Below are 144,179 nucleotides of genomic sequence, written 5' to 3' on the forward strand. Positions count from 1 at the left end.
TCAATCAGGGTTGCCCACAAAAGAACATAGAAAATATGATGTTTTACAACTACACTATTACAAAGAATAGGACAGGCCCTGGCCGGTGGCTCCGTGGATAGAGCATTCGCCTGACATATGGACATCCTGGGTTTGATTCCCGGTCAGGGCACACAGAAAAAATGACCATCTGCTTCTTTCTCCCTTCGTCCCTCTCCTTCTCTCCTCTTCCCCTCCCGTAGTCAGTGACAACCTCAGGCGCTAAAAAACGTCGGTATTCGGTATTCGAGCACTGGCCCCATAAGGGGTTGCCAGGTGGATCCCGGTTGGGGCACCTACAGGAATTTGTCAATCTCCTCTTCTCTCACCTAAAACAAAAAAAAAAAGAAAGGATAGTACAGTCCTAGCTGTATTTGTTGTTGTCATATTCATTTATTCTTTCTGATTTTAAAAGAAATTAGAGTTCAAACATCTTCCTGGGCCCTGGGTTCTATGCCAGGCCCCAGCTGTCTCCACCTTCCTCCCCCAGGGCAGAATCAACTCCTTGTCCACAGGAATCTAAAATTCCAAATCTACGAACTCTCCTGATAGTAAAAGAAGTTGAGAATTTTGAGTCCTTTTCACCTTTTTGGGAGGCCTGGGTGAAATATCTCTCATTTGTTTGTGATAAGGCTGTGCCTCCAAATCAGAGATAGTTAATTTTCACACTTTTATCCTTGTCCCTTTATACTGTGTACCATCTACTGCGGGTCAGAGGTGGGAGTGAGGGTGGTGGGTTCCTGCCAGTCAGAGCCTTTCTTAGAGAGCTCATCCTCCTTCAGCAACTGGAAAAGCCTCACGGCAACTGTGGGGGAGTTCAGCCCTGTCACCCTATGAGGGGAGAGACTTCAGACTGGGAAGGAAAGGTGCTGGCAGCTGTGTCCTTGCCAGGGTCTCTAAATGTCCTCATAAGGAAGCTGGAGCTTTGGACTGGTTATCTCCTGTAGCAAACGCCCTGGGTCAGGAGTCAAATGGGAAGTGGGACAGTTTGCAAGAATGAACAGTTTCTGGGTTGTTCCTTTGAGGATTATAGTTCAACATTTTCCCATATTTATAATTGTTTCCATTGCATAGTAACTTCTTTTTTTTTTTCAGCAAGCGTGTGCGCCCGTGAGAGAGGGAGAGAGAGACAGGCAAACATACAGGAACAGACAGAGAGATGAGAAGCATCAACTCATAGTTGGCAGCACTTAAGTTATTTATTGCTTTATCATATGCGCCTTGACCAGGGGGCTCCAGCAGAGTCAGTGACCCCTTGCTCAATCCAGCTACCTTGGGCTCAAGTCAGTGACCATGGGGTCATGTCTCTGATTTCATGCCCAAGCCGGCCACCCCGCGCTCAAGCTGGTGAGCCTGCACTCAAGCCAGCAACCTTGGGGTTTCAAACCTGTGTCCTCTACATCCCAGGTCAATGCTCTATCCACAGTACCACTGCCTGGTCAGGCCATAACTTCTAATTTTAAAGATAGATCCACTCAAATCTCTAATTTTAAAGTTGTCTTCTGTTTAATCTTTAATTTTCTTAGCCCCCCCCCCCCGATTTTGAACTTGGGGATTCATTACACCACTGATGTCCTTACATCCTGTACTCTTGGTGGGCACTGGTTCCGTGCACCAGGCTTCCTGGGCAGAGCTGAGCAAGTCCGTGCATGCTATTTCCACAGAATGACAGGTGAGAGGTCCTTTTGATTTTTTAGTATTCTTATAGCAAAAAAAGTGTGCTCACATTAAAATACACATTTCAGATGAAAAAAACCGCCAATGCTTTAAAAACTGACGTGGAAATAAAGATTATTTTAGTTAAATTTATACATTCCATAGTCTTTTATGATGAATAACACGTCCACACTTTAGAATTTTTCAGTGATACTTGTTAGTGACTAGGGGAAGGTTGGGCCTAAACAGTGATGATTATTGAGCTTTGGCAAGTTGGAGAGAAGAAGCCTGTGGCATTTTGCAGACTTTGTCCTTGGCCCAGCATCATTCAACATTTTAATTAGTAACCTGAATGAAATTGCAAAAGGCAACTTTCTCAAATTTGTAGATGACAAGCTGGGAGATTTCAGATTTAGGAATCATATTATATTGAATGACTGCAACTAGGGATGAAGTTAGGAAAATTCATTTAAGAGGGATAAAGGCAAAGTGTTGTATATTGTCCTAAAAACCCAACTGAATTCTGAGTATAAAAAAGGAGAAACAGGCAAAATAGCATAAGAGGATAGCAAAATAGCATAATAGTAAGAGGATTTTTAGCTGACAGTTAACTATCAATTTAACAATGACATGTGATGACTGATAAATAGGCCTCTAGTATATTAGTTATATGAGAGGAGATGGCCCACTGTGCTGGTGAGACTAACTAGACTGCAGCTTCATGTCAGTGACAGCTCCCATTCCTTAGAGGAATATGGGGCCAGCCTCTTAAACAGCCATTGAAGGAAGAAGGGATTATTTTGAAGCAGAAAAAACGTCATCAGGAACAGGAGAGTTCCCTGGAAATGCATGAAGGGCTATCACATGGGGAGGCGTGAGATTGCCTGTTTACTCTGACTGAGGTTTGGGTCCAGGACCAATGGACACAAACTCTAGGAAGTGGATTTTCAACCAGCCTAGAAAAGATGACCTGACCGGACTGTCTGGAGATGAGGATGCTGAGTGGGCAGTAGACCCTGTTATCAGTGGACATTTCTGATCACAAATACATGCCTGCAAATACATGGAGGCATATCCAGCACGTAATTGTTCCTTTCAGCCTGGAGAGTCATTAATTCCATAACACTTTTTTTTTGAGAGAGAGAGACAGGAAGGGAGGTGAGGGTGAGAAGCATCATCATTTGAAGTTACTTTCACTTTAGTGTATATTAAACTTCCTTGTCTATAAAGCCTCTCATATGTGCCAAGCCAGTGACCCCTTGCTCAAGCCAGTGACCTACGGCTTTTCATTACAGTTACCCTCGGGCTCAAGCTGGTGAGCATTGAGATCATGAGGAGGGTTCCCTCCTCAAGCCACCAACCCCGTGCTGACAAGCCCGCACTCAGAGCCAACCACCTTGGGGGTTCAAACTTGTGACATCAACATTCTGGTTTGAGGCTTTATCCACTGCACCACCTCTGGTCAGTTTATGACAGCAAATTTTCAGTAATTAAGGATGCAGTTGGTAACAAGAGTAGAGGCAGTTCGAATAATTTTCCAGGAAAAGCATAGAAAGGATAGACAGGTAAAGCAGCTTTGTTTTTGAAGGAAATCTGGATTGTTTGAGAGGAATGAAAAGGGTCAAGTGGAGGAGGAGAGAAAACGCAGGAGCAGTGTGGGAACCAGGCTCTGTGGGAGATGGGAGGTGGGATTTTAGAGGAGAAACCGATTTATGAATCTAATGAGATGCTTGTGAGGATGGCTAAATGCAATCATTTACTGATTCTCCGGTTCTCCCAAATGGTCATACTTTTCCTGCATAAATTAAGAAACTGCATATTTGACTGAGGGGTGAGGGTGGGCAGAGGGTTAATGACAAAGGTGGGAAATGAAAAGCAGCCCCACTGCTTGGAGTTCCTGCAGGACACCTGACTCATTAGTGGAACCTGCAGCAGTCAGTCTTGCTTCCTGCTTGTTCCCGTCAGCTCCGCTTCTTGTGGTCATCACTCAAGTTCTGTCCCTCTGAACTTACTCCTTAAAGAGCTGAGTTGTAGACTCTAGTCTGTTGATCTGATTTTCATGCTTAAGTGATCTAAAATACAAAACAGGACCAAATTTGTTTTGGGAATCCAAGTTGGATGCAAAACAATGTAAAATTTTCTAACCAAACCTCAGTCTGAGACTGTATATTCTGCAGACACGAGCAACCAGACATAAGGAAAATACATTTTGTGAAAGTAAAGAGAAAGTATCATATGCACAATTCTATTTTTTTTTTTAAATTTTAAAACAAGGGGTGTTGAAGTTTCATGTGCCTAATGATGTGGAGGGTTTGTTACAACAGATTCCTGGACGTCACCACCCAAGAGCGAGTCAGGTCTGAGGTGGTGCCACAGATTTGCATTTCTGACATGCGCCAGTGGTGCCAAGGCAGCTGCTCTGTGCCCCACTCTGGTAGCATTGCTCCAAATACAGTGTGAAGAATGCCATCTCAGTGAGATCTAGCACTCCTCAGTTAGACAGGCCGTTATCGATTGTTAATTCCCTTCCCATCTGTCATTCTCCTGTTACTGTGAGTGGCATCACATTCAAGTACTACTTGTATAATTTAGTACATCAGTTTGTCTTTATTTGAATATTATAAAATGAAACTTTCTATATTATAAATAGAAAACTCATACCACAAAATACAATTTAAAGAGTGATAAAATTCTTGTTAAGTGTTGTTTCTGAAGTTCTGAGCCTGAAAAGCCTGCTTTCTGTTAACAAGGGGGATGGAAAGGTGACGGTGCAGTTATGACATTCTCCTTTCCTTCAGGAGGCTAGAGAAAGAACTAAGAAGGACTTCCTTAACACAAGATCCAAATGTCATTTACTGCCGTCTCTGCAGCCCACCCGAGGCGGCCCCTCTGCTCTGCGTTGCACTTGCAGTGTCTTGGGGGAGGCGATGTCAGACACGACTTCCTCGTCCTGTCTTCAGTTCATTCTACTGCATGACCATTAGACAGCCATTTGAGTGTCTCCCCTGCGCCAGGCCCTTCTCTCTGGACCAGCAACGCGCAGCACACTACCACACTTCCCTGAACACTGTCATTGATGCAGGTGACAGTGAGCACTGGCTGCTGGGATGGCAGCAGTCCTGCTGGGGTGAGGACTGCATGCACATGCCCCAACCCTCGACACCTTCTTCTTAGTCACAACACATTATCAGTGGATGACTACCGTGCCCCCTTCGGTTAAATCACGGGGAAGGGGCTGGTGGGCACGCACCACATGCATGCAGACTGGCTGGCTGGAAGGCCAAGTTTTTAGATGTAGGTAGAGTGGGGAACACATGCCAAGTTCCTTTACCAGTCAGATTGTCACAGCATCAAACTCATTAAAGGCCAGTTTGAAACCATCAAAATTTAAAGTAATTAAACTTTTAGAATATGTATAGAGAAAGAGGAAAACCTCCAAAAGAAACTTTTTTTTTCAACTTATTTCCCAAATATCTATCCTGACAGAAATATTGACCTCTTCCTGTGTGTGCCCTGACTGGGAGTCGAACCAGCAACCTCTGCACGCTGGGATGATGCTCTAACCAAAGTAGCTAACCGGCCAGGGCTCTTATTCATTTTTCATTTTTTCCCATACTGTGGGTGTGGTGGTTTTTGAAAGTTTGTACTTTCAAATTTGTACTGTATCACACTTTTTGCTGACATTGTTAACAGACATTTTCAGAAAGGGGCCATTATACCTTGTATGTTTTCACTTACTGACATAACCTATTCAACCAAAAATCACACTGTATTGTAAGTAAAATAAAAAGCCACCTGATGGTATCACACAGCAGGTAAAAAGAAAGCGCAAGAGGTCCAATGCGCGTGATGCTCCCCAGTGCAGAAAGCAGGCTGCGAATGGTGTTGTGTCGGTGACACTACAAGGAAGACCCTTTCCCAAGTGAGCAGGCAGAAGGGACAGAGGGGCACACGTCACACTGCTCCCTTGTGGTTGTTGGCTGAGGTCAGAAATGGAAGTAGAAACACATGTCGGAAGATTAATATTTTTCTTTATATACTTTATATTGTTTTATCTGTGAAATAATGTTTAAAAAAAATTCAATAAATAACATTTAAAAATGTGATCTGGACAAGAGTTTAATGTACACCCCTGGAAGAGGAGAGAACCTGGATGGCAGGCGGAGGTGTGAGTGCACAGGCACACTGAAAACCAGACTGCGTCTCTGACGAGCCATCATAAATAATCCAGAAAGTGAACATGAAGACGCAGGTGAGAAACGTAACACCTGCCGACATCACTATGTACAAGAAAAGTGTAATTATTACATTTAAAAAATAGCTTCAATTAACCGGAGACAAAAATCAAACTCTAGCAAAATGCAAACTTTCACTATATTAATTAAAAAAATACTGTAATGTCATGGAAGAGACTAATTTACCTGAAGAAGAAACTTCATTAAAGTTTCTAATATTCCTATGGATTTCATAAAAACAGTATGATCAGAACAACAGAAATATAAAACACCTTTTAATAAACTGACTTTTCTTCTTGAAAAAGAGTTGCCTATAAGCTTTTATTCTGAAATAAATTTAAAGACGGTGCTCGAGCAGTGGGCAGCACTTCAGGGTATGGCTGGAGGCCCATCTGCTTGTTGTCCTTCAGCTTCTGCACTATCACTTTGGCAAACTCCTCTCCTTGGATGTCAGTAGTGTCCAGTAACTGCCTGACTTTTGCAGTCCTTGTGGGTTTGGTGCTGATGAGTTCATAGTCCTCCTTCATTAGCAGGTCCCTGGACAGAAGGGCATCCAGCGACTGGTTAAGGCAGGCTTCAGTCATCTGGCTCACGATGTCCTCCCTTTTGCTCTGGATCCACTGCTGAGCCACGCCCGGCTGTGAGCGCTCTGCACAGAGCAGGGGTGACAATTAAATGCGAGGACAGATACATAGCAAGGAGTAACGTCAGATGAAAAAAGAGATGATGAGGCATAAACCCTAATTCTACTATGATGGTGCTAATACAGAAAGCCAGTGTTTTGGGTGGTGCTCTTAATTTTTAGGAGACATGCAGATATTCAGGTATTTGAGTTCTCTCTTCCCTTCCCCTACCAGAAAAAAACACTGCCTCTTTACATGCTACAAATTGTGGGGCAAAACTATTTATCAGGTTTTTAAAAAATATATAAAAGATACCTGCATATCTGTTAAATAAAAATAACTTTGGCTTTAGTAACGTATTAGGTCACCCCTCCTCGGCATGCCTCCCAAGAGAGGTGTTCCTGGAATCCCCCAGGTCTGTGATTACACAGCAGCCTTCTCGTGTTCTGAGACTGGCAGGGCTTGCTGACTTAGAATGTATAGATTTTCACACTGAGGAAATAAAGAAAAACGGAAAGGACTGAATGCAGATCTGCTGAGTGTATAGTGTGAGGTGACCAGCATCACTAACAAGCGTCTCATGGGTAGATCTTTACCTGAACTTCCCTCGGCTGAGAGTGGATTTATTGCTAAAGAGCATGGGGCGGTCTTGTGGTCACAGAATGTGGCCCTCTGCGCCGCAGACACACTGTTGTCCCAGCTGTGATTTACTGGGCAGTGAAGCAGGGTAGAGAAGTCCTGGGCTTTTCCTGAAAAACAACATCTTCATTGGGGGAGGATATTCCTTCGCTATTCCTGTAAGCTTCAGTATCAACCCTGGGGCCCGTCAGAGAGGAGTACTTGACGTCTGTAACTCTTCATGCTGTAAAGCCGGCTCATAAATCTAATGCTCCAAAAACATAATTGTTTTTAGAACAAAAAAGGATTTATACCGAATGTCCTACCATACTTCTATCTGTGCTCATCTGTCCTGTGGAGAGTACAACATGGAATGTTACTCTTTACCCCGCCCTCTCTTCCTCCATGTCTTCCTCCTCCTCCTGCAGGTTACATGTGTCCCCTAATTGTGTGTGTGACACATGACTCTACACTCGCCTCTGTAAAACTGTTTAGCCTCAGGGTCTCTGCTGTCACCTCTCTTCCCAAGTCCATGTAATTAAATTTTCTGACTTCACGGAATCCCAGTCTCACATTTTAAGCAGCCCACTGGTCATCACCCTCATGTATGCTGCTAACACCTCAAATTTAAAAAAAATTCAAAACTTAATTATGCATCTTAACTTTAAAAGCTATTTTGGTTAATAGCCCCAGTGTTCTCCCAGTAAGAGCTCCAGTCCACACACTGGGCGCACCTTCCCCCTCCTGTATGTGTACGCGGATCAGACCTCTTGGCCTCAACTGTGTGCTACAGCAACAGACCAAGAGTCTCCTAACTGTTCTCCGCACCTCATCCCCTTTTCCTTCCAAAATATCCTATGGAGTCCAGCCAAGATGAGTGAGTCTTCCTGAAGCAAAAGATATCATCATGTCACACCCTTGCTCTCCACCCATGAGAAAGCCCAGACGGTGCAGCCTGGTGCTGGACTCCACCCACGACCTTTCCTCTCCTTCCATTCCCCTCTTCAGCTAATCCCAGCTATTCACTGTTCTGTGTTTTCTGGCGGTTGAGCCTATGTGCCGTTCCTTCATAGCTACAGGCCCATTATAGCTACAGGCACAACCTTCAGCCAGAAAGAGTTCTCCAGGATGACCACATGGTACAGTGGAGGGACATGGAGATGTTTATCAAAACACCTGGCTGTAAGTCTGGGATCTTCCAGCTACTAACTATAGGACCCAGAAGTCTTGATCTTAAAAATCTATAAAATGAGGACTATCTTCCTCAAGGCTGTTATGAAAGCATACAAAAAAAAAATGTTACTCTCCCACTGAGATGCCAAAGCTCTGTGTCCACCGGTCTCGTGTCACCTTCCGTCTTTCACTGTAGCTGCTTAGACACGCTGCTCCTCTTCTTGCGAAAGCTCCCGAATGTTTTTCTGTAGTGTCTAGCAGCACACCTTTACTGTGTAAGTGTATTTGTTGAGCATCCCTAGAACATCTTTATTCTTTGCCCTTTGTAAAAATGAGCTGTGAGTGCCCCTAGAAGACCTGTGCCATACAAACATGTCATCTTAAAGGAAAACAGAAAACATGCAGATGACACTGATTAAAACCTTTACGTACTGGACAATAAATCATTGTCTTGAGGAGCTGCCAGGGACCTTAAGGTTCTGGGAGAACCACTACTCTTATGAAGCTGAGAGGATCCACACGATTCCTAAGGTAAATAAACAGGGGATAAACAATTAGGTTAGTGAAAAATCATTTTAAAAGTTATACAGCTATAATTTCTAAATAGTTCTTGCTTTTGGCTTATCATAAACAAAGAATCAAAACTGCTACAGATTATACCTTACAAAAGTAAAGAAACATTTATCAAATAAACAAAAAAAAATCCCTTTTTTAAAATCAACTCAAATTGGGGGAGTAGGTACAATAATTAAATATATTAGAAATTATGTTTTCAGTATTTGCTAGGTGATTTCAGAGGTTCTGTACAGTTGATGGGAGATGTGAAATCTGCAACTCCGGCCACTCTGACTTAGAGCCCCTGAGACTCTCCGTGCCCCAGGTCCCTTCCACACGGAGGGGCTGTGGAGAAGTGGTGGGGAGCGTGGCCCACTCCTGGCTCCATCATGGAGTTACACATTCATCCCTGACAAGGCATTTCAGCCCTCTGACTCTCGGGTTCTTTTTGTGTGATATTTGTAATATCTATCTGAAAATGTGCATGTGTAGGCTCAGAGATACAGTGAAATCATATATGTAAAAGTGATTCAGAGACCACATACTGTGTGCTCTAAAGTTCATTTTGAAGGGATTTTCTGAATATACATGTTCTTATGAGAAATGACCAATATGAAATAAGTCTGAATGAATGCTTCTAAGGTCTTTCTTCATGGACACACACAAATGGCATTTCTCTTTTATTAATCAGTGTAAAAGGAAAGGACAGGCAGGTATAACCACCATTTATCACACAGAACAATGACAGGGACAGAAGTCAGTGCCAGACAAGGAAGCCACTAGGCCTGTGCTTTGAGGAGATGAACAATGAACTAAGAATTTGGAAAGCTGTATTTCCAGTTGTGGATTGCCAGAGCCTACCTGACAGATCCTAAACCTCTCCAGGCTAGTTTTCTGCTCATACGGGAAGGAGTCAGACTAAATGACTTTTCCTATTCTCACATTTTGAGTTCGTCAACATAATATTTTTTACCTCTTGTGGACCATGGTCTAGGGATACATTCAGAGATGACTCCGTTTTCTTCTTGTCACATAAGTGAATAGTACTCGATGCACTCTGTAACTGGAATGAATGCATATATATACTTTAATTAAGTGGTTCTCAAACTTTTTGAAGTCAGGGCGCATTTTAAATCCTACAAATAATTGTAGGTGCACTACATACAAATTTCTGAGAAATATGTTATAATAATTAAGTCAAATATTAAAGAAAAAAATATAAAGTCCAAGTGTGTTTTTATGGTAATTAAATGAAATAAATACAACAAAATTAATTTTTTTCTGACATTAAAAAACATATTTATGTTACATTTTTTGAGTTATGCTTTTTAGAATTCGTACAATAGAGGAGTTGAAAAATAAAATGACAAAAAAGTTATCTTTTTATATATATAGATACATTCTTAGTAAAATTTAGTAAATTTGGCAGGTCCCAGCGTGAATGTGTTAAGTTTTTTCATTCTTGTGTTTATGAGAAACATGAGCCTGATATGTCCTAGCGATTTCTTGAATGTTTGAGCATATATTTGAAAGGCAAACTCTCATTTCCTCATCAATACATTGAAGAATTCCTCTCTTTTTGCTCTTAATTGTGTTGAGTGCAGAAAACCCCCACCATACATATCATCTTAACTTTACACCAAACAAAGGATAGAAGAAACTTGCCTCCAGTCTTTCCAGAGAACATGAGGGGTAGTGTAAACAATCCAGCACCACAGCTTAACAGCCTTTTGCAACCTAATCAGGCAAGTGAGGTGGGGGGTTGGGCAGACTGTCAGCTTACAGCCAATTCCCCACACCTCTGTCCCCCCAAAATCTAAACTCCAAAAACCCGGTTGGTTTTTTGGTCCCCAAAGGGCACTTATTTCTCTGGAATACCATAGGGCGCACCTGGAAATCTTCTAGGGCACACCAGTGTGCCTTGGCGCTCTCTTTGAGAACCACTGCTTTAATTGGACGTGGTTAAGAAATTATGTAAGTAAAATACTCAAATATAACAACTTACCCTAAATGGTGATTTTTGTTTTCAGAAATTTCTTTTATGAAATATCTTATTAAATTTGTATCTACTCTTGGCTCTTCCATTAGCTAGTTATTGTGTCACTTACCTCCATGTACCCCCGTGATCTCACCTCTCCAATGGAGAGTGTATTCTTGCCCAACCAGTTTCTCAGAACTGATAAAAGGATTTTTTTTTAAGTAAAAAATAACTACAATAAATTTAAGTGAACACAGTATGTATAGGAAATTAATAATGAGGAAAGTAATACTATTATTAAGTCATACTGAAGTATTTGAAAATGTATACTTTAAATTACTTTATTTAGAAAGCCAAAATTCCTTCTAAAAATTAACAGTTTTAAATATAGATCCTAATGTGAAAGTTGTTTGGGGACAAAAAGGAACTGGAATGGTTCTTTTCTACTTTAAAATCAAGAGAACAGACCCTTCTATCCATCTTTGCTTAAAAGAAGAGAAAGTTATGAGGAAAGAAAAGGGAACTGAAAAGATAAAGCAAAAAGGAACGTTATCAGGAGTTCATGCCTACTAAGATGTAGGGAAGTCGGAATGTTCCGGAAATGACTACCTACTTAGAAGCGGGGGAGTCAGTGAAAAGTTATAAAAAGAATTAATGCAGTTTCTCTTTAGTTCCTTAAAAATTTGGGCACTAACTAGTATTGTCACCATCAATTTCTGATTGGTTAAGGGTAGTTGTTTCCTTTATGCATGTCCCTCCTAAACCAATGGCAGGTAGTTGATCCAACAAACCGCAGGAGGCCAGCAGCGATGGCACTTAATGAAAAGTAAACCATCCAAGAGTTCGTCTAATAACTAATGCTCCTTATTATTGTATCTCAAATGCAATATAGTGAAACCCAACCAGTGCTACGCTATGCTTACTCTGTCCCTGAAGCATGAGAGTTGCTTTTAAAACAACTCTTGATAATGTGAAGAATGCCCTACAGTATCAGACCCCTTCAGTTTTACGCAAGCCAGCGTGAGTAAGACAACGGTTCTAGATAATCTGTATCAGCTGTTGCCTTGGTCTGTACAATGCCAGGTGAGTAGAACAACCAAAAACAAAAAAGCAATGAAAAAATACACATTTCGGCTTCAATTTTTAATAAAATTCTACAGCTTAACTTAAATCTCAGAAAAGCCTAAGAACAGTGGAGAAAGAGAAGTGCAAAACCCCGGACATCTATTACTTTGCATATATTAAAACTTTAGGGAAATAAATGTAAATTAAAAAAATAAGCCTCTAGTTCAGTGGTTGACAAACTCATTAGTCAACAGAACCAAATATCCACAGTACAAAGATTAAAATTTCTTTTGAGAGCCAAAATTTTTAAACTTAAACTATATAGGTAGGTACATTCCTTATCGAAGTAGCGCCCGTATGTGGTAATTTTGTGGAAGAGCCACACTCAAGGGGCTAAAGAGCCGCATGTGGTTCACGAGCTGCGGTTTGCCAACTATTGCTCTAGTTGATTTAGGCAATTCATTGTACACACTGGCATTCATTACACATTTACATTTAAATGTAATAATATATGGGAGTTCTGGAAATGTCTTTGAAATCTGAAGGTGGCTATTTGAATGAAATGGAAAATCCCTTTGGTACCAGAAGAATAATAGTATTTATAGTCTTTGTAAACTCTCCTGCCCCAATACTGTAGTCCATACTTGGGAAAATTGTATACAGGGGGACTTTGGGTTACGACAGTCTCGACATACGATGTTTTGAGTTTACAATGAGCACTCCCATAAGATTTCTCAACTGTTAGGATAGGTTAAGTGACGTAGGCTAGGGTGTGTTTCAGCTTATACCAAAATTTGGGTTATGTCACTGCTCTAGGAACAGAACTATGTTGTAACCCGAGGACCCCCTGTGGATAAGAACTATAAACTAAACTAAAAAATCTTTGTGACTAATTTATGATTTAGTCTGATTTCTAGCATTTCACTTAGCAATTAATTTACCTTTGTTTTCTTTAGTTGCATAACAGCTTCAAGAAAACTTATTTCTTCAAATGTTCTCACAACTGGTTCAAGTTCTATTAAACATTCTAAATAAGAAAAGAAAACAAGAGTTCATATTGTATCTAATCATTAAATTAAATAATATAAATGCTAATATTTAACTGATAAGGCCTGAAGTCAATTTTTCCCCAAACTGATAGCTGTTTTCACAGTCTTTATTACAGGTATAAAGATACCATATATAGACCATATAAAAAATGAACTCAATCGGCCCTGGCCGGTTGGCTTAGTGGTAAAGCATTGGCCTGGCATGTGGAAGTCCCAGGTTCAATTCCCGGTCAGGGCACACAGGAAAAGCGCCCATCTGCTTCTCCCCCCTCCCCATTCTTTCTCTCTCTTTCTCTCTCTCTCTCTTCTCCTCCTGTAGCCAAGGCTCCACTAGAGCAAAGTTGGCCTGGGTGCTGAGGATGGCTCCATGGCCTCCGCCTCAGGTGCTAGAATGGCTCTGGCCACAACAGAGCATCACCCCAGAGGGGCCGAGCATCACCCCATGGTGGGCATGACTGGTGGATCCCGGTCGGGCACATGTGAGAATCTGTCTGACTCCACCCTGCTTCTCACTTCGGAAAAATACAAAAAAAAAATTTACTCAAAATGGATTAAAGACTTAAATTGAAGACCTGAAACCATAAGACTCCTAGAAGAAAACGTAGGCAGTAAACACTTTGACACCAGTCTTAGCAATATATTCTTAATATGCCTCCTCAGGCAAGGGCAACAAGCAAAAATAAACAAATAGGACTACATCAAACTGAAAAGTTTTTGCACAGCAAAGGAAATCATCAACAAAATGAAAAGACAATCCACTGAATGGGTGAACACATTTGCTGATACATCTGATAAGGGCTGATATCCAAAAGATAGAGGGAACTCATACAACTTAACACCAATACAAACAAACTAACAAAAAACAAGTAAAAATAGCCAAAAACAAACAATCCCCACCCCAAACAATCTAATTGAAAACTGGCAGAGGACCGGAATAGATATTTCTCCAGAGAGGACATAGAGATGACAAACAGATACATGAAAAGATGTTCAGTATCTCTAATCACCATGGAAGTGCAAATTAAAACCACAATGAGATACCACCTCACACCTGTCAGAATGGCTCTCATCAATAAATCAACAAACAACAAGTGCTGGTAAGAATGTGGAGAAAAGGGGACCCTTGTGCACTGTTGGTATAGGAATGCACATTGGTACAGCCACTGTGGAAAGCAGTATGGCACTATTTCAAAAAATTAAAAATGGAACTGCCTCTTGACCCGGCAATTCCACTTTTGGATATTTATCCAAAGAAAACAAAAACACTTTTTTGAAGAGATATCTGCACCCCCATGTTCACTGCAGCATTATTTACTATAGCAAGAAATAGAAGCCACCTACGTGTCCATTGATAGATGAATGGATTAAGATGTGGTATAGTTCACACAATGGAATACTACTAGGCCATAAATAAGAATGAAACCTTACCCTTTGGGACAACGTAGATGGACCTAGGTCCTAGAGGGTATTATGATAAGTAAAATAAGTCAGAGAAAAACAAATTCCATGTGATTACATTTATATGTGGAATAGGAAAACAAAACAGAAAGAGACCTATAGATATACAGAATGCAGATTGATGGTTGCAGAAGGGGAGAGGAAGAGGGGATGGAAAAAAATGATAGACATACAGCTCAATGGAACAGAAACAGAATTGAGAGTCTAAAACTAAACCCTTACAATTATAGTCAGTTGCTTTTTGACAAAATCGTAAAGGCAATTCAATAGTGAAAGGATGATCATTTCAACAAACGGTGCAGGGACAGGTGGATAGCCATATGGAAACAGATAAATCTGGGCTTTTTTTCCCCCCCTGTATTTTTCTGAAGTTGGAAACGGAGAGGCAGTCAGACAGACTCCTGCATGCGCCCAACCAGGATCCACCCGGCACGCCCACCAGGGGGCGATGCTCTGCCCGTCTTGGGGCATCGCTCTGTTGCAACCAGAGCCATTCTAGCGCCTGAAGCAGAGGCCACAGAGCCATCCTCAGCGCCTGGGGAAACTCTGCTCCAATGGAGCCTTGGCTGCGAGAGGGGAAGAGAGAGACAGAGAGGAAGGAGAGGGGGAGGGGTGGAGAAGCAGATGGGCGCTTTTCCTGTGTGCCCTGGCCAGGAATCGAACCCGGGACTCCTGCACGCCAGGCTGATGCTCTACCACTGAGCCAACCGGCCAGGGCCTAAGTCTGGGCTCTTAACCTCTCGAATCATAGGCAGAATTAACCTGAGATGGATCATATACCTGAATGTAAATACAGGAGAAAATCTTTGTGACTTTAGGTTAGCCAAAGAATTCTTAGATATGATATAAAAATCAGGATCCATAAAATGTTGGTAATTGAACTTCAAAATACTGAAAACTTTTATACTTCAAAAGAGACTATTAAGAAAAATGAAAAGACTAGCCACAGAGTGAGAGAACATTTTTGCAAATCATGTATTGCTAAAGGACTGATATCGACAATATATAAAGAACTTTGGACAACTTAATAATAAGACAAATAACCCAATTTAAAAATGGGCAAACCATTAAATTTCACCAAAGGAGATATACAAATATGATATATAAAAAGCACATGAAAATATATTTGTCATTAGGAAATACAAATTAAAACTACAACGAGATATTACTCCTTGTACACTAAAATAGCGCTAACGAAAAAGACCACAGCAGGTATTGACAGTGATGCAGAGAAACAGAAGACCTCATTCACTACTGGTGGAAATGCAACATGATGCAGCCACTTTGGGAAACCGTTTGGCAGTTTTTAAAAATGGAAGCTAAATCTACCCTACAACCAAACAATTCCACTCATAGGTAGTTACCTAAGAGAAATGGAAACATGTTCACACAGAGGCTGACACATGAACACTATTCATAACACTATTCATGGCAGTACTATTTATAATGGCCAACAAGTAGAAACCATCATCATTACTACACTAAAAATGCACTTGTTGCTTAAGGAGAAGCCAGGGCTCCAGACAAAGCTGTGTGTCACTAACATATATGTGGTATATAAAACATGGTCTGGACTGCATCCCCGGGAAGAGTAGAGACAGCATGTTTATTAGTTTTGAGGCATTCAGGCAGCTAGAAATTGAGCAGAGGAAGAGAGAAGATTGAGGGAGAGATGATAGCAGTCTCTTCTGTCTGGGAGTCACCAGAAGGAAAGTTTCAAGGAGAATTTCACTGTGAGACCTGAAGCTGTCAAAGATGATCATCTAAGGTAGCAGCTCTCAAGCTTTTAGGGCTCAAGACTCTTCAAAATTATTGACTACCCCAAAGAGCTTTTGTATCTGTGGGCCAATCTACTGATATTTAGTATATTAGAAATTAAAACAAAAATGTAAAACAAGAGTATATGAGAACACATTGTATACATTGCATTATCCATTAGAGCAATGATACCATCATGTCTCCTTTAGCCTCTGAAAAAATCTAATACATGCTCTTGAGAGGAGGAGAGTAAAAAGAGAATGTAGCATCCTTGATTTATTATTTTGAAAACAGTTTTGGTTTTGTGAACCCCTATGATAGTCTCAGGGAACTCCCCCCTTCCTCAGGAGTTCCTGGGCCACACCTTAAGAAGAGCTGGTATATCAGAATGGAGCAGTAAATATATTTGAGAAGTAGTGTTCAGTGTCCAGTTTGGGCTACTGATTTAAAGAGAAACCAGGGACTCCCACACTGGCCAAGATGGAGTAACAGGGACTGATTTATCCTCCTGCCTGAAACAAGCAAAGAAACCAGACAAAATGTACACAACAGTGGTTTTCAAGACAGCGGCTATCAGGCAACAAAGGACAGTGATTTGATAGATGGCAAACAGATGAGGTGAGTTTAGGACTGCCGGGCTTGCTGCCGTGACAAAGGGACATGAGTGAGGAGGAGCCTGGGGACACTGAGTTGAGACCATGACTAAGGCAGAGGGACCTCACAGGACAGAGCGCCAGAGAGGAGAGGCCACAGACAGAGCTCCAGAGACTTGTGAAGGGTTCCTCAGGTATTCCGAGTCCTGGTCAGTAAGCCAGGCACCTCAGTTCTCAGAGAACACAGGGAAAACCCAGGAGGTGTGGAGAAGTAGGTATTGCCTAATGCATGATCTGCAGAAGAGCTAGAATTTTTTAGGAAATGAAAGAGAAATTACTATTTGGGAGTGGCACTGAGGACAAAGGAGGTAGGTATCCTCCCATATGGTTCTGGGAAACAAGACCTAAAATGTGAAGCCATTATTTTAGCAACTTTTGCTTTTTAAAATAGAATGCTGATGACTACTGGACATAAGTTTTTGTTTTGTTTTGTTTTTTTGTACTTTTCCGAAGTTCGAGGCAGGGAGACAGTTACACAGACTCCCGCATGCACCCGGCCGGGATCCACCTGGCATGCCCACTAGGGGGCGATGCTCTGCTCATCTGGGGCATTGCTCCGGGGCAACTGGAGTCATTCTAGCACCTAAGGCAGAGGCCATGGAGCCGTCCTCAGCACCCAGGCCAACTTTGCTCCAATGGAGCCTTGGCTGTGGGAGGGAAAGAGAGAGAGAGAGAGAGAGAATGGAGAGAAGGAAGGGTGGAGAAGCAGATGGGCACTTCTCCTGTGTGCCCTGCCTGGGAATTGAACCCTGGGACTTCCAAACGCTGGGCCAACACTCTACCGCTGAGCCAACTGGCCAGGGCCTGGACATAAGTTTTGAATGGAAAATATATTTCATTATTTAGTAGGAATGAATAGTCCCAATTTGTGGTTTGTCTTTTTATTTTTAACCTCTGACATGCAAAAAATTTCAATTTATGTGAAGTCCAATTATCAATTCTTTTATGGATCTTGTATTGGATGTCATATTCTAGAACTCCATCTAACTCAAGGTCATGAAGAATTCCTCCTATGTCTCCATTTAGGTGATGATCCATTTGACCTCTGAAGTAAATATTAATCCTATTTTTCTGTCTCCAGGATCACCACGTTGATCAGAAAAATCTCCTAGTGGTTCTCTGCCTCCATTCCACACAGCGGTAGGAGTAAACTCACATTGGACCTGCTTGTTCCTCACCAGATACACTTCAATGGCTTCCTACTGTCATGGGAATGAATATCTAATCTTTTTATGATAACCGGCAGCCTGTCCTGTCCTCTGCACACTCCTCCCACATTGCTCCCTTCCTTGCTCACTGAAATCCAGCCACACAGGACTTCTTTCTGTTCCTCTGGCACACACTCTCCTCTGCCAGCCTGACAGCCCTGTCCTGGCTCTTTGCTCTGCCCAAAGTCCTTGCCTGTACCTTTAGAAGGCTGCCTCCTTTCTAAGCTTTGAATTTTACACTTGTTCCTAAAGGGCTTTCCTTCCCCTCCCTTAAGTACAGTTACCTTGAATACTCCTTATAGGACTTCCACAATGTAGAACTTGTTTATTTATTTGTTTTTTCTCTGCTTTCTCAACTAGGATTTGAGATCCAGGAATTTAGCGACTTAGATCGTCTTGGTCACTACTCTGTTCCATGCTCACCTTGGTCCACGGCACAAGGTACGTGTGCAGTAAATATTTATCGTATACAAGAATGGAATTATCACCCCTACTGGATTTCTCTCTTCTATTAAGAATCTCAATTCTAGAAGCAATTGCCCTTTTATACATGCTAAGAATAGTAAGAGTTAAGAGAATAAAAAATTTGAGCTTGTCATTTAACTTGTATAATATTTCAATATTTTATTCACATTATAGTCACCATTTAGTAATTCAGAAGGTCCAGATTAAAGGAAACTCACTGAGGAAGGACGGCCTCTCATCTGGGTTTTGTGCCCATCCACTTTCTATAAGCGACACCATCAGTGCTCGGTGAGGTATATCAAATGGCAGACTTTCTTCACTAGTGTCAGGTCGATGTCCTTGGGACACACTATACATAATCTGCAAAGGATTGGTGACTTCTGTTGAAACAAATATATGCCATTCATTAGAAATGTTTTATGATGTATGCTAAATGCATTCTACCCACCAAATGAAAATGAGGGACTACTCAAGTCTAGGACTGATTTCCTGCCCCCTTCCTGTTAAAGGAACGTGTATGTCCTACATTCACAGGCAGTTTGCCTTACGGGAGGGGTTTACATCACCGTCTCACAGGCGTTAGGTTCCTCGCTGTGACTGGATCTGGGCAACAGGGTGTGAGAAGAGCAGAGCAGAGCTGAGCCAAATTTAATAGACCCATGAAGGGCCATAGCAACTACTATCCAGTGTACTTGAGAAATAAATGTTTACTTTGTAAGCTACTGAGATTCTGAGGATGTCTGCCACATAGCAAGTTGACTTATACAAACCTCAAAATAAAGAATATTTTTAGAAAATTTAATAGTTATTTTTTAGTGTTTGCTGGTCTTTATACCAGGAACACTAATTTGATGTTCAATACAGAGTTGGATAGCTGGAATGAATCTTAGAAATAGGAATTAAAAATTCTCATTTTACAGAGAAAAACACAAAGACTCAAGAGAGTTAGTAGCTTGATGATAGAACTAATTACTGTCAGAACAAGAATTGGAATATAATTCTTTTGATCCTGAATTGAGTATGCTTTTCAGTGTACAGTAGATTCACAGTAAATTGTGATGTTTTCTAGTGTGTTTTCCACAAAATTAATGGTGGGCAGATTTAAAATAAGATGAGCTTTAGAGAGTCCTGTGTGTGGTCCACCAGCATGTCATTATCCAGAATAAGGAGGTCAAAATACACTTACCCTCAAAAGGCTGTTTTCTGGATAAGACTTCCCATGTGATAACTGCATAGCTGTTTAAGATAAAAATATACATATGGTATATATTATAAACTAGCTATTCATAATAAACTCTAATAATACTAAATTTAAAAGCTGACTGGAGATGTTGTTTTGAAAGTGACAAGATAGTGAACTGCTGTACAAAGAATCAGCATATATGACCAAGATGATGAATGTGCAGTTTGTTTTGAAAGGGAGTTAATCTTAAATTGAAAAATTAGGCCTGGCTTGTGTGGTGCAGTGGAAAAAGCGTTGTCCTGGAACACTGAGGTCACTGGTTTGAAACCCCATGTTTGCTCGGTCAAGGCACATACGACAAGCAAGCAACGAACAACTGAAGTGAAGCAGCTATGAGTTGATACTTCTCACTCCCTCCTCTGCTTCTGTAAAATCAATAAATAAAATCTTTAAAAAAATTAAAAAAGAAAATTTATAAAATTAGTTATAAGTTCCTAATTTATATTAAATTTCTTCCTATTGAAGTTATATGTCAAAATATTTGTGGCTAATTTAATAATTATTATTATTATTATTTTTTTCTTCTTTCTGAAGCTGGAAACTGGGAGAGACAGTCAGACAGACTCCCGCATGCGCCCGACCGGGATCCACCCGGCATGCCCACCAGGGGCGACGCTCTGCCCACCAGGGGGCGACGCTCTGCCCCTCCGGGGCATTGCTCTGCCGCAACCAGAGCCACTCCAGCGCCTGGGGCAGAGGCCAAGGAGCCATCCCCAGCGCCCGGGCCATCTCCGCTCCAATGGAGCCTCGGCTGCGGGAGGGGAAGAGAGAGACAGAGAGGAAGGAGGAGAGGGGGGTGGAGAAGCAAATGGGCGCTTCTCCTATGTGCCCTGGCCGGGAATCGAACCCGGGTCCCCTGCATGCCAGGCCGATGCTCTACCGCTGAGCCAACCGGCCAGGGCTAATAATTATTCTTGAACACTGAGATATGCTATACCCTCTAATTATATGATTTTATTATTTACACAAAATAGAGAACAATAAAAAGACTGTCCCGTGTAGCCCTGTCTTTCGCCTTTGTTCTGGTCTAAGTACGGTTTTCTTCACTAGCATTAAGTATTTGCCACACCGTTGTCTCTCCTCCCTACCCTGCATCAAGGTCAAATATGATAAAACACTGGAGTATTATACATTGACAAGACAATAAGATGAGCTTTAAAATGTTTTCAAGGATGTAAAAGTGGCTTAAAGCAAGGCCTCTTTAACTTTAGAAATACTAGTTGCTCTGGGCTTTAACTTATTTTCCCCACAATGAGGAGAGAAAAATAACAATCACACTTTAAAATGTAGCTCCAAAATTTTGATGGCTGTGTCTTGGTTTTCAGACGAGCTGACTCTGAGTGGCGCACTGACCTGTATATATCATGCTTGACGCTGGCCCTTGATTTCTGCCCAGGTTCATAGTTCTCAGGTGGCATATATATAATGGTCCCTCCTTCTGGGGCAGATTTACTATTTCGCGATTGTGACAGAGACATCATGCGCCATTTTGATAAACCAAAGTCTGCGATCTGTGAGGGAAAAGAGTGAGCGATTGAATTTAAAGATTTTCTTTTAAATTCAAGAATTGACTGTCTTCTGGCAGGTTGGCTCAGCGGTAGGGCCAGGGGTCCCCAAACTTTTTACACAGGGGGCCAGTTCACTGTCCCTCAGACCGTTGGAGGGACGGACTATAAAAAAACCTATGAACAAATCCCTATGCACACTGCACATATCTTATTTTAAAGTAAAAAAACAAAACGGGAACAAATACAATATTTAAAATAAAGAACAAGTAAATTTAAATCAACAAACTGACCAGTATTTCAATGGGAACTATGCTCCTCTCACTGACCACCAATGAAAGAGGTGCCCCTTCCAGAAGTGCGGCGGGGGCCGGATAAATGGCCTCAGGGGGCCACATGCGGCCCGTGGGCCGTAGTTTGGGGACCCCTGGATAGGGCGTTGGCCCAGTGTGTGCAGGTCTCGGGTTCAATTCCTGGCCAGGGTACGTAGGAAAAACGCCTATCTGCTTCTCCACCCCTCCCCCTCTCCTTCCTCTCTGTCTCTCTCTTCCCCTCCTGCAGCCAAGGCTCCCTTGGAGCAAAGTTGGCCCGGGCGCTGAGGATGGCTCCATGGCCTCTGCCTCAGGTGCTAGAATGGCTCTGATTGCAGTGGAGCAACACCACAGATGGCCAGAGCTCCGCCCCCTGGTGGGCATTGCCGGGTGGATCCCAGTCAAGAGCATGTGGGAGTCTATCTGTCTGCGCCTCCTTTCTCACTTCGGAAAAATACCAAAAAAAAAAAAAAAGGACTGTCTGTTTTTATTCATTGTATTCAGATATGAGACTAGAGGAAATGTTATATATATAAATAAAATATAAATATTTTATTTCTACACATTCCACCAGTTTCTTAAGTTGGATTCCATAATGCTGAGCCCAAGTAACTCTAGAAGCAATTCATAGTGACTTTAAATGTTGCACAATATTACACATTTCAAAAGGAAGACTTGAAAATGAAAGAAGAGTATTTGTTTCTTATAATCTGAACGAATGGATACACAGGCCACTGCTTTTTATGACAAAGAACTTCAGAGCCCGTGCTTTACAAATTCACCTACACCTCACAGCACTGCTACACTGTGCATATCTCAGGTGACTGTCACTGGCATCATTACAACTCAGGTTTGTATGTTCTTATTTATAATGCTCTAAAAATAGCATCCTTAAATTTTGAAATAAGCAGAATCCCAATGTTGCTCATTACTACATGACTTAAGCCTACTCTTAAAAGAGTCATATCTTATGGCAACGGTATGGTTAGCATATAAAGCATGTTTATGTCCAGGATGATAAGTGCCTAAAGAATTTATCAGTGACAGACACTCATGCTTTTTTTTATTATATTGATTTTTAGAGAGAAAGAGTAAGGAAGGGAGGGAGAGGGGAGGGGGAAGGGAAGCATTCATTCGTTCCACTTAGTTGTGCATTCATTGGTTGCTTCCTTTGTGTGCCCTGACCGGGGAGCAAACCCACAACCGTGTCATTTCAGAACAACAGTCTGAGCTAACCGGCCAGGGCAAATACTCATGCTTTTGATGTGTCCTTTATAATTATATGTTGCTTGTAAATCTTGTGCCTATGTTATACAGTATCTTATAACTAAATATTTAGAAGGTACCTTTTTTTTTTTTTAAATTGAAGACAAAATATAAGAACAGAAACAATATTTAGTGGACAAAAGAGTATAGAAAAACTTTGAAGCTATTTAATTTAAATTACTTATACCTCCACACTGCAGAATTTCAGAGTCAACACAGTGGAAAACAAGCTCTATCCAGGACACTACTTCTGTTTCAGTTATTTAATGCTTATATTTTCACTGATTTTAAGAGAAGAAATCATGTCTAATGTGTAGGTGAATTTGAAATAAAAAAATATGGCCCCACTCTAAAAAGGGAGGTGTGGACTATACAAATCTTTCATGAATTATTATAACAAAAGGGTAAGTCTGAGGGAAAACAATTAGAAAAGACTAAGAGAGAGCATGGGACAGTATAGGAAGAGCTAAGCTGGACAGATTTAAAAGGCTCATATGACGAACATGGTTCTAGAGCCTAGACTATTTAGATTTATATTCTACTCTGAGGTTGTTTTTTTTTTAATCTTTTTTTTTACAGAGACAGAGAGTCAGAGAGAGGGATAGATAGGGACAGACAAGAATGGAGAGAGATGAGAAGCATCAATCATCAGTTTTTTCTTGCAGCACCTTAGTTGTTCATTGATTGCTTTCTCATATGTGCCTTGACCACGGGCCTTCAGTAGACTGAGTAACCCCTTGCTTGAGCCAGTGACCTTGGGTCCAAGCTGGTGAGTTTTTGCTCAAACCAGGTGAGCTGCGCTCAAGCTGGCGACCTCAGAGTCTCGAACCTGGGTCCTCTGCATACCAGTTTGACACTCTATCCACTGCGCCACCGCCTGATCAGGCTCTACTTTGAGTTTTAAAATTTCTCTGTGCCTCAGATTACCCATCTGTGAACTGGAACTAACAACAGTATCAGTAGTGTGGGTTGTACTGAGAAAATTAAGCGGACTGAATTAGTATTGCTGATGTTTTGGTTACAGGAATACATCTCTAAAAGTTGCTCTTACTCATATTGTGCCACCACACACAGAGCCAAGTTTCAGGCCCTGAATCACTCTGGGTGCTGTTAAGGCTCCAGGGAGCACACCTCCCACTCACTCCACTTGGGTTTGCAGCTTCTGTTCTGCCCACTACCCTCTAAAAGCAAATATAGTACTCCAGTCACACATCTACCTGGATAAGTTATTACCATGATGTTTGTGACAGACTGAAAGTTTATTTTTATGCCAGAGTGAAAAATGCTAAAAAAATTGGGGTGTGTTCCCATTTATACCTGAGCCCTAATTTGCAAGCTACTGGGCCTAGAAACCTTAGTCAGAATCCCCTCTGTGAGCTGATTTAGTTTGGCTTTCACATGGAACCACACTTCTCCCATCCTCTGTCACAGTCTCATATGTAAAAGACATGATTCCTTAAATCTGGGTTTTCAACAGAAGGAAAAAGTGAAGAATGTGATGGGACTAATACCAGCTCCATGATATTTTGAGGGTCTTGATAAATTCATCAGTCAGCAATGCAGACAGAATAGGAACTTTCCCTTTCAAAGCTAAAGGTTTTCTTTTTAATTAAAAAGACGACAGAAATTAGAGGAAATTATAATATGCTACTCATAAAAATAATCCTACCATCTTACTAGAATAGCTTTCATTTACAGGTACTGTCCATCTTGTAAAAGTATAAAGCACCACTAAGTGTTCTGGTTCCCACACAGGACTGAAAGAATAGCAGAGATATAAATACTATTTTCTTTTCAAAGAAGCCTATCACTGGTTCATTTGCATTTAAGATGCACTAATGGACAAGTGGGCCAACAGATAACCAGATTGAATGCTTGCTTTTTAAAGTAGAAAAGTCTCAATTGAGCTTAATTAGTAGTAAATATTTTTTATTTAGATACTATGTTTCTGGTTAACATTACAGTAAGAAATTGTACTTAGGCCCTGGCTGGTTGGCTCAGTGGTAAATCATCAGCTCTGCATTTGGATATGCTCTATTCGATTACCGGCCAGGGCACACAGGAGAAGCTGCCATCTGCTTCTCCACCCCTCCCCCTCTCGCTTCTTTCTCTCTCTCCCTCCCCTCCTCTTGTAACCATGGCTGGATTGGAGGAGTGAGGTGGCCTGGGTCCTAAGGATGCCTCAGTAGCCTCTGTCTCAGGCACTAAAATGGCTAGGTTGCTGAGCAAAGGAGCAGTGCCCCATAGGAGCATAGCATCATGCTGTAGGGGCTTGCTGGGTGGATCCTGATTGGGGTGCATGCAGAAGTCTGTCTCTGTCTCCCCTCCTCTCAATTAATAATAATAAAAAAAGGCCCTTCCAAGAATATACATAGATCAAATAATACTTTTTCATGAGTCATGATGAACTGACTTCTAAGGGACATTTATAAAGTAAGAAGTGAAGACACCCAGGGTACATAAAAAAGAATGTTTCTGATTTATAAGAAAGTATTAGAAAGGTCACAGTTCTCTGTAGTGCTACAATTAATTAAAAATTACAAAAAATACACAAAGCCAACTATTTTACATTCTATTTATATCAGAGAAACGCCAAGGGTACCCCACTGATCAACAAAGAAGAGAAAGGATGATCACCTGTTACTTTGCTTTTGTTTTCTCTGGACTAAGACTCAGAAAGTCAACTTCAAAAAGGCTGAAACATTTATGAAATGCAAATCTTAGGTTATTTTATATATACTTCAGGTTATTGAGAACTTACAGATACCTCCCAGGTACTATCAGTGTTCTTTGTGGGATAGCATCTGAGATAAGTGAATGACATTCTGATTTTTAAAAAGGAAAAATATTTTTGATTTTGCAAATCTTCATACTGGCAGGAGATTGCTCCTTAAGTCCTGGTTTAAAAATTTTAGAAATTTATAAAAGGGATACTTTGAGTAACTACTGAAAAATGGGTTAGACAGCAAGAATTCATGAAAAAAAATTATATTAGACCATTAGTCAATTTCAGACCTTGAGACAGGTCACAAGTGCTAGATACAATGCCTAGCACATCCCAGTTGCTCCACAAATATTCACTGAATAAAAGAATGACCAACTTCATTTCCTTTTTGACCGTATTAATAATGTCAAACAGTAAATGTAAAAACAGTTTGTATATTATAAAACATTTTAAGGCACTTTAATAACGTACTTGACTTAAGCTAACAGGCCTACCTAATACAGACAGAAGATCTGGAAGTCATTCATTTGCCCATTCCACAGATATTTTTTTGAATGTTTCTATGTGGCATGTGCTGAGCATATTAACACATATGGAAGTTAATAAATGTCTTCATGGAGCTTACATTCCAACTAGGGGGGAGGAGAGGGTCAATGTTAATAAGAAATGTATGGCAGATAGTGAAAAATATCATATTATAGAGGAGCATAAATTGATGGTAGAGAGGAATTGGGTGGGTGGTCTAGGGACAGAGGCTGAAGACAGAGAGGGAGTTAGCTAGCCATGAGGATGGCTGCGAATGTCAAGCAAGGACTTTCATAGTATTCTTATGGATAAAATGAGAGAATGTGGGCTATACAATAGTTCTTTCAGGAGTAATCCAAACAAACAATGATTATTCTTCAACATGCTGATTGGCACAGACCTGAGGGAGGTTCTTAGCACCAGGTAGTGCAGCTCTGATCTGAGTTCTGCATAGTTAACATTTAATCATGGCTCCAAGACACAAAACACTAGCTAACTAAATTTCAGGATGACACAAAGCTGGGAAAGAGAGTATAAGCTTTGGAATACAGAAATAACATTCAAAAAGGCCTTAAAGGGTAAAGTGATCACTCAAGTCTAACAAGATAGAACTGATTTCCAGAAAATAATCTGTAAAGTACATGATAAAATGTGGCTTAGGCAACAACACATGAAAGAAAAAAGCATCTTTCAGGGCTTTTTGTTGACATAAGCCCAATTTGAGTGTTGTGCTATGGCCGCTCCCCAAAAGCTAATGATTATTAAGGAACCATTAAGTACATATTTAGGATGAGGGTAAATGATGTATTCATTTACTTCTACAAGGTCAGAAAACATCACAAGTTTCTGAGGATCGAAATTTAAGAGATTGAAAGATTCATCTAGATAGCACGTCGGATTAAAACCCATGTCTTAAGGAAACTGGTTGAAGGAACTAGGACTGTCTGGCAAGGAGAAGGCCATAACACAAGTGTATGAGGGGCAGGGGCTGTAGCTGTCCTCAAATCTTGGAAGGGCTTGTTGTGTGAAAGCAGAGTTGGACGGTCTCAGTTTATCACACAGAGTAGATCTGGGGTCAGTGGGCAGAAGGAACAGGGAAGGTGTTTTGGTTGATCACAGAAGAAAATGTCACGGTTATGCAAGTATGGGTATTGAAACTCCCCTGTCATAAGGTAACGGCCTTGGGTGCCCAGGGGGCAGTTGTAGTGAGGACCCAGGGGACAGGCTGACCGCTGAGGAACTTGTACCTGTAGGGTGCCATAACTTATGTCCCAGACTAATCACTCTTGAGCAATGCTGCGGCAGCAGCTGGCTTCCCCCTTTTCTTTCCTCTTCATTCTGGTTTAGGAAGAGGAAGTGCCTTCAATAAAGGTTTATTTTTTCACTTAATTTTTCTCACAGTTTTTATATTTTTCTATTGTTCCAACTTCCTCATTACTTATTTCTTTGAACATTTTTTGATATTTACAAATAATCTTCAGTTATGCATATTATTGTAAGAAATGTAGCAAAATAATATATAAGTAAAGTGAGTTACATTTAGTATTACTTACTCAGCAACTACTTTTTATTTGCTGTCATCATTTAGATGTAGGGTAACTGAAATCACTATTATATCTCTTGCCTTTAGATACCCAAGTCTTTTACATTGTACAAAAATTAATTTAAAATAAAAATAATTCAAAAGCATGAAATTATAGAACTTTTAGAAGATAACATAGAAGAAAAACTTCAATACCTATGGCTTAATGAAGTATGTTTAGACATGATAGCAAAAGCATCACAAAAGGGATAAATACTAAGTTGGACTTCATCAAAATTAAGTTTTGCTTTAAGAAAGACCCTGTTCAAAGTATGAAAATAACAAACCATGGACCAGGAGAGAATATTTGCAAACTACATATCTGATGAAGGATTCATATCAAGAAAACTCTCAAAACCCCCCTCCCAAAATCCAATCAGAAAATGGCTTTAGACATGAAGAGATATTTTACTGAAAATGACAGATGACACGTAAACACATGAGAAGATGTCCATCACTGGCCATTAGAATGATGCAGATTAAGACCAAGATGAGATTCTACTAGATACTCATTAGAACAGCCAAAATAAAAACTGCGCAACACCAAATGCTGGTGAGGATGTGGAAAAGCTGTGTCTATCACACATTGCTGGTGCAATATAAAATGGTTCAGCCACTGTGGAAAATAGCTGGATAGTTTCTCTTTCTTTCTTTATTTTTTTTGTAGTTTTTCTGAAGTGAGAAGCTGGGAGGCAGACAGACTTCCACATGCACCCAACTGAGATCCACCCGGCATGCCCACTAGGGGGCGATGCTCTGCCCATCTGGGGTGTTGATCTGTTTCAACTGGAGCCATTCTAGCACCTGAGGTGGAGTCCATGGAGCCATCCTCAGCGCCCGGGCCAACTTTGCTCCAATGGAGCCTTGGCTGCAGGAGGGGACGAGAGAGAGAGAGAAAGGAGAGGGGGAGAGGTGGTGAAGCAGATGGGCGCTTCTCTGACGTGCTCTGGCTGGGAATCAAACCCGGGACATCCACATGCCAGGCCAACCCTCTAATACTGAGCCAACTGGCCAGGGCCTGGATAGTTTTTTTAAAAAACTAAACATACCCTTACCATGTGACCTCTGGGAATTTATCCCAGAGGAATGAAAACTGATGTTCATTCAAAAAGTTGCACAGGATTGTTGTCTGACCAAGTGATGGTGCAGTGGATAGAGCATAGGCCTGGGACACTGAAGACCCAGGTTCGAAACCCCAAGATCACCAACTTGAGCGTGGGATCATAGAAATGACTTCATCGTCGCAAGCTTGAGCCCAACGGTCGCTGGCTTGAGCAAAGGATCATACTCTGCTGTAGTCCCCCAGTCAAGGCACATATGAAAAAGCAATCAAGGAACAACTAAGGTGCTGCAACTACCTATATGAGTTGATACTTCTCATCTCTCTCCATTCCTGTCTGTCCCTCTCTTGCTCTTCTAAAAAGAATGTTGTTCACAGTTGTTCAAGGGAGCTTTATATAAATATAAATATAAATATAAATATAAATATAAATATAAATATAAGTATATACTTATTTATATGGAAATATAAAGCTTTATATAAATATAGCTTTATATTTCCAGCCAAAGGCTGGAAAGAACCAGTGTCTCTCAGTAGGTGAATGGTTAAACAAGTGGGGGATACCCATACTATGAGCACTATCAGCAATAAACAAGAACAATTATCGATGCAGCAACAAATGGGATGGACCTCAAAAGCATTATGCTAAGTAAAGGCCGATCGTAAAATATCACATACTATATGATTCTACTGCTAAAGCATTCTTAAAATGACAAAATTATACAGAAAACAGATTAGTTGTTTCCAGGGGCCCGGATGGTGGGGGTAGGAAGAGGGTGAGAGTGAAGGAGCAGCAGGAGGGCTCTCTGTGGTGTGCGGATGTTTATACAGATTTACACAGGTGATAAAGTGACACAGATCTACATATGTGCCTCATACCATTGTCAAATTCTTGGTGTTGAAATTGTACTATCATTATCTATGATGTAACCATTGGTGGAAACTAGGTGAAGGATACACGCGATCTCTTTGTATTACCTTTTGAAACTTCCAGTGGATCTATAATTCCAAAATAAAAAGTGAAAAAAGGTGTACACCACAATTTCAATTATGAATATAATGATTTTATATTTTGTACTATAATTCTGTCTGTCTCTGTGGTCTAGGAATAGCAAAGCTATTGTAATAGTAAGAAGAGACACTGAAGTTAAGAATTAAGGACTATGGAAAAGGGAGAGACAGTCAATTGGCTAGGAGAGAAAATAACTAAAATCCTCTGTTAAATTTATTTATTGATTATTTTTTTATAGAGAGAGTAAGGGACAGAGAGAAAGACAGAGACAGAAACATCAATGTGTTCCTGTATGTATCCTGACGGGGGATGGAACTCACCACCTTTGTATTTTGGGATGATGCCCTAACCAATTGGGCATCCGGCTGAGGCACTAATGTCTTTTTAAAGCTATTAATCACAAGGATACACATAAACTTAAAAAAAAAAAAAAGAATTACCTTAACATGAAATTCATTATCCAATAAGATATTTTGAGTCTTCAAGTCATGATGAAGTAGAGGAGGATTCATATTGTGCAGATAATTTACACCCAGTGCAATTTCATGCAGGATACGGAATCTCAATGGCCAAGCTATGTCAGGATATTCTGTTTTCTTCATATATGCAAGAAAGAAACAAAACCAAAATCAGTGGCTAAATTTCATTACATTCCCACTTAGAAAATTAAATATTTCATGAGGAAATACAATATAAACTAAGATAAAAATATATGCTTATTTTTATTACATAGTATCAATTTGACATTAACATCCTTGTATCTTATTTCCCTCACAATTTAGAGATAATAACTTTATAGTATTGATACTCCCTTTTAGTTTATATTGGTAATGTAACTACATGGTTTTGGGTCTTTTTTCAGCTGACACAGTTTCAATTAGGTTTTAATCTGTACAATAAATACCTACACACATATATCTATACCCACACCCATCTCCCCTTTCTATGCGCGCGCGCGCAGGCACACACACACACACACACACACACACACACACAATGTGTTCCCATTCATTCAAATTAACATTTTAATTTTCCTAATATAAACCATAATTTATTACTATAATCATCACATCAATTACAGAGGTGACCATATTATATTTATTGACTAAGCAGTAATGTCCCATACTTTTAATCATTTACTTTATTTGCATTCCAACTTGAGAAATTAGCCTTAAGTTTTATTTTTATGAAGGAGACAAACATCATCTTCATTTATAAGGCACATAACACAGACACAGTTAAAACAATGTTTTATATGTCTTGATATGTATGAGTGATATCCATCTGAACTTTCATAAATGTTTTCGGAACATAAAATCTAATGCAGCATCTCAGGAGAATGAGTGTACTCAGAAAAATTAGATATTTTGGTAAGATCCTCCAGTGAATTACCAGGTATCATGACACTGGGCACATTTTTCTGAATGCTAAGAAAAAGTATGCTTCTGCTGAAAGCCCACCTGTTGAGAATTTTTTCTGCAAATAGATCAGTTTACAGTTCAGTGATCAACCTGGCAGGGAGGTGGGTCAAAGTACTTTGTGTTTACATTGTATTTTGATTGATTTCACAGTCTTTTGTGAGGGTGGAGGAGGGTGCATCAAGATAAATCCCACCCTAATATTGCAATATAGGACACCAAAAACACAAATATATACTAACAACCACTGTTACACACAAAGCCCCATCCACTTGACTAACTGAATCTTTAAATCTGTAAATAGGTAAGTTTTCTGAAAATTACGTAGTTTAAAGGAGGAAGAAGTCCTCTCTGCAGTATATTGTTAAATCAGGGCTCTGGTCATGATTCCTTCCAGGAGGTAGTAGTCCACCTGCCGGAAGTGCTAGAATTCCTAGTGGGCTCCAAATTTAGGTGTCAGAATATCTACTTGAGTGCTGGGGTGTGGGAAGAAAACATTAGAATTTCTACTTATTTTCGAAAAAAAAAAAATTGTGCTTAATACACTGCTCACAAAAATTAGGGGATATTTTATCGCTTCATATTCATTTTGAAATATCTCCTAATTTTTGTGAGCAGTATATTTCCATTTTGATTACTGTGATGGCTACACAGATGTATACACTGACAGCAGCTACTTGACCCCATCCTTTTTCAGATGGTCACATAAACAAAACGTGATGTATCCTGAAATAAAGAGAAAGTCACTCCATCAGCAACTGACAGTGGCACCCACTCTCTCCTTTCACTTACAGAACTTAGATTTATTGAGAGCAATTGCAGTTTGGAGATAATAATAGTGGCTCAAACAAACAACAGTAGATGAATACACATACTTTGAGACTGAGAATCCCCAAATTTGTTTGCAATCAAGGCCAAAGTAACTGGTACCTTAAGAAAAAAAGTAAATGGCTCATGCCATTGTCCTTTATGGAAAAGCTAATATTTTTGGTACTCAAGAGATAGACTTACTTGGCCTAGTAATTCAGAACTTAATGAACTGGTATTATCAGCATTTAGTTTGGGCTCTAAATTGTCTTTAACATAAACTAAAATATGGCCTAACTAACAGTGAATGATACAGTCTGCAGAGTTAATCTTTTCTCTCTCCTATACCTACCTGTGTGTGTGTGTGTACATGTGGATATTGGAATTCAGTGTAAAACTCAGGAATGGTAACCTAAGCAAAATAATCTAGGTCCCTTAGAATACAAGGCCTGACTCCATATTATTTTTAACAACACAAAAGAGAAGCCATATGGTGAAACTTTACCACTGCAATTGTTTTCATTGTTGTTATTTTAATTCATCTGTACATCCCCAAATAACTTGGTCATATGTACTAAAAACAAAACATGATATAGCTTAACAGAATTATAGCCATTGAAAATGTACACTACTTACCCTCTGTAGGAGTTCATTTAATGATCCATTTGGCATGTATTCAGTAACTATTCCCAAAAATTCAGGTTCATTGCAAATTCCCAAAATTGGAAGAATGTAACTAAATCTAGCTTTGTGTAAAATTTCAGCTTCTCTTAAGACATCATTTCTTTCACTAAAGAAAAAAATGCATAATTATTTTAAAGTAATTAAAAATACACAATTATCATGCCCATGATATTGTTAGTCCGAACTTTTTTTCAGTAATTAGCTTTTGATTTCTTGTAAAATATGCAACTTCTCTGTCCTTTAGTTTTACTATATTTAAAGTAGGGAAAACACCTACTCCAAATATATTGCAGGCTTCTGCAGAGACCAAAATAACTTCTATAAGCCACTGACAGAAGTTACAACTAGGATATCATTATGGAACTTTTCTAGGAAAGGGAAAGAACACAATAAGTAAGTTTATAAAGTCTCTATTAGAATGATTGATATGTGCACTCATTAAACTATTCAGTTTATGTTGTATTAAAGTGATCAGATTTGATTAAAATGTATTAAATTTTATGATTGTATACTATGTAAAATTTCCCAAATATCCTGAATATTAAAACATCTAAATGTTGTAGATTTAAATGACTAGGTGATAGCTGCATGAGGATCAATAATGCTTAGAAATTATGCTCTGGAATCCAGGAAATGAACATCTGAGAACAGGTGAGTACTTCTAACAGATGCCGGGGGCAACTCTGGGTCCCAGGTCCATTTACTCATTCATACATAAAACAAAATAAATATTGAACTTTTATTAAGAATAAATTGTGCTCAGCATTATGGGGAATATAAAGATGAAAAAACACAGTCTGTTCTCTCAAGCTGCCCAGAAAGCTTTTAAGAAAAATATTAACTGTGGTTTTGATTTGTACTTTCCTGATCATAAGAGATATTGTGTACTTTTTCAAATACCTTTTAGCCATTTGTATGTCTTCTTTAGGTGTGTTTATTATCTTGATTTGGTAATTATTCCATAATGTATGTGTATAAAATAATCATGTAGTACGTTTTAAATGCCAGTCATATATGCAGTCCATAAAACCATATAGGACAGTGATCCCATAAAATTACAATGGAGCTGAAAAATCGCTCTGGCTCAGTGACACTGTAGTCATCATGAGGTCTTAACCTTGTGTTTTTTTATACACAAAGTTATAATGTTTTATACACAGGCTGTACACTTGTAGCCCAGGAGCAACAGGCTCTGCAGTATAGCCCAGGTGTGCAGTAGACTATACCACCTAGGTCTTTGTCAGTGCCTTTATGATGTTCACACAACAACAAAGTTACCTAATTATGCATTTCTTAGAATGTATCCCTGTAATTAAATGGCATATGACTACATACAATTATATTTGTTTATTATTCATTAATAAAGTTAAAAAAATAAGGAAAGCAAATAAAAGAGAAAAATAAATACTTAAAACATAAGATAGAATATGATTAGTGCCACCAAAAAAAAGTAACTAAATGAATAAACAGAAAACTGTGGGAACCCAGAGAAAAGGGTAAACTTTGGGCTCAGGGAGTTACCAGTCTTCAGAGAGGTGGGATTTCAACTACACTTTAAGTATGGATAGAATCTCAACCTTTAGAGAAAGGAGATCCAACATGGATGTGGGCTCTAAGATGGGAGGGAACTTGCTTATTTCTCATCTGTCTATCCCCAGGACCTGGAAGTACCTGGCACATAGATGTTTAACAGATACACACCAAATGTATTCAAGGAAGTTAAAGTGAGGGTTATGCTTATAAAATGGCAAACTGTCTATATGACTCAGGATATGTTCCAGTATGTAAAAGGAGTGGAGGTGACCAGGGCAGGCTAGGGCTATGTCTCAGAGCCTTAATGCTAGATGAGGACGTTTGTACTTTATTTGGTGGTCTCTGAGTTGCGGCTGCAGATTTTTAAGCAGAGAAATGACATGAGCAGAATAAACTTTAGGGCCCTGGCCGGTTGGCTCAGTGGTCGAGTGTTGGCCCGGCGTGCAGGAGTCCTGGGTTTGATTCCCAGCCAGGGCACACAGGAGAAGCGCTCATCTGCTTCTCCACCCCTCCCCCTTTCCTTCCTCTCTGTCTCTCTCTTCCCCTCCTGCAACCAGGCGCTGAGGATGGCTCCATGGCCTCTGCCTCGGGCGCTAGAATGGCTCTGGTTGCAACAGAGCAACACCCCAGATGGGCAGAGCATCGCCCCCTGGTGGGCATGCCGGGTGGATCCTGGTTGGGTGCATACGGGAGTCTGTCTGACTGCCTCCCCATTTCCAACTTCAGAAAAATACAAAAAAAAAAATAAATAAATAAACTTTAGGATTCACTTGGCAGCAGGAAGTAGGGCCAGCAGAAAGAGGAAGAGTTTGAATGTCAGGTGTTAGATATCATACCAGTTAAGACGTGATGCAGTGAAAGCCTGAAACTATGAAGGTAGCATTAGGAATGGAAAAAACAAAACAAAAATCAGCTGACTAGAATGCCCAGGCTATGATGATAGACTGACTATGGGAATTTAACCAAGAAAGAAAAGAAAGTGGATTGAAGATGTCATCAGTTTTCACCCCAGATGAATGAGTATTGGTAGCAACAATAACAGAAAGAGAATCATCTTTCAGAGAAGCCTGTTAGGTTAAGTGATGGTGATTAGTTGGCTCTTAAACCACCCAAGCTCTGGATGAATGGTTGTTACAATAAGAAAATCCAAACATTCCAGACCAGACTATGAGGCCTGCTTTGAAAGTAAAGCAAAAAAAAATCTTAGCCATTTATGTTTTGAATAATGATCATATATATATATATATATATATATATATATATATATATATTCATGTTTAAAATGGAAGACTTACAAGAAGGAATACTGTTCTTCAGCCACTGAAAACTCCAACTGTGAAGCAACCAATTGTATCAGTTTGTGAGACCTATTTTAATTAAACTTATATTCTCTAAGTTGAAACAGTTCTGTATTTTGCATCAAGAGATATAAGTCAATAAGACAGTTACTGGGCAGCTGGCAGGGAGACAGGAATGGATCCAAAGATTCCTGGATACTCTTGAGAAAGAAGTAGACAGATGGAGCATGCTGTGGAAATCTCTGTGATACTTTTTCCTCTTCCCAGGAAGGGTATGAGGCATTCTTCCTTCTATTTTGATCCATTATGTGTTAGCCACTTTATATGAACTATCATCCTATGATCAACTCCTAAAGTTGGCTTCATTATCATCACATTACACATGGAAGGCACTGAGGTTCCAGTCAATTCATGGTTTTCTAATGGTCACACCAGTAAGTTGGAGTCAAACTTGAATTGCAGTACTGGGACTCTAAACCCTGTGTTCTCTCCATTCCAGGGCATGATCAGAGAAGAAAGTTCTTGAAGTCGGATTTTGGGAAGATTGAGTGGGAGGGAAAAAGCCAAAATAGTTTAGGAATACGTTTTTATATTTTTATTTTTGTTGAGAGAGAGAGAGAGAGAAACAGGAAGGAAGAGAGATGAGAAACATCCATTCGTAGTTGCAGGACTTTAGTTCTTCTTTGATTGCTTCTCACATGTGTCTGGGGTGGGGGAAGGCTCCAGCTAAGCCAGGTGATCCTTTGCTTAGGTCAGCGACCTTGGATCATGTCGATGATTCCACACTCAAGCTGGCAACTCCACACTCAAGCCAGTTATGAGCCCCTGCTCAAGCTGCGGACCTCTGCATCCCAGGTTGACGCTCTATCCATTGAGCCACTACCCTTCAGGGCTTTTTTATATTTTTTAAAATGTAAAATACAGTTTCTGTACATATCACCAAAATTACCAGTCAAAAAAGGTCCTGGTATATACAGGGTGTTTGAAGAATGAATCAGTCCCATCTAAGTATAAAGAGTTGGGAGACTGCGGGCAAGGTCCACTCAGAGGCAGAAATCAGGTTATGGAGAAAGACTGACCAAACCCTAAAATAAGAACAGGAACCGCGAGGTAAACTTATTTTTCTATAAGCTGATCCCAAAGAACAATGCAAACATTATCCACACCAGAGCCCAAGAAGTCCATGCATATATGATTCCCACTTCATACGTGAGGAGACAGCCTGCGAGCCGACCTCACAACCCCGCAGGCTCAGACTAGGCCAATACTACTGTTGCTATTCATACCCTTGGAACCAAGTGGGAGAAAAGCAGGCAATGCGGTGAAGCCTGGTTTTCCGATTTCTCCGATAACAGAATTTCCTACCCAATTTAGTGGAGAATTTTAGATTATGAAAAATGGTTAACGAATAAGGAGAGGGAACTCCCTCTTTGTTTTTTGTACCCACATGGCACAAAACTTGAATTAAATCTACATTGGGAGGTTCGATTTGCTTTCGAACAGGTGTACTTACGCCACCCTCCACCGTCAGCACCCGCGCAGGGGCCCGCCTGACGGTCCACACCCCGCCGCACGTGCGGCACTGGAGCCCCGGCCCAGGGTAAACAGGCCACACCCTGTGGGTGACGCGCGGGTTAGGGTGTACGCGACGTGGGAACCGGCGTAGGGGCTTTAGGTTCCTGCGCTCGGCCGCGCAGGCCGGTACCGGGCGGCCACAGACGCACGCGCGGAGGCTGAGGAACAGACGGCGTCCCCGAGAGCGACGCGGGCCGGCGGTGCGAGAGTCGCAGAGCCCCTGGAAACAGAAACCAGGCCCGCGCTTCCCAGACCTGTGTGCACCGCCCGCTCGCGCAGGATGTGCCGGCGTGCCAAATTCCTAAGTTGGCGCCGCCGAAACGACAGGATGTCCTCCGGGGCAGGCTGCCCTGGGAGCAGCCCAGCCTGTCCAGCCCCACTGACCGCGCGACCAGCCACAGCGGAGCACAGCGGGCCCCGCCCGGTGTCCCAGTCCCCGTGTGGCCCGCGGCCCCGCTGCGCGCGCTCCCCGCCGCCGTCGTTGTCGCGGCCGGAGCGCGAGGCTGAGACCCGGGAAAGCGCCGGTCGCGAGACGGAGTGTGGGGACGGGACGGCGGGGCGCCTACCTGTCCAGCAGCGGGGTGTGGATATGCAGGTGCTTCACCGCCACCTGCACGCGCCAGTCGGCGTGGCGCGCGGAGGACACGGTGCCGGACGCGCCGCGGCTGAGGAAGCGCAGATCGGCGAGCTTTTGCGAGGGCACAGCGGGCAGCGCGCTGCAGATGGGCTCCGTGCTCATGGTTCGGGCGCGGGCTCTGGGCCGCGCTGCCGCTCCGTGGTGTCCGCTTCCAGCTCCCGCCCCTGCTGTCGGCGGCGCTAGGTGTCCTGGTCGCCCAGGCCCGCGCGGGGCGCGGGCCGTCGCCTTCCCGGAGCTGAGCGGACAGTAGTCTGGAGACCCGCTGCAGTGAGGCAGCGTCGGTGAGACACGTCCTCCCCTCTGGCGCCCCGCCCCCTCTGGTCCCGCCCACACCGCCATGCCCCTCCTCCAGCCCTGCCCGGTTCCTCCGCTTGCCGCGCCCACCCTCTAGTCTGCCCTCTCGCTCCGCCCCCTGCCATCCGGTTCCTCCTCTAACCCCGCCCACTACACTGGCTCCTCCTCCCACCCGCCCACACCCGCCGGCTCTTCTCGCCCCGCCCACACTCGCCCGCTCTCACCTGCTCGCTTTCCCCCAGCGGCTGAGCCGGCGACCGCTGTGCGCGGTGCGGAAGCAAGGGTCCGGTAGTCCGGGTTTGGGGACGCAGTGTCAGCCGCCCGCCGGTGCGTCAGCCCGCTCGACCCCGGGCGGAGTCCCCTCAGCTCCACTTCCTGAGGAGGACGGGAGGGCGGCTCCCGCACTGACGCGGCCGCACACCTGAGGAAGCGCCGCGAGCCCAGGTAAGGCCGCGGGCGCCGGGTCTGCGGGGTCGAGTGGGGCGACCGCGCTTCAGACGCATGCTCCAGAGTCCACGACCTGCGGACCTGACAGATGGCCACCGCACCTCAGCGACAGACAGCAGGGCGACCGCAGCGCCCCGGTGCGTCCGTGTGACGGCGGTGCGAGCGTTGCGGCGGCGCCCTCACAGCTGTCGCTCTCGGGGACACGCTCCCTTCGCGCGGGCCACATTCTGCTCCGTCGTTCGTGAGCGCCGGGCGCCCGCAGCTCCAGGCTCGGTTCCTCGGCCCCTCACGCCTTCGTGCGTGTGTTCAGTTCGCCATTCACGCTTCACTCCTTCCGTCACGCATTCATTCCCTCAGTCACAAATCCAGCCCCTCGGTTCGCTCGTTCACTCATTCGCTCATTCATTCATTCTCTCACTCCACCAGGTAACAAAATAGGACCTCCAGGAAAGAAGAGCAGAAAGCAAGAGGGGAGGAAATGACCCTAAGATAATTCAACTGCTTTGCCTGGCCTGAGCCACAGGGGTCTGTCTCCACACTGAGAGGACCCAAGTGAAGCCCATCGTTAGGAGCCTCCGGACGCTGAAAATAGCGGGTTCTATGAGTTTTCAGAGGGGAGTTAGAATGCCAGTGGATTTCTCCGCGATTACACTTTTATGCTAAAGCACAATGGAGTGAAATGTCTTTAAAAAGTTCTGAAGGACATCATCTGTAACCGAGAATTCTGTAGTCAAACTCCCCATCAAGCACAAGAGCAGAACAAAAACATTTTCACATACACAAGGATACAAATATTTACTTTCCATCCACCCACCTTTTTAAAAAGGATGTATTTATGTACTCCGACAAATATGGCAGTAAGTCAAGAAAGAGAGAGACATGGGAACCAGAAAACAGGAGCAGGACAGTGTGTGGGGGAACCCCAGGATGGATCTGTCTTCAACTTACCTGCCATAACTTCTTTTTTTTTTTTTTTTTTTGTATTTTTCTGAAGCTGGAACCGGGGAGAGACAGTCAGACAGACTCCCGCATGCGCCCGACCGGGATCCACCCGGCACGCCCACCAGGGGGCGATGCTCTGCCCCTCCGGGCGTCACTCTGCCGCGACCAGAGCCACTCTAGCGCCTGGGGCAGAGGCCAAGGAGCCATCCCCAGCGCCCGGGCCATCTCCAATGGAGCCTTGGCTGCGGGAGGGGAAGAGAGAGACAGAGAGGAAGGAGAGGGGGAGGGGTGGAGAAGCAAATGGGCGCTTCTCCTATGTGCCCTGGCTGGGAATCGAACCCCGGGACCCGCACGCCAGGCCGACGCTCTACTGCTGAGCCAACCAGCCAGGGCCAATATATTGCTTCCAGAGATGTCTAAGACTCTGCTGCCTATGTTTTCTTTTTTTATTTTATTTTATTTATTCATTTTAGAGAGGAGAGAGAGAAGGGGGGAGGAGCTGGAAGCATCAACTCCCTTATGTGCCTTGACCAGGCAAGCCCAGGGTTTCAAACCGGCAACCTCAGCATTTCCACATCAACGCTTTATCCACTGTGCCACCACAGGTCAGGCAGCCTGCCATAACTTCAAACCTTAACTTTTTATATTAGTTTTCACCATTATACAGTTTTAAAAAAATATGTTGTTAGTCATATATAGTTTTATTAATTCCCATTATTAATTGGCTGAAGACAAAATGCTTAAAGAATACTTATGCTGAACTGCATCAACTAAATGAGAAACAATAAAATGATAATAATTATGCAAGTTGGGATAAAATTGATTCACCTGTTGAAAATACTGTAAATTATTAAGAATTTGTTTTCCCATGTGCTATTTTAGGAAATAGAAGCTTGAAATCTTAGCTCTTCAATTAGAAACAAGACAGAAAAATTGAAAAATTAAACCATTTAAAGTGTATACAGGTCCAAGAATTTAAAACATCTCATATTCTAATTATTTTTAGTCTAAAAGCATCTAGTAAGTTTTAAAAACAAATGCCATAGAAGTCTCTATAATTACATATAATGAATGTTCTGCATGGGAAAACTAATATTTGAGGTATATTTGGTACCTTTTCCCCCTAAAAACAATCTCAGAAATACACATACCTGATATATTTGATGATGTGGAGTCTATTGTTATGAAAAGTCAGAGAAATACACATTTTTGCAGTAATAAGCACAGTAATGTTTTTTATTTAGTCATTTCAATTATGTTCAGTCCTGAGATTAAACATTATGTCACTTTAAAATTGATTGATAAAATGATGCTTTTTCTGATTATCAAACTAAACAAATTCTTCTTTGTCAATTAGAAAAGTAAATATTTTTACACTAGAATTATTAGTAAAGATAATATTAAAATCAACCTTTTTTTTTTTTTTTTTGTATTTTTCTGAAGCTGGAAATGGGGAGAGACAGTCAGACAGACTCCCGCATGCGCCCGACCGGGATCCACCCGGCACGCCCACCAGGGGCGAAGCTCTGCCCACCAGGGGGCGATGCCCTGCCCCTCCGGGGTGTTGCTCTGCCGCAACCAGAGCCACTCTAGCGCCTGGGGCAGAGGCCAAGGAGCCATCCCCAGCGCCGGGGCCATCTTTGCTCCAATGGAGCCTTGGCTGCGGGAGGGGAAGAAAGAGACAGAGAGGAAGGAGGGGGTGGGGGTGGAGAAGCAAATGGGTGCTTCTCCTATGTACCCTGGCCGGGAATCGAACCCGGGTCCCCCGCACGCCAGGCCGACGCTCTACCGCTGAGCCAACCGGCCAGGGCCAAAATCAACCTTTTAATATTAAAAAATAATATTTTATATATATTAAAATTAAGATACAGAACACTTCTCAAACATTTTTTGATCTAAAGTTACCTCTTTATCCTTCAGCATTTAGAAACTGGAATTATTATTTTTTTTATTCCCAAGAAGTTTAAATTAACATATCTTTCTGTGAAAAGTGTGAAAAGTAAGACAAAAGGTGGAGACACTTGGCACACTCTTCAACCTAATTCCAGACACCTAACAAAGGGTCTCGGCACCTCACTGAGCACATTCTGGCAATAGGGGATTTACTGCATTTTGAGTAGGCAGTTTTCATTGGTTAAAGATTTCTATTGTTAAAATTCTTTAAGTTTTAGGGAGTCCTTTTGTTCTTAATATTACCTGCTAATGTTACATTGAATCAGTCTAATTATTTTACATAGACAATTTAAGCTTTGTTGTTCATTCAACAAATAAGAGGGTACCACTATAAGGTTTTATCAGGGATTTGAAAGATGAATATTTTGAAGACAGATGTGTCATCTTTAGTCTTTGGTATCTTCATTTACTTTCACTTGATTTTCAGACTCAGGACTCCTCCTGTAAATCCACTTCTTCAGTATTACCCTACATCCAAACAGATTAGAAAATTCCGTGTGAGATTGGATAGGCGAGAAGGAGACTGGTTGTACCTACCTCTGATCTGAATTTATTAGTGCCCTGGAGGACAGTATTCATTTTCAAAACAGTCTTGTTAAACTACTAATTTTGGTTGAGCCTGTATGGTCAACTAAAAGTAGAGATTTTTCCTTAACTTGTTTCTTTTGTTTGTTTTTAATATAAGCTCCTTTTAAACCAGGTTATCTTACCTATACTTGTGCAATTCTTTTAGACCCAGATTTATGTGTTGAATTATGTACTCCCAAAAGGTGTTGAAGTCCTAACCCACAGTACCTATGAATGTGATCGTATTTGGAAACAGGGTCTTTGCAACTGATCAAGTTAAGATGAAGTCATTAGGATGGGCCCAATCCAATATGACTGGTATCCTTGTAAAAGGGTGGGAGAAATTTGGACACAGAGACAGAAACGCATGAAGGGAAGATATTGTGAAGACAGGGAGAAAGCCATCTACAAGCTAAGAAATGTCTGAGGTCACCAAACCTAGGATAGAGGAATGGAACAGGTCCTCTCTCAACATCCTTGTGGAGAACCAACTCAGTTAACATTTGATTTTGAACTTCTAGCCTTCAGAAATGGGGGACGATATATTTCTGTGGTTTGAGCTACCAAGTTTGTGTTTCTTTGTTATGGCAGCCCCAGGAATCTAAAACACCCAAGGTACAATTTTTTAAAAATTTTATTTGGAGATAATAAAACAGTAATTTGTAAAGATAATACAGAGAGATCTGACATATCTTTCAGCCAGTTTCCTGAATGGTGACATCTTACATAATTATAGGACAATATCAAAAGCAGAAGTTTCACATCTATCCAATGTGTTACATTGCTCTATGTTATTTTGTCACAATCAGATTCTTGAACCTCAGTCAAGATACAGAACTAGTCTGTCATCACAGATATCTCCCTCATTCCACTTCTTATCAGTCATACCCACCTCCCACCTCTCACTACCCCTGACCCTGGTAACCACTAATTTGTTTTCCATTTCTATGATTTTGTCATTTCAAGAATGTTTCATTAGTGAAAGTGTGTGAATCTTTGAGGTTGGCTTTGTTCACTCAGCACAACACCCTTGATATCCACCCAAATTGTTTCTTATGTCAATAGCTGATTCTTTCTTTTTATTGATGAATAGTATTCCAGGGTATGGGTGTACCTAAGTTGTTTAACCATTCACCTTTTGAAGGACATTTTAGTTGTTTCAGGTTTTAGCTATTACTAATAAAGCTGCTGTGAACAATTGTGTACAGGTTTTTTGTGAGCACATAATGTTTTCTTTTCTCTCAGATAAATGCCCAGGAGTGTAATTTCTGGGTAACATGGTAAGGGCATATTTAACTTTTCTGAGAGACTGCCACACTGTTTTCCAGAGTACTGTGTCATTTTACATTCCAACCAGCAATATGCAAGAGTCTCTATCTCTCTCTGCATGCATCCTATCAGCATTTAGTATTGTCACTATTATCTATCTAGTAAGTGTGTAGTAATATCTCATCTATAGATCTAGTTCAATTTTTGAATATAATCATACTAAGTTTTTTCATATCTATGTAGGTCCATTCTTTTAGACTTTCATAAATCTCTTACATCTGCATTTTGTTATATTGGCTATCTTTTCCAGGAAGCATGATGTTTAGAAGAATACAGATCTGACTTCATTTCTCTGCTTCATCATGTATGAACTGTTTAGTTTGGGGCAGTCTGCTTAACCTCTCTGAGCCTTATTTTCTCTCTCCATGAAAGTATTGCTGTAACTAATATTGTAAATATAAAGTAAAGTAATGTATTTATAGTGTTTAGTAGATGGTACACCCTTAGAAGATGCTCTTTTCTTCCTTTTCTGTGTTTTTAACTCAACAAAAATGTGGACCAGAACAAAACAAGTTCAGAATCTAGAGGTAACTTCTAGAGACCTCTCTTCATTAATTAACCAGACAAAAATATTATCTGGAACATATTTTTGACTTAGATTATAAAACCTCAAAAAATTTTTATTTACCTTTTATATTATAGCCTGGGCAAATTCTCATTTTACTTCCTCATTGAAGCAGACTATATTGTTAAGCCTTTAAAATGGGAAATATAGAGCATAAATCTGGTAGAAAACATGAAATTGGTATATAAAGTCTGACTCAGATCTTTTCACATCAGCATGATCTGCACTATGTGGCTCAGAAACAGAAGTCCTTTCAAAAAGCTGAAGGATTTATTGTGGTCATTCAGAGTATGATGATCAGCAACTAAAGTTTTTGTATGTATTCAATACAGGGAGACTTAGTTGCTAAATGTGCAGATTAGAGTGAATGGCGTAGGAATTTTGGTGCCATTTGATTGCATTAAGCTGGGAGATTTGGAGTTAGCTACATACATCATGCCTCAATCCCTAGGCCTCCTGTTCCATGATGTGGGTGCCCAGGTAGAGCTATATACACATGGTAGTGGCAACAGAAGGAAAAGTGTAGTATATTTTCAAAGCTCTGGTGAGCTGACTAGAATGCAAAGCAAAAGGCCCAAGGAATCCTCTCCCTTGCTGTTTTACTCCATATAACTGCAATGTTCTGGATCTAAGAAAGACCTGCTGGGACTATCATTTTTTTTATAAGAAAAGAAAAATTACATTCAAATGAAGTTACACTTTAGTCCTCAAATTATACATACGGTTTATTATGTAGAAAAAGGTGGAGAAAACAGTGCCTTAAAGCAGTAGTTCTCAAACTTTTTGAAGTCGGGGTGCATTTAAAATCCTACAAATAATTGTAGACGCACTATATACAAATTTCTGAGAAATATGTTATAATAAGTCAAATATTAAAGAAAAAATATAAAGTTTAAGCATGCTTTTATGGTAATTAAACAAATAAATATGACAAAATTAAGTTTATTCTGAAATTAGAAAACATTTTTGTTACATTTTTTGAGTTATGCTTTTTAGAATTCATAAAAAAGGGGTTAAAAAATAAAAAAATGACAAAAAGTTATCTTTTTCTATATATAAATACATTCTTAGTAAGATTTAGTAAATTTGGCAGGTCCTGGCACAAATGTGTTGTTTTTTCATTCTTGTGTTTATGAGAAACATGAGCCTGATGTGTCCTATTGATTTCTTCAATGTTTGGGCATATATTTGAAAGGCAAACTCTCATTTCCTCATTAATACATTAAAGAATTCCTCTTTTTTTACTCTTAATTGTGTTGAGTGCAGAAAACCTCCACCATACATATCATCTTAACTTTACACCAAACAAAGGATAGAAGAAACTTGCCTCCAGTCTTTCCAGGGAACATGGGGGGTAGTGTAAACAATCCAGCACCACAGTTTAACAGCCTTTTGCAACCTAATCAGGCAAGTGAGGTGGGTTGGTCAGCTTACAGCCAGTTCCCCATACCTCTGTCCCCCCAAAATCTAAACTCCAAAAACCCTGGTGGTGTTTTGGTCCCCAACAGGCACATATTCCTCTGGAATACCATAGGGCACACCTGGAAATCTTCTAGGGCACACCAGTGCACCCTGGCACACACTTTGAGAACCATTGCCTTAAAGTCACCTACTTTGATCTCATGCTTAAAAAATGAAACTGGGAAGTATTGGGTGCCTACTATTTCATTACCAAATATTTATTTGCTTATCAACGTATAAGAAACATTTTCTTTTTTTCTTCTTTTTATATAAATATGATTTTTTTCTTATTTAGTAAGAGGAGAGGAGGCAGAGACAGACTCCCGCATGTGCCCCGACCGGGATCCACCTGGCCAGCTGAATAGGAGGTGATGCTCTGCTCATCTGGGGCTCTTGCTCCATTGCAACGGGAGCCATTTTTTAGTGTCTGGAGGTGGAGGCCATGGAGCCATCCTCAGTGTCTGGGGCCAGCTCACTCTAATCGAGCCATGGCCACAGGAGGGGAGGAGAAGATAGAGAGAGGGAGAAGTGAGAGGGGGAGGGATAGAGAAGCAGATGGGTGCTTCTCCTGTGTGCTCTGACTGGGAATCGAACGAGAAAATCCACATGCTGGGCAGATGCTATACCACTGAGCAAATCAGCCAGGGCCATGATTTTTAATGAAAAAGAAATACATGTACCATATTGGCATGGTAAAACGTTCAAAAATTATAAAAACACATGAAAATGAAAAGTAAGCCTTACTGATTCTCCATATCTCCAGTCCACTCCCCTAAGGCAACAAATAAATTTAACAAATATTTTATGTGCTCGAACACTAGGTGCTGGAAATACAAGGCTAACAAAATACATGTGGTCCCTGCTTTTAGTGTTGTAAGGGATAGAGAAATGTGAACATACAATTACAGTAGAGTGAGCCCTGATAGGGAAATCCAGGGCACTTTCCGATATCAGAGGAGAGAAGCATGCATGCTAATTTAACGAAAGAGGGGCAAGGTAAATTGTAAATAACAGACACAATTTCAGAACTGATTGAATCAAATCCAGTTTTTCTGGGAACTGTTTGCCATTATCAGTGGGGTATTCCATTTTCAGTTTCACTTTGTCTTGGGAGAGAGATTTAGCAGAAAGAGGGAATTTCCCAGCTACAAAAGATAGTGATGGACAAAATTTATTAATGAATATTTCATGGGAAATTCCATTTTCCTTTGACATTTCTCTTGGAAGGTTTTCAAAAGCTTTGTTACTAGTAGCTCATCTGCATTTAAAACTTTCAGTTCCTGAATTTAGCAGAATATGTTGAGCAAAATATATTAAAGTATTAACTTTTAAAGGCAATACACAGACACACACTTTTTAAATTTTGCTTTAGAAAGTGGCAATGTGAAAAAGGTTATAAGTTCAATACCCTTTGTAGCATCCTGTTTTGAACAGGCACAAAGATGTGAAAGAAGGCAGAGGAGCTCATGCAGTCCAGGTCATAAGAGGGCAGACGGGTGAGGAAACTATGACTGAATCAGGTCTCCAATGTCAGCAGCTGAACAGGTTGTCAGAGAGCACCTGAAGATTGTTGGGAAACAAGGAATACTCAAGAAGCGTGTTCAATTTAATTTTCATAATTGTAAAAAGGAATGGCAAGGTCTGCCCTGCAATGACAGCTTTGTTGAACAATTTCAGGGGACACTGTTCACATGGAGTATATTATAAATGGGGCCTCTGGACATGTGCAGTGTGGCTTCCTTACCTCTTAGGATTGTTCAGAGTGGCTCAAGATATACAATGATGGCTGTAAAAGGACCTTATAAACTCATAAAACTGTCAATACAGTACATGTAAATAATAACATTAATAGCTGTTATTTTCCTGGCTAGCTCTGCCCTTTGAGCAAAACACTCTCATCAAGTTTAAGAAAGAGGAACCCAGCCCCTTTTAGCTGGGAGCTGGACTGGCATGCACAGTAAATCTGTGAAGTCTTGTTGAATATAAACATGTTCAGAGAGCACCAACCTCAGATAAGACCACTTTGTGACTGAAATGGAGAAAGAAAAACAATAAGACCACCACGTCTGAACAGACAAATAGGAAATAGCTCAGCCCTGGCTGAGTAGCACAGTTGGTTAGTGTTGGCCTGATACGCCAAAGTTGTGGGTTCAATCCCCAGTCAGGATAAATATAGGAGTCAACCAATGAATGCATAAATAAGTGGAATAACAAACTGATGTTTTTTTCTCTCTCTCTCTAAAATAAATTTTAAAAAATTAAAAAATAGTCCAGTCCAAACTAAAATTTGAGCAAACATCCTCCTTTCTTGGCTTACAATGAATGGCTGGCTGCTTTTTTACCAATTGCAGCTTTAGCTTGATTTCACTCTCACTGCCTAGATAAGAATTAAGGTACCCGCCTTGGCCACGTAGCTCATTTGGTTAGAGCACCATCCTGACAAATCGAGGTTGCTGGTTTGATCCCCAGTCAGGGCACACACAGAACAGTCTGAGGTTTCTCTATCCCCCCCCCTAAAATAAATAATAATAATAAAAAGAATTATCAATATATCTAATCAGAGAATTACTCCTGCTTCCAGACAGCCTCCAATGCAGGGAAGATTCCTGTTTTCTGGAATGCTCCTCAAATTATTTAAGTCAAGACCTAATCCTGTAGTAAGTTTTCTAATAACTGACACATCCCATGCTTCCCCAGGGTGTACCTTTCTCCTCCTTGCTGTGAGTCAGGAAACCAGCTTTATAGAAGGGCAGATTTGGCCCTGGTAACCTTTGGCTAGAAGACATTGACAGGTTCATAGAGCAGTTATGGCCCAGTCAGGAGCCCTCATATCTGCATCTTGGTCATTTAATATCAGAACATTATGCACTAGATGCTACTATGATTATCATTTTTCAGATACAGAAACCGAGGCACAGAGATGTTAATTACTTTTGTAAGGTCCCACAGCTATTATGTGGCAGAGCCAAGGTTTGAACCAAAGAAATTCTATTGCTGCATCCTGAATATGTTTAACTGCTCTCATGAAGTGAGACTTTTGAGAGATGGAGTGTGAATTATGTGTCATAGCTCAACACTATTAGATGAAGAGTTATTTTATAAGTGAGCAAGGATATCTTTTAAAGAAATTCAGTCTAGCAATCAAAAGTATTGATGTGTCTCTTTAGTAATAGTTTACTGAAGTCTTTATAGACATCGTTTTTAATCCTTTAAAATATTTTTCCTTATAATAACAATTTTGACTTGGGCTATATTGATATTAATCTAACCATTCTAGCAGAAAAATATGAAGCTTTGGAATCAGATCACATGAGTTAAAAGTCTCCTTCAGTAACCAATGGACAAAACCTCATTGGTATTATGTAATTTCAATGAACCTTACTTTCTTCATCTATTAAATAGTGAAAGAATACCTTTCTTAGGGCTATTATAAGAATTACACAGGATAATGTGTATAAGGCTATACACAATAAATATTAATTTCCCTTCTCAAAATAAAGTATTTGGGGTCTTGCCAATTTTAGTTTAAGTGATAATTATCAACTTTGTAAGGTGATTGTCAAGGCTGGCTTATGAAATATTGAAAAGTAATTTGCAAACCAAAAACTATATAGCCATGCTTTAGTTTCAAATGTGGTCTTCATGAAGACAAAGGCCATATCTATTTTGTTTACCAGTACACAGGACAATGAACACAGTGATAATCTACCCATGGTTCCTGTAGGCCACAGAAGGATGTTGTAATAGCCAAACAAAGACTGTAGTTCTTGGGTTAAAAGCATGTGGAATTATTTGGCATGTTCATTTCAAGTTTTAGTTTTTACAAAGTTCAAGTCATGTTTAAAAATTATTATAGTTCATAGAGGTAAAGTTATGAAAAAAGTACCAGTTAAAAAAAAATCTTTGTAGCTGTTACTTTAATAATTTTCTAAACTCTAGACTTTATTCAGTGCAGTGGTATTTTCTGTCACCTCTTTAGAAAATTAAAATTTTATTAACTATTTTAAAATAAACCATGTTCAACTGAAAACATTGGATAGAAAAGATTTTATTTCAAGCATAATAGTTACTAACTTAGGTTTATTACTCTTCATAGATTTAGTCAAAACTGTCATCTGACTAAATGATTAAATGAATCTCCTTAAAACATGACTATAAAAGTGAAATACTCTGTACAGATGAAACCATTTACATTTTACCAAATACAATATTATTAAGACAACCTCGTGTTGCAATTGTTATTCCTATTGAGATATGATGGGAGTAATAAATGATATTCTTTACCCAAAGTTCAGAACCAACTGAGAAGCAAGCAAAAAAGCAGTGGAGATGGAGACCAAAATGTGAACTTTATCCTAAAATTTGGAGAACAAGATTTAGATGTATTGGTAAGTGGGCCTACTAATCCTGTACCCATATAATCACAGGAAGAACAAACCCAGCCTGCCCCATGGAGGTGCTATGTGGAGGAGCAGAATGTATTCTCTCTGAGGCAGGAAGAGTCCAAAGAGAAAGGGATCATCAGCCAGTGTGTCTCCAAACTCACAAGTCTGGTAAAATGCTCCTCTTCCCCTAGGATGGCATGTGGGCAGACACAGAGGGGGGACTGATGTGCAGTGGGGGCTGGCTGTATTATTCCAATGAGAGGACTCTCCTCCTAAGATGAAATATCTGGATTGGCGGAATAGTGGAAAGGGTTGTCCACAACAATTCCTGTGTTAACAATGGGGAAGCTGAGCCTAAGGGCAGAGTACCAGCCTCAAGTACTCCCAAGTAGAGGTTCTAGGGCTGGGAGTAAACCAGTAGATTGAGCTCAGCTCCATTGCCCCAGAGGCCTTGTTCATGAAGTCTGTGATATGATCTCCTAGAGTTACAGTGAAAAATGGGTCCTGTGCATATAAAAGTTCAGCCAAATAGCACACATTTGTGGCTTTCTTCATATCTGCTTTGAGAAGAGGTGATGAACTTGAGTAGTACACAAACCAAGTTAAAGGCTTGAAACACACAGTCATTGAGAACTGTACGCTGGAGACATAGCAGCATCTACGTATGTATACTACACAAGTATTAAATAGAAACACTGAAGAGATTCTGTGATGTTCATTCACGCTGCAGAATGGAGGTGACCAGAGAGGCAGCGACTGAGGAATGGAGTCAGTTATCTTTAGAGTGAAGGTGGTTGGGAAACGCCACAGGAAGAGGTGAAGTGAAGGTGCACATCACAGGGAGGACCACTGTAGGTATGACAGATGGGAGGAAAGCTGCCCCTGGGGACTTCTGGCACATTTTAGAGAGGGGTGCAGAATCCCAGGATGGGAAGGTCTCTTTTGGGACTGCTGGTGAGCTGTGTGCCGAGGTGAAGCATGCATCCTACTACCCCTGGGGGTGCATGTTTTAAGGGTTGGTGCTGTACTATGAGTTTGCAGTATGTGTTATTTGTGGTTAGATGGGAAGAGATTGTAGAAATCTCCACATTTTCTTGGCCTGAATCACTCATATATAAAAACATGTTAACAGGGTCGTGCTTGGTTGCAGTCTCTATGTTAGTACCCACAGTGTCTATCCTTGCTGGAACTCGCTTTTCTCATTTGTGAGAGTTAAGGTGGGAATAAGATGACACACCTGTAAGTGCTTCATGATGTGACACATTAATTTCAGTTCTGAATCATGGTTCTAAGGTTTTCTTTATTTTGGTTTCGAGTCACTTGAGGGTGAACACTGCTAGGCACATACAGAAAAAGACAGCATATTTCCTGCCTTCCAGGAGTTCCAAGAGAGGAGAGACCGGGTTTTAGAGACAGTAATCATTCCATCCTTGGATGTTTACCTCTTGACATAGTTTCTAAAATTACTCTTCTGTGGGGAGCTCAAGGAATATTTCTGCCCTGACTAACACAAGACAGGCAGATCAGGTAATTGGATGTAATAGTTTCATTCACATGCGATCTTACACAAGAAAATTGGCACAATGTGCAAAGAGTAACCCAATGGCTTTTATGTTCTGACTGCACAGTGAGTTTTGGTTTATTATTTCTCCTATGCCTGCTTTAGCCTGTACTAGTTTATATAATTTCATGTATAACATCTGAAGTCTTAACAAGAGCTTAACACTATGGCTTTGAAGGCAGTTAAGTCACAACCTGATTAAGGAGTCATTTTCTAATGAAACTTTCCCTAAACCTCACAACAGTAAAAGAATAATAAGGCCTCCATTTGCCTAAGTCTCTGTCCATAGCACTAATGCCACAGGTTGGCAGCCTTGGTTTTGGGGTGCTTGCTTTGACTGTTGAGCTTCCCCATACCACAGGGAGTGCCTACATTAGTATTCAGAAATTGCAGAGTTCAACATCTGCCCACAAAAGCATTGGTGGGGTTATTTCATTAGCTTTTAAAAACAAAACAACTGGATAACAATAGAATACCTGTGTACCTATGAAATAAAAATTCCCTTGGAATTGTGTGCTAATTTGAAAAGATAAACACTGCTACCCTGCATCCCCAGTTCCACCCCTTGTGATGATGTGGAGACTGGGGTTGGGATGAGGCCAGCTGGCATGGTTATTTGAACCAGGACCTGGGCTGGGCTGGGTAGCATGGGCCTTGTGAGTCTACAGATGATCACAGACCCAGAGGGTGAATGACAACGTCCTGGGAGACTTCTGAGTCAGTCCTGTAATAGGTTATCATCCTCATTGGGCAGATGTAAAATAGGAATGGGAAATGCTTGGGCACCAAGCCTTTGATACTTAGCATGAAGTAGGTAGATAGAGACCAAAGGAGCAACGTTTAAGACAAGGAGAAAATTGCTGAAGTAGCTCTACTTGGGGGTTGGGGGTAGAATGGAGGAGTTATCCTAGCTCCTACTTGAGCAGACTAGATGCCTGTTTACTGTGTGGGACTTGGGGTCAGCAAAGGTAGTCTTTTATACATGGCTGTATCTATGCACTACATGTGTATAATATGTATTATATGTATCTGTGTTACATTAATGCTCCTCTATATTACAGGTATATATATCACATGCATATATATATATATATATATATATATATATATATATATATTACAGGCATATAAAAATATTACATGCATTCACCTGTATGTTACATATATGTAGGTATATCTATATATTACAGGTAGATTAGATATATTACACTGGGGAACAAAATTTTTGTTGCATTCACAAAAACACTTTTTCTTACCTAATTTGAGTGTGCTGATCTCAAATCTGACATTAGTTTTTCTCTGTAAGCTACAGTTTTTTTTTGCAATTCAAGATTTTAGGTTTTAATCTTATTGTAAAATTTTCAATATTCAGTTTAACATAATGGAGTAGAATGTCTTCTTGGGCATCATCTTTGTGAAAATATAATAATTTATATAATGCAGTAAATACACTAATACATTAAAAGATATGATTGCATCAGGATTTGTCTACAATTTCAAAATAGAACATATTAAAATACTTATTTTAATCATAAAATTTGCACAAAACTTATTTAAATTCTATTCAGGCAAAAATTTGCATTTTTAGCTCTTGCATTTGTGTACTTGTTGAGGACAATCTCATCTGATGCTCCAGCAGTAGTCTATATCATTTAGAGCTGTCAAAAAGTAGCTGCCATTCTGTTGGACTGTATGTGGTAACACCTAGCTGGCTGAGAAGACTATTGATATGGTGATAGTAAACAAAGTATTTGTCTTTGGAAAAAAAGTCCACAAAAATTTGTTCATGCTTCCTGAAATGGGATACTTAACTGACTGGTGAAGTACATTCTTTTCTTGAAGCCTGGAGGCTAATAACTCAGCTGCTTTCTTTGATAGGCCCAAATCTCTTACTAAGTCATTCAATTCGGGTTGGCTAAACTGCTGAGGGGTTAATGACTGCTTGGCATCAGAAGAAGACCCTTCAGATTCTACAACCATTTCCTCATGCATCTTATCAAAATACACTTGATCACCATGTTCACTTTCTTTGTCCTTAGAAGAAATAAAACCATTGAAAACTGGAACCGGGAGTGTCTCAGAGTGTGGGATAGGTCGTATTGCTGAAGGAATATTAGGATATGCAATCATATGCTGTTTTTTCTTGCCAATGCCCTTTGTATGGACCAGACAGAAATAACAGTCATTGCTGTGGTCCTTAGGTTCACGCCTGTAAAGCCAGGAGCCACGGCCAGGGTTACCATCACAGCAGCCTGGCCCATGCAGGTTTGCATTGGATTCGGACAGTCGGTAAAGAAACAACGGAGCCACAAACTGGTGGGCCATCGTCTTTAATTCTAGCTTGCACCCGGCGGGCAAGTAAAAAACATACACTGGGCTCCAAAACCCACTCACATTCAGTGCTCACAAAGCCACTGACTTATCCGAGTTTCCTAGAATCAAAGGTTTCTAGCTCATCAGCCTTATTCTCCTCAGTTCCCCATCTTCCTTCACCAGCATCAAACTGCACAAACTGGCCTTTCACTCAGCACTCCACCATCTTGGCTGCTTCTCCTGGCCACATGGCCTCTTTCGGCTCTCTGCTCTGCTCTCTCCTCTAATGATAATCTCAGGAACCAAGAGAGCAAGCTCCCGCTCCGTCCCCATTTTATAGTGTAGAAATCCAAACCCTTAATCCAATATACAAAATAGGGAAGTCTCTAATACAAAGTCACTTCTCTGAGGCATGATTGGATTATACCACCCCACATCAAAACGGGTGGAAGAGGCTTAATCCCAAAACCAAGCCCCAGGCTACAATGATCCTGCCTGCCCCCAACACACATTAATATCACCTGGGCGATGGCATCTTTAACAAAGTGAGCATAATACATTTTATCCGCCCAACAACACCAAACCATGGGAATACCAAATGGTGTTCCTTTGCATTTTCCTCTTGTCCAGTCATGAAGCATTTCCTCACAATTATGACACACACTATGAGGAGCCCAATTCTTGTCTTGATCACCAAAGGGAACTTGAAAATAGGTAATATATGCATGTGTCACAAATGATGAAATATTGCGCCTTTGATATTGAAGTGTGTAACAGCCACATATATAACAGAAGGTGTCAGGACTATTCTTACATTTATGCCTACTAGAAGAAGCCATGATTCAATCTTAAAACAAAATAAGAGGGTGTTTTCATCAGATAATAATTTTTTTTTTTCACTTTTTCTAATAGCTTTATTGAGGTATAATTAACATAATAAATTGCACATGTTTAAAGCATATAATTGAATAAATTTGGACACTTATGTACTTTGTGAAGCCATCATGACAATTAAGATTAGGAACATATCCAGACAGATAATAATTTTTTACATTTAAAAACAACTACAATTATGTAAAAGTGATGTTTGTAAAACATTATTTGCCTTGTGGTTATGTTCAATCCAAGAGTCGTTGCCCTTTGACTCCAATTTTAAAAATAATGCATTCCATTAACTGTAACAAAAAGAAATTAAAATTGCATAAAAACTAGAGCATGCACCAAAAAACAGATTTCAGAGTTGGAATCAGCGATGCAGAAATATATAGAAAAAGTTCTAAAACCTCATACAATAGAAAATGAAAAAAAAATTATTCCCCAGTGTTATGGAATGGTATTATGTAGTATATAAAACAGGCATATGACATGTATGTATTATATATTGTACACATGTATTATGTATCATATGCATGTATGATCTATTCTATACATATCTATATTTTACATACACACATCTATATATTATAGATATATGTTATATATTACATGTGTGGATGATATATTACATGTTTATATATTATACACATGTATCTATATGTCACAGGCATAGATATTATATTACATGATTGTATCTATATAATACACATAATTTATATTACATGCATGTATCTATCTTTTACATTAGCTCATATATGTGCATGTATAAAAATAAGAAAAATCAATAGGGCATACAGTAGTTAGTCTCCACAGCCTTCCTTGCCACCCAGCTGCCCAGTTTTCCTCCCTGAAAGTGATCTACAAGGCCAGTCTCTCACTCCTCATTTCCTGTTCTAGCTGGGAGCCTCCCCAAGTCCAAGAACATCTGCTCACAACCTTTCTAACTTTTGCATTTTCTTGCCTGGTTAAATTTAACCTGTTTACCTGGGTTTCAAAGCCTTGATGTGTTCTCTGTTTCTTGTAATCTTCTTCCAGCTATCACTGGCAGGCTTCCAGAAATATCTCACTCCACACGAACCTGTTTCTACCTCCTAGGTGTCATTCACATTATTCATTCTCTGATCTGTTCAAAATCTGTTTCTTTGAGACTGAGGTCAGACCCATTTCTTCTAACTGCCTCACTCATTGATTCCCTTCTCCTCTGACCATCCAGGCACCTATGAACAGGGTTATTGGAGCTCCTGTTTCCAGTATTACAAGATGATGTCAAAACACATAAAATAAAATGTTAAGTTGCATAATTTTGGTTATAACTATAAATCCCAAAAGAGGCAAAGAGATAAGCTCAAAGCTCTCAGGTATTACAATTAGAAATTTGTCTTTCATTAATGAAAAAAAAATTCACATACAAAATCTTTTAAAATAAAGTCCCTGGGGGAAGAGGGTAAGATGAGTCTGTGATGGGGAGAAGTTGCAAACCACTGAATTCACTCACTGGGTGCAAAGGTATGTAACGAAGTGTTTGAGAGCATGACCTTGAAGTCAGGCAGACTGTGTGTGTACTATGTGTGTGATTCTGTGGGTAGTTTGCATTATCTTCCAGAGCCTCAGTTTCTCAACAAGGGGATGAGTTGATGGAAGCAGAACACTGAGCACAAAGCCTGCTGTTCAGCAAGTGTTCAATAATGTCATGTTGTTCTAGCTACATACAGTTGTGTGGTTTGTCCCCTGGGGCAGCTGAGTCAATGCCCCTTTCCCCGCCAAAGGTCCACATCCTAATCCTCGGGACCTCTGAATGTTACCTTTTATGGCAAAGGGGACTTTGCAGATGTGATGAAATCAAAGATTTTAGAACAAGGAGATTATCCTGGGTTATCCAGGTGGACCCAGTATTATCACAAGGCTTCTTAAAAGATGGAAGAGTAAGTCAGCAGATTTAGATAGGAAGGGAAGATACTGATTTGATGTGAGAAGGTTTCAGTCAGTTGTTGCAGGCTTTGAAGAAGGAGGGAGAGGCCACCTCCCAAGGAATACAGTGGCCTCAAGAAAGAAGCTGGCAAAGGTGAAGAATGCAGCCCAGTGAGAGCTGGTTCAGACTCCTGACCTCTAGAAGACAAATACATTTGTGTCAGTAGCGTTGTGTTAGTCTTAAGCCAGTAAGTTAGTGGTTGTTTATAAAGCATCAATAGGAAATGAGGTATTTCCCAGTTTGACTTCTTCATGAAGACCAAATTTGAATAACTGATGGTGTCCAGAACAGTAGTAGATGTAAACATAGGTAAAAAAGTTGTGCTTTCCAAGCAGAGCCATAGCAACTGCTTTCCAATGGAGAGGAGAAAACCAGACTCACCCCCAGCCAGCTCTCTTCCTGAATGTGTATTTCCATGAAAGTACGAGTTAAAAATACTGGGGAAATTCCCTGTCTCACTGCTAATTTGCAAGGAATCTGACTATGACCCAGTTAGGATTTCCCCCTTAGTGTCCCTGCCTCCCATAATTACTGCTGGGTTACAAGACCAACAATACACCTTCCACTGTATTGAGCACACAGCATGTGCCAGGCACTGTGCTAAGCATTTGGCACCCTCTTTCATCCTCACAAGATTTCTCTGGGAGAAAGAGGAAATGTCTGGCCTGTTTTTCAAACTTCTGGTCATGACTCAGTGGATCCTGACGTCAGTTTGGTAGGGAATGACCTGCAGTTTTAAACAATAAACAACAATAGAAAAAATATATATACGGTATGTACTGGGTTATATCGTAGAATGTAGGTTTTAATATGGGTTACAGTAAGAGATAGCTCTTAAAAATTAAAAGCCCACCAGCAAAGTAGTGGAAAGCACAGGCTCTAGGAATAGCCCAACTTGGTTCCAATTCTGTATCTCACTCACTGTGTGATGTTGGGCATGTTGCTTGTCCTCTCTGTTCCCTCATCTCCTCAGGTCCCACCTCATAGGGTGTTTTAAGGACTAACTGGGTTAATCCAAGTGGAGTGCTCTGAACGGTGCTTTGATAATGAGTGCTCAGTTAATGTCACAAGTTAGCAAGCCGCAGGACTCAGCAGGTTCCTGCTCTGTCTCAATAAGTCTCATCTGGAGTTTGAAACCTAAGGCAATTTTATGCTAATTTAAGGGTCCCTTCACAATAAACAGCACCACAAGTCTCCCTTTACAGTAAGTGACCAGCAAGTTATAAATCTCCTAGGGTGGTTGGCCTAGGTTGGCAGAGTCCTGTCTGAGAGGATGCAGGCTGAGGGACTTGCTCTGCTCTGAGTTTCAAGAGAAGAACGTGGAAGGCACCGGTGATTTGACATAGAAAGCAAACTGATGATCCACTCAACCTTCACTGTGGGGACGCCATATACATTATTGCATCTGCAGGGAATACGACCAGGATGGACTCCTACCAGAATCTGGGGGGTGGGAGGAGACACTTCCTGTCTAAAAGGGAATGAGGTGACGGGTTTTGTTACTGTTTGTTTTTGTCTTCTGGGGTTTTTTTTGTTTGTTTTTTTGTTTTATTTGCTTTGTTTCCTCCTTCTGCTCCAGTAGGCAACTCAGGTATTTTGTCAGTGTCTTAAAAATGTTTCAACCTTGCTGGTGTTAAATTCTTTGAGTGTTGGTTGAAATACAGAACCATTTCATAGGCTCTGAAAATAGTCATCTTATGTCCAATTTAAAATGAATTCCATACCACCTCCAATTCGCTTGACTGTAGAGTAATTTTATTGCTTATTAAGGTTTTTCAGGAAAATGTATTTCTAGGCTTTAAGATGTGGGAAGGGTGTGACTGCACCCTCCCTATAAGCACCTGGCAAGGTGTTCTGAGCCAGCAGGGGAAGGAAGGACAGGAGTCCAGCACCCTGCTTGGCACACGCCCATTTCTTCACCTCAGCAGTGGCAATTGTTCATTCCTGATTGTGGTCTGTTGATTGTGGCATGTGGCCCTGCTGCCTTTGTGTTCTCAGTGGGAGGGAAAATAAAGTGCCAATAATTCCCTAACAGGAGGCATCTTCCTTCTCCTTTTCTTGAAGAATATGATTTTTCTTTCATTATTTATTTATTTATACTTGATTATTTTTTTCTTTTTCTTTTTTTCCCTAATTGTCCATGTTAGTCTGTCATGATTTTACCTGCATTAAGGCAAAATAAAAAATGAACACGGTTTTCTTTCAGCAGGATAAATGGCAGTACTTCCACACAATGAAGCACTGTAATTGCAACCTGCTTTTTATTATTTTTTTTTTAGAGCAGGTTAAGGTTCACAGCAAAATTGAGCTGTAGGTACAGTGATTTCCCATACACCCCTGCCACTGCCCACAGCCTCTGTCATTATCAACATCCCCTACCAGATGGTACATTTGTGACAATCAATAAACCTATACTGACACATCATTATTACCCAGAGTCCACAGTTCATTAGAATTTGCATTATATTGGAGGTCAGTCCTGGTGTTGTCCATCCTGCAAGTTTGGTCAAATGAATAATGACATGGATCCATTGTTATAGTGTCACACAGAATGTTTTCACTACCCTAAGAGTCCTCCGTGCTCCCCCACCCCTGAGCCCCTAAGTCCTGAATGCCGTAGAGTAGGAATCACGCAGTATGTAGACTTTTTAAACTGTCTTCTTTCACTTAGCGATGTGCATTTATGATTCTGTTTTGTCTTTTCATGGCTTGATAGCACATTTCTTTTTAATGCCAACTAATGTCCCATTGTCTGGATGGGCCACAGCTTTCTGTCCACTTACCTACTGAAGGATATCTTTTGTTGCTTCCAAGTTTGGCAATCATGAATAAAGCTGCTATACAAATCTATGTGCTGGATTTTATGTAAACATGAGTTTTCAGCTCCTTTAGGTAAACACTAAAGAGTGTGATTGCTGGATGGTATTATAAACACTTGTGAAACCCTGTTCTAAAGTGACTGTATTCTCTCTTTAAGTGTATGAACAACCCTTGAGATCAGCAGTGGCCTCAATGAATTAGTATGGTCACTTAGTGGGGTCGTTCTCTAGAGTGCCCTGTGGCACTGGTCGTTAACCTCCAGGCATACTGGATATTATGGCAGATGTCCTCAAGCTTCTACAACCCCACCTTTGAGGTACTGTGAAAGGCCTCGAGAAGCTGAACGTGGGTCTCCTTGGTCTCCAGTGTTAGGTGCTTGGGCAGCGCAGCAAGGACAGGGGAAGTGGTCTCACCGGGTGCATGTGGAGGGCTCTGGCCCTTTGAAACATGCAGATGACTCTTGGCTCTGTGAGGATAAAGGGAAGCAAGAAGTGTTGGCATTTTAGGGGAGCTCAGCGTCCCTTTCTGCCAAACACAGGCCCTCGCATACCTGCCTTCTCAGGCTGGGACATTTAATTGGACCACAGATACTAGGAGAGGAAAGGAGTGAAAAGTCAGAGCTCATATTGGGTGGCCGCTGGGGACACTGTTGCTGCTGAGAAGATCTCCTGGACAGGTAAATGGTGAGGTGGCCGGGCCCTCCTTCCTCACTGGCCCCTTCCGTGGTGCCTGTGCTTCTGCTTGTTGGACAGTAGAAAGAAACATACAACCTTACTGATGCTAATGAGTGCACTTAAAATTAAAAGGTTTAATGATAAAAATATTGGTATTTGAGCCTATCCAAAAAATAATATATTTCTTCTCTTGAAGTTGGACAAATGATAGCTAAACCCAGTGGTCAGCAGAGCCAAGCAGCCCTGTGTTGAGCACATGCACATGGCCTGAGTGCAGCCATATGGCTGTGAATTAGGTCAACAGCTCAGTCTCTGGCACAGCTGGACAGCTGCCAGCCTCTCAAAGGGGCGGGCCCTCCCCACGTGGTAGAGAGCGGTGAATCTAGTAACCTATGAGCAGAGTATTTGTTCATTGGACACTCAGTGAGTTTTAGGTGCTGGAGACACGGCAGTGAAGGAGAGAGACAAAGTCCTGACTCTGCTGTCTGGCTTTATTAACTAGTGCTTGTGGATGTTGTAGGTGGGGTGAAGGGGTGTCACAGACGATAGAGACAATAAAGAAATGTATGTGTCCAGTTGACTGAGAGTCCCGGCCCGGCATGTCGTCCTGACGTCCCATGAACCTGCTGTTTTCCCGAAGGTGATTTAAAGCTGCATGAGCAGGCCTCAGGTCCTGTCACCTGTGCTTCACATCCTGGGGCCTCTTTCTCACTCTCTGAGATGGAAGAGAACGTGCCATTTCCATATTTCTCTCTGGATTACGAGGGAGTTGTGCTTTGGGATTATGGTGCTAGCTTATCCTTAAACGTTGAATTGTTTAAATTAGGTGAAAGGTTATTGTGTGTAGAACAAATAAAAATTATTCTTTAACTAGATTTCAAAACATACCAAATTTTGAGATAAGCTGCTTTGTAAGAATGAATATTATGACTTTCTTCCTAGTGGATGATTAAAATAAGATGCACCCAAACCTTGTCCTTTACAGTACCAAGTATCAACTTTGTTTTGAGAGGAAATGTTCCTTGTGGAGAATTGAGGAGTTACTGTAAGGAATTGGAATGATACCTCAGAAAGGATTTCCCTATGCTATGGACTTGTGACGATTGGATGGGTGCTCTTTACAAACACTGGACTGGAGAGTGACAGTTAGTCCCTGTCTTTCCTCAGGGACTGAATATACACTTATCAGCTTCTCAGAACCCAGTGGAGAAAGAGGCTGGGGCCAGGACTTCCCAGTGTGAGCAGTTTGCTTCAGGGGGCCCCTAGGATGTGGACTCAGGAGACTTTCTCCCCTGCCAGCTGTGCCTTTGTTTTGTTGCTGATTTTCTAGTCCTGATCCCATTCATTTTGCCATCTCACATCTTTGAACCTCAGATATTTGCCTTTAATTTCATATTCTGACTCATTTCTTATATGTCTTTCAGTCTTTTCCTTCATTCTGGTATCTCCTTTTCAGTAAGTTCTTTCCTACTTTGACAAAGATTACTTTAACTATATCTAAAACAGTAAAATAAATATTGTAGTATTTACTGGAAATTATATAAATACTTGTACACATCTTTACAAGGACAAGATGTGCAATTACTTGTGTTCTGGTTAAATGCTGCCGGAGCTGTCTGCAGAAGGTGCTGTGGGGATCACCAGCGAGAACGATTTACCAGGACCACAGTCTCTGCTGTGACTCCTCAGAGCTTCTCTTTGTGACCCTACCACTAGCTGCACCTGCCAGCAGCACTGGAGACCTGGGGCCTCTCAGATGCCCAGAGTCTCAGGCTGTTCTCCCTGGAGCAGAAGGTTCCCAGGTGGTTTGTACATGCAAGGAAACTTGAGAGGCACTGTGTCAGAGGACACACAGAAACTGCGACTTCTCTGCTGGGGGGCAGCAGTGGCCAGAACCTCACAATTCAATGCCATAGTTTAGTAGGGTTGTAAATGTCAGGGGCTATTTCTTTGGGTCACAGACCCTCGGTACTCTTCTTAGCCGGGAGCCTGTTGTCCCGGTGCAGTGCATAGACAACAGTGCTTGCTTTGTCTTCATCTGCGTCTTTGACAAGTCGGAGAGGCTAGGCATGTATAACCAGTTCAGTCTTAGCGATCCAGTTTGGCTGCCTAGTTTCTTCTCACCGTGGCTGGCAGGGCTCCCACATTCTTTGGGGACTTGTGTGAGTCACTCCCTGAGTCATCTGTGCACGTCACACACTGGCTGTTTACAATGAGCATATTTGGAGATGAAAAGACCAGCATACCTGAACCCAGATAGTCATAGTGCTGTCTTTCATGAGGATTTGCTTTCCTGAGACAGTGGGTTGTCAACACTGTTTTTTATTTCTTTTTGGCTGGGAATTTGAGCCTTCTGTTCATGCAAAGCCAAGTGCAGGTGTTCTTTATCTCTGTTCTCTCACTAGCAGCATCGTGAGTGCTGTCCCTGTTCTTCACGTTCCTTCTTCTGGGTGACCAGTGCAGTTCAGGCCATGGGTCAGTTGTCTGGCATTATTTTCAGCTAACTTGACTGAGAGGTTATGCTTTCAAATCTTTAGGGAAATGCTCTGCTCTTTTTGAGAGAATTTTTTTTTTTTAAAAAACGCCACCTCAGGGAAGATGCAGAGGGTGATAAGAATGCAGAGAGTCTGTATCAATTTTAATAAATTTTGTGAGGAGCCAAAACTGTACTGCTCCTTACAGGGGACTTACATGCATCCTTGTTGACTATTCAGGAGCTGTCTTGAATCAACCGCAGCACAGGCTCAGGGGTCACAGCAGAGATTTATACTGGGATGAGTGACAGCTGCTCACTAGACGAGGCTGCTGTGCAGGGTAGACAGCAACTGGCCTCCCTCACAGGATGCCGGACACGGGAGCAGGTGGGCAGGTTGCTATGTCTTAGTCCTCCAGGCCACTGCCCCTGTGTTCACTCGTGCCTTGTCTCCTCCTGTCACTGGGAAGGAGGAGGGTCTCTGATGATGAAACACCCACCTCTTCACATCCTTGACCTTGGAGGCTTGTCTGGTAGGCATGGAGAAGCCTCACAAAGATTGTATTGTGTGAACTGTTGAAATAAAATGCCCTGAGAGCTTAGTCTCCTATCGCTACCATTTAACCCTTTGATTAGTGAGTTTTTTCCAAAAAATAAAATTAGTTCCAGTTCCAGTTTTATTAACTTAAAATCATATTTGTTTGATAACCAATTTATGGAAACAAGAACATACATTTGATTTTTTTTAAATGTTGCCTTACACATTTTTAAAATAAAAATTTTTGTACGATTGTACTCTGGATGGTCAGGAGGCATGAGGACGTATGTGAACGTTTGTTCATACTACTCAAAGGGTTAAAGAGAAAATTTAAGATGCTACAGATATTTAAAAAGCAAGCAAACAATCAAAAATCTAAAAATAAAAAGAAAGAAAGAAAGAAAGAAAGAATGAAAGAAAAAGAAAGAACTCCAGCATAATATGTAAGTTGATGCTTTCAATCCTAGGATTTCATTCTGAGAAAGGTTTCTTAGAATTGTTCTCCCATCAGGTGTTCGTGGCCAGGTGGTAATGGTGATTGTGTCCGTGTAGCTTTTCTTCCTGCCTGTTTTCTCAAACCTTCATTTGACTTTGATGCTGCCCCCTCTGGTAAGTACAGACACACCTGTGGTACTGTAACTCCTTAACTCATGCGGGCACATAGTTTAGAATTCGTGTTATGCATGCCACCTTCTGGCCATTATTAAGAAAGCACCTAACAATGGAGTTGGAAAACAAGAGAGAATCTCTTGGAGCAGTGCTTTCAGAAGCCCAACTCTCTGAACACACCACTGGAGCTGCCCGTGGGGCTGCTCAGTGTAGACCCTGGGCCCGGAACACCTGCAAATGCACCTGGAGGTGGACAGGGACCTGGGTCCAGAGCAGGAACTGGTGATTCCTCTGTCGCTAACATTGTAGAACCATTGGCCTGCAGTGGACTTGGAGACCAGCATTTTCCTGTTCCTAATTAACTATGGAACTGAATGGTCTTCTCTTCCTCCACACTACTGTACCCAGCCAGCAGTCTGTCAGTTGTGTGTGTTGTTTGCCTGTCCTCTCATGGGCACCGTGGTAAACCCTGCCTCCTGACCTACTTTTACATTATATTAAAGATATAAAAATGTATTTTACATTCTTTCTAACTTTATTCCTTTTAAACTTCACAAAGTACTTTCACATACCTATTTTATTGGTCTTCTAAGTTTACTTTCTTTCTATAGACTTCTTTCAAAGGCTGCAGGACAGAGTTTTTTTTCAATTTTAGTATGTATGTCTCCTGTCCCGTATATAGGAGAGATGCATGATAAAATAGAAAAACAATCAATTATATCACATATTGAATTATCACATATATTGAATTACATGTAACTCAATGTATATGCATACATATATCTGACCTTTAAATGATTAATGTCCTAACCCTCACTCAGAGGTTTCTAGATCACACAATTCCTATTTCTACAAGTATTACATTTGCATTAAGGTCCTCAAAGATATCCATCATTGCTAATTAAAACTCCTTAAGGTCTTTTTTTAATGCTTTCCTGAACTTTTCATTGGTCGGGTTTCACAGGCTAGACCCAGACAGAGTCAGACTTGTTCTTGTGGGCTGATGGTGCTCCCTGTTGAGATAGCTTATTTATAGTGACAGACTTCTTATTTCTGCTGTTGTTAATTCACCTACAAGTATTTATTTACTAAGTGCCTGCTGTGTACAAGGCATTATTTTGGGGTATGGAAGTGAGTAAAATATACAAATATCACCCACCACTCTTGGGGTTCACACTTTAGTGCGAGAAGACAGACAATAAAATGAAGTGAAATAAGTGCTGTGGATAAAAATAATGCAGAGAAGATGGCATGGTGTTGGAGGGTTTGGAGTGACAAACAGGCAGTCTGGGCAGACTGACTGAGAAGGTAACGTTTGCACTAAGATCTGAGAGGGGCTTGTTCAGGTGGAAGGCATGGCAGGAGCAAAGGCCCCGAGAAGGGACTTCACAGGACCTGCGCCAGGTTAGCAGGGAGCCTGGTTTCTGGCCTCAGGGAGTGGGAGGTGACAGAGGGTGAAGACATCAGAGGGTGAGAGTTAAGGCATGGCAGGCCACCTTAACCTGGACTTGGAGCACAATTTGTAGCTAGTGATGGTCCTCACATGTTTTGGAAGGACTGTTGTGAATCCCAAATGCCCCACCCTTCTCACGGACTCTCCTGGGATCATCTCTCAAATAAACTGCAGCCAAGCACTCCGTTCAGTGTCTTATTCCGGAAAATCAAATTCAGGAACTGAGAAGCCAGCATATCAAAGTATTGTTCACGTGGACATTTAAACGACAGTAGTAATGTTGGAGCAAACAGTCTCCAAGGAATTACAGCCTACAAGGACAGGGGGCACCCTTAGCCTGTACCTGACACTGGGTAATGATTTGGAGCATATTTGTGGAACAAATGATACAGACCCCATTGCTGTGAACCTCTGTTTCCTCCCATAGGGACTCCTGGAGGAGGCATTCTGATGCCCACTGTGATAGCCATACCACATAGGCCTGACCAGTTAGAACACTGACACAGATCTGATGATGGTGGGCTGAGGCCAGAAACTGCTGCTAAGTGGGAAAATTGATTCTGCTGCTCTGAGTTTTCTCTGGGAGGAAAGGTCTGGATGTTCACTGGAAAAGATCAAACTGGAACCATTCTGTGTAGCTGAGGGGCTGCAGGAAATAGCCCAAACCCAGGGAAGATGGTCTTCCTACTCTCCTCTTCAGGTGTGCCTGAAAAACCTTTCCACAGGACTCTGTTACAGAGTGCTGGGGTCTTTCCATCACTGCGCTTCTTTTGTGTGGAAGGGCTTTAAATGAACGAAATGTTACTGTAAATTCACTTAGAAATACATTTACGGCTTTAATATTTGTGTTCTTCTGATGCATTCCAAAATTGTTCCCGAAAATGGAAGTGGGTATAGGAGTTGATTAACTTTACACATGATTTCTAAATGAAATGTAGCATATTTATAGGGAAGGAGTTGATTAATGTTGAATGGGAAAACAGGAGGAATTGATGGAAACATTTGCCAGGGAGTTACACCTGAGATGCTGAGCATCTGAACGCAATGGTTTTTCTTATCTTCCTAATGAAAATCATCATTAAGAAGATGACAGAAGTAGGTTGCTACTTCTGGTAATGAAATCAGACTGGAAACACTTGAGAATATATTCATAAAATTGTATTTATTGGTAGAAAAGAAAATGATCTCATTTATGCTTTAGAGAAACTCTAATGTGCATGTTAAAGATGACAGAATCTGCTATATTAGTCTAATACTTTAAAGCATGTACTATTTGTTTTTATTTTATTTATTTATTTAATTAATTAATTTTGCAGGTTAACCAATTTTAATGGAACCAAATGATTATACAGAAATATTTTATATACATTCATTAAAATAAAAAACCTTACAACTTTTCAAGGATTGTAGAAAGCAAGCAGTGGGGAGCATAACCTTGTAAAGACTCCTTGGAGTTGGAAATGGAGATTAGTATTTTGGTCTTTTCACTTCAACCCCATCAGCTTCCATCTTCTTCCTCTTCCTCTTCTCAATGATTGCACTAATCTTTTTCCATTGGCGATCAAGCTCTGCCTTATCGTTGGTTTCCTTGAAGCACCTGGTTTTCCGCCCTTCAGACATTTTGATGCCATACTGGAATGCAGCCTTGAGTAAAGCTTCCTTGTTGTTCATATACACGCTGTATTCTTCCTGGGTATCAAAGTCCCAACGGCCTAAGGGCCCCTTCTTGTTACCCTGGTCCATTTTGCTGCAATCAACCTCCTCGTCACTGTCGACAGCTATGTCATCCATCGTGGCTGGGTAGCACTCAGCATAATTGTTGGAGATGCCAAAGAAATCTCCCAGCTGCTTCTTATCCTCTGGCTTCTTCAGCGATTTGATGCCTTCCCAGCCAGCAGAACCAGCAAACTTTTCATTGATTGATTTGATCAACTCCTTGGCAGACCCAGGTCCTTTGTCAACAACTATGGGCTCATCATCCACTTTTGGCTTCTCAGAGTAGCTGTGCCTCTTCTTCTCTTCCTCTCTCTCTCGGTCCCGCTCTTGATCTCGTTCTCACTGCCGCTCTCTGTCACGTTCTCTCTCTCTCTCTCTCTCTCTCTCTCTCTCAATCTCTCTCTCTCGATCAAGCTCCTGTTCCCGATATCGCTCCCGCTCCTTGTCCTGAGGTCTCTTGGTTGTGGAGGGCACATAATCCCCAATGTCTTCGAATATATTCATGTCAGCCTCGGGGGGTTTCTTCTCTTCCAGCTTCCCTTTATCCTTCTTCTTCAGCTTCTTGTTGCGGGTACCCTGCCTCAGGTAGGAAAGGATCTGGGTGAGCTTGCTGATGACAATGTCATTTGTAGTCAGCGTGGTCTGGGCCTCCATGGTGGGGCAATTAGCTTGGCTGCAGATAAGAGTGGTGGGAATGTCTGTGTCAGCATACTCATCATCCAGGTCTACCACATAGGCCATGTGGCCCGGCAGGAACAGCTCATTCCACTCGTATGCCTTGCTTTTGAAGAGCATGCGGTAAATGTTGCGGCCCAAACGTGTCTTAAATTCAATTTTATTTTCAGGATCCTCATCTTTCTTGGTTTCCTTTTGGGGCTTTTCCATGAGTTCTTCCTCCTCCTTCTCTTCGCTGGCAATCTCAGTTGGTACCTTCTGAAGCAGAGCAAAATCCAAGCCTTTCACCAAATGGGTGTGTTCCATGTCACCACCCAAGAACTTGGACTCTTGGATCAACTGTCTTCTCTTCTCTGCAGCTGACTTGTCCACCTCAGCAGTTGGACCCACAGCCCTGTAGTTAGCTGTAGTGCTGATCAGCTCCGTTTCCTCATAATCTTTATTCACACCATCTCGCCGTTCCTTGGCTTGGCCCCAGTACTTCTCTGCTAGTTCTCTCTCCTTCTCAATTTCTTGTTGGCGAAGCTTGGCATAATAACTTTTCTTTTTTCTCCTTCGTGCAGCTAGGTCTTCATCCTCATTGTACTCCCTTGGCATCTCATGGTGACGTGATGTGGAGGGCGGTGCAGAGGTAGGTGCAGCCCTTGGGGTCATGAGAAGCCTCCTAAAGTCTTCATTGGTGAGTTTTGATTGGTGGAAGGAGTGAGAATCATCCACATCGTGGCCATCTGGGGCCAAAGGGTTGGAGAACGGCTCGCTATCATGCTCCGGCATTTTGTCCGCAGTGTTTTAACGTCAGCAAGAACTGAGCTCCAACAACAACAAAGCAGCGACAGCCTTTTCCCCACAATGCACCTCGGAACCCTACCATTTGTTTTTAAATGGATGGTACCATGAAGAAGAAAACTTCACAGTTAAAGTTTGGTTTTATAACTAAAAGAATGGTGTAGACTCCAAAATACATAATTTGGTATACCTTTTTGTTTTAGTAGAAGAGTTGCTAATATTGACCAATGGCTTAAGTTTTATCATTCATCCCTATTGTTTCATTTTGGTCTTACTCATTAATAGGAATGAGAAGGTTAACCAGCATTCATATCCAAATTCAGAGAGTAGGTTGTTACAGCACACCACTGTGCCCCACCCCCCACACTGGAAGCTCCCCAGCTTTCACGCCATCCACCCTGACCCGTGTTAAGTTCTCTGATTACTGTGCAGAGATGCAAGGCCTGTTTTCCAAAGTGGGTGTTCACACCTGCTTCAGTGACTTCCTTTTTCTCACTCGGTAGAGCATGTTTCACTTTCTTCTGTGGAAGAGGTAAAACATCACTTCTGGTAGATAGCCCACTGTGTCTAGGTGTGTTTCAATGCACCATATGCAAGTTGTGGGGAAAACCTTCTGGTGCCTTAATTACTCATAGGAAGAGTCATCTCCTGTTTCTATAAATCACAAGCCACTTGTTTGTGAACAGATGGAGCTCTGGGCGTGGGTTGGGCAGCAGGGGATGGATGAGAGCAGGGCTGAGCTGCTCTAATGAGAAATGTCATAGACACAGGGTGGGGGTGGGGTGGGGTCAGAGCGGGAGCAGGACTCCTGGATGGGGCTCCTGCTTCTTAGTTTATTTTAGCTGGAGTGAAAATGAGGAAGCATCATTTGGAAACATGGTGGGAGGAAGGGATGGAGGGATAAAGTGTTTCTTCACAATATGGCGTGGGGGCTTGGGACAGCTTTTCAATAAAACAGGGTGATCTCAGAAGGCTGGAGAATAATGGAGACAGATGATGCAGGTTAAGTACATCAGTCCACGACAGACATTCTTTTTTGGTCTGTCCCTTTATTAGTCCTGCCCGCCACCAGAAGGCACAGCCTCAGTAAAATCTTGATTTAATTGAATTAGAAAGATGCCATTAGTGAGGATCATGTTACCTGTGCCTGTGGCAGAGATGACTCTCTCTTGGGCCACACTCATCTCATTTAGTGTCACTTCTCTGCTGTTGCTGCAGGAAGGGGTGCGGCCAGTGGCACATCTTCTAACATGGCACTCTCACCCACATTTTCAGCTGGGCCAACGCATATGCTTGATTCTCGCAGGCCTGAATTTTAGCTGTTTGCACTGAACTAAAACAGTGTGTGAAGCTTCCTCCTGAGGTGACTGTGCAAGTGCATCAGTGGGGTAGTCTCTTCCAGAGCGCCTGCATGTTTTGGACTATACAGTCATCCCCCTGCAACCGGCAACAATTCCTCCTAAGGCACCGCACTCCATGTTTGTTTCTTCATCTGGGGGACAAGTGTCATGCTGCTGTGCAGAAGCACTTGCCTATGCTTCAGCAGACAAGCTTAAACAGTGGCATAAGGTGAGTTACTGGGAAGCCTAAGGTTTCAACTCATGACACAGCAAGTGACTACCCCATCTGGCTTTATTTTCTGCTATTGTTCTGCAAGCACTCACTGTAACAATAGAATGCAACTGGTACTATTCACAGACCAGTTTTCTTCTTTACCCTCTCAGACTCTTATGGCCGTGAGTACTAGTGATGGCTTTTGAAATGATGGGTGTACAAATCTTCTGTGAAGGTTGTCACACTGTCTTTTTTCTCTGAAAATGCACATCAGAAAACTTGCCACTGGGTGTCACTGTTGCAACACGAATGGGAGTATGTACCTAGGTTTGATTCTTAGGAGATCAAGTGTATCAGGAGTAATTTTTGTCCAGATGCTTGATTTTTACATCTGTGTGAGATTTGATATTCAAAGGATAAACATATGCAATTCATGACTTGTGAGTCTTTATGGTGTACTGTGGATAAAGCATTTTGACAATATAAAGGAAATGTTTCGTTGAGACTTCTAGAAGCATATTTATATCAGGCATCATGTCACCTCCAGTACCTGGATTATGATGGGCACTAGGTAACTAGGAGATGCAATGACAGGTAGTCCTCACTTCATGGGCTACACAGGTGTTGGTTTGTCACAGTCTGGACGCACGACCCCTACAGGCTGCCGGAGGGGACTTTAAGACCCTAAAAGAGATGATACTCTCCCTGCCTCCTCTCCTTCTGATTCCTCCTCCCTGTCCTGCTTCCCCTCCATCTGTGACTTCCCAGACTCCTAACTCCTTCCCAGGTCCCAAGGGTCTCGAGTGCTCTGTCCCTGCCTGTGTCTCCCTGCATAGGAAGTCAGCCTGTCACTGGGGGTGGCCTCCGTCACCAGCTTCTCCGCCCAGGCCTCCCAAGCTGACCCTCCCCGAGCTGCTCTCCCCCAGTCTCCGATCTACAGGCTCATGCTCTCCCTTTCATGGGAACCTGTCTCAGCTCTGCTGCTTCTCTTTTTACCCTTTCTTGGCTGTCTGTTGTTGCCCTTTCTGGGGATTTTGCAATTTCTAACTCTATATTGTGTTTATTTGTTTATTGTCTGTTTTTTCTCCAGCTTGTTACTACCTTTGAACAGAAGCCCTGCCAGCACTGCATGCTCAGGGTCCCAGGACAGTGATTTCCACATGGTAGGTGCTCAGTCAATTCTGACTGAGTGAAGGGAGGGTTCCCTGGATTGGTCTTCTTGAAGTACCAGGCATATCTTGAGCCTCAGTTTTGTAATTTTTAAAATGAAGAGTGTAATGTAATAGTTCCTACCCACTCAAATTATGGTGAGGATTCAATGAAGGAGTTCATGGGGACTGTGTGACATAGAACCTGCCACAGAGCAAGCACACAGACTACAGCCCTCGTCATCACTAAGTGGACCTTCTTGGACCTGATCAAACCCTTTGTGGTTTTATGATAAAGAGTGAATTTCCTTGAGGAATTATTTTTTAAGTCTACAGAGATCATCAAACTGCTTCAAATAGGAGTGACCAGTTGAGCTCCTAGTGTGTAAATAATTTGTTGTTTTGTAGCATGGGATGATGATACTAGAGCTTTCTCTGGGAGGATGGGTGCTGAACCAAAGAGAAAAGCCTAGTTGGAGAGTAAGATGGGGCTATGTCAGCCCTGGATTGGGGACAATGAGTAATAGAATAAGGTGTTAGGGGGTGACTGGAGTGTCAGACTCATGGTTTGGGCAGGGCTCACCCAGTATTACTTGTTAAAGAAAAAAGTTATTTAATATTTGTATTGAGTATCTATAATAGGCCCTGTGCTAGATGACAGGGGTACTATAGAAACCTGAGACAGGCATAATCCTTACATTTGCACAGTGTATGGTCTACTGAGGAGATGGACAGAGGCACAGATAAACCAAATAATTGTGAGTTGTGATGGAGTGCTTCAGGGTATCAGATAAGGAATTGGGAACTCAGAGGGGCCCTGCAATGGTAAATAGAAGAACCAGGTGCTGAGATGATTTGTTTTGACACTTTTATTTCACAAGCTTAGGTTGTTGTTGCATATATAAGGTATACCAAGCAGTTATTTTTTTATACCTAAGTTGTCCTAAGACACAGTGGAGTCTGTTCAGTGAGACCCATTGTTCTCACAGCTCATGATTCAGATGGTTTGTGTTAGCAGTATTGTTGCAGTGGTTCCTCATGGTAATGGGCTGCTGGTGCACTTTGCTGGTGTTAAGCCTGGGCAGATGTGCTTAGTATCAGAGTAAGTTTGTATTTTTCTCCTTGGAATCATGCACTCAATAGCACCTGCCCGTGAAGAAGATCCACAGCTGAATCCTGCATGATGCTCAGAGCAGATGTCTATGCATTGTGCTTTCCCAGTGACATGTAACAGCCTTACAGCTTTTGTCATGATGTTTTATTCCCATTTAAAATTCTGTTTAAAATAATGACATGCTATGTCACAGCCCCAGGTAGGAGCTGATCTTATGGCTGAGAGGTCAGTGTTTGGTGAGCTGTCCAGGACGTGCTCTCATGTTGTGAACAGTCCTCAGGTGAGTACCAGGTGAGGTCAGTGTGCTTGGGAGAAGCACTGTTGGTCAGATTGTCTGCATCTGTCTGGAGGAGGCTGAGGGGTGTAAATGCTACTGATGGATTTCCCCTCACCTGCACATGGCTTGAATCTTGCACATGTGTTCAGGACACACTGTTTGCACAACCTGCTGTGCTTATTACTTCATCTTTTTCACACTTCTGTTTGCAAAAAGTGAACACTTTACTGAGGGTTCCTCCTTGTGCACAGGGTCCCTAACAGGCATAGGAAGGTTCCTTAGAGGGAAAATGACCTTGGAGGGGATCATACAGACACCCACTTATGTGCTATGACATCAGGCCCAGGGAGAGTCCCAGACCCACAAATGCTCTTCCTCACGGTCACTGAAACCTGAGGTCGTTTAACAAGCCATGAGATTATTTCATGTGGAGAAGAGCACAGTCAGCAGAAGTAAATACCTCAGGCTTTAAGGAACATGTTGGCTAATCATGTCAAGAAACAGGACTGGGAGACCTGAAGATGGCAGCAGAGTAGGCAGATGCACAGACTCCCAGCTATCACCACTGAACTGGATTATAAACTAATTTATGAACAATCAGTGTTTAAAACCAAATCTGGACTACAAGAACTGCTTTCTTTCAGAAACCAAGGAGCAAAGAAGAAGCCACAACAAACCTGGTAGGGAGCGCCTGAATCTCCCCTGCTTACAGGAACGGGGGCGGGGGGAATGAGGCTGGGCTCTCACTCCAAAGAAAAGAGCAGTAAATACTGCTCACAGCCACTTGCCTGGCAACCAGGGAACAAAGTGTGTTGAAAGGGCCCGCTTGTCTTTCAAAAAGAAAGGAGAGAGAGAGAGAGAGATGGATGGTGAGGGGGAGAGGAATATAGGTGATGACATGAAAAGCTGACTCATTCAGTGCTGGAGGCAGCCATAACCGGGGGAGGGGCTGATCCTTCCACAAAGCAAAATACAAAAGTACTTCCAGGTCACAGAGATACAGACATCTCTCCAGCTCCAATCAGCACAACAAGACACAGCTGAAAACAAGAAAGTGGGGAAGAGGGGCAGTAACTCAGGTCTCCATAGAGATCTGAGATACACCTCCCTGTTCTGAAGCTGAGAAAGCAACCTGCCCCCAGAGTGATTAACTGGCAGAAGAGGACTTCAGAGCCTCAGGTCACATCCATGGCATTCCTGGATACAGTTTCAAATAAGCCCCCTGCTGAGATCAGCAAACAAAATAATTACCTGTTAAGAAAACAAACAAATCAAGACTTCAAAGTGGCCCAAATCCTAAAGTGGATTACAAATAATAGCTGATGCCAACCCAAGAAGACCTAGAAACAACACAAGTAAAAACTGAAGGCAGACAACACCAAGCCTAGACTCAACCAGCTCTATAAAGAAAACACCCAAACACCCAGACACAATGAAAAGACAAAGAAGTGCAATTCAAATGAAACCACAAGAGAAACCTTCAGGAGATGAACTGAGTGATATGGAAATAATCAAACTTCCAGATGCGGAGTTTAAAGTAATGATTGTAAGGATGCTTAGGGATCTTAGAACAACAATGGATGGTCATCACGAACATCTAAATAAAGAAATAGCAAGTATAAAAAAGGATATTGAAATATTAAAAACGCATCAGTCGGAGATGACAAATACAATATTAGAAATGAAGACCACAATGGAAGAAATTAAAAACAGGATGGATAGAGCTGAGGATAGAATCAGCGAGTTGGAGGACAACTGGAATGAAGGAATGAAAGCAGAGAAGAAAAAAGAAAAGAGATTCAAAAAGTCTGAGGAAACTCCTAGAGAGCTCTGTGACAACATGAAGAGAAATAACATCTGCATCATAGGGGTTCCTGAAAAAGAAGAAGAGAAAGAACAAGGGATAGAGGCTTTGTTCAATCATATCATAGCTGAAAACTTCCCTAAATTAATACAGGAGAAACTCTCACAAATTCAAGAAGCACAGAGAACTCCACTAAAAAGAAACCCAAAGAAACCTACACCAAGACACATCATAATTAAAATATCAAAGCTAAATGATAAAAAGAAAATATTAAAAGCATCTAGAGAAAAAAAGGCTATCACCTACAAAGGAGCCCCCATAAGGATGACATCAGACTTCTCAACAGAGACACTTGAGGCCAGAAGGGAATGGCAAGAAATATTCAAAGTAATGCAGAACAAGAACCTACAACCAAGACTACTTTATCCAGCAAGTCTATCATTTAAAATTGGAGGAGAAAGAAAAAGTTTCCCAGACAAAAAAACCTCAAGGAATTCATTACAACCAAACCAATGCTGCAGAAAATGTTAAGGGGCCTTTTGTAAACAGATCAAAGTGGGAAAAGAATATAGCAAAAGAGAAATACAGCTTTAAAGAATAAAATGGCAATAAACAACTACATATCAATAATAACCTTAAATGTAAATGGATTAAATGATCCAATCAAAAGACATAGGGTAGCTGCATAAGTAAGAAAACAGGACCCGTACATATGCTGTCTACCTTAAAACAAAAGATGCCCATAGGTTGAAGGTAAAGGATGGAAAAAAACATTTCATGCAAATGGACATGAAAAAAAAGCTGGGGTAGCAATACTTATATCAGACAAAATGGACTTTAAAACAAAGAATATAGTAAGAGATAAAGAAGGCCACTACATAATGATAAAGGGAGCAATCCAACAGGAAGATATAACTATTATAAATATCTACGCACCTAATATAGGAGCACCTAAATATATAAAGCAGACTTTGATGGATATAAAGAGCGAGATCAACAGCAACACTATAATAGTAGGGGATTTTAATACCCCACTAACATCACTAGATAGATCCTCAAGAAAGAAAATTAACAAAGAAACAGCAGACTTAAAGGACACACTAGATCAACTTGATTTAATAGATATCTACAGAACCTTTCACCCTAAAGCAGCAGAATATACATTCTTTTCAAGTGCTCATGGTACATTCTCTAGGATAGACCACATGGTAGGGCACAAGAGTGGTCTCAACAAATTTAAGAAGATTGAAATCATATCACAATGGCATGAAACTAGAAATCAACCACAACAGAAAAGCTCAAAAATTCTCAAACACATGGAAAGTAAATAGCAGATTGTTAAATAATGAATGGATTAAGAATCAGATCAAAGAAGAAATAAAAAAATTCCTAGAAACGAATGATAATGAGCATACAACATCTCAAAATTTATGGGACACAGCAAAAGCAGTACTGAGAGGGAAGTTCATAGCACTACCGGCACACTTTAAGAAGCTAGAAAAAGCTCAAATAAACAACTTAACCCTGCATCTAAAAGAACTAGAAAAAGAACAGCAAGTAAAGCCCAAATGTAGTAGAAGGAAGGAAATAATAAAGATCATAGCAGAAATAAATGACATAGAGACAGAGACTAAAGAAACAATACAGCTTTTCGGCGGCTGGGAGGATGCGGAGATCACGGCCGGGTCGAGGACGTCGGATGTCGTGGTCTTTCCAACCTTTCCACCCTCTCCCGGAGGCCCTCAATAAAATGCTTTGATCCAAAAAAAAAAAAAAAAAAAAAAGAAACAATACAGAGGATCAATGAAACTAGGAGCTGGTTTTTTGAAAAGGTAAACAAGATTGATGAACCTTTAACTAGATTCACCAAGAAAAAGAGAGAGAGGACTCAAATAAATTAATTTAGAAATGAGAGGGGAGAAATAACAACTGACACAACAGAAATACAAAGGATTGTAAGAAAATACTATGAAGAACTGTATGCCAAAAAACTAGATAACCTAGATGAAATGGACAAATTCCTTGAAACATACAATCTTCCAAAAATCAATCTGGAAGAATCAGAAAACATAAACAGACCGATTACAACAAATGAGATCGAAACAGTTATCAAAAAACTCCCAACAAAGAAAGTCCTGGGCCAGATGGCTTCACAAGTGAATTCTACCAAATATTAAAGAAGTACTAACTCCTATCCTTCTCAAGCTATTTCAAAAAATTCGAGAGAAAGGCAGACTTCCAAGCTCCTTTCATGAGGTGAGCATAATTCTGATTCCAAAACCAGGCAAAGACAACACAAAGAAAGAAAATTATAGGCCAATATTCCTGATGAATATAGATGCTAAAATCCTCAACAAAATATTAGCAAACCAGATCCAACAATATATGGAAAAAATCATACACCATGATCAAGTGGGATTTATTCTGGGGAGGCAAGGCTGGTACAATATTCACAAATCTATCAATGTTATTCATCACATAAACAAAAGGAAGGAGAAAAACCACATGATAATTTCAATAGATGCAGAAAAAGCACTTGATAAAATCCAGCACCCAATCATGATCAAAACTCTCAGCAAAGTGGGAATACAGGGAACATACCTCAACATGATAAAAGCCATCTATGACAAACCCACAGCCAACATCATACTCATTGGGCAAAAATTAAAAGGAAGATCAGGAACAAGGCAGGGATGCCCCTTTTCACCACCCTTATTCAACATAGTCCTGGAAGTCCTAGCCACAGCAATCAGACAAGAAGAAGAAATAAAAGACATTCAAGTTGGAAAATAAGAAGTAAAGCTATCATTATTTGCAGATGATATGATATTGTATATAGAAAATCCTAAAGTCTCAGTCAAAAAACTACTGGACCTGATAAATGAATTCAGCAAGGTGGCCGGATATAAAATTAATACTCAGAAATCAGAGGCATTTTTATACACCAACAATGAACAGTCAGATAGAGAAATTAAGGAAACAATCCCCTTCACTATTACAACCAAAAAAATAAAGTACCTAGGAGTATATTTAACCAAGGAGACTAAAGACTTGTACTCAGAAAATTATAAAACATTGATAAAAGAAATCAAGAAAGATACAAACAAGTGGAAGCATATACCATGCTCATGGTTAGGAAGAATAAACATCATTAAAATGTCTATATTATCCAAAGTAATTTATAAATTCAATGCAATACCAATTAAAATACCAATGACATACTTTAAAGATATAGATCATATATTCCAAAAATTTATATGGAACCAAAAGAGAACACGAATAGCCTCAGCAATCTTAAAAAAGAAGAATAAAGGGGGAGGTATCACACTTTCTGATATCAAGCTATACTACAAGGCCATCGTACTCAAAACAGCCTGGTACTGGCATAAGAACAGGCACATAGATCAATGGAACAGAATGGAGAACCCAGAAATAAACCCACACTTTAAAGGACAACTGATATTTGACAAAGGAGGTAAGGGCATACAATGGAGTAAAGACAGCCTCTTCAACAAATGGTGTTGGGAAAATTGGACAGCAACCTGCAGAAAAATGAAACTATGCCACCAACTTATACCATTCACAAAAATAAACTCAAAATGGATAAAAGACTTAAATGTAAGGCATGAAATCATAAGCATCTTAGAAGAAAACATAGGCAGTAAGCTCTCCGACATCTCTCGCAGGGATATATTTGCTGATTTATCTCCACAGGCAAGGGAAATAAAAGACAGGATAAACAAATGGGACTATATCAAACTAAAAACCTTTTGCACAGCCAAAGGCAATAAGAACAGAATAAAAAGACAAACTACACAATGGGAGAACATATTTGACAGTATGTCTGATAAGGAGTTAATAACCAAAATTTATAAAGAACTTGTAAATCTCAACACCAGAAAGACAAACAATCCAATCAAAACATGGGCAAAAGAAATGAATAGACACTTATCCAAAGAGGATATACAGATGGCAAATAGGCATATGAAAAAATGCTCAACATCACTAATCATTAGAGAAATACAAATTAAAACCACAATGAGATATCACCTCACACCTGTCAGAATGGAGCTCATCAACAAAACAACACAGAATAAGTGCTGGCGAGGATGTGGAGAAAAGGGAACCCTCCTACACTGCTGGTGGGAATGCAGACTGGTGCAGCCTCTGTGGAAAACAGTATGGAGATTCCTCAAAAAATTGAAAATCGAATAGCCTTTTGACCCAGCCATCCCACTTTTAGGAATATACCCCAAAGACACCATAGAATGGTTCCAGAAGGAGAAATGTACCCCCATGTTTATAGCAGCATTGTTCACAATAGCGAAGATCTGGACACAGCCCAAGAGTCCGTCAGAAGACGAGTGGATTAAAAAGCTTTGGTACATATATACTATGGAATACTACTGAGCCATAAGAAATGATGACATTGGATTATTTACAATAACATGGATGGACCTTGATAACATTATACAGATGAAATAAGTAAATCAGAAAAAACTAAGAACTATATGAACCCATGCATAGATGGGACATAAAAATGAGACTCAGAGACATGGACAAGAATGTGATGGTAACAGAGAGTGGGGTGGAGGGGTGGGGAAAGGGCAAGGAAGGAGAGGGAGGGGGTGGATGAGGGTAGGGGCACAAAGAAAACCAAATAGAAGGTGACGGAGGACGATTTGACTTTGAATGAGGGGTATGCAGCATAGTCAAAGATCAAAATAATCTGGAGATGTTTTCTCTGAACATATGTACTTTTGTACTCTGATTTATCAATGTCACTGCATTAAAATGAATAAAAATAAGATAACAAAACAGAAACAGGGCTTCACTCTTACATGTCAGGAAGCAGTAGGGCCATTTCTGGTGCTGGTTTTGTGGCTTAACCATGTCTACTCTGAATCCATGCATCGCCATTTACTTGGTTTCTCCTCATGATGGAAGAGGGCTTCAGAGCCTCAGGCATTGTATAGAAGGCCCGGAACCCTCTATGCCTGCCTCATAGGAGGAGGAATATTCCCCCAAACCTTCTTCCTCCACCAGACTTCTTCTTATGTCATCATACATGTGTATACACACACGTTTACAAAAATGCACACACATGTATATCAGTAAACTGTGCCATAGGACCATGTGTGCACATGCATATTTATGAAAATGCACACACATATATGTAAGAAATACTCAATACATACAATTTAGTTGAATGAATGGACAGACAAAAGTGCTTTTGTATTAGAGAAACCTATTAAAATTCATTCAAAAATGTAAAAAATGTGATGCTATGGTCGAAATGCAAGGCCAGGTGTGATAAGGAGGCATGCTCCCTGACTTAGTTTAAAATAGTGTGTGTATCTGTGTGTGTGTGCGCATGTGCATGTGGAGACAGACAACAGACAGCACAAGGGGGTGAGGGGATCTTGAAATAAAGATTTTCAAAAACTGTGATTTTGTTTAAGGTAACAGGAGGTGAGTGAGCAGTAGACGCGGGAACATGAATTCAGATGTGATCACCTTGTGATCCCGTGTCAGGGGTGGCATTGTGTTCTGAGGAAACGCTGCCCTGCGGGGCTGTGCCCTGCGCCCCTGGTGGCTGCTCGAGGAGTCTCGGCTGACAGGCAGCCTTGGGCTACATTTGCCTCCTGAGATGGTTTCACAACAGAGCCTATTAATTCTTTAGTACATTCAGTGGTGGGATTCAAATAATTTAACAACTGGTTCTCTGCCCTAATTAATGACCATTTTAAGTATAAAAAACCTATATACCAAAGAGTAGTTTATTATCTCATGCATTTAATATTCAAATAAGAACAATAAAAGAGGTACACAAAACTAGATTATGACTTTTAAAATATTAATAAAAATATTAAATAATTTCTGACAAAAAATAGTAAAACTGTTATTTATGATATTTCCATATTGCTTCTTGGCTGGCGTCCTCACTTGCAATTTTCTTTACTTTCACGCGAGCATCAGCGGCTGTGTGATTTATCCTTAAGAATCTTTTCACTGTAGAAGTAGGATCACGCTCCTTTACTTATGGATGGAATGAACATTATTAGGGGTACTTAGAATACACTGTTGCACAGATAAACATTAAAAAAGAGTAAGGAATGTAAATTTGTGATTTCCACATTGGGTGGCTGCCCAGGTGCCCACCTTAGAAAGAACCCTGATTACAAATGCCATTTTAACAACCAGTTCACAGAACTAAACAAAAAGTTAAGTATCTGCTGAACTGGTGCGAACCAGCTGACTCCCACCATTGAGTATATTCTTTGAGAAATGAATGTAGAAATAAAAATTTCTGCCTCAATTTGCTTTGTCATAAAATGTGATGGTGTTCTGTGACAAAACCACATGGATTATGGTCCCAGAACTTTTCCCTCACATTATCTCTAATTGCATTTTAACTTTCCTAAGTGTCCCCCTTTCAGGTTCACAGTAGCATTTGGGGGCAGGTGACATATTTTCTGCTCATTTGCATCTTCCACATTACAGTCCACTACTACTCGCCTGGTCATTCTCTTTTGAATTTATTAGCTCTTTATCCTAAGAGACTCTAAGAAAGGGTGATTAACTTCTTCATTCTAGATTATTAAAATGATTACTATAATTGATTTTGTCTGAATGAATTTTCTGAAACCAAAACATCCAATCCTCCCTCCTGCCCCCACTGGGACCAGCTGAGCCGTGGGTGTGCACGGAAGGAAGGCGCTGCAGGATTTAAGAAAAAACACACAAGACACAACATACAGAAAAAGATGGCTACAGGGGATTCCCAGCCTCTAGGAACTAAGAGCCCAGATCACTGCAGCCTCATCATATTTATTGGTCTCTTTGCTCATTAAGCAAATTAGCAGAGCCTGGGTTCAGGTGCAGAGAAGGGTAATTAACTAATGTCTTTCAGGTATGTAAGGGAAAGGCCATAGGGATCAACTGTTTTCCTTTAAACAATCTTACCAGTGCTTGCAAGGGTAGCATTCTGCCCCCGCAGGACTTGGCGTTCCAAAGTCCTCACAAAAGACTTATCTCAGGACCATAGTCTAATTCCCAGCCATTTTCCCACACCCCCCCCTGAAAAACCTTTCTTTATTAAAACCATTATAGACACACAGAGAAATAACAGATTCTCTAGTGGTTAACATTCTTCTTACGAGAAATTCCTGCTGGAAAGATGAACTAAACATTGGAGACTAATGGGTGCTATTGTTTTTGAGTTATTAAATGTTACTTCTTAAATCTTCCACTTCCTTTCAGAGAGTGGTTTGCACATTGGGCAAGTAGCCTCAATATAACCCTGAACAAAAAAAAGAAAAATGAGGAAGTGGTGGGGCTACAGTGTGTTAAGTGAAAAGGCCCATACATCAGCAAATATAGTGGGAAAAGTCTGCTTAGATTCAAAAAAGGAATTACAAATTATTAATATTTCCTGCATTCTGATTTCACTGAAGAAGTTTAACATTAACATCAAAACACTTCTCTTCCATGAAAATAATTAGAAGAGGGGACTTAGGACAAGGAAGTAGGACTGAAACAGGCAGTGTATACAAATTAAAAATGAGTGCATGGTCCTGGCTGGTTGGCTCAGTGGTAGAACACTGGCCATCCTGGGTTTGATTCCTGGGCAGGGCACACAGGAGAAGTGACCATTTAGTGCCGTGGACCAGCGTGGTTCCTAAGAACAGTGTGGAATTAAGGAAAGACTTATTAAAAAAAATGGGACCTGGAGGACTCTTCAAATGCTGATGGCAATATCCGAGTGCCCCATAGCCCCAGTTTGCTTTATTATATAGCCATATGCAAATCAAGGAAGTCTTTGTTACAAAGTTACACATCTGAGCCTAAAAGAAGAACTCTCCCAAAGCATAAACAGGAATCCCCCCACCATGCATAAGGGAAATAAATCAACCAACATCTGAACAAACAAAGAGTAAGAGGAAGGGCATGTAAATTGCTTCCAGCAACTTAAGCAAGCAAGTGAAGTGGGTGCAAATACTCAGCATCATAGCCAATATGGAGGTGAGGGGGGAGAACTTATCCTTTTGCTAAGCCTCAAATCTACAAAGGCTTTTTGCCATTTACGGTCCACAACAATATAGTTCTCCACCCCTCACCCTCCCTCCCTCTCTACAGCTCTCTCTTCCTTTCCCAAAGCCATGGCTTGAATAGTTTAAGGAGAGTTGGCCTCGGGTGCTGAGGATGGCTCCATGGCCTTGCCTCAGGTGCTAAAATAGCTTGGTTGCCAAGCAATGGAGCAGGGGCCCCAGATGGGCAGAGCATCACCTGGTTGGGGGCTTGTTGAGTGGATCCTGGTCGGGGCGCATGTGGGAGTCTGTTTCTGCCTCTCTGCCTCTCATTTAATTAAAAAATTAAAATAAATAAATAGAGTTCACAGTGTGCTGGACACCCTGGCTAGACATGCGAGGTCGCTGGCATTTCCTGCCAAGTGACAGGAAGGTGGACAGAGCCTACGGGAAGTAATTTTCATCATCTATTTCAGTGTACGAGGAACAGATTTAGAAGTGCTGTTTCCCTAATGGGGAATGTGGACCAACATCTCCTAAAGCTTAATCTTCATCGATATTTGCGGAAAAATACTTAGTAGACATACAGTTGTTCTCAGTGCTTCCATAATACACCTTACTGTCTGGGACAGAGGTGAATACATTCTGATACACAGGAGCCTGCTGCATCATGATAGACGCAGGAGACACACCTTGATTACAAATTGCTGCTTACTGTTTGGAGAACTGGCTCTCATTGTTTTCAATTTGGTTCAGATATTCTGGATCTATCATGCTACCTGCGAAGCAGGCGGAACAGCGCTGCTAAACACAGCAGGTACTCAATGCGTGTTTGTGAGTCATAGTCCTATTTCTCCTGCTTTAGTCGTGCATGCACAACTACTTGGCCTTGCTTTCTCCATTCGCCCTTGGACTCCACATTCCCAATAACCTTGATTCTGAACTCATTAAAATTTATATTGATAGCTTTCATTGGGATGAGCACAGCTCTTTAATGGTCTTGAATTTTGTTTGTGCTTTTAAAGTTCTTTTAGAACCTCAAATCTTCCTTATGCTTTGCTGAGGATGGTGGTCAGGGGTTTGCAGAGATCCTTGCTGTCAGGGACTGTGCTCAAAGTCCCGCCTTGCAAGGACTCTGCTGTCTGTGAGTGTTGGGCAATCTATGCTACCGTGAGGTCAGAGTCTTTCCCCAGCCCCTTTGTCGAGCATTGCATTTTCTGTAATACTTGTATGCCAGTCTCCAGGCATCGGTAGCAGCCGAAAAAAAACAGGTTAAAAAGAAAAAGGCTAGGGCCAGAAGCCTGTGCATCTGAACATTGCCCAAAGTAAGCCAAACCCCAAGCCTGTACACTGCACATCTTCCTGCAGCAAGACCAGCCCTCCCTGGCCCCGAGCTGAGTTTCTGCCCAGACCACTTTCTACATGTTCCTTGTGAGATGTCCTGACAAGATCTGGAGTGTCCTTCTAGTGTCACAGTCCTGAAGTGCTGGCATTCACAATGGGTCCTCTTCCTGTGAGCTCCAGGTGACTCCAGGCAGGGACCATTGTCCTGTCCAGCCCAGATAGTGCCCTGCATGTGTATTCTGTCCATGAGAAGGGCACTCTCTGTTTGAGCGCCCGTGTTCTGTTGGTCGAAAGCAGATGTTAGTCATTGCCAAGGAGGAGAACACAGCTGGGAACCTTGTCTGAGGCATATGTCCTGTCCAGCCACATTCTACAGTGTGGAAGAGGTCAGCTGTGTGCCACTCCTTGGGACACAGGTAGCCAGGACACGACTCTCCGCCTTGATGACTTACTGGGGCAGATGCCTTCCCTACCGAGTGCTCGAGGGTTATTTGAAAAAAAAAAAATTAGACAAAGTTGCACTTTCTTAATTACATGATCTTTGGCCTAAAATCCTTATCTGTTATCTCCCTGGAGAACACAAGCTCCAGGGGCCCTTTGGCCAGGTCAGAGATTGGTGGCCCCTCCTGCTCCACAGGCAGCAAGAGCTTCCTGACTCCATCGGTCTTTCCATTGACAGCCCTTCCCTAACATCAGGGCCCAGGGTTCTCAGTCCTGACTCACATCAGCGCTTGAGTTCACCCGGGAGACCAGCTCCCAAAATGTGTTCTGAGGATCATTCACTCTGGAGACCTTCAAGAAAGGTTTCGTGACATGTTTAGGAGGAGCAGACACTATGGTCCTCTGTGCACATTGACACCAAGTCACGTGGAAGGACTGTTTCACATCTGAGACATTGGGAAATGTTGAAATAAGCAAATTACTATGTCATATGCAAAAACTGATATACTAGACAGCCCTTTAAAAGAATGAGTTACCCGTATATTTCTTGGTATGAAAGGTGCTTAGTGTGGAGAAAAAAGGTTATAAAAGAACATGTATAATCTGATCCCATTTTACAAAAAAAAAAAAAAAATACTCCCTCTCCCACATTAGATGTGTAAGGAAGCCTGGAATATGCCAACACATTCCAGGTACTTGTCTCTGATGATGAGTCTATTAGTCACTTTGCATTTTTGCTTTTGCTGGGCTATTTTTTCTAATGTTTCTATAGTGAATGTGCATTACCTGAAGGTAATGAAATAATAAATACTACACTTTTCAGAAGAGTGCTGTCTTTAGTGGCAATACCTTTGTCTCCATTTCATTTTTAGCTGTTAGTTAAATCGTTCTCTCCCCTCCAACCTCTGCCCCACACTGAGAAATGGGAGTTCCCAGCAATAGGGAGCAACCTCCCAGTCCCGGCTTCCTTTGTGGGTCTGGGCCTCGCTCTGCAGAGCTCCTGCTTCTGCTGCCCTCTCAGGGGGACCCGGGTAGGAACCGGAGCCCCAAGCCTGGGCCTTTTGTGCTGACTGTATTCCACTTGGAACACAGCCCCCAAAGGTGACAGGGACTCCTGAGAGTCACACGAAGCCCCTCTTCACATGAACCCACAGTGGGGACAGGTATCCTTTCTTACCCACGGCAAAACTTGGTATCATGTTCTTTTCTGAAGATCTGTCCAGACACAGTCATCACACATTGAGGTCCTGTGCCCAGTAATTCATCTGCATCAGGGGCGTTGAGTGGCAGGCAGAGACATGCTCCCACAACTCTCATGTGTGATGAGAAAGCTCGCGGGGTGGAAGGAGGGCCACTTCTCCCATCACCCCCAATTTCCTGCTCTGGCATCACGCTGTTGGAAAGTCACACGAGGGAGGACCACGGAGAGCACCCTGCTCTCCTCACTCCTGGCGGCCTGTGAGAGGGGAGTTCCCTACTTTCCCAGGAGGAGCAGCGAGGCAGACAGGATTTGATTCTGTACAAGCTCCTGTACCTTCAGGATTTTCTGTACCAAAGCTTTATGTGTTTAATTAGTTTTCATTTTAGCAAATATTTTATACTCTGCAGCCCAGTGATTAACCCTATTGACTGTCTCTTTGCCTTCTCGAGTGCAGCAGCTTATTAGAGATTTTTATTGTTACCCCGTAAAGTGCTCAGACTTCCATTCTGTGGCATTAGCAATGCAGGCTACATTCATGAGCTCTTTTAATTGCTCCTTTGAAGTGTGGGCTTATTTTGAAGAAGGTTGCAGCGATTTTCATTAATCCAGTGTTACTTGAGAATCTCTTGGCTTGCATTCACATCCAAAATTCCATTAGTTTTTTTCTTAATTATTTCATCGAATGAGTTGTGTTTTCCATTTTGTGAAGGAGTCTCTCCTTGATAAAAGGTGAGCCCTCGCCCCCCGCCCACACACATGTTCTCAGTTCACTTACTCTTCCATGGCGGTGCAGCCAGTGACAGTATCACGGCCCTGGGGGCGGGAGGAGAGGGGCAGTGACATGCTGTCTGGGTAGCATCCTGTCTGTTGACTTCCTTTCTTTTTGTTCCTTAACTATTGGGCATTTTATTTATCTCTCTTTTTTTTTTTCAAAATAACCTAGAGATGTTTATTATATATGTACCCTGATTCATCAGTCACCCCACCAAAATTTTAAAGTGAAGCAGAAACATCCTCTGTGCACTACATAGCTCCAGGTATCTGATCTTTCACAATTTTGTCAACACATCTTCAAAAGCAAACAGTTCCAATCCTTCCATGAACATAGCCAGAAGACCTTTCCCTTGGGCCTGTAAAGCCTGATAGATTTCCTGCAAGGTGCCCATGTTTAATACAAGCCATCCCTTTCAATGTGTTTCTGTGCCAAGTGTATCTCTCATTTTTTTAACTGAATAAAAGATAGGGGTGTGGTGATTAAGTAAAATGACACATGCTTTGCTATTGATACAGTTGACATTTTAGGTTAAAAGGTACTTTTTAAATTGTTTCAAAGTAACAACATGAATACAGATTTAAGCTGGTAAGAATGTATTAAGAGTTTGTGTGTGCACCAGAGGTAAAATGAAAAGCAACGCTGGGCTCGTTCTGGCAGAGGTTTCAATATAGTAGGAGTTGCTTCTTATGAAGCTCTGTTTGTGTTTTGAAAGTTTTACAATAATAAGAGGGGGACACGAAGCACTGTGATGGTAAGTAATGTTAATTATTTATTTAGGGCCCTGTCTGTAGCTTTTCTAATAGTCTACTAGCTTAAACAAAACCCAGAACAACATGCCTTTGGAAGGTCTTGTGTAGAAGGTCTACCACTTTAAAAAGACATGCTTGTTCAAGAAATAGTTGGAAAAAAGCCTGGTCTACCTGGGTGGGAGTTATCTCCCACTGTGGATGGGTAGGAAGGTGAGGGCTGGGGAGACAGGACTGCTGTCTGTCACTCACCGGGTACACTTCAGGTTGGATACAGATTGGCACAGGACATACGCGTGGTTTTCATACAAATGAGCGCACCAGAGTTAGAGAACGGATGTCTGTGAATCTCAAAGCTTGAAGGAGGTCACTTTAGGACAAATAGAGCAAGTGCTGCCTTTCACAGTAGATAGTTAAGGGAACTATTCAGGCTGAGATGATAGATGGGCCTTTTGAAGCTGATATCATGTAGGCAGGCACAACGCTCACCCATAAAAAATCCCTGTTCCTGCTGCTAGTGTCAGGATGTGCTCCCGAAAGGATGTTGTTAGTTAGGTTAATGTAATGTCATTTATCCTCAGAGTTATTATCTTTAAATGAGTTGAAAGTCACCTTTGCGAAGCTGTTCTTAAATGGTACCTCACATGTGTAATTTGGTTTGTCCTCTGTATACCTCACACTTGGAGCCAGGCACGGAAAATGCTATTTTGCCAAATACCTGCTAACCGATCACCATCCTGTTTTGCGATTTATGACACAGCCCAGTTGTCTAATAGAGAAATTGCTTTCCCCTGAAGCACATTCAATGTAATTCAAAGTGTCACGCTTGAGGAGTGGGTAATTATGTTTCCCCACTCAGCTTAAAATAACAGCAAAGTCAGAATATGCTCCTTCTGTTCTCAATAGTACAGTTCTGGTAATATGCAATGAATGAGTGCATGAACGGAGAATGTGGTTAGGGTTAGCCTTTCTGCTCTTCCTGCTCTGAGCTCATTGAGATGAATGGACTGGTCACCGAGTGTATAATCGAGTATCAATAGACCGTGTGTGGGTCCTTCATTCCTAATGACATATATGGGATTTTTAAAAATTGAACTCCTACTGGACAGATAAACAATAAAATGGGTTTTTTTTGTGTGTGGATGGTATAATTCAGCATTGTAGTGAATTCCAGGGACTGTTGAGATGTTCCAAGGAGTTGCACGCAATGTCTGTGTGATGCATTCTCACTGATATACATCTGTCCCTTGCTATGCCTTTGTGATAATTAAATGGGATATTGCATGTAAGGGGTTTAGGGACAATGCATAAGACTAATGAGTGTTCAGTAAATGTTATTGATGATGATGATGATGATGATGATATCAGTATTGCAGAATCAGTAGCCTTAACTTTGCTACCTAACATCCATGGAGAATCAATCTCCGTGTAAGCCCTGAGAGGGCTAACCAGATTTTAGTTCTCTGTCTGAAAGGGTCTTTAGCCTTAATTTCGCAAAATGATTAGAATGCAGTTAGTTGCATAGTTTGCCATCAGTTTTGAAGAGTATGATTTTCAAAAAGTTAAATCTGCAGCTAGGTAAATTCCAGCCCTAGTTAAATGAACTCAGAGCCCCGTTACGTAAGTTGGAGATGGGATTCCATAAAGCCATTGAGGATTTACCCAGATCTGTGTAGGCAAGAGTTTCCACCATGGTCTGTATGTGAGGCTGCTGCCAAGTGGCCAGTCCAGGGTCCCAGCTGCCTGACTCTTCTGTGCGTGAGCCACAGACCAACCCAGGGGCGTCTTTACCCTGTGCCCTGGCCTATTCATTGGAGCTGGCAGAAGCTGGTGGTAGGGTTGCCTGCTTCCAAGAGTGTGGCTACTTTGCAGACATCCCAGAGCTTCCTCCCGTGAACAGTGGTGGGGGCATGACTGGCCAAACTGCAGACTCCGTGGCTTTGCACGGCTGTTTCTGGTACAATCTATAGTGGGAGCGGATCAACCTCTTACCACATCTACTGCGTGATGACGCGTTGTTAATGTAATAGCTTTGATTTCAAAGCTGTCCTTGTTTCTATTCTCTTCAAATCCACCAAATTAGGTAATTTGCACTTGGTTTCCCAATCGCTGATGCATGCGATCAGGGTCCTGTGGTTTTATTCTTCAGTTAAATAAAATGTAACAAGATTGATAAATTTATTCTAAACACTTACCGGTAATTCAGAATTGGGCAGCATGACACCTTTCTTTCAGCTGCCTTTCACTCGGCTTCTCCTCAGGTAGTAAAGATATATTTTTGAAGGATCAAAATGTTTTTTAAACTAAAGACGTATGTTGTGCGTGTGTTCTGTTCATGTTTTGACATCACCGTGGAGTCTGTTCTCGTCAGTCCTTTTGTGGACGTCTGTTAGCGGGCCGATGACTGACGGAGCCTCGATGGAGGACGCGGCTGCGGGTGGGTCCTGGTTACGGATGTCACACAGGTTTTTCTCTTCGTGTTTGTTCCTGCCGTCTGCAGTGTGTGGCAGCTATTGTTTACACACACGTGGCCCCCGTGTGAGTGTGACCTGATGCCTCGCCCACTGCAGATGGTACAGGAGCGGTACTGCACAAGGGAATGGCTGGTCTCATGTACAGCAATGCCCGTGTGTGGGTCCCTTCCAACGGTGGTCAGCCCAGACTTCAGAAACGTACGTAGGCAGTTGGGGTCAATGACTGGCAAAGCTGTGATTCAGAGAGCACTGCCACCCAGACTGTGTCACACTAAAAGGCTCTGCATCACTTTTAGAAGATGACCCTTAGTGTGGACCCTTCGCACCTGCTGCTGGCTGCAGAACATCTCATCTCCTTCATCACCCTCACTGGGCTTCTGCACACAAGCTTTCTTTGTTCCTGCCAAACTGCGCCTGGATGAGAACATTTACCACTTGCCTCCCTCTGCCTGGAATGCAGTCCCCATAGGGCGCTCAGGGACCCTCCAGTCCCCAGTTCAGGTTTCAGCTCCACCAAGAAGCCTGTCCTCCCACCCCAGCTGACGAATTCTGCTTTACTGCCCCTTGTCCCCATCTCTCCCCTCATCCCCATCTATCCTCTCATTCCCTTCTCTCCCCTCATCCTTTCTCTTCCCCTCATCCCTTCTCTCCCCTCGTCCCTTCTCTCCCCTCATCCCTTCTCTCCCCTCGTCCCTTCTCTCCCCTCATCCCTTCTCTCCCCTCGTCCCTTCTCTCCCCTCGTCCCCTTCTCTCCCCTCGTTCCTTCCCTCCCCTCCCTTCGTCCCCTTCTCTCCCCTCGTCCCTTCTCTCCCCTCATCCACTTCTCTCCCCTCGTCCCTTCTCTCCCCTCATCCCCTTCTCTCCCCTCATCCCTTCTCTCCCCTCATCCCTTCTCTCCCCTCGTCCCCTTCTCTCCCCTCGTCCCTTCTCTCCCCTCGTCCCCTTCCCTCCCCTCATCCCTTCTCTCCCCTCGTCCCCTTCTCTCCCCTCGTCCCTTCTCTCCCCTCGTCCCCTTCTCTCCCCTCGTCCCCTTCCCTCCCCTCGTCCCTTCTCTCCCCTCATCCCCTTCCCTCCCCTCCTCCCTTCTCTCCCCTCGTCCCCTTCTCTCCCCTCATCCCTTCTCTCCCCTCATCCACTTCTCTCCCCTCGTCCCTTCTCTCCCCTCGTCCCCTTCCCTCCCCTCATCCCTTCTCTCCCCTCATCCACTTCTCTCCCCTCATCCCTTCTCTCCCCTCATCCCCTTCTCTCCCCTCATCCCTTCTCTCCCCTCGTCCCCTTCCCTCCCCTCGTCCCTTCTCTCCCCTCGTCCCCTTCTCTCCCCTCATCCCCTTCCCTCCCCTCATCCCTTCTCTCCCCTCGTCCCCTTCCCTCCCCTCATCCCTTCTCTCCCCTCATCCCTTCTCTCCCCTCGTCCCCTTCTCTCCCCTCATCCCCTTCTCTCCCCTCATCCCCTTCTCTCCCCTCGACCTTTCTCTCCCTTCATCCCTTCCCTCCCCTCGTCCCCTTCTCTCCCCTCATCCCCTTCTCTCCCCTCGTCCCCTTCTCTCCCCTCGACCTTTCTCTCCCCTCATCCCTTCTCTCCCCTCATCCCTTCTCTCCCCTCATCCCTTCTCTCCCCTCATCCCTTCTCTCCCCTCATCCCCTTCTCTCCCCTCATCCCCTTCTCTCCCCTCATCCCTTCTCTCCCCTCGTCCCTTCTCTCCCCTCGTCCCTTCTCTCCCCTCGACCTTTCTCTCCCCTCATCCCTTCTCTCCCCTCATCCCTTCTCTCCCCTCATCCCCTTCTCTCCCCTCGACCTTTCTCTCCCCTCATCCCTTCTCTTCCCTCATCCCTTCTCTCCCCTCATCCCTTCTCTCCCCTCATCCCTTCTCTCCCCTCATCCCCTTCTCTCCCCTCATCCCTTCTCTCCCCTCATCCCTTCTCTCCCCTCATCCCTTCTCTCCCCTCATCCCCTTCTCTCCCCTCATCCCTTCTCTCCCCTCATCCCTTCTCTCCCCTCATCCCCTTCTCTCCCCTCATCCCTTCTCTCCCCTCATCCCTTCTCTCCCCTCATCCCCTTCTCTCCCCTCATCCCTTCTCTCCCCTCATCCCTTCTCTCCCCTCATCCCTTCTCTCCCCTCATCCCCTTCTCTCCCCTCATCCCTTCTCTCCCCTCATCCCTTCTCTCCCCTCGTCCCCTTCTCTCCCCTCATCCCTTCTCTCCCCTCGTCCCCTTCTCTCCCCTCATCCCCTTCTCTCCCCTCGTCCCCTTCTCTCCCCTCGTCCCCTTATCCCCTCTCTCCCCTCGTCCCCTTCCCACCCCTCATCCCCTTCTCTCCCCTCATCCCCTTCCCTCCCCTCATTCCTTCTCTACCCTCATCCCCTTCCTTCCCCTCATCCCTTCTCTCCCCTCGTCCCCTTCTCTCCCCTCGTCCCCTTCCCACCCCTCGTCCCCTTCTCTCCCCTCATCCCCTTCCCTCCCCTCATCCCCTTCTCTCCCCTTGTCTCTTCTATCCAATTCAAAATAAAATGTATTCTATTCAGGAAGAGGAAGGAAGGAGGACTTTGTTTTCTATTGGGATGCTGGCTTTGTAAAGACCTGCATCTTGGCACTCGAGCCTTACAATGTGGATCAATTTTTCAGTGAAGCTGATGATAGTGTTTTGAAATATACAACCATAGAAAAATATTGGCAGAAACAACTTTTAAAAATTTGTTCTCATTCCTTACCCTGTTGGATTAAGGTGTATGGTACAAATCTCTTTTTTTTTAATCCAGTGAAATAAAATAATTGAAAAGGAGACTCCCCTAGAGTTTATTTCTCCTAGACCTATTTTTTCTGTAATAACGAACATCCTACTTTACACTTTGTTCATTTCTCTCTTTTGATTACGAAGGAGCTAACCTTTCTACTAGGTGACTCTGGCTTTTTGGAGACGTGTCATTCTTTGTGGTAGTGAGTGTTCACAAGACCTCAGCAATGTTCTTTTTTTTTTTTTTTAAATTTTTAAAAATATTTTTCTGAAGCTGGAAACGGGGAGGCAGTCAGACAGACTCCCGCATGTGCCTGAGCGGTATCCACCCGCCACACCCACCAAGGGGCGATGCTCTGCCCATCTGGGATGTTGCTTTGTTGCAACCAGAGCCACTCTAGTGCCTGAGGCAGAAGACATGGAACCATCCTCAGCGCCCGGGCCAACTTTGCTCCAATGGAGCCTTGGCTGCAGGAGGAGAAGAGAGAGACAGAGAGGGAGGAGAGGGGGAGGGGTGGAGAAGCAGATGGGCGCTTCTCCTGTGTGCCCTGGCCGGGAATCGAACCCGGGACTCCTGCATGCCAGGCCTACGCTCTACCACTGAGCCAACCAGCCAGGGCCGCAATGTTCTTTAGTTTGGCAAATTTCCAAACCTAGATTGCTTTTCATGATCCCGAAGTCAGCAGCCATTGATCTCTGCAATGTGGCAGGACACTGCTGACTTCTGTTGTGGTGAGAAAAGGGGTCCTTTATGCTAAGGTAATGCCAGGTGAAGACGTTGGTCAGGTCTGCTATTAGCTGACACTTGATAAAAGCTGGAACATTAATATTTTGACATAAAAAGGCAGCTGTTAAAAAACAACTATTTTTAGATTTTACAAACGACATGTTATTACCAGTTTTTGTAAAATATTTTACAGTAGCAACATGTTCCTGTAAATATTTTGTACCCAGAATTCTGTAGCAAGTTTTCCTGGCTTTTTCTTTAGCTATGTTCTCTGATAATATAGGAGGTGGCAAACGAATTGATGATATTTTCGTTCTTGTAATTGTGTGCATTCCTAGTTACTGAGAATTATTTTGGATTTTGACATGGTGAAGTTTTGTAACACTTGTTAGGATTCTTTCACTTTTTTGCTGCTGTTGTTAGGGTAGAGGAAACCCTTTAGACAAGCATGGCATGTAGCAGGCACTCAATACATGGTATCTGCTTCCTCAACAACCTCTCCTTCTCCCCTGTACCCCTCCTCCCACATAAAGCTCTTTCTGGGAGTTGGGATACACTGAACAGCTTCTATCATTGCAATTGTTCTCAAACAAGGGAGAAGTTATATTTTTGTATCCACTTTTATTCTCCGTGATACTATTCTTTAGTATCCTTGGTTACTATTGCCTTTTCTATTAATTAAACTATAACAGTCATTTCTAATTATACCAAGATTCTTTCCTAATTGTCTCTTCCTTAGAAGCTAACACTTTACTCTCTTCTGTTTATAGATCTGCTTTACTTTCATCGGTTGGAGAGTCAGTATTTACAAACAGCATAGGATGTCCTGAAAATAATGCATGGCTGGTGTTTTCTTAAAATCAATCTAGAAATCCAGAGTTTGAAGCACACTGTCTTGGATGAAGTGACCACGAGATGTGTTTATTTTGATTGCTAGTGTAAAAATACTGAGTGTCTTTAGAGCAAACCCATACTCCCCAGTGCTGCCACTGACCCTTCTGTTTCCTCTCATTTTTTATAGCAGAAACCTGTTTCTCTATCTGTCCAACTTTGAAGGAGTTTCAGGTCTGACCTCTACTCCGCGTACTGAGGAGGAGCTGGCTGTGCAGATGACTGAGTGACGTCACTGGGAGTTGTGCCTGAGAATTAAAACTTGACATTGAATTTGGCTTCAGTGGGGACTGTGAAGACTAGTTCCTTATCTTCTGTAAGTCAGTCTTAGGTTTCTTATTGATAAGAGGTAAGGGAATAAGAAGAGTAAGTAAAATAAGTAAAATTAAATAAAACTAAGGTTTTTTTTATTTGTAAGAAATAGAAGTAATAATAATTCTTACCTGCTGGGGTTGTTGCAAGGATTAAATTAGAGGAGTTCTGTTACTATTATTTGCTCAGTAATGGAAGTTACTGCTATGTTGCCCCAAGTTTCACAGCCCCATAAAGTGAGCTCTCTGATACTCATGCCTGGCACAATCAGCCAAAGGAAACAGCTTTGTAAAAAGTCAACGTTTGCAGCGTTAACACACATATGTGGTCGTATTGACACATCATGAGCATTAGTGAAAAAATAACAAAGGTAGTGTCTTCAACATTCCTTCCATTTCCAGAAACCCACTCTTCAAGGAGCGTCTCTGGGAACGACTTCTCAGCTGGGAATGTGGTATAAGGTTTCTGGCCATCTGGTTTCTATTACTGAAGGTGTCACCTAGTACTGGTGACAAGGGTCCAGAACGCAGGCACACGGGATTCATGGACACCTTTGAAAGGACTAGAGGAAGGTAAGTTTAGCAGGGAGAGGTGTAAGCAATGCCTGTGTCATTATCACGTGTGCGGTGCGGTGCATCGGCCCCCGACTTCGTGGAAGCATGGCTTACCCCGCAGCTCTTCCCTCTCCTCGCAACGGCACAGAGGGGTTGCCAACAGCAGTGAGACATAAACCCAGAATGCACCAGCATTCAGCGATGTCAGAGGATCACAACCGACACATATGTGACAACCAGCCCACTCCTTTCTGAGTAAAGTATCTTTACTTTTTTTTTTTTATAAATAAATTTTTATTTTAATGGGGTGACATCAATTAATCAGGGTACATACATTCAAAGAAAACATTTCCAGGTTATCTTGTCAGTTAGTTCTGTTGCATATCCATCACCCGAAGAGAGATCGTCCTCCGCCACCCTCCATCCAGTTCTCTCTGTACCCCTCCCCCTCCCCCTCTCCCTCCTTCCCTCCCCCCACCCCTGTAACCACCACATCCTGTCCATGCCTCTTAGTCTCGCTTTTATGTCCCACCAATGTATGAAATCCTGCAGTTCCTGTTTTTTTCTGATTTGCTTATTTCACCCCCGCACAATGCTACCAAGACTCCACCATTCCGCTGTAAGTGATCCGATGTCATCATTTCTCCTAGCTGAAAAGTATACCATGGTGTATATGTGCCCCATCTTCTTCATCCAGTCCTCTATTTTTTTTTACAGTGATTAAAAGCCTTTAAGCAAACTCTTGGCCAATACAGCAAGAATCCCTAAAAGAGTAGTGTCCTTAACATGTTCACCAAGTCCAAGTTGGCCCCATCACCATGCCAAATCCCTGAAAAATGCAACCCAACCACAGTTCAGTCTGTTAGGAGCTGTCACAGGGAGCAGGAGTCCAGGAAATTTCCCCACAGGAAAAGTCCGCATGGCACTGGAATTGTTGTCACCATTCTATACTTTGCAGCTCATGTCCAAGTCCCAATGACCGCTGCTTCTAGCTGGTAATGATTCAGGTAGACTGGAAAAAGCCATTTATTTGCAGCATGCGTGGATATGGAGCTTCTGTTCTCCTCTGCCTGGAGAGTTGAGACCAGGTTGCTTTTCCCTGGAGCTCTGTGACTGTGGCATGGTAAAGAGAACCTTGGGATACACTAAGCTGGGTGGCAAAGGTAAATTCATAATACAAGCTGGCAAAAGGAGGAAAGAGAGCTCTAAATTAGGAGTAGGTCCCAGCCTGAAATTTGAGTGGGGCATTGAGGTAGGAGGGGTAAGGGAAACACTATATATTAAGCAAAGCAGCAGAAAATAGGACTATCAACACCCACAACAGAGATCTTTGAGGGAAGAATTAAAAACCTGACTATTCAGGCAAAACATAGTTAAGTGGCCCTTGTGCAAATGAGATCAGTTTACCTGCTTCTTGGAAGAAATACCCTAGGCTTGTCCACAGTGTCATAGATGGGGCCGATGGCCCTGGGCACCTTCAGCCTTCAGTGGCAAACCCCAGCTTTCTGGGCAAGGTTAGGTCATAGGTGGCTGGAGTAGGGCTGGAAGAGACTGAACCCTCCCTTAGAGGAGCGAGGGGGAAGCCCACCTTCCAGTGTCCCTGTTTCCTCACAGCAGAGGCGTGTAAGCCTGGCAGGCTTTAGCTCAATGACCTTCCTTTCCACTATTGAAGCAGGATCCAGATGGCATCCTATGAGACCCCTTTGGGGCATTGGAGCCTTTAAGAGTGTATCTTAAAAGCTGGTAGTTCCCCTGATCTCTATTGGGCTTTTTCTGCCTCTAGGTATCTTAAAAGCCATTCTCAGAAGATCTCGCTGAGGGGTTTGAGGATCCCCATCCGCCTATATAAATCTTTTCCATATATCTGGAGCTATTTGGAAAAAGACAAAACAGTGTTATTAGCTAGATCTAATAAAGAAGGTAGTAGTTTGCAGGCGAAAAAGATTTGGTGTCTCCTGTTCATCAGTATTCAAAAGAAATGTAAAAAAAATTTTTTTTAAGTAAAAAGCATGATATGGTAGACCCGTCGGAGTCATTGGCCTGGTGTGCAGGATTCTCTGGTTCGATTCCCGGCCAGAGCACACAGGAGAAGCGCCCATCTACCTTTCCACCCCTCCCCCTCTCCCTCCTCTTCGTCTCTCTCCTCCCGCCTGCAGCCAAGGTTCCACCGGAGCAAAGCCACCCCGGGCACTAAGGATGGCCCCATGGCCTCCACCCCAGTCGCTAGAATGGCTCCGGTTGTAACAGAGCAACACCCCAGATGGGCAGAGCATTCCCCCCTGGTAGGCATGCCAGGTAGATCCCAGTCAGGTGCATGCAGGAGTCTGTCTGACTGCCTCCCCATCTCCTTTCTGAGTAAAGTATCTTTACTTTTTAATAATGAATAATGTTTATTTGTAGATGAACATTAGATTCAACTACATTTAATAATAATATAAAAACAAAAGACCCACATGCATTTCATAAGCACACGTAGTCCCACTGGGCAATGATATAGTATACAGTAAATTTCCCTACTGAGCTGCACAGAGCACTTCAACAATCCTACAGGAAGTGTTCGTCTGAGTACAAAATAGCCGTACAGAGGATGAGTGGACAGACAGAGGGAACTCTCTCTTCCCTCCTCTTCAGGAAGGACGGTGAAAGGCAGGAAGGTATGAAACCCAACATATGTTGTCATCAGAAAACCCAGTTTAGGGGCATAGTTCCAGCACATTCGCTCCAACCTTCACCTCACTGCTCTCCTTCTAGGTGTGGGACCAGTGCCTCCCTTTTCCAGATGCAGAAACGTAAGACTGGGAAGGTCACCTGACTTTGCAAAGCTCATGGAGCTGATTAGGGCCTGCGTCAGGATTTCATAGGCCTGACTGTCTTTGAAGCCTGCAGTCTGCCCATCATGACACACTGCCTCCCTGCGAAGTGGTTTTTCATTACAAGGCGTTATTGTCAGGGACATGAGAACAAGTGTCCACCTGCAACCTTCTGGGGCCCGAATCGGGAAGGTGAGATCTGGGAAGGACAGAGTGAGCAGGGCGCCACTGGTAGAAGTGCACTAGCCAGCCAGGGGCCCTGTCAGAGGAGCAGCGTCCAGGTAATTAATCAGTCTGAGAAACGGCTGCGCATGAGAAGGGTGGCTGGCTGTGACCCGGGAGCCAGAGAAGCAGGGCTCCCCTGGTGCTCAGATCCATCTGGCTGAAGCAGGAAGACAGTGGAAAGGAGAAGGAGGCAGGGGCAGTGTGGGGTCTACCTTTTTTCGTTTCCTTGGGGACATTCCTGCTGGGGGAGGGGTGCAGAGCCAGGGGAGTGGCCTCTCTGCCCTGCAGGCACCAGCATGGGGAGAGACCTTGGGCGGATCAGCGGGGCAGGGAGAAAGCAGGGACCCCTCGGCAGAGACACACCCTCAGAGCATGAGCGAGGCTCCCATTTCCATCCACACAGCAGCCCAGCTCAGGCCCTCACTATGTGCGATGTCACTGGAAGCTTGGCGGAGGGGATGACCAATGAGCGTGGTCACCTATCTCGGTCTAGCTACAGCCTCATCCCATGTTTTAACCTGATTGAGGAAAATCTCTCCTGTGATTGGGACAGTCTGGATTTTAGGCGTAGCTGTAGGGTGAAGAGTAGGGCCGGGGCAGAGAAATGCCCGGGTGAGGTCCCAGAGGGCTGGCAGCGCCTGCCTCACTGCCCCTCCCCCACCTCTGCCCTGGAATGGGCTTCGCAACCGAGGCGGGAAGAACTGAGCCCTGCGGTTGCTGACCGACAATGTCAGGACGATGTGAGAACAGCGACTTCCCGTGGGAAATCAGGTGTATGGCGCCAGGCTTTACCCATGCCCTTTGCACCCTTCTTTTTCTTCAGTTACATTCTCTCATCTGTGTAGTTTGTTGGTGTTATGGAAGCAGCCAGTGGTGTGACATGGAGCTGTCAAGCATAATACAGAATGCTATAAAACTCAGAAAATCGGAACTCTTCGTTGCTACATGGGGCCCAGTTCCCAGTGCATGACACTGTCCATCTGTCATATCGAGGGAGACCGCTTCAAGCTCTGTCATGGTTAGAGAGCCGTGTCCCACAGGTCACTCTGTTACCACAGTGTTCTTACATTTTTCCTGCTTTATCCTCTGGCATGGGTGCTGGACGGGGGTGACAGTGACAGCACCCAGCCCAGCCCGGCCAGAAGCGCTCAGGGAATTTCATCTGAGCTCCACACATGCAAGTGCGACTGTGCTCAGACCCTCAGGGACAACAGTCTTGACGCAGCCCAGTCACGGGGGGGAGCCGAGGCACTCAGGACTCAGGTGTCGCCATGGGGTTTGTGGTAACAGCGTCATACAGAGATGTGAGCGCAGGCTGTGAACTTGAGGGATTGTCTCTTTCACAGCTGCCAACTTTTCAGTTCCCATTAAACACGAGGCTGTACTGCCATTGACCTTGAGAAAAGAATCTCACAATTGGGTGACACATTTGTTTGGAATTATTGAGTAGAAATGTATTTACTGAGTCCTGTGTACCAAGAACTGCAATCATATGGTTCTGTGGTGTCTTGTGGGCTCACAAAGTGAGCAGTGGTATTTGAGGGGGTCTCGGGCTCTTTTAGCTGAGGAGGCAATGGTTCGTTGCCCTCACCTTTCTTGACCTCTTCCTGGGAAGTCTCGTTTAATGCGGTAGTTTGCATAGCTCATGCTCTCCTCTACCACTGATTCTGGGCGGGGCTAATCACATGGATTTGATAGCCTGTACCTCCACCTTCTAGGGTAGCAGCCCAGAGGTGTGCATGGGGCATACCTGCACTGAAAAATGGTATAAGATTCAGATTCACCTGGTATGCTATGTTTCTATTGGCTAATCTAACAATCCCACCTAGAGCGGAGATGGAATTATTAAGTGTGTGCACATGCGCCCCTCTCCCATACTTACTCATTAGTTAGTTTTTCAAGGGAGTGAGTCCCAGGGCAGCGTCCAGAGTCCGTGCTCACTTCTTCTGTGCTCTGCATTCTGAGCTGAAGAACTTTCTGCCAAATGGTTCTCTCGCTTCTGGAAGAAAGTCTTGTTCTTCCTCCTCCATGGAGATGCCAGTGTCTTATCTGTTACTGTTATCCAATTCTATGTTATTTATTCTTTCCTGGATTAGAAACCATACATACAGTTCATTAGCCTGGAGCATACTGATCCTGGGACGGAGGGTTAACCCCTGTCATTTCAACATATACATCAGGAGACTGGGCAAAGACCTGACTAAGGCCCAGGCCTAAACTATTTCCATAAGCGTAGGGCAATAATAGACACAGCATCAGCTAAAAATGTAGGACTCTGACTGAATTTGGAGGTGGTCATGTTATTGTTGATCTCATTTTACAGATAATGGAGCTGTTCAGAGAGATAAGAAACTTGTTCGGGGTCTATACTTACTGGTGGTGGGTTCAAGTTCAGGCATAACTCTCCCGAAAGGGTGTGCTCTTAACCACTCAGTGTTCCACAGAGTGACCTCTGTCACACTCTCCTCCTCCCTTCTCCATAACATTGAACTCTGAACAGGATTCTAGGCATCAGCAATATCACGAAACGCGTCTCGAGTGTTGTAAGGAGCTTGGGCTCTAATTTTATTTCTTCAGATGGATCAGCTGTCCCCAGGACTCTGCCTAATAGTGTTTCATATTTTGAGAAACACTCTGATCCCTTAGTTGAATCAGTAAGGTGACAGTGGGGAGCAGGGAAATGCTAAAAGTGTTAACCGACGGCAGCTCTGCTTGGGCAGGGAGTCCTTCGCATGTGAGCTGTGAAGTAGCTTTGCGGCCCTCAGCTGAGCACACGGTGCTGAGATTAACTTTCACTAAACTTGAAGAGACAGTAAAAGCAGGCAGCATGTTAGCTGTGCACCCATGGGTGAGTTCACCGTGTAGGCAACAAAGAGACAATGTCTTTGGAAGCTCCTGGATGAGGGTTGTTTCAGAGTTACGAGGAATTTCAGGATTAGCAAATGCCAGAACAATCATGTCACTTTCATTCTTTCAAAATCTGGGTGAACTTGATTCACCAGCAGCTGTCAGGACGATGCTAAGTGGAGCTTTGCCGAAATAGAATCATTTGACTGCAGTGGAAACATTTCCAATGGGCTGTGTCATGCAGCCACTGTCCCCTCACAGCTCCCCTGCTGGGGCCAGCTCTGTGTTAGGGGTGGCTTCAGAGGATGTCCTTTTAGGAAGATCTCCATTTTGGGGTTGTGGTAAGGCAGGTGGATGGAAAACAAAACTTAAAAAAGAATCACTCTACAGTAGCGAGCACTATGAGATGGGAGAGGTGGTGGAGAAGAAGGACAGATCTTTGGGGACAGTGCTAGGAAGGCTTCCTGGAAGAAGTATCATTTTGGCTGGATTTTCAGGGACAAGTGATGTTTTCACATGAATCGCGAGTCACTGGGGAACTACTTTGGCTTCAAAGTTTTCTGACTCCCTTTCAAGATGCTGTACATCTCCTCTGATATGTCTTATTTCAAAATACCCAATTACTCTTCAGAAAATACTTGTCAATAAATTCCTTGCATTAACTCATATATACATTTATATTTATTTTCAATTAACTTTGAACAGAAGACAGGGATATACATTCATCTTCTCACCGAGAACTGCTCACATAATTTCTTGGTATAACCATGCCCAACAATATTTAGTTGATTACAAAATGACAAATACCGCAACCAGCTGCCCTCCTGATGTGACAGGACGCAGAAGGGCGCACACTGTGTGGAACAGGAGCCAGGGCCAGGCTGGCTTCTCATGTCGTGTGCAGGGAGTCACTTTCTGAGCGAGGGTGGTGTCACACTTTGCCATTAGCTGGAGAGAGAAAGAAATTCACATTTCAAGGGGGTGTCTGTAGCTAGTTTGATTTATTAATTGGGTAAGTTAACTCGAGATACAGTACATCAGAGAAAGTGTCTGATATTTCAGAGATATGTTGTTGGTCTGGTGAGAGTCAGGTCTGGTCTCCCTGAGCCGCTCAGAGCCCATGGATGCGAAGTCATCTCAGCTGTCCCCTCCCACTCACATCTCAATATATATTTTGTCTCCAGTCATTCACACCTGACTTCCTCTAACTTCCTAACAACTCAGTGTCTTTAATTTGCTTACCTGGTGGACAGTTTGGACCTTCTTGTTTTTCCGTAGGCCCACATGTGTCTGACCATCTCCTCCCTGCAGCATGGCACTGGTGTTATTTCTCACGTGCTGCGTCCCACTGGGGCTCACATCAGTGTCTCTCTCGTGGGCAGAACCGACATGGGAGCCTTCCCATTGCTCCTTCTGAAGGGCTGGCAGTTAGGTCTCTGGCCCCGAGCTGCTGCTCTCACTGGTGTGTCTTCTATAAACACGCATTAGCTGCTTTCCCTGTTTATCAAGTGTCCGCTGTGGACCACTTCATTGTTTATTTGTATAATTGAATCTAGTACTAATTTTCTCCACACAGCTTTATCATGTTCTACAAACAACTGACGTAGACTTGCTGGAATTCTCACCATTCTCACTAGTCAGTACTCTCTCCATCGCCAGAGAGAGAACTCTGACTCCAGATAGTTTACGTGAGATTATACGTTGATGATCTCTGTTCCTAGATGGCAGGAAGGTGACATTTCAGGCGTCTCTGGATCCAGGGGTTCAAAGCATGTTACCTGAAATGCGTCCCTTACACGTATCTCTGCCTTCCCTCCATGTGGTTCATTTTCTGGCAACTGCTTCTTGTTCGGTGACAAAGGTGGTTACCGGCTTTATTATGAAATAGATAGCTTCGGGAGGAGCCCCGGGCTGGGTCTGAGCTGACCTACCTTGGAGTCCATGCTAATCCCTGACCCTACCATTGGCCAGGGTGCCTGGACACTGAGCTACCCTCTTTGTGTTGGGTGCCACCCTTGGACATGGAAGGCAGGCTGGGCTCCTGGGGATGGGAGGTGCTCCAGAGGATGCTGGGAAGGAAGAAACCTGTGCCCACAATGCTCCTGTGGAGGGAGCATTTTTACTGTAGGGGGGTTAACCAACATTGTATTAGCCAACTCATCCCTAGATATTGTTCTTCATGATACTTACTATGTAGTAGCCCACTTCCACTACGTTCTCTCTGTGGGGGCAGTATTTGCCATCATGGGTCAGAATTAGAGCCTCAGCAAACATGTGGTCATCCACTCATTCAGAGAACACGGAGGCACTTTTCAAAGCTGTAGAATGCAGCGATAAACAAGAAAGGTGATGCGCCTGCACCTGAGGACCTTACCTCCTGAGTCCAGGAGGAAAATAAAGGGATACGTTTAGGGAGTGGCAAGTTCTATGGAGAAAGAAAGAGACTCAATTTCTACTCCTTGCCTATGGTGAGCTCTTCCATAGCAATCAAGTTGGAGGTGCCATTCTTTCCCAAGCCCCATTTTTTAATATACAAAGATCTGGTGCTCTCTCTGATCCTGTTAATTACTTCTCAGCCCACCCATGTTCTTCCCAAAACATGCACATTGACAGATGTTTTTCTTGTTATTATGGTCATGTGATGATGTGGCAGACCAGGCAGGAAAGCCAAGGTCAGATACAGAGAGGCGTGTCTCTGTGGGGCTCATCACATGTGTTCCTCTGCATGCCCACAGGTATCTGTGTGTCAAGGAAATTTCCTCCGTGGCCTGGCAGTGCTGAAGCTGTGGCAGTCAGCGGGCTCCTTGACTCTTTGCTTGTATGATTTGATTCCCAAGAGGTCAGGCAAGAGCCCTAGCTCTGAGGTCCTTCTCCACTAGACTTCCGGGAGTGCTTGGCTTTGCTGGTTTTTGCAGCCTCCTCTTACCAAGGTGAGGTGTTTACAGTGGGTGGAGTGCTCGGGGGATCACCCGGGTTAATTGTTTTTTGCTTCATTGGTTTCTCTATGATGCTTTATTTCCATTATCTGGTTTGATTACTTCCTGTACATGTTTTCTAAATAGCATGTCTTTGTTCAGGTAAAAATAATACTATGGGGTTGAGCAGCCATGCAGCGTAGACCAGATGTGCTGAGTTTTCCTGCCCTCTTGTGTCCTGCTGGGAGTGTAGGTGAGGACCTGCTTACACACAGGACTTTGCCTTTCCTCAAACTTCCCTCTCCTCTTTAATTGCACACTCTCCTCGCATGTCAAAGTGTACGTCGGCGATCTCGTGTTGGCCTCTGCCCCTGGACTTGGTGTGTCCTGTGTATGATAGCTTTCCCTGCCACTAGCTGCTCCACCTCAGTAAGTTTTTGGATGTTTCTGTGCCTCAGTTTCCTTGTTTTCTGTATGGAGATTCATGGTGCTCAAGCTATGGTGAGCTGAGCAAGATGGCATGGCTGGTCACATGTGAGTGCTCAGTGAGCCTGCTGATCCATCAGCTCTCCTGACTGAGACAGCTGAGGGGTTACTGCATGATTTCACATAGACATCAGTGTTTTAAGATGTCATTGTGGCCCTGGCCAGTTGGCTCAGTAGTAGAGCATCAGACCGGCATGTGGAAGTCCCAGGTTCCATTCCCAGTTAGGCATATAGGAGAAGTGACCATCTGCTTCTCCACCCCTCTTGTTCCTCTTCTCTCTCTCTCTCTCCTCCCTTCCCTCAGCCATGGCTCGAGTGGTTTGAGCAAGTTGGCCCCAGGTGCTGAGGATGGCACCATGGCCTCACCTCAGGCGCTGAAAGAACTCTGTTGCCGAGCAATGGAGCTGCAGCCCCAGACAGGCAGCCATTGCCTTGTAGGGGACTTGCTAGGTGGGTCCCAGTCAGGGCACATTCAGAATTCTGTCTCTGCCTCCCTGCCTCCTGCCTGTCACTTAATAAAAAAGAAAAGAAAAAGACATTGTTGCGAAGATTGACATTCCCCATATGAGAGATGTCACCTCTGTATCTCCATGGAGCTGTGGACATAGGAACTTCCTCACACCCTGAGGTGGATTAAATACGGGTTTCTGAGATTCCCCAAAATGGGCCCAGTGTCCTCTTAGGTACTTTCTGGTCCTTAAAAAAAGAAAAAAAATTAGATATTTATTAATGTAAACACAAATGAGTGCATAGGATATATTTAAAACTGCTCAAAGTAGGCGATTTAGAGTTATTTTGAATAGCTTAGAGTAAACATTCCCTTTTAATACTGCATATGAAATGTACAAGGGTTACAAATTTGACAAAGTGTCTAAAGTTTTTTAGGCTTACTATTAAAATTATTGGACTTATTCTTTAAAATGCTTATATATGCACATGTAAAATGAATATATGCATTATACATTTGTATATGTGTAAACAGATCTGGTAATTACCATTTTATTAAACCAATAACTTAGTATTTGATAATCTACACATATTTCAACATTGTATAAATTACATATATTTTCTTTAACCTTCTTTTATTATGATTAATAATATTAATAATATTATTAATATTATGATTCATAAGTCAACCACTAAAATAAAAAATTTACATTCAGCTTTTTTGTTTGTAGAGCTCAAATATATTTTCCAAATATTTTTCTTAAAAACAAAGTATTGGCAATAACTGTAGGTGGCGCTATAGCAAAAGAAATCAGCCATCCAGACATCTTTTCCCCTAGGAAACTACAGCTCTACCAGGGAAAACACAGACTGATTTGTGGAGGCTCAGTGCATCCGGCCCCTGCTCTGAGCAAAGTCGTCTTTATTCACACCAACACTGCACTTGGCCTGAAACATCCCAAGGCTAGGAGACATGTGGCCTTTCTGGGGAAGTAGTTCTTTTATATACACATTCAAAATCCTGTCTTCTAGATTTTGAATCATTTATTTTTATTAATTGTCCTCAAAATAAATCATCTGATTATATATTTCTTCACCAAAAATTTTGTGAGTTACCTAAATAACTCATCTATTTACAAAATAGAAATAAAAATGTCCACCTTATAAATTTGGTGGTGAGCATGAAACAAAGCATTCTTTATTTACTGGACAGGTTTAGCTGAGCACTTACTATGTGCTAAGCATAGTGGTTAAAGACAGACAACGTCTTTCTCCTGATGGTGTCTATGGTTCAGCAGGTTTATACAGATTATATTGTGAGGCTTAAACTACAATTTGTGAGCAATAGTAGGATTGTGATTGAGTTCTTCAGCCTTCGGATCACGACACAGCCGTTTCATCTTCTTTTTAGCAGAAGTGACAATAGGTGACCCAGCCATCTCACCCTTCAGGACGTCTCTCCATTTCTTCTCAGTTCCTGCAGCTTGACCAATCCAGGTTCCTCTCCAGCCTGCACAGGGGGCATCACACTCGGGTGTAGTCAGTGAGGGTTATGTTCTGGGGCTATAGCCCCACCACAGGCAGACCCTCGGTGGTCATCTCCAACTCTCACATGAACCTGGTCTCTCGCTGCTACCTGCTCCATACCATACCTGTGCACACCCCCTGCTTCTCTTTCCTGAGGTGTTGCTGATCCTTGTCTCTCGTCCTGGAATAGCCTTCTCCTGCTCCTTCTCTGTAGAGTCTGGCCATCCTGGAAGACTCAGCTAAGCAGCTGTTTTCTGAAAGGTTGTCCCGCCTGCCTTGGGCCAGGGGTCCCTTCTGGGCCTTCCTTTGTGTAGTTATGTGTTGTGTTTGTAACATGCCAACCATGCCTGTTCTGCACTTAGTGCAACAGCCTCCTGCATCTGCTCCCAGCACCTCGCCCACGATGCGACACTGGTCGCTCCATGTGGTTTGTTGACTGAAGGTACCTAAGCCCACAGTGGCAGACGGGGCCTGTCTCTGTGTCTCTGTGGGAGGCCCCAAGGGAGCATGCTGAGAGCACCTGTGCTGAGTCATTCCAAACCCTGCCTAGTGTCTGAGAGGAGACTCGCACTCCTCAGACCCTCCAGGTCACCCGGCAAAGCGTGTCCAAGCGTGTCCATTCCCCTCAGTGCATGGGTGGGCTGTGGAGGCTCCTGGTCCCCATAAGCTTGTGTGTCCCTTTTCCTCCAATCCCCTCCCGCGTTCACAGTGGGGGCTGCCCAGTCAGCAATTAGTCACATCCCATCTTGGGGAATTCCCTGTTTGTGTTGTGTTTTCGTGTAGCACTTCATCTGTTATTTAATATTTTGCATGCTTAACATAGGAAAAGGGATAGTCACTCATTAGCATATTTGTTATTTATTGATTATAATTTTTTTTTTGAGACTTCATTATATGTGTAAACAGATCTGGTAATGACCATTTTATCATTTTTCTTTTTGCAGAGATTATCAGTGGGGGTTCTGTTATACAAGCAACAGAAACGGGTAAATTTTAGGACAACTGTGATTTCCTGGAAGACTGTCAGGGAACTCACTGTCCTGAGGGAGGACAGGAGGACCAGGCCTGGAGCAGAGGAGGCATGGCTGGCGCATGCTCAGTGGCTGGGGCGAGGACAGTGGTGCGAGAAACGCTGGTGTCAGTGAAATCCTTCCTGCCTCTCTTCACTCTCACCCTCTCCAGACGTGAGGTTAGCTGCCTTGGGCAGTGCTGTGGGCAGAGCGTGCTGAGTTTGGACTCCGAGCACACCGCGGGTGCTGGGAGGTGCAGGAGAGGGGCGGGCTGTGCGTGGGAGCACAGAGAGCTGCCAGAGGGAATGGGCCCCTGGCCTGGTGGGGAAGCAGCGGGAAGGTGGTGGGCCCGACAGGAAGTGGTGCCTGGCTGTGTCTTCACTATATTCTGTGCTTTTGAAGAAAAACTACAAACGACAGGGTGAAGGGTACTAGCAGAGGGGACAGGGCCACTGAGAGGTTCCTGCGGGAAGTTTCAGGAGAGGTGATGAGGACGGAGCAGTGGGAAAGGCAGGGAGACAGGCCGGAGCTGGTGAGCCCAGGGCTGACTGTGCTGGGCAGGGAGTGGTCACAGGGCGGGGACACGGTGGACATCTGTGTGCAGGCCGGTGCCCCTTCTGCCCGAGGGAGTGGGGGGGACATCAGGTGGGGCTCCGTGTTGAGCAAGCTGGGCCATGCAGGTGGTGCCGAGGGACCTCTGGGTGGGGCAGGCTGGTCTCAGGAAACTTGGTCTTTGAGAGCACACCTGTTCCAACTACTTTCTTGTAATCTGTGAAAAACTTTCCAAAATTTTACGTATTTGCTATTTTCAAGAAGGCAGAAGAAGCTTCACAAGTGTTTTTCAGAAGCAGCTGGCATTTTCTACTAAAGAAAAAGGTTTTCTTCTTGAACAAAACAGAACATCCAGTAAGGAGAGAGCTGGTGGATGCTTTCTACTTCCTTTTCTTACTGTGGAAGCCGAGTGACCAGACCTGGCCAGCCCAGGAGTCACACTGGAGGGTGTCACCACATGATCTTGTTAGGATCATTGACAGCTGGTCATGGAGACACAGACTGTGCCTATGGTCCAAAGGGAGGCGACAGGGGAGAGGAGGAGAGACCAGGATTTTTCTTAGGATTTATGTTTGGTTAATTTGAAAGCTCTAACAAATGTCAGACACAGAAGACTAGGCTTGGGGACAGCATAAATGGATAAATAAGGGAAAAAATATATATCGGAGAGAAAGGAGTTTCTTCAGAAGCATGTAGAAGGTGCGAAGTGAAGCTGCACAGCTCTCTGCCGTGCTCAGTAGAGCAAATGGCAAAGCAAGAGGGAGGGTTAGCTCAGTGCCGAACACAGGGCGGTGAGAGCCTTGCGCTCTGTCCTCCTCATGGTACCATCATGTCTCCGTCCACAGTCACATCTCCCCCTGAACTGCACCCCGGCATCTCGGGGTCAGGCATGGAGCCCAGGGACCAGCACGCAGGCCCCTGGAAGTTGCTCTCTCCTCTGTCAGGACAGCGCCACACTCAGCCAGTGTGACTCAGCCTTGGCATCGGCACCGAGTCACAGGACTCCTACCAGATGAGCGCCAGTGTCACAGAATTCAGACCCACCACTGAAGCCAGGACAGAGAAAGGGGGCGCCCTCAGTCACGTCCACTGGCCTCGGGGGCCAGGCTGGGGAGAGGCAGCGCCTCCCGAGGGAGCTCGGTCAGCTGTGCCCCGTGTTTGCTGCTGCGCACTACAGTGGCCATTGCCTTCCTGCTTTCTGTCTGTTTGACAAAATTGTTTTGGAAGACGACCTCTGAGGCTTAGAGACATGCCTATTCTTTGCAAAAGCTGCAGTGCCGTGGTGAAGACCAGACCCAGGCTGTGAGTCTTGTGTCCTGTGATTCAGGCAGCTGGCTAGCCCCCATCATGGCTTCCTGATCTATCTTCACAGGGCCCCAGTGTTTCGGACCCAGTCTGTGACATGCCCTTATTACTCTTACTGCAGGCTCGGGAGGAAAATACCACTGCACTTCTACCCTATCTCTCTGCTGCAAACCAGTGTTCTTTGAATAGTCTCCTCAAGTCCCTCTCCGCTGTGAAGTGCGCGTGGTGATAACACCGGTCCTGCGGGGTGGTTGTGCTGATTCAATGGTAGAGCTGTGAAGAGAACAGCACCTTTGGACACGTTAGGAGATCATTACATGGTTGATAATATTACTAAACATAATGAAGAAAAGTCTTCCTGTAGAGCAGTGCAGTCCTTGCTGGGACACAACCTGCGACTCTCGTGCGTGAATGCGCCGTGTTACCAGCACTGAGAGCAGACGGCAAGGCGCCAGCCCCTCCCTCCAGTGTGATGTCAGGTCCGCAGCATCCGGACAGGATGCACATTTCTGTGCCCTTTGAGTCATCCTGGTCTCTCCCACATCATTCTGTGTTGTCCCCAGCAGACTTTATTTTAGGTAACATTTGTCCTAATAAACATAAAACGATCATGTTCCAAGTAGGTACAGTGTGTGCTGACCAGCAGGAGGCCGCAGTTCCAGAACACGTTTGGGAAGGTTAAATTTGGGACGACAGAAGATGTTCCCCGGTAGCTCTGGTAAATGTGAAAACAAATGCAAGAAATATGGGTATAAACAAGAGAAACATAGGTTTGACTGGAATAACAGGTACAGGGCAAATATCACTCTAGAAAGGTAAAGCAGAGTGAAAAGGACTGTGGTGGGCCACATATGTCATTTAGGTTTAGTCATCTATGAGGCCAATGAAACAAGTACAAAGCAACTGCTTCAAATGAGAGGAGACCTCGAAGGAAGAGCTTGATTCACCAAGACTGACCGTATTAGAGCGTGACCTCTTGAGACCACAGTGCCATTCTTCCCTTTATAACTAGAACCTGGCTAGTCCCTGCAGGAGGAGCTCCCATTAACCTCTGTTGAAAGTATAAGTGGACAGTTACAGGCTTGTCTGTCAGGAGGAGAGAATGAACAAGGTCAGCTCATCAGGACAAACGTTCATGGCAATCTTGTCTTGATGGGCTGAATGAACCCTTGGACATTGCTAATGAGGAACGTGACCCAGTTGGCCAGCTAAGGACAGCACGCCAGGCTGCAGACCATCAAGCAGGCTCCTGGGCTGCATCCACTGGGGACCAGCCGGGACAGATGCCCTTCAGTTTTGTATTTGGTTAACAGCAGGGATCTTCCGGCAGAGACCTGTCTTGGACAGAAGCAATTGCAAGGTCATTGAACTTAGCATCCTCAGGGAAGATTGAAGAGACAAGAACAAGTTGAGGAAAACGGCTGTGTTTTTCCAGGTTCATAGCACAATGAGGGAGAGTTTGATGGTCAGGAAGTTCAAGAGACAAGGAAGTGTAGGAAGCTGGTTGCTGTGTGGAAATATAGTCTCTCAGGATGGGGAACCAGGGCGTCCTGAGTACAGAATGCAGGGAGAGTAATGAGACCATGTGGTGTACTGAATTCTCACACAGCCCTGTCCTAGAGGGATTTTCGGTGTCCTCATGTGCATGGGTTAAGTTTGGAGAGGCTAGAATATGGTTTAGGGGCCCATGACTAGAAGTTGTCTGGACCCCATCAGTAGCCCTGATTATTTAATTTTATCACCTCAAAGGTTGTTATGAGGTTGAAAGTATTAGGATGTTGGAGAAAAAGGCAGCAAACCCTAGTGTTAGCTCTTCTCACTAAATGGGAGCCCAGTGGTGAGGCAGCTCTGTGCTGTCCTGGTCGGTGTCTTGTTTATAAACCTGGATTCTTCTCTAGTCTCAACAGTCTTTACATCTTGTGTAACAAAGTACATGGGTCAACATTTATAAATGGACACTTGTGTTGTGTTAAATTTGGATATATATTAATCACATCCATTTATTGGTAGCCTAATATGTGTCTGGGTCATAGATTCATAAGAGAACTAATGCTTGTTCTTCAATGGAGGTATAAGTGAGATTATACTTGTGAACAGGAAAGGGGAAAGAGCTTATTTTTCTGGGTACCTAACATTCACTGAATGAGATGTGAAAGAGTTGGGGACTAACTTTTTGAGGACCAACTCTATGCTTGATGCTGGGAAAGACACTTTATTTCTAAGCTCTAACTTAATGTATTTATCCATGTAGGCAGTTACTGCCCTTACTTTAGAAATAAGGATAGAAATAGGAGTACGGAGGCTGGGAAAAGTTAGATGAGCTCTCAGCTAATATTTGGTGAGACCAGGATTAGAGCCCCACTGGGAAGCCACCCTTGGGTGACGTCACATGCTTACTTTATTAGTCGAGGACAGAACTGCGAGGTGTCAGCCAGGACTCAGTGTGGGGTTTCAAACCCACACATCCAGTGGAAAGGCCCAAGGAGCAGGTCTGGCCTGAGCCCTGTGCTAAGTCCCTGCCTTAGGGCTCCCTTAAAGCTGTGTCAGCGCAGGAGCCACCAGTTAGTCCTCAGCCATCCGAAGAGTTGGAGGATGGACAGCTGTGCTGTAACCCATGGCTCAGCCATTGCTCCTGGGCACTGCCAGGTGGATAATGTGGGGCAGGAGGCCTGGCAGGGCCAGCAGCCACTGCCAAGAGCCACAGGAAGATGGTTTCGGCCTTGAATTTGCTTCCATCTATGACCCAAGCGTATTTATCTGGCAGAACCCGATTTGCATGTAGTGCCCTTAGTTGCAGGGGAGTCTGGGAAATGGGAAATTTAGCTCGGCAGCTTCTCAGTTAGAGGGAGGAGAGAATGAAGAATGAGTAAGGCGTTCCAGGGAAGATTTTATTATTAGTGAACATGTAATATTACTGCGGTCTGGATCTTGTAATGTGCTGATCACAAAATGGAAAGCCAGCTTCCTGTGTGGTGGCTGCCTGTCCTCTCAGTCCCTTTGCTGCTCCGCATGTCCTCCGGGCGCTACTGGCTGAGGAGGCCCCAGCTTTGGATGCAGCTCTCGTCCTTTCTATCGGTATGCAGAGCTGTTTGTGTCCAATGGCAGTTTTATGGCCCACTGACTACTGAGATATAGCTTTTTCCAACCATGGACCTCAATGTGTTTAAAACAGAGGCTTAATCTGGAAATATGCCGGAGGGGACTTGCAAATGTCATTTACAATCAGACCAGCTTTCTCCAGGTATCAAATAACAGTGAAATTAATACCTGGGCCTTGGATTTCAAGGTCAGTTTTGTTCTCCTTCACATATTATATTATAGTGAATCAGTAGGTGAACCAAAGGTTGAAGTCCCAGTTGCTTTGGGGGGACATCAGGCCTTACGAATTTGCATTAGTGCTAAAAATAGCAGATGGACAGTATAATTAACATATGGGAAATTCTATTTCTTAATACAAAGCAAAGCCTAGAGTGAACCCTACGAAGGACCTTTGAATAAACACTGTGTTTTATCATAGCCAGCAATGCCAATAGCCTTACTTATTGACCATGAAGATCTTTTTATTTCTGCAAGTTTGTAAGCTTTTCCTAAATTTCCAACATGTATTTTATTACACGTGGATCTTTTCCTTCTTAACTCTTCCAATCATGTTCTATTTAATGGCACAAGAACTCATTTCTTCTCCAAGGTGTTCAGTTCCTAACTTCAAACAGCCACGTCATATTCTTACACTCTGTCTGAAGTGTTTCCATACTTTAATTAGTATAGAAATAGGTCCTAGCTCTTTAAGCACTTTTATAAAGACCATAACCCCAGGCAGAAGGGAAAGTGTCCTATTTAAATGACTACCCTGTGCTGAAGTGCTTGAGAACACTCAGCCCTCGGAAGAGGACTGGAGGAGGGCTAAACAGTCATGTGGGAATTCTGTGGCAGTAAAAGATGATTCAATATTTTATATACAGAAACTTGAAGTGTGCTTCAGTTTTTTATTTTAATTTTTCCTGTGAATCTTTCATCAATAAGATTGTCAAAATAATTTCCTTGGGAACTTAACTGTTAATCAGCGGAAAGAGAGGAGATACTTCAGGGGAGAATCGACAGCCTTGCGCAGTTACACTGCAGACAAGTGCGTGTGACAGAGAGGGCATCGTGCTCGGCTGTGGGGTTCTGGAAACTGGCAGCTGCACGGTCTTCTTGCTGGGGATGTGTGCTGGGTCACGTGGGCCTGAACATGCACACACGTGTGCTCTACCCAGAGAACTGCCAACCTCAGTCAGGTCAGTGTCTATACTTACCTTGTCATGTGTCACACGTGAATGAACATGAGAAGAAAGATCAGTATGAGTAAATGTGACTTTGTGTTTATGTGTCCATATTAAAGAACATCCAAGTGGGTAATTTGTATGTGAATAAAGACATATTCTTCCATACTCATTTCTGAAATATTTGGTGACCAATATTGGTCGGCTGTGTCCTGCTTAGCTTCCTGCCACCTTGGCTGCTCACTTTCGCCAAGCTGTAACATCAGTGATGTCACTCAAGTCTTCACTGCTTCAGAAACCCCAGACTGGATCCTGGCGCCCAACCAGGAATCAGAAGGCAGCACCAAGGGCAGCCCCCCTCCCCCCATCAAGAACAAAGGACAGAGCTAGAGAGGTATCAGATGCCGCAGCAGGAAACCTACAGGTGTGAGGTCGTTGCGGACTGTTGTGAGTTTTAATCCAGTATCTCGTAAGTTGATTTTAGCCTGTAGCAAGCAAAGCCTTCCCCTCTGTGCAGTCGACCCATAACTGCTCTTTCACTAGATTTGACACTTATGGAAATGCCTTGCTATTTCTAGTGTCTCCTCTTTATCTTGGGGTGAATAAGGAGAACATCAGAGTGTGGTGAACAGTCTCAGCTCAGAGAAAAGGAGCCACTGATCTTGGACTGGGAGACAGAGCAGATGCAGTCAGGGGTGAGGAGAAGAGTCAGGGGACAGCGGCAGGCAGACGCTCTGGCAGAGTTCCCATGAAGACACCCTGTGAAGATCTGAGTCACTGGTATATTTAGCAGCACAACTGTTCGCAGCAGAAGCAGCGCATGGTTTCACGGATAACAGGAGATGCTGAGTTCCACAGATGTGTCAGCCAAAATGGAATAAAACCTGAAAAACGGTGTAAGGAGTTACTTAGCAGCTTTAAAGTCTTAGAGACAACCTCCCTATGAGGGGTTCATGGACTTTAAAATGTGGCCGGCAATGTTTTGCCCCAAAATTTACACAAACAAGGGCAAGGGGATTGCATGGCAGAATGCATATACTGTTTGGTTCTCATCTTGTTTCTACTTTCCGACAATCCGTTCTGGAGACTGTGCAATGAAAGCCCGTCCTATCCTCAGGCTTCTGTGGACATCATTGCTGGCCTATCTCCTGGGTATGTCCATGGACTCCATTTCTGCCAGGTCTTATCACACAGGGCAGCCGAGGTGAGGCAGATGAGGAGCCATGTGACTGCTGGGGGACACATGGAGGAGACCTGCCACATTAGAAGTTGTCCTAACCAACAGCACACTATTCAACAAATTTGTCAAAGAGTCTCTATTTTTGGGAAAATACGCTTCCCTCCCCCAGCTCCGTGTGAACTCTCCTTCCTCCTGCTTCATCTCTGGGGCCAGGTTGATCTCACCTGAGGATGATCCCCCGCTCTCTGCTCTTACGTTCCTATTCAGAACCAGCTTGCTGTGACGGATCGCTTGCTAAAAAGTCATCCTGCCTCACTGTGCCAACTCAGACTCTAATGCTACAGGGGCAGGTCTGCCCTTGTAGGCGGCTGGGTTTTTTTTGAGTGCCCATCTGTGCACTGAATATGAGACTCAGTTTTCCTTGTTACTAACTGCATTTATCAGCAGGGTTCATGAGAGGTCCCCCACATATTTCAACAGTTGAGGGGAGCTTGTAGGGAGTTTGAGATCTGCACTGCCATTGGAAGGGCTCGGGGAAACGGCAGGGAAGTCACCACTAACCCATCGCTGAAGTGGGGGTACTTTGGGCTCATCTGGAGGCAAATCTCAAGATTCTCTGGAAACTTCCACCAGGTGTCCCTATATGCTGTGTTAAAGCGTGAGGTCTGCAAAGGGCTGCCCAGAAGCTGCCTGGCTGTCACGTGCCCTCATTCACATGTCACATCCTTCACTGGTGTGATGGCCCTTCCTTGGTAGTACTGTAGGGCTCACCTTATAAAACTGCAACGGATACTCCACCCAGAACTTGTTTCAGATATTAAGACAGGACATCCATGTTTGTATTATGAAAGGATGAAGTGTTGTCATTCACACAGCAAGGCTTTCTTCTTTAGTGTCAAGGTTTGCAAAATCATAGAAAAGTAAAAAGAATGAAAATAATGTTCATTTTTGGGATTTCTCCTGCATCTGTCAAAACCTTAAATTTTAGCAGTTGGATGAAGCTTTTAGGTGACAGAATCCTAGATTTTCTTTAAGATTTTATTGAGGCATTGAGTACCTTTTTTTTATAAATAAAATCTAGGTATTTTAATGGGGTGACATCAATAAATCAAAGTACATATATTCAAAGAAAACATTTCCAGGTTATCTTGTCATTTAGTTCTGTTGCATACCCATCACCCAAAGAGAGATCATCCTCCGTCACCCTCTATCCAGTTTTCTTTGTACCCCTCCCCCTCCCCTTCCCCCTCTCCCCCCTTCCCTCCCCCCACCCCCCGTAACCACCACACTCCTGTCCATGTCTCTTAGTCTCGCTTTTATGTCCCACCAATGTATGGAATCCTGCAGTTCTTGTTTTTTTCTGAATCGCTTATTTCACTCCGCATAATGTTATCAAGGTTCCCCCATTCTGCTGTAAGTGATCCGATGTCATCATTTCTTCTAGCTGAACAGTATACTATGGTGTATATGTGCCCCATCTTTATCCAGTCTTCTATTTTTTTTTTACAGTGATTAAAGACCTTGTTTCGATATTTATTTGCTTTTAATGATCTACCCCTCCCTGGGAGGGTGTGCCCCAGGCCAGCTGGGACCTAGCCTCGCTGTCCCCTGAGGGCGAATAAGTGCTTTGTTGATCTTTGCTGAATAAAGGAACAAATGAGTAATTGTAACTGACTTTCTCAGCTGTAATACAGGGGATTTATACTGTACTGTGGGCTTGAGGATGAGGTAAGTACTCTGTGAAGAGATTAGAAAGCAATGCAGGGTCATATGACCCAGCAATCCCTTTACTGGGTATATACCCCCAAAACTCAAAAACACTGGTACATAAAGACACATGCAGCCCCATGTTCGTCGCAGCATTATTCACAGTGGCCAAGACATGGAAACAACCAAAATGTCACTTGATAGAGGATTGGATAAAGAAGATGTGATACATATACACAATGGAATACTACTCAGCCATAAGAAATGATGACATAGTATCATTTACAACAACATGGATGGACCTTGAGAACATTATACCAAATGAAATAAGTAAATCAGAAGAAGCTAAGAACTGTATGATTTTATACATAGATGGCATATAAAACTGAGACTCATGGATATGGATAAGAGTGCAGTGGTTACCAGGAGAAGGGGGATGTAGAAGAAGGGGAAGGGGACTTGAGTGAATGGGGAGGTGAGAAGGGGTGGGGGAAGGGTATAAAAAGGGACAAATATAAGGTGATGGAGGATGATTTGACTTTGGGTGATGAGTATATGTTGGGCAGATAAAATGTATTATGCTCACTTTGTTAAAGATAACACGAGGAGGCCGTCGCCCAGGTGATATTAATGTGTGTTGGGGTGGGCTAAAGGCAGGCAGAACCCTTGTAGCCTGGGGCTTGGTTTTGGGATTAAGCCTCTCCTACCCTTTTTGATGTAGGGCGGTACAATCCTATCATGCCTCAGAGGGTGACTTTGTATTAGAGACTTCCCTGTTTTGTATATTGGATTAAGGGTTTGGATTTCTACACTATAAAATGGGGATGGAATGAGAGTTTGTGCTCTTGGTTCCTGGGATTTTCAGCAGAGGAGAGAGTAGAGCCAGCAGCGGGAGGAGGCCACGTGGAGGAGGCCAGGAGAAGCAGCCAAGATGGTGGAGTGCTGAGTGAGATGCCAGTTTGTGTAGAGTTTGTATTTGGGATAAGGAAGGAGATGGGGAACTGAGGAGAATAAGTCTGGTGAGCTAGAAACCTTTGATTCTAGGAAACTCGGATAAGTCAGTGGCTTTGTGAGCACTGAGTGTGACTGGGTTTTGGAGCCCAGTGTGTATTTTTACTTGCCCGCCGGGTGCAAGGTAGGATTAAAGGCTATGGCCCACCAGTTTTTGGCTCCATGGTTTCTTTACCGACTGTCCGAATCCAATGCGAACCTGCATGGGCCAGGCTGCTCTGATGGTGGCCCTGGCCGTGGCTGCTGGCTTTACAGTATACAACATAATCAACTGTCCAAGTGATGTGGAGATGTTTACCTAAAATCTATGTACTCTTATTAATCAATGTAACCCTGTTAAATTTAATTTTCTAAAATAAAAAAAAGAAAGCAATGCAGATTATTATTATTACTATTATTGTTATTATTGCACAAAGGTGTATGGGTTGCCATCTGCTTGAAAAACAATGATCTTGAACTCTTTAGGTTTTTACTAGGTGAATATTAGTAAATCCTCTGCCTTCCCCCCCCCCCCCCATTAGAATAATTAGCACATTAAAAGAGTCATTTCTGAGCTCAGAAATTTGATCATTTGTTTTGGTTTATTCTCATCTCTCTAGGTCTTTAAACCAGATGAAACTTGACAAGGGGTAGCCCTTAAAAGAGTAAGTCATCATTTGTAGAACAAAGAAATAATAACACTAACACTGAGCGCTTCATCCTGAGCCCTGTCATGGTATCTGTTTTAAAAACGAGGACATTTTATGTTCCCCTGAGGATTGGACTTTTGTTTTCATTTCCCCTGGGGTCTCAGTCTTTTGATTAACATTTGCCACTGCTTTGTGTGGGTTTATTTAAGGTCACTTATATTCTCTGTAGAATCAGAAGTCTGAAGTTTTTAAAACGTTTACTGTAGTACTGAGGAGCCCTCTCTGAGCCTGGGGTGTTTAAGGATGAAAACCACAGCTCTAGGCACTGTGCACATGAGTCCAAAGGAATGAGATGGCTTCTTGCTGTGGTCGGAGCTTATTTTAAAAGCCCGGATAGTTGGAATCTGCAGTCTGCTTTGCATTTTCAGTTAAACTTGCTTTTGGTTATGGGATTATCCTATTTTGCCAAACAGAGCAACATTCAGCAACAGGAAGACAGGGTGCTGACGACTACTTTATAGTTTGTGTTGTGTCATTTGAAGTAGTTCTCCATCCTGAGTCCTCCAGGATGGCCTCTGTCCTTCCTAGACAACTGGCCTCATTACCTGATGTTATTCAGGGCCCTGGGTGTCCCTGCTGCTCTGCTGGGGACGCTCCCTCCTGCTCTTGTTTGCAGAATCGTGGTCAGTTCCTGCAGGTGGTAGGGGATCAGTGTGTCTTCCTCCATGACAATACAGCCCATGCTGCCTTGAGCAGGAGGGATGCAGTGTTCCCTCTAGGCCCTCAAGCTGAAATGTGGTGCCTTTCCTTGTGTCACGGAGATTTGGTTGACATTTTTTTTGTCAGAAACACTCATTGCGGTAGTCTAGGGAGCGGAGAGGAGCCATGTTTCAGAGGTGCGAGGCTGAGGACATTACTTCCTACTTACACAATTCAGAAACTGGGCAGTTACACGAACTGTTTGTCCTCTGAGTCCTTCCTGACTTGCACACATTTAGGGTTAACTTGTCTCAAGGGTCTTTTGAGTGACAGGGTTGCAGATGTTCTCATGTTCATTCTTGGCTCTTTTGCAAGCTCAGCAGCTGTGCGCTGGCCTGCTGAGCTGTTTGCCTATGGGCCAGGGGATGAGGAGAGGCAGCTCCCGCTGGGCCATCCTGGGGGAACGTGACACCTGCTGTTGCCTGGTGGCAGGAGCACACCCCCACACCATCCCCCTGACTCGGAGAGCCTGTCACCCTTCCCTGTCACTCCCTTCTCATGACCCCTCTGAGGTCCGGATGCGATCTCTGTCCAGACACGGACTTTGTAAGATGGATGGCTGGTCCCCGGCAGATTGGGTTGCCATGCTGAGCTCCTCTGCATTAAAAGCCAAAGCAAACTTTATGAAACAGAGAGAAGAAACTGCTCCATGCTTCCCAGCTCAGGCCTGGTGAGTTTCAGGAGTGTCAGCAGCACAGTCTACCTCACAGAGATAAAAGCCTGTGTTTCCCCAAGGTTGTCTTTATCGAGGAAAATAGGAAAAGGTGTGGAGTGTGCTTGGTAGGAGAAGTGACCAGGGATGAAAGAGCAGTGTGTGAAGGTGCTCTTGTTGCTGACAGAAACACCATGGGTTCCACTTGTAGATGGTGACGATGCCATGTGCAATGAATAATGGAGGTGGCACTGAGCATGTGGTGGCCATGGAGAATGCCAGGCATCTTCCAGTGATGAGCACAGATGGCACTGTGGTAGGAAGGCCTCCAGTACCCCGAGGTGCCGCCGCCGTCCTGTCACGATTATATCACTGTGGTGCCTGTGTCTTCTTAGTTTTGTGAGCACAGGGGTGAGGAACATGGGTCTGAAGCTGGCCATCTGCTGTCACACTGGCCACATCCCAGTGTGACCTTGTGTTCCATGCCCAAGCTTCCCCAGGTATCACCTGGGCAGGAAGAGAGCTCCTGCCTCCTAGAGCGAAATGTGGGAGGAATTATGGGTGGGTGTCCACCAGGGACAGTGCTGGTGCTGCGTGTGGACAATTTAACAAGTGATACCACATGCTGTGTGCCAGCATGCATGCTTGACGACACAGGAGGGAGACCCTCTCTCTGTTCCTGAGGAATGTGCCTACAGTGACCCGACACTGAGCTGCTCACAGCAATGAGGGGCGTGATTTGTGTCTTCTGCTCATGCTGACTCAGTACCCGTCATGCTGGCCTGGTCTGGGGAGGAGAGACACAATCGTAAACATCGTCCTGGGGTCGTGAGGGTTGTGATAGGTGTGCAGGCATGTGGGAGGATGCAAGTAGGCCCACAAATGGGTCAGGCTCTGTGGTGAGAACATCTGTCAGGCAGACAGGAGAGGAGGGCCTTGGGTAGAGCACAGAACGGTAATGAGGCCACCTTGGAGCAGTCGCTCCTGTCCTAGGACACTCCATACACAGGGAATGACACCACCCTTCCCCGTAAGGACGTGGCAGTAATCTGTCAACAACTCCTCGGGGTGGGGCTCCTCAGCGGGGTGACTGTCTCGGGAGTAGATTCCCATCAGTGTGGGCTACTCGCTTCTCACGGGATGGTGCTCCCTCCTTATAGCACTCTGCATGATGGAGACGTATGCTGACGACGGGGCTACAGCTGAGGTAGCACAGGAGTTAGGTCCAGACAAGCTGGACTCCAGCCTGACTCTGTCATTGGCCGGCTGGCTGGCTTCTTACCAAGTCCGCTACTTCCTTGTGCCTTATTTATCCCTTTGGAGGGAGCACCTAATGGAGCTGTGGTCAGGACTGTATTTAAAAATGTGGAAAAGGTGCTCTGTGAGATGAGCACTCTGTGACGTATTATGAGTCATATTCCTGAAGAACGCATTATTCCAGTAATTGACTAAAGGTTCTGTGAGAAAACGGTTAAGAAGGTATTTTTACTGACAGCTGGCAGCTCACAGTCACAACAATGAGTATGTGTTTACAACAACCTCCTGTGTGTGTCTGCTCACCGAGCTCTCTCTGTTTGGTCCTGATCAGGGTTGTCACCAGAGGGGAGCAGCATGCTCAGTGTTAGGTAGGGAGTAAGGGGGAGGGCCAGGTGTCTGGGCTTCTAAGTCTCACTGCTCCTCAGAGGAGTCTGGCGGAGTCCTGACTCTGTAGACACTCCGGGCTGTGTTCTCGTGTGATGTCTTCCTTGCAAAGTGGGCCTCTCTCACTCTTCTCCAGCCTTGGAGTTCTTCAAGTGATTTTCCAAAATCATGAGGGAGCGGGGCAGGGAGAACAGGTACATGATGACAACATTTGAACAGAAGCCCATTCTTTCTCATTCCCATGTGCACAGAAGTGCCCAGGCATCTCCGCCCACGTTCTCTGAGAAGTTCCCCAGCCCCAACTCCACTCGCCGTCTCTTTGCCTTTGCTCCTTTCTGTGCTGTTTTGCAGACACAGCCAGGAAGGAGCTGATCTCAGGACAGAAGGGTAGGAGCAAGAGAGATCCAATGGGCTGTCCTTGAAGATGCGGGGAAAACCTGGAAACACTCATGCAGGAGCTTTCTTCTTGTCAAGAATGAGTGTTAGTTTCTGTGAGCTGTTGTGACATGGCCTGGACTTGATTTTAATGGAATAGCTGAAATCACATAATAATGTGAGCTTTCAGCCCATCCTATAGTGGATCACAGAGCACAAGTATCATGTTCTGTGGTGTGAGTTCCCTAAACCTGCATTTTCTTTTTAAATAAATTTTTATTAATGTTAATGGGGTGACATTAATAAATCAGGGTACATATATTCAAAGAAAACATGTCCAGGTTATCTTGTCATTCAATTATGTTGCATACCCATCGCCCAGAGTCAGATTGTCCTCCATCACCCTCTTTCTAATTTTCTTTGTGCCCCTCCCCCTCCCCCTTCCCCTCTCCCTCCTTCCCTCCCGCGTCCTCCCTCCCCCCATCCCTGGTAACCACCACACTCTTGTCCATGTCTCTTAGTCTCGTTTTTATGTCCCACCAATGTATGGAATCATGTAGTTCTTGTTTTTTTCTGATTTACTTATTTCACTCAGTATAATGTTATCAAGTTCCCACCATTTTGTTGTAAATGATCTGATGTCATCATTTCTTATGGCTGAGTAGTATTCCATAGTGTATATGTACCACATCTTCTTTATCCAGTCTTCTATTGAAGGGCTTTTTGGTTGTTTCCATGTCTTGGCCACTGTGAACAATGCTGCAATGAACATGGGGCTACATGTGTCTTTATGTATCAATGTTTCTGAGTTTTGGGGGTATATACCCAGTAGAGGGACTGATGGGTCATAAGGTAGTTCTATTTTCAGTTTTTTTGTTTTTTTTTTAATTTTTTAATTTTTTTTTAAAAGACTTTTATTTTTATTTTTATTCATTATAGAGAGCGGGGAGAGAGAGAGAGAGAGAAGGGGGGAGGAGCAGAAAGCATCAACTCCCATATGTGCCTTGACCAGGCAAGCTCAGGGTTTTGAACCGGCAACCTCAGCGTTTACAGGTTGACACTTTATCCACTGCGCCACCACAGGTCAGGCTGTTTTCAGTTTTTTTGAGGAACCACCATACTTTCTTCCATAATGGTTGTACTACTTTACAGTCCCACCTACAGTGAATGAGAGTTCCTTTTTCTCCACAGCCTCTCCAACACTTGCTATTGCCTGTCTTGTTAATAATAGCTAATCTAACAGGTGTGAGGTGGTATCTCATTGTAGTTTTGATTTGCATTTCTCTAATAACTAATGAAGATGAGCACCTTTTCATATATCTGTTGGCCATTTGTATTTCTTCCTGGGAGAAGTGTCTGTTCATGTCCTCTTCCCATTTTTTTATTGAATTGTTTGTTGTTGAGTTTTATGAGTTCTTTGTAAATTTTGGATATTAGACCCTTATCTGAGCTGTTGTTTAAAAATAACAGTTCCCATTTAGTTGGCTGTCTGTTTATTTTGTTGTCAGTTTCTCTTGCTGAGCAAAAACTTTTTAGTCTGATGTAGTCCCATTCATTTATCTTTGCCCTCACTTCTCTTGCCTTTGGAGTCAAATTCATAAAATGTTCTTTAAAACCCAGGTCCATGAGTTTAGTACCTATGTCTTCTTCTATGTAATTTATTGTTTCAGGTCTTATATTTAGGTCTTTGATCCATTTTGAATTAATTTTAGTACACGGGGACAAGCTGTAGTCAAGTTTCATTCTTTTGCATGTGGCTTTCCAGTTTTCCCAGCACCATTTGTTGAAGAGGCTTTCTTTTCTCCATTGTGTGTTGTTGGCCCCTTTATCAAAAATTATTTGACCATATATATGTGGTTTTATTTCTGGGCTTTCTATTCTGTTCCATTTGTCTGTCTATTTTTCTGCCAGTACCATGCTGTTTTGATTGTCATGGCCCTATAATATAGTTTGAAGTCAGGTATTATAATGCCCCCAGCTTCATTCTTTTTCCTTAGGATTGTTTTGGCTATTCGCAGTTTTTTATAGTTCCATATAAATCTGATGATTTTTCGTTCCATTTCTTTAAAAAATATCATAGGAATTTTGATGGGAATTGCATTAAATTTATAAATTGCTTTGGGTAATATGGCCATTTTGATTATATTTATTCTTCCTATCCAAGAACAAGGACTATTTTTCTATCTCATTGTGTCTTTTTCGATTTCTCTTAACAATGCTTTGTAGTTTTCGTTATATAAGTCCTTTACATTCTTTTTATGTTTATTCCTAGGTATTTTATTTTTTTTGTTGCAATCGTGAAGGGGATTATTTTTTTGAGTTCGTTTTCAAATATTTCATTGTTGGCATATAGAAAGGCTATGGACTTTTGTATGTTAATTTTGTATCCTGTGACCGTACTATATTGGTTTATTGTTTTTAGTAATCTTTTTGTGGAGTCCTTCGGGTTTTCGATGTATAGGATCATATCATCTGCAAAAAGTGATACCTTTACTTCTTCTTTTCCGATATGGATGCCTTTTATTTCTTTCTCTTGTCTGATTGCTCTGGCCAGAACTTCTAGCACCACATTAAATAAGAGTGGAGAGAGTAGACAACCCTGTCTTGTTCCTGATTTAAGGTGGAAAGTCCTCAGTTTTATGCCATTTAATATGATGTTGGCTGATGGTTTATCATATATGGCCTTTATCATGTTGAGATATTTTCCTTCTATACCCATTTTGTTGAGTGTCTTAAACATAAAGTTGTGTTGTATTTTATCAAATGCCTTTTCTGCATCTATTGATAAGATCATGTGGTTTTTGTTCTTTGTTTTGTTGATATGGTGTATTACGTTAACCGTTTTACATATGTTGAACCATCCTTGAGATTCTGGGATGAATCCCACTTGATCATGATGTATTATCTTTTTAATATGTTGTTGTATTCGATTTGCCAGTATTTTGTTTAGTATTTTAGCATCTGTATTCATTAGAGATATTGGTCTGTCGTTTTTTTTTGTGCCATCCTTGCCAGGTTTTGGTATGAGTGTTATGTTGGCCAGATAAAATGTGTTTGGAAGTATTGCTTATTCTTCAATTTTTTGGAAAACTTTCAGTAGAATAGGAACCAAGTCTTCTTTGAATGTTTGATAGAATTCACTAGTTTAACCATCTGGGTCTGGACTTTTATTTTTGGGGAGGTTTTTAATAGTTTTTTATATTTCCTTCCTGCTTATGGGTCTGTTTAGGCTTTCTGCTACTTTATGACTCAGTCTAGGAAGGTTGTATTGTTCTAGGAATTTATCCATTTCTTCTAGATTGTTGAATTTGGTGGCATATAGTTTTTCATAGTATTCTACAATAATTCTTTGTATATCTATGATGTCTGTGGTGATTTCTCCTCTTTCATTTTGGATTTTATTTATATGAGTCCTTTCTCTTTTTTCCTTGGTGAATCTTGCGAAGGGTTTGTCAATTTTGTTGATCTTTTCAAAGAATCAACTCCTTGTTTTATTAATTTTTTCTATAGTTTTTCTGTTCTCTATTTCATTTATTTCTACTCTGATTTTTATTATCTCCTTTCTTCGGCTGGTTTTGGGTTGTCTTTGTTCTTCTTTTTCCAGTTCCTTAAGGTGTGAAGTTAAGTGGTTTACTTGGGCTCTCTCTTGTTTGTTCATATAGACCTGAAGTGATATGAACTTTCCTCTTATTACTGCTTTTGCTGCATCCCAGAGATTCTGATCTGTCATATTGTCATTTTCATTTGTCTGTATATATCTTTTGATCTCTGCACTTATTTCTTCTTTGACCCATTCATTTTTTAAAAGTATGTTGTTTAGTTTCCACATTTTTGTGGGATTTTTCTCCACTATTTTGCAGTTGAATTCTAGTTTCAAGGCTTTATGATCAGAAAATATGCTTGGTACAATTTCAATTTTCTGAATTTGCTGATGTTATCTTTGTGGCCCAACATATGGTCAATTTTTGAGAATGTTCCATGTACACTAGAGAAAAATGTATATTCTGTTGCTTTGGGATGAAGTGTCCTGTATATGTCTATCATATCCAGGTGCTCTAGTGTTCCGTTTAAGGGCAATATGTCTTTATTGATTCTCTGTTTGGATGACCAATCTAGAGCCATCAGCGGTGTATTGAGGTCTCCAAGTATGATTGTATTTTTGTCAGTTTTTGTTTTTAGGTCAATAAGTAGCTGTCTTATATATTTTGGTGCTCCTTGGTTTGGTGCATATATATTAAGGATTGTTATGTCTTCTTGGTTCAGTGTCCTCTTAGTCATTATGAAATGACCATTTTTGTCTCTGAGTTCTTTTTCTGTCTTGTAGTCAGCATTATTAGATATGAGTATTGCTACACTTGCTTTTTTTGGATGTTATTTGCTTGGAGTATTGTTTTCCAGCCTTTCACTTTGAATTTGTTTTTATCCTTGTTGCTTAGATGTGTTTCTTGTAGGCAGCATATAGTTGGATTTTCTTTTTTAATCCATTCTGCTACTCGGTGTCTTTTTATTGGTAAGTTTAATCCATTTACATTTAGTGTAATTATTGACACTTGTGGGTTCCCTATTGCCATTTTATAAATTGCTTTCTGATAGTTTTGTATCTTGTTTGAATCTTCTCTTTTGTTTTTCTATCATTTTTTTTGTTTGTTTGTATTCCATACTTCTTTCTTCTGTTGTTACCTTTTTAAAGTCATGTGCTTCTGTGGTGGTTTTTTCAAGTGTGGTTACCATTAAGTATTGAAAAGGGTACCTACCATATTCATTGTAGTACCGTATCTTATGAGTGTTTCTGCGCTTCATCGTCCTTTGCTACTATTAATCTCCGTCCTCTCCCCCCCTTTTTTTTCTTTTGTTGTCACAGTTTAAATTTAGTTTTATTGTGTTCTTGGTGGAGCTGTTACTTGTGGTTTTGTTTTGTTCTGTTCTTTGGATCTGGTTGGAAAACCCCCTTTAGTATTTTCTGGAGTGGGGGCTTTCTGATGATAAATTCCCTCATCTTTTCTGTATTTGTGAATGTTTTTATTTCTCCTTCATACTTGAAGGATAGCTTTGATGGGTGTAGAATTCTTGGCTGAAAGTTTCTCTCTTTCAGGGCTTTAAATATTGGGGTCCACTCTCTTCTAGCTTGTAGAGTTTCTGCTGAGAAATCTGATGATAATCTAATAGGCCTTCCTTTATATGTTGTATTCTTATTTTCCCTGGCTGCCTTGAGAATTTTTTTTTTGTCGTTGGTTTGTGCCATCTTCATTATGATGTGCCCTGGAGTAGGTTTGTTGTGGTTAAGAAAACTCTGTGTTTTATTTGCTTCTTGAATTTGAGGCTTTAGTTCTTTCCACAGTCCTGGGAAGTTCTCGTCTATTATTTGTTTGAGTATATTCTCCATTCCATTTTCTCTCTCTTCTCCCTCTGATATACCTATTATTCTTATGTTATTCTTTTTGATGGAGTCAAACAATTCCTGTAGGGCTTTCTCGTTTTTTTTTTTGATTTTTGAGTCTCTTTCTTCTCTCTGTTGTGCCTCAAGTTGCTTGTCTTCTATTTCTCTAATCCTACTGTCTATCTGGCCTGTTCTATTAGCTAAGCTTGTTACCTCGTTTTTTAGCTCGTGAATTGAGTTTTTCATTTCTGTTTGATTTGTTTTTATAGTTTCAATTTTCTTTGTAATATATTCTTTGTGTTTGTTGAGTTGTTTTCTGAGCTCCCTAAATTGCCTTTCTGTGTTTTCTTGTATATCTCTGAGTATTTTTAGTATTTCTATTTTAAATTCTCTGTCATTTAGCTCCACATTTTCCAATATATTAAATTTTTTCTCCATAGATTTTTCCACATCTATCTGTGTTACTTCTCTATCTTTTGTATCCATGATATTCGATTTCCTTTTTCTTAATGGCATCTGAGGGTGGTCTTGTTGATAGCACTAATGAGAATTAATAAAGAATAAAAAATAAAAAAGAAAAAAGTAAAAAAATGGAAAAAAATTTGGCAAAAAGAAAAAAACCCACACACAAAAATAATAATTTATTATTTCCCCCCCTTTCTTTCCTCTCTTCCCCTCCTCTCTCCTCATCCTTAGGAAAATATCGTGATGCCCTGTGAATTATATTATGCTAAATGGGACAAAAACTGTCTATAACGGAGGACCTGAGTTGGGGGGAAGTGTTCAAGGGGCAAAAAAGGAAGTAGGGACCTACAAAATGCAAAAAACAAAAAAATCTTGGTCATGTAAAAATGATTTGCTTGTAAGTGATGGTCAACTAAGAGATATAATGAGAGGGATAAGAGGGAAACAGAAAAAAGGAGAAAAAAAGTATTGTATTAAGTGGAGCAAAGACTAAATAGAATGAATATCCTGGGTTGGGAGGAATGCTAATCAGTTAAAAAGCAAAGTAAAAAGCACCCAAAATGCCACACAAAAAAAAACTTGAGTCCCAAATTAAATAATTTGTTTGTGATTGAGTATTGAAGAGAGGAAAAGTAAAAGGAGAAAAGAAGAAACTAATAGAAAGGGAGAAATAAGAAAAAGGGGAAAAAGAAAGGAAGAAAAAAAGGAAAAGAAAAAAGAAAAAGAGAGAGAAAGAGAGAGGTAAGGGTTTTGGAGTGTAACACTCATGGAGAGTAAGGAAGAAGAAAAAAAATAAAATGTAACACTTATGGGTAGTGTAGTTCAAGAAAAGGGAAGAATAAGATGGGCAGAGAATAAAAGGACCAAGGTGAAGGAAATAGAAATAATAATAATAAAGGCAAGAAGATAAAAGTAACAAAAAAAATAGTGGAACAAGTTATAAAGTCTGTGGATTTTTCTTGATTTTGAGAGGTTAACTTCTTCCTTTTTCTTTCCTCTCCCTCTTCCTGGTTGGTGACTCTGTACCCCAGGCTCTGCCTCTGTGTCACGCTTAGGTAAGGATTTGCAGTTGATGAGATTCTACGGCAATGTCATATAGTTGGTTCAGTCTCGTTGGTAGTCAAGGCTTGTTAGCGTTTGCAGACTCCGACAATGAGAGAGACTATTTTCCTGGAGCCTCTCCCCTAGTCTCCTGTAAAGCCAGTAGCCAGGGCTGCCAACATAACAGCCCGGCTCATGCAGGTTCGCACTAGATTCAGACAGTTGGTAAAGAAACAATGGAGCCAAAAACTGATGGGCCATTTTCTTTAATGCTAGCTTGCACCCGGAGGACAAGTAAAAACACACACTGGGCTCCAAAACCCACTCACATTCAGTGCTCACAAAGCTACTGACTTATCCAAGTTTCCTAGAATCAAAGGTTTCTATCTCACCAGCCTTATTCTCCTCAGTTCCCCATCTCCTTCCTTATTCCAGATACAAACTCTGCACAAACTGGCTTCTCACTCAGCATTCCGCCATCTTGGCTGCTTCTCCTGACCTCCTCCACGTGGCCTCTCTCTGCTCTCTCCTCCAATGCCAATAATCTCAGGAACTGAGAGAGAAAGCTCCCGTTCTGTCCCCATTTTATAGTGTAGAAATCCAAACCTTTAATCCAATATACATAATAGGGAAGTCTCTTATACAAAGTCACTTATCTGGGGCATGATGGGATTGTACCACCCCACATCAAAAAGGATGGGAAAGGCTTAATCCCAAAACCAAGCCTTAGGCTACAAGGATTCTGCCTGTCCACAGCCGCCCCCAACACACATTAATATCACCTAGGCGATGGCCTCCACGTGGGCAGCACCATCTTTAACAAAGTGAGCATAATATATTTTATCTGCCCAACATCTCCCCTTCCTGAATTAGCAGCCTGGTGATCCAGCTATGAGGCTGCTGCTTCCTCTGCCTGGGGAATAAGAGGCTCCAAGAGCTGGCAAATCCCCACTCTAACCCCACTCAATGCAGGGCTCTGGGTAAGGCTCTGGAGTCAGAGCCGCCAGCGTTATCAGGCGGGGCTGGGAGCCAATTGCTCTCAAGGTGACGTTCAATGAGCCTCCAGGCCTGTTCAGCATGCCTAGCCCTCTGTGAGACCACTCTCCCCAGGCTTTCTGCACTTTGTAGCCTGTTTTGGCTGGGAAGAAGATGCCCTATTCACTGCCTGCAGTAAAGGTCTTAACACTGCCAAGTCCCTCTTTTTAGCGTATATCCCTCAGTATGAAAGCTCTGTCAATCAGAAGTTGCCCCCACCCCTTTAGCAAGAGGCACTAAAGAATATCATGCCTCTTGTCTTGGATCCCTGAACTGAGAGAGATCTTGTCAATTAGAGCCCCGTAGGTCAGTTGGGAGGTGCGCAGACTGTGGGTTAAGCTAATTTCAGTGATTGGATCTGCTGATCTGCTCCAGATAGGACTGCAAGCTGCCCGCGCACCCTTCCCCCATGCTTGATTGTTAGCTTAAATGGCTGAGTGAGGCGCCCTGCCCGCCCAGAGAAGCTTGGCGTAGGGAAGTTCGCTTTGGCTCACTCCCTGCTTGCCACTGGCGGTTGGGGTGCTCTGGGTGCGAGGGTGAGTGGGGTGCTCTGGGCGCACCCGCAGCTGGGGACGCTCGTGGCGCACCCACGGCTGGGGATGCTCGCGGGGCGCGGGATTTCTCACAGCACGTGGGCAGCTGCTTGTGGCGCACAGGCTGTTGCTCCTGAGTGCAGGTGGGCAGTTGCTTGCGTGGGTTGACTCGTGTTGGGCAGATAAAATGTATTATGCTCACTTTGTTAAAGATGATGCTGCCCACGTGGAGGCCATTGCCCAGGTGATATTTATTAATGTGTGTCTCTCTGGGCTGTGGGCAGGCAGGATCCTTGTAGCCTGGGGCTTGGTTTTAGGATTAAGCCTTTCCCACCCATTTTGATGTGGGGTGGTACAATCCCATCATGCCCCAGATAAGTAACTTTGTATTAGAAACTTCCTTATTTTGTATATTGGATTAAAGGTGATGAATCTACACTATAAAGGGGCAGAAAGGGAGCTGGTTCCTGAGATTATCATTAGAGAGGAGAGAGCAGAGAGCAGAGAAAGGCCACGTGGAGGAGGCCATAAGAAGCAGCCAAGATGGCAGAGTGTTGAGTGAGAAGCAAGTTTGTGCAGAGTTTGTGCAGGGAGAAGGAAGGAGATGGGGAACTGAGGTGAATAAGTCTGGTGAGCTAGAAACCTTTGATTCTAGGAAACTTGGATAAGTCAGTAGCTTTGTGAGCACTGAATGTGAGTGGGTTTTGGAGCCCAGTGTGTGTTTTTACTTGCCCGCCGGGTGCAAGCTAGGATTAAAAATGATGGCCCATCAGTTTTTGGCTCCCTTGTTTCTTTACCGACTGTCTGAATCCAATTCGAACCTGCATGGGCCAGGCTGCTGTGATGGTGGCCCTGGCTACTGGCTTTACAACTCGCCACAGGCACACTCCCTCCTCGGCTTGAACGAACGTCCGTGCCACAGTTAGCTTCCTCCACACCCTCAGCTCCCTCCCGACTCTCAGTTCCAAGTGAAAGCAGCCCTTTCACTTTCAGTGTGTGTGGAACTCCCGGATGCTCCAAGGATAGATTTTTCTGTCTCTAGTTGATGAATTTGTTGAAATTTTGGGGAGATCTGTCGGATGCGCTGCTCATGGCGCCATTTCTGTGACGTCACCCTGAACCTGCATTTTCTAAACTCTGCTCATCCTCTGGCCTGACTGTAGCAACTGATGTCTAACTGAGAGCACTGAAACACAGGTGCATGAAGCTGACAACCTATATGCAGAGGTTCTTTTCACTCTGACTGCCAAGTTGACACACAAGATGATTTTGTGGAAAATCCCCAAATAGCACAGGCACTGAGTCTGGGAAAATGGTCAGTGTTGTCCTTTCCATATTGCTGATTATGTCTGTGAAAGTCAAATGTTCAAACAATACAAAATGGTGCTAGGAATAATTGTCCTCTCAATTATTCCCCAACTGACCCATTTTGTATTTCTGGTGAAGCTATAAGCATTAAGAAACTGTCACATGTGTTTTGGGGACACCAATGGTCATGACACTAATATACATCCAAACAGACTATGTTATCATTTCTCTCAGTGTAAGAATTTGACTTCATCTCGTTCTGTTCCATTTTGAATGTTAGTACTTCCTCTGTTTTAGACACTTGATATACTAGTTGATATAAGTACAGGGATGAAAAAATTGTCCCCTGCCCTTGATAATGTCAGACCACCCTGGGACAAGCAGGCAGCATGCACAGTGGGCTACAATTTAATGTAGCTGGTCTTACTGGGTGTAAGAGCTATGGGGCCCTGATTCATGGGGGTTTACGAAGGCCTTGAGAAGAGTATCTGAAAAAGTTTACAAATCCAGTCTTCAGTAACTGTAATCTTATTACGTATGGACTTGTTAGTGTTAGGTTTCCGATTAGAGTGTTTGGTGGAATCTGGAAACTCGAATCACATTTGACAGTCAGGATATTTGTTATGTGAGATGATTATTGTGTTATTTTAGGGAGAGCAGCACACCTTCCCTCGTGGGGACAGAAGAGGCAGAGCAGAAACTGTGAACATGGGTTTCCATTACACAGCACGCAGGTCTCGGGAGGACAGGCTACCACAGGCCTTGTGACATCTGTGAGGAAATAGTCTCCCACATGCTTGTCCACACCCCGATTTCTTAGCATTTGCTTTCTGAAAATATCAGCTCATAAAATACAGCAATATACTTTGTTATGTTTTTCAAATTCAAGTGTCTGCCAACAGAGCAACTCGATGGAAAGCCAACAATAACATTACCAAGCACAAGACATCTGATATTTTGGAAATCAATTTAGATACACACCATGGGATAAAAATTCTATTTAACTCAAAGAGAATCTATTCCATATAAATGATTCTGTGAACAATTAAATTTCTTTGACGAAATGCTTTAAAAGTTTTTCCTGATGTATGGATATATGGAGCAGGTGAACAAAATTTCCACATCATCTTAAAATTTTTTGACTTATCTAATTACATTAAAGTCTGTACTCAGATTTTAAAAATGTGTACCTTGATATGGTCAGCACAAAGTGGAGATCCCTGTTTCAGTTTTTAGTTCAAGGCTCGTGGAGGTTAGTTTTCCAATTTTAGGGCAGCTGTAGCCAAAGTACTGGATTGAGTGAATTTTGACAGTGATTTGAGCAATTTGGACTCAGAGAGGATATACGTGGTTTGTATGTGACAATGAACTGAACCCTTAGAAGAATGTACGTGGATACTTTTGAGAAAGACAATATCAGACTTGAAAAAAAGTTCGTAATTCTCAACTTTGTTTCAAAAGAAGGATTTAAAGGAAAACTCTGGGCTGACCGCCAGCGAGTCTGGTTCCCATGGCACGTTTTTCAGCGCCCCCTCTGTGTCTGCATGCCTCTTCGGACAAACCATCCACAAGAGGAAGATAGTTATAGCCTAAAATATACAAAGTCATTTGCAAGGATCTTGTTGAAATGCTGCTATTATAAAAATAAAAGGCATGGGGAAATCTTTCAAAGAATGAAGTGTTTATACTTTATACCTTAACCTTTTGACGGGAAGAGTGACTGGTTCAGACAATGAAATTATATTTTCAGCAGGGGTCGTGGTCATCTAAGCGTAGGGATCTTAGTGGTAGGTCACATTTTCATGACATTGGCTCTACTTTTTGCTACATTTATGAGCTCAACAGGGAAAAGGTGAAATCAAACATCATTAGACATGGAAAGTAAAAGGAATGCATAATTGATATGGAAAATGAGGACATTTCATTGTGCTCCAGCATTTGGGTTGAAGAGCTGAGATAAACATGATCGTGATGTTAATAGCAGGAGGAGGGAAGAGGAGGGGAAGAGGCAGGTGTCCTGAGGGGATACAATTTTCCAAACTAAAAATCCGAGTGTGTTTAAAGGTTCAATGTTAGCTGATGACCTAGATTCTTTTTATTTTTATTTTTATTTTTTTTTGCTCAATTCACCCCCCACCCCCAGCTGTCAGCCTGCTCTCCATGTCTGAGTGTGTCTCTATTTTGCTTGTTGGTTCATTTTGTTCATTAGATTCCACATATGGGTAAAATCGTATGGTACTTGTCTTTCTCTGACTGGATTATTTCACTAGCATAATGCTCTTCAGGTTTATCCATATTGTTGCAAAGGGTAAGATTTCCATTTTGATGGCCATACAGTATTCCGTTGTGTAAATGTACCACAGCCTTTTTATCCACTCCTCTACTGACGGACACTTGGGTTGCTTCCAAATCTTGGCTATTGTAAATAATGCTTCACTGAACATAGGGGTGCATATATTGTTTAGAATTAGTGATTTGAGTTTCTATGGATAAATTCCCAAAAGTGGAATCACTGGATCATAACATAGTTAGTTCCATTTTTAATTTTTTGAGGAAACTCCATACTGCTTTCCACAGTGGCTGCACCAGTCTGCATTCCCACCAGCAGTACATGAGGCTTTCTTTTCTCAACATCCGTGCCAGCACTTGTTGTTTGTGGCTTTATTGATGATAGCCATTCTGACAAGTGTGAGGTGGTATCTCACTGTGGTTTTTAATTTGCATTTCTCTGATGATTAGTGATGTTGAGCATCTGTTCATATGTCTATTGGCCATCTGTATATCCTCTTTGGATCAGTGTCTATTCAGGTCTGTTGCCCATTTTTAAATTGGATCGTTTTTCTGGTGTTGAGTTTTATACATTCTTTATAAATTTTAGATATTAACCCCTTATCAGATCTAGCATTGATGAATATTTCTCCCATTTAGTGCATTGTTTTTTCATTTTGTTGATGGTTTCCTTTGCTGTGAAAAAAGTTTTTAGTTTGATGTAGTCTCTTTTATTTATTTTTTCTTTTGTTTTCCTTGCCTGACACGATATATTAGAAAAAAATACTGCTATGAGCAATGTCTGAGATTTTACTGCCTATGTTTTCTTCTAGAATTTTTATGGTTTCAAGTTTAACATTTATGTCTTTAATCTATTTTGAGTTTATTCTAGTGTATAGTTTAAGAAGGTGGTCTAGTTTTATTTTTTTTGTTTGTATCTGTCCATTTTTTTCTAACATGATTTGTTGAATAGACTACTTTACCCATTGTATGTTGGTTTCTCCTTTGTCAAATATTAATTGATAATAAGGGCATGGTTTTATTTCTGGGCTCTCTGTTTTGTTCCACTCATCTACATGTCTGTTTCCATGCTAGTACCATTCTGTTTTTATAATTATGGCCTTGTAGTATAGTGTGATATCAGGTAGTGTAATTTCTCCAACTTTGTTCTTCTTTTTCAAGATTGCTGTGGCTATTCAGGGTCTTTTGTGATGCCATATAAATTTTTGGAATATTTGTTCTAGTTCTATGAAATACTCCATTAGTATCTTGCTAAGAATTGTGTTGAATCTACAGATTGCTTTGGGTGATATGGATGTTTTAAGATAGTAATTCTTCCTATTCATGAACACGGTATATGCTTCCACTTATTTGTGTCTTCTTCAGTTTCTTTCTTCAGTATATTATAGTTTTCTGAGTACATGTCTTTTACATATTTGGTTAAATTTATTCCTGGGTGTTTTATTATTTTTGAAGCAACTGTAAGTGGTATTGTTTCCTTACTTTCCCTTTATGATAGTCCATCATTGGTATATAAAAATGCAACTGATGTCTGAATATTTATTTTATATCCTGATACTTTACCGAATTCATTTATCAGTTCTAGTAGTTTTTTGTTTTTTTGGTGGAATTAGGGTTCTCTAAATATGGTATCATGTGTTCTGTAAATAATGACAGCTATACTTCCTTCTTTTCAATTTGGATGCCTTTTGTTTCTTCTTCCTGTCTTATTACAGTGGTTAGAACTTCCGGTACTATATTGAATAAGAGTGATAACAGACATCCCTGTCTTGTTCATGATCTTAAGGGAAACATTTTTTGCCTATTGAGTATGATGTTGGCTGTATGTTTGTCATATATGGCCTTTATTACATTGAAGTATGTTCTCTTTATTCCCATTTTGCTAAGAGTTTTATCATAAATGGGTGCTGGATTTTATTAAATGCTTTTTCTGCACCTATTAGTATGAATATCTGATTTTTATCCTTCATTTTGTTTCTATGATGTATCATGTTTTTTGATTTGCAGATATTGTACCAATCTTAGATCCCTAAAATAAATCCCATTTGATCATGGTGTGTGGATTCAGTTTGCTTATATTATGTTGAGGATTTTAGCATCTGTATTCATCAGGAATATTGGCCTATAATGATAAAAAAATGCAAAGAATTTTAGTGTGAATATTTACTCATATGTTAATGTTAGGAGAGAGATAATTTATTCCTGTTTGTATTGATTAGCATTACATTTAATTCCACATTTAAAAAATCCTGTTTGCAGTGATTTAAGGGAATAGCAGTGGTATTATTCTGATGAGGCCATAGGTCTGGAGGCAGGCAGTCCAGATGCATCGACATTCTGGGTTCTGTTTGCTTTCACTCTGCTGTCCTTAGCATGTGGCTTTGGTCCTCACATTCAAAAGATGGCCATTCTACTTCTAGGCCTTGCATCCAAGTTCCAGGGAAGATGACAAAGAGGAGAATGAAAGACAAAAAGGAGTTTCCAACACTTTGACCCAAAGAGAAGTTTTTGTAAAACTCACTCAGTTGATTTCTGCTTAGAGTTCATTGGTCAGAACTGAGTCAGCAGGTCGCTTCTGCCACATGGAAGGCAAGGGTGCAGGCATCTCTGACCAGCACATACATCCCACATAAAACCAGTGTTAGAAAGAAGGAGTAGTGGATGGTACACACTACAGTGTGTCTGCTTCCTGGTGTAGGCAGGGAAAGGCCCAGAAGGAGCTAGCACGTGGACAGAAAAAATGGGGTGTAATATTAGGGAAGATTAAAGGAAGAGCTAAGTTAATACCATGGAGAAGTGTTAGCTGATGATACCATTGTTTTTTGTGTTTTGGGGTCAAAGCAAAGGTGGGACCTGTGTGACTGAGCTACTGCCTATAGACATGGTAACCACATGATACAGTGTTTTATTTATTCAGTCCATATCTTATCTCATGTGGATGGGCAGGCTCTGTTTTTAATAAAATGGAGCAGAGATGCAGAGACCCATTATTCTGACAGGAATCATAGTTGACCTTGAGCATGCCGGAAAATAATTTCTATGTTTTTTGAACATGAGTTTTTCCCCACAGGAACCATCCATGTTTTCATTTGTGGTGTGGGATTTGCCAGTGATGTGCCACGTGATTTTATTTCTGTTTTGATTCATCATGGTCCAAGTGCAACCCAAACCAGCAAGAACGTTCAAGAGAAAGGCCATGAAACACAGGCCCTGCACTCTCACTTGTCGTCAGAAGTTTGTGAAACCATTGGCTTTCTGCAGAATTTTCAGAAACCGCGGTTTCTCAGGCATTGAATACAGAGAATCTCTGTTGGCCTTTAAATATGATAAGAAATCAAATGGTAACGGAATTGTTGTTTATAAATAGTATCTTATATTTCATTGAGTCTGTTAATCCCAAACCAAGAACACATTTTATGTAATACTGGAAGGAAAGGCTATGAGTTTCCAGTGACACTCTGGTAATATAATACTTCAAGGGTGAATTTGGAAAGATAAATGGTTCTTACAAAAGCCTCCTGGGCACTGGTATCAGTGTGATGCACCATTCAGCTAATGGATTCCTTCTGATGCCCTAAACTCTGGTTTGTACTAGCTGTGATCTTTCATTGGAATCTAAACCTACCTTTTCTCTCTTTCAACAACAGTTTGACAGAATGACTTCCCTTATCTTTTCATGTAGCTCCACCAGGACGGGTCAGGCCCAGATCTGCAGCTTTGATCTAGTCCCTTTCCCCTCACTGTTCGGCATGACTCCTGTGCTCTGATTGGCAGTTACGATCACGCTAGCGAAAGGGTTTTGCAATTTGTTACACAATTAATTAAAGTGAAAAGAAATAAATCGTTAGAGCTTGTATTAAGTGGTTTTGTGAACCACTTATTTGAAAACGTTAGTTAAATGTTCCTTTTAAATGTTGGCCTAGTCGTCACAGCTGAGAACTCACCAAATCCTTAAAAGCTCATAAATGAATGTCTCACTTGAAGTCAAAACAGAGAAGCGTATTTTAGAATTGTTTTTGAAAAACTGATTGCAGTTGTGAACTCTCCGATGAAAAGCTGATTGTTCCTTGAACTGTTTGCAATGATGTTAATAAGAATGGGCTCGCATCTAAAATACTTCTGTTGTGCTGATATGTGGGAAGTGAATATTTAAGAACCAGATCTTATTACTTAGAAAGTTTATATCATTTATATATTCTAGCAGAGAATCAAATGTCCCCAGCTAACAAGTATGCTCTTTTCTTTCCCTTAAAAATAATTTGGCTTAGGCCCTGGCGGGTTTGCTCAGTGGATAGAGTTGTGGCCTGCATGTAGACGTCCCAGGTTCGATCCCCGGTCAGGGCACACTAGAGAAGTGACCATCTGCTTCTCCTCCCTTCCCTCTTCCCCCTTTTCTCCCTCTTCCCCTCTTGCAGCCAGTGGCTTGATTGGTTTGAGCGTGGCCCTGGGCACTGAGGATAGCTGGGTTGATTTGAGCACGGTCTTAGATGTGGATGGTCAGGTAGATCCCAGCCAGGGGGCGTGTGGGAGTCTATCTCACTATCTCCCCTCCTCCCACTTAAAAAAGTTATTTGGCTTAGCTAAATAAATAGAAATAAAAAAAGACTGTATATTTTTTGAGAATTATGCAGTGCTATTGAATAAAAATCCAACATAAGCCTCTATAAATGATAAAATTTGAAAGTAATGAGGGAAGTCAATAAAATAGCAAACAGGAAAGACAGAAATGTGTAAAGTGAAGGACTTAGAATCCAATTGCTGCGGACAGAGGAGTCACACGCATAGTTATTACGAAAACATTTGTTTCTAAATCCTGTGGAATCAGAGAAACTTTATGTATAAGCACACCTAGTAAATACTTTCAGTTCCTCATTCTAAAAACCCATTGATTTGAAGGTGCCTGAAACAAGTTTGTTCCTGTGAATTCACTGTGTGTTCTGTGTATGCTTTATTTCTCATGCATTGTAGGCATTCAATACACATCTACTGATGAAGAAAATAAAATTGTTCACGTTAAAAATATAAACAACAACATATTTTATTGATATTTAAGAAGTGCTTGTTAGGATAATTGCTTCTAGTGTCCCATGGAAGATAGCTTTTTGAAAATGAGGCTCTGGGCCCTCACTGCTCTGATAGCTCTTAGCCAAAGATGTAAGTTAAAAAGCTAAAGTGTGTTGTCCTATCTTATGTAACAAATGACTTGACGTTTTCCTTACAGGTCTCATATTAATACCCAGTAAAAGCCCTTTAACTTTTAGGCAATGTGTCTTGAAGCATTGTCTTGGACTGCATGCATCAGCATTATCTGAGAGCTTATTAGAGGGGCGACATAACTCAGGCTCTGGCCCGCAGCCGGGCCTGGCCCGTCCACAGGCACTTGGAAGAGTCTGAAGCCCAAAGTGGGAGAAACCCTGCTTCTGACTGCCAGGAAAATGGCCCGGTGCCGACTGTGCTGGAGGCCTGTGGGAGCTGCCTACTGTGCAGATCACCTGACTGCACCTTGGGGACCCCAGAGTCCAGGACCCCATTATTTATGAGGGGGTCCCATGTGCTGCACATCACCTGCTGAAAGGCAGGCCCCTGTGCCCCGTCGGGCCTCTTCACCAGCCACTATGCCCATCATGTAAGCATGTCTCCCAGCTCATCCTCTACCTCCTCTGCATCTGCCTTAATTTTCCACGAGAAGCTGTGATTGTCAGCTCATCTTGAAGCTTTTCTAATGGGCTTTGGTTCATTTACAAAGTCAGGCGTTTCCTAAGTGAAATCCCAGCTGCCCCTGTTTTCCAAATTCAGTAACACTGACTCCCTCGTGTTCTCCACCCCCATTCCCTTCCTGATCCAGGACACTCACCCTGTCCAAGGTCCAGAGAGAAGGGAATTTCTTTTCTGTACCCAAATCCATACAGAAACACCCCTGCTCTATTCACTGGGAACAACCAAAGCTGCAGGGTTAGGCCTAGAATGTCCACTTAGTATAGTTTACACGACCATGAAGTCCATGTAGCTTCCCTGTGTGAAGCACCTGCTTTCAGGTTATGGGCTGTCTGACTTTCCACCAGCAGAGACAGGTAGACACTTGTTACTTTGAATAACTCAGGAGCCTGCTAATCATCTCCTTGGGAAAGTGAAATTGCCCAAAGGGAAAAAGAAGTGACTTACCTCAGGAGAGAGTAATGAAGCTCCTAAATCACAACTTGTTTTTTCCACATTGTACCTTCAAGACCTTAAAATCTTTGTGTCAAACTTCAGACATGACATTCTGACATACCTCATACACTGGAGAGGTTAGTTTGTTGAACTGGGCCCTAGAAGAGGTGGAACAAATGACAAGTTTAACGTCTTTTGCAAACTATTTATTTCTTTAAAAAATTATTTTTTATTTTTTAGCGAGAAGAGGGAAGATAGAAAGACAGATTCCCACATGCACCCTGATTGGGGTCCACCCAGCAACCCCCATCTGGGGCCATGCTTGCCACTGAGCTATTTTTAGTGCCTGAGGTAGAGGCTCCATGGAGACATTCTCAGTGCTTGGGGCCGACATGCTCAAATCAATCAAGCCATGGCTGCAGGAAGGGAAGAGAGAGAGAGAGAGAGAGAGAGAGAGAGAGAGAAGTGGGGAGCAAATGGTTGCTTTTCCTGTGTGCCCTGACCAGGAATTGAACCCAGGACTTCCACACGTGGGGTTGATGCTCTACTGCTGAGCCAGGGCTGCAAACTATTTATTTCTACAAAATGGCAGGATAATTAAAGAATAACAGATTGCTGATAGTAAGTTAAAAGGCACATTTGACTTAATTATTATCGTAGTTTTATTAGATTATTCTGAAACAGTATAATCAACATGACTGCACCTCCAGATATTAGGGGTGATAAATGAATGAAAATAGATTTATTGATGTTGAGGACCCCTGACTTAGAGTGTGCCTGTGGCTTGCCATGGAGAGTCTGTAGGCAGTAGCTCCCTACGCCCCATGTGCCAGGGAGGCCATGAAGAAACTGGATCATTCAGCACTGCTGTGGGGATGTCAAGTGCTACCATCACTGTGGAGAAAGTGTGGTAGTTTCTTAAAAACTAAACATGTGAATGCACACGACCCAGCAGTTACACTCCTGGCCGTTTATCTCGTGTTCATGCAAAAACTTGTATACATGTGTTTATAATAGCTCTATTCCTAACACTTCAAATCAGGAGACCACAGAGGCCTTCCTGTGGGTGAGTGGTTAGATGCACCGTGTACATCCCTACCCTGTAGGACTACCTGGCAACAGGGAACAGATTATCAATTGACCCATGCACCAACTTACAAAATCACTAGAGAATTACTTCAAGTGGAAAAACCAAATTCTAAGTACTGATGTGCTTATGATCCTTTTTATACTACATTCTGAAATAAAACATTATCAAAATTGTGGAGAGAGAATTGTTGCCAGGGGTGAAGGCAGGGGTGGGGTCAGAGGCAGGTGGGTGCTGTCGAGGGACACAGGATGGGAAGGGCATGCACTGTGAGTTATGGAAATGTTCTGAGACCTGGCCACTTGGGCGTTCGTCATGGCTGCGATACTGTGTGCCTTGGTTTCCTAAGTTACTGCCACTAGAGGAAACTGGCTCAAAATACACAAAATCTCTTTTCTTACAGCTCCATATAAAGCTTCTCTCCCTTTTCTTACAGCTGCATGTAAAGCTTCTCTCTCAGTATGAAAGGTTTAATTAAAGAACGTCCCTGCTGGGTCCCCACTCTGGATCTATCAAAGCAAGTTCCTAAGCCTGGGGCCTTGTCTCATCAGTGGCCGCTGTTCTGTCCTAAAACCTTTATATTGTCAGTCAGAGGTGCACCAGCTGGGCCTCATGGCAGGGCTCTGACATGCCTGCCCCTCCGAGGCTATTTCATTGATGCCCAGTCCTGGGACCTCAGGCCAGTGACCTTGAACTGTCCTCTGTGGCCCCCACCTCGGCTACAATCTCCATAGTTTCTGCATGGCGTCCTCACATGAGCCTCGGTTTCTCCTTAGATCTGATGTTTGTCTTGACCATGGTCACATCCACATCCTGCTTAGTCTCTGTCACACCTCTTCTTGGGGCTTCAGAGCCCTGTCCCTTTCCGTTTCCCTTCGAATAGATTCTCTAGATTGTTCTAGTTCCAAATGTTATGGTCTGTCCACGTGTCCCTTCTCCTGGCTGGGCTCTCCTGGGGGATCTCGTCTGCTGTCTGCCACATGTATCAGCTGTGCTCTGCTGTCCTAGGAGCCTGTGTTCTACTGTCCCCATTGCTGGCACCCCGAGCTCTGTGACTTCCTGACCCCTCAAATGGTGTGGGTCTCTGTTTCATCTTTCTGCCTGTTTGCTTCCTGGCAGTCATTACAGTTTCTGGCCACTTTGTCTTCCTTCTTCCTTTTTTCTGTCAATCTCAATGACACATGTCACAAAAGTAGACTGTCTTGTCCTCTGTTGTATTATTGAGCCTAGTCTGGTACCTGACTCAACACTGATACAAGCCACTCAGTAGATGATGTTAAAAAAGTTCATAAAGTTACTCAAATAAACTGCAAAAGACCAGTTGGAAATAATCTTTTATAATGCTGAGAACCTTCCAGTAACTAGGATCGGCTGACTAGATTGTGAGGCCACATGATGTACTGGAAATGAGTTTTGGAGAGAAGACTGCTTCTTCCGTTGATGAAATGTGGATTAGTCAAATTAACTAAATGTCCTGAGCTTCTCTTTCCGTAGCTGGAAAGCTGGTGTGACGGCCTCTGTCACCGGGCTCTCGTGAAGCTAAGTGAGGCGACATTACCCTCCCGGGCCTGGGCTCTCACAGTGTGTTTGGTCAGAATCAGGAGCCTTCACCAGCTCCTCCACCCAACACATTTTTCAGACAGAGCTATTTTATTGTTGGAAGTAGGCAAGTGGAAGAAAAAATAAGTTCAGATCAATGAAATTATTTTTGAAAGACACTCAGTAGTGGTTGTGGAATACAGATGCATTAGACTCAGTCGTTGTCTCTATAGCTGCATAAACATTTATTTTTAGCAAGTACCGATGTGATTCATCACACTTTTTAGAGGTTACAGAGACCTTAATTATCCATTATGTTATGAAAATACACTTAGTGAGGTAAGAAAGTTGTTTGCCAATACATTTTAGAAAGATTTTAAAAACATTTAATCTAGAAATCTTCCTATTCGACAAAGTTTGACTTTGTCTTGCGTTTGAGAATGAGTTTTCTGGGAGCATGTCTCATTTGCTGTGCATTTGGGGAAGGCTTCAGTTGACTTCCTACCATAACATGCTTTGTGATGCTGCACCAGTTTGGGGGCCTGTCTTGGTTTCAGTGACACGAGAGCCTGGCGTGAATGGAGGCAGCTCCTGCATCAGGAAGCTCAGTCTCAGGCCCTCCCCAGGGGACTGACGTACTGACGCTCTCAGGTCTGAAGGACTCTCGCTGACACGTGGGGTCTCAAGATAGCCATAATTGAATGCAGTCTTGGATGTTGTTCTGCGATATCGGTTTCTTCTTAAAAATGTAGACTTTAAGGATGAGGAAGGCTTTCTCTCTCAGACTCTGGGTCCCCAGAAAACCAGCGGACAATGGTGACTATAAAACCTGACTGAAATGTGGACTGAGTGCACTGTTTGGGAAATCACTTCTTTTGAGTTCACATTCACTTCAATCAAACACGTTGCAAAGAATGCTGACTTGAAAATCTTACGTTGCACATGTTGTTGGAGGGAGCTACTCCTGAGTTCCTTCTTCCTTATGTTTTTATTGATACAGTTGTTGAAAAAGAAGCTTTATGTTTTTGAACATAATCTCTTTCAAGTAAAGCTATGGAAATTCATGAGCAAAATAGGCTATTAAAAATAGAATTTCATTACCCTGTTTTGCAGGGGCAGGAACATCAGCTGTTGGTACATCAGGATGGTGTCTGATGAGAAGGGGGGTGTGAGCAGTAGCTCCAGGCACCTTTCCTCCGCAGGAGGCTTGCTTCATTAGCGCACCTCCCTCTGTTGCCTGTTGCTCACTGTTTGTTTTCTTGTCTCAGTGCCTTAAAGGGGAATTTTTCAGTGGAAGTTAATTTTAAAGAATGAAGAATGCAATCGAGTCCTAGGTTTAATATTCTCCATGCAATAAGCTCCTGCAGCATTTATCTTCATGGCCGAGCCGTTTGCACGTTATCCTTCTCATTTGTAAAGATGGATATTGTGCCTGCATGATTCATCATGAAGCCTTTAAAAATCTACCCTCTCTGCAGAAACACATTGCTCATACTTCATTGATACGAGACAATTTAAGAATGAGTTATTTTATATGCTTATCCAGAAGGTGTCTGCGGTCTATAAACACTGCTGTCGGAGAAGGTCAAATTGTGAATGATGTCCCATCCAAAATATGATTCAGCTAGTCAGAGTGATTTAATTAGGGAGATTCGTTCCCTGCTTACTAAACCAATCACTACAGGCAGTCCCTGGGTTACGGACGAGATAGGTTCTGTGGGTTTATTCTTAAGTTGAATTTGATTGTTAGTTGGAACAGGTACTTTTACCTATTAGATGCAATTTAGACAGATGTTTGTCTTAACATGGTGTTCATGTTTATCTTTCTGTGCATATACATACTTAAACATTTTCAAATACAACCTTAAACAATCTTGGATGATGCAGAAGATGATGGACTTGTTGGAGAGGATGGTTCTGGTGTTAGAGAGTCAGGGTTTGAGTTTGCTGCTGGGTCAGTTTCTTGAAGTAGGCATCAAGGGAGGTTTTCACAGAGCTTTTCTTTTTCTCATCATAAATGGCCCTGTGGCATCTCAGGCCTTTGGTAACTGTACGGTAAACTTTGGTGAACCTCTTTGTGTCAGGATCTTGCTCCTCTAACATTGTCATTCCTGTTTCAATGAGATGAAAAGCACAAGCTAACTCTTTCATAGAAAACCTTTTCAGTTCTGGCATTTCTAGGGCCCTGTTTTCTTCCCTAAATGCTATCATCTGCTGCTCTAGTTCCATAAGATCTTCATGGGTTAGTCCTTGACTCCCTGCCATGGGAGTCAAGTCACACTATGATAGCATCTTCACTGATGTCCAACTGTAGTTGATTACTAATAGCCCTTATAGTGCTGTGTTTGCAAGGATGAGTTGCACAGAAGTTGGATGTTTGTAACTTGGGTACCACTGTACTACTAAGCCATATAAAAATTACAATGTTACCTTTTGTGACAACGTGAATAGACCTTGAGGGCATTATGCTAAGTGAAATAAGTCAGACAAGTATATGATTTCACTTAAATGTGCCTTCTAAAAAAAAAGAATGAACAAACGAAACTAAATAAAATCAATCTCATAGATACATAGAGCAGAATTGTGGTTGCCAGACGGGAGAGGGTGGGGGGGCAAGAGAAATGGGTACAAACTTCCTGATATAACAAATGTTTTAGGGATGTAATGTATGCATGTGACTATGATCAATAATAATACATTGAAAATTTAAAAGTTGCTAAGAAAGTAAATCTTAAAAATTCTCAATACAAGGAAAATTGTGGACCTGTGATAGCACAGTGGATAAAGCATCG

The 144,179-nt window shown here is 42.6% G+C and overlaps 1 protein-coding gene, 1 long non-coding RNA gene, 1 other non-coding gene and 1 pseudogene across 4 annotated transcripts; 1 reads left to right on the top strand and 3 right to left on the bottom strand.

Annotated features, from left to right (window-relative positions):
- Positions 1-5,775: 5,775 nt before the first annotated feature.
- Positions 5,776-37,958, bottom strand: RIPK2 (receptor interacting serine/threonine kinase 2). Of its 2 annotated transcripts, XM_066378773.1 has the most exons (11): positions 37,623-37,958; positions 32,603-32,756; positions 30,182-30,337; positions 21,109-21,266; positions 19,699-19,748; positions 18,731-18,892; positions 12,863-12,948; positions 9,852-9,941; positions 8,756-8,849; positions 7,129-7,281; positions 5,776-6,558 (listed from the first exon to the last, which is right to left on the bottom strand). In XM_066378773.1, the coding sequence occupies exons 1-11, from the start codon at positions 37,793-37,795 to the stop codon at positions 6,221-6,223; spliced, it is 1,614 nt and encodes a 537-aa protein (XP_066234870.1). In that variant the 5' UTR covers positions 37,796-37,958; the 3' UTR covers positions 5,776-6,220. The 2 variants fall into 2 exon arrangements, with proteins under 2 accessions (XP_066234870.1, XP_066234871.1); XM_066378774.1 differs by lacking the exon at positions 32,603-32,756 and having other exon boundaries at positions 37,623-37,750.
- On the top strand, positions 37,894-39,630 carry LOC136401094 (uncharacterized). Its single transcript, XR_010750464.1, has 3 exons — positions 37,894-37,983; positions 38,230-38,431; positions 38,861-39,630. It is a non-coding gene; the product is annotated as an uncharacterized lncRNA (long non-coding RNA).
- An 18,857-nt stretch (positions 39,631-58,487) lies between these two features.
- LOC136401528 (small nucleolar RNA SNORA69) lies at positions 58,488-58,616 on the bottom strand. Its single transcript, XR_010750559.1, has one exon. It is a non-coding gene; the product is annotated as a small nucleolar RNA SNORA69 (small nucleolar RNA).
- Positions 58,617-66,230: 7,614 nt separating this feature from the next.
- LOC136397974 (protein Red pseudogene) lies at positions 66,231-68,167 on the bottom strand (annotated as a pseudogene).
- Positions 68,168-144,179: the final 76,012 nt, after the last annotated feature.

The sequence above is a fragment of the Saccopteryx leptura genome, chromosome 3, assembly GCF_036850995.1.
Source record: "Saccopteryx leptura isolate mSacLep1 chromosome 3, mSacLep1_pri_phased_curated, whole genome shotgun sequence".
Classification (NCBI taxonomy): domain Eukaryota; kingdom Metazoa; phylum Chordata; class Mammalia; order Chiroptera; family Emballonuridae; genus Saccopteryx; species Saccopteryx leptura.

Bases quoted from the DNA above. Each gene is read 5' to 3' on its own strand.
- RIPK2 (XM_066378773.1), bottom strand. From the start codon at position 37,795: ATGAGCACGGAGCCCATCTGCAGCGCGCTGCCCGCTGTGCCCTCGCAA. The intron at 32,757-37,622 runs GTAGGCGCCCCG...TTTTTTCTTTAG, and splicing joins CACACCCCGCTGCTGGACAG to TGAAAGAAATGATGTCTTAA. The intron at 18,893-19,698 runs GTAAGTGTATTT...TTGTTTCAACAG, and splicing joins CAGAAAACAGCCTTTTGAGG to AAGTCACCAATCCTTTGCAG.